General features: G+C 37.4%; 1 protein-coding gene across 2 annotated transcripts; it reads right to left on the bottom strand.

Annotated features, from left to right (window-relative positions):
* Nucleotides 1-31,123: 31,123 nt before the first annotated feature.
* On the bottom strand, nt 31,124-103,486 carry JCAD (junctional cadherin 5 associated). 2 transcript variants are annotated; one of them, XM_051963550.1, is made up of 6 exons: nt 102,746-103,486; nt 99,026-99,088; nt 72,658-72,998; nt 41,090-44,922; nt 34,758-35,050; nt 31,124-32,244 (listed from the first exon to the last, which is right to left on the bottom strand). In XM_051963550.1, exons 3-5 carry the CDS (start codon nt 72,936-72,938, stop codon nt 35,016-35,018), a joined length of 4,149 nt encoding a protein of 1,382 aa, XP_051819510.1. In that variant the 5' UTR covers nt 72,939-72,998; nt 99,026-99,088; nt 102,746-103,486; the 3' UTR covers nt 31,124-32,244; nt 34,758-35,015. The 2 variants fall into 2 exon arrangements, with proteins under 2 accessions (XP_051819510.1, XP_051819511.1); XM_051963551.1 differs by lacking the exon at nt 72,658-72,998 and having other exon boundaries at nt 102,746-103,485.
* Between the last annotated feature and the right edge of the window lie 40,693 nt (nt 103,487-144,179).

Raw genomic sequence — 144,179 nt, 5'->3', positions numbered from 1 at the left:
TTAAGGAGCTCCCAATTTAAGGGAGGAGACAATATGCAAACAACTGTGTACAAACAAGTTGTATAATGGATAAAAGAGAAAAATCAAGAGGGGCAGGGCACTAGCATCAAGAAACACTGTGAAAGGCCTCTTATAGAAGTGGGGATTTTAGCTGAATCTTGATGAAAGCTTGGGAAAACAAAAATGACAACAAAAAAACCCCAGGATTGGAAAGAAAATGTAGGAGATGACTCAGAGGTCAGAGAGGCAGTCTGTATGCCCTGCTTTATGTATTTAATAAGTTCTTGAAAAGTTGTACTGTAATCCAATCATTTTTCAAATGAATGCAAAAACTTGCCATCTGACGGAGGACCTTTGCATTTTCAAAGCAAACATTTGGCAATGTTAATTGTTACCCTTGAATGTATTTGTTTTATAGGCCAGTTCAATGGAAGCTCCTTGAGTGTGTTTGTATGAGAATTGACCTGTGAAATTCAAATAGGCTACAAATATGTAATATGTGTATGCATTTGCATATGTATGTAGCCTGTATGTGTGTATATGTATACACAAGTATATATTTGTACCCTGTACATGCACACACATGCATACATATATGTGCGTGTGTATGTACATGTATTATACATATAGACAAATGTATATGTGTATCCTATGCATCTTATAAATATGTGTGTCCTGTATATAAACCCACATCTATATACCCTATATAGACATATTCATGCATGTGCATGTGTATATGCATATAATTATATCTTACACATACATATATTTGTACTCTATACATATATACACATAGCTACACATCTTAAACATATACATGTGTGTATATTTGTATCCTATACATGTATACATATGCCTATATATCTTATACATTTACATACATGTGTGCATATGTGTGTATTTTTGTATTTATACATATATTTGTGCCCTGTATATATATATGTATATATATACACATATATCTACACATCTTAAATATTTACATATACATATGTGTATATTTGTATCCTATACATGTATCTTATACATTTACATACATGTGTGCATTTTATTTATACATGTATTCGTGCAATATATATCTACACATCATATATACACACACACACACACACACACACATGTATATTTGTATCCTATACACATATTTGTACCCTATACATGTATACATGGTACCTGTATATCATATACATATACACATATGTATGTACGTGTGTGTGTGTGTGTGTGTGTGTGTGTGTGTGTATTTGCATCCCATTTGTGTCCTTACAAGCTAGCATAATGCTTGGTACTGGCACAGGTCAATAAATGCTTGTTGGATTAGGTTAAAGAGGTAAACCCAACTTTTATTCTCTACCTCTCAGAGCTGTTAAGAGGAGAAGGGTCATAGACTCCTAGCTGGAAGGGATTTTAGAGACCATCCCATCCAAGTCTCTCACTTTATGAGGCACAAGAAGTTTAAGGGATTTACCCAACATCATGAAGTTAGCAAGCATCTGAAGTGAGATTTGAACTCAGATCTTTTTGATACCAAGTCCAGTAGCTCGGTGTTGTAAGTCTGAGAGAGCTATAGAAATATAAGTAGCTGCTTCCTTTCTCAAGGACCAACCATGGATCCACACTCATCGTGAGAGTCCAGTGCTCCAGAGGGACCCCCACTCTGCAGGTAGAGAGACGCAGTCTCCCAGAGCAGGGGGAGAAGCTCCTTGCCCCGAACTCTGACAGGATCTCTCATCAGGCACATTCCATCCAGTCCTGGCACCTTGTTACGAGAACACCGTAGCCACCCAGGAGGAATTCAGAGCCAAGCAACAATTCTGATTAGGGAAACAGACAGGTTGATTTATGAGGCAAGTTTCTGAAGCAGAACCATGATAACGGACCATAGATAATTGAGGGGAGAAGGCGCCACCAGGGGAGAAGAAATGTATCTCTATGTGTGTGCGTGAGGGAGAAGTGGGGGAGCTGTCTCTTGAAACATAACTGGATGAAAATTAAAAAGAAACCGTGCAACTGGCTTTGGGGAAAACTCTGTGATAAGCAGAGAGGAGGATGAGTTTAGAACTGAGATGGACTTACAGGTCATCAAATGTAACCCCTTCATCTTACAGATGGAAAAACCGAGGTCTCAAGAGACTGAATTACTCAGTTACAGGAGTCATAAGCAATAAAGCTCAATTCAATCCCAAGTTTGTTGGTTCCAAATTCATTGCTATTTCCACTGGGTTACATTGAGGTTAGTTGGGGCGGGGGGAGTTCTGGGCAGGGGGGTGAGGTCGGCAGTGGTGAATCCTTAGAAGCAGTGGGATTTCTGAACTTGGCAACTGAGATGATCAGTGTGGGAAGCAATGGTCTCACCCCTTCCTTCACATCCTTCATTTAGAAATTGGAAAATCAGATAGGCTGAGGCCCTGGCAACTGTTACAGAAGAACATTCTCTGGATTAAATGAACACAGCAGGCCATCCTCCTTCCATCCGACATTGCTGGAGAATTACATTCCTTTAGTCTCACCCTTTTCAAACTGAAGGAAAAGTGATTAAAAACTGAAGTTGCTCTGATTGTGGAAGCACAAGTGCCAAATAAAAGCCAAGTGGAAAGTGAATATCGACATAAAGGGATGATTTCTATAGAATGATGTGAAAGATCATGAAATAATTATTATTAATAATTGAAGAAATTTTTATTAAATAAGGTAGTGCCTGAGAAAATTCCTTGCCTAGTGGTCAGGCTTCTGGTGATGAGCTTCTCCAAATTCCTCCAGCTGGACCTTTGATGGAAACACAGAATCCACTACTAAGTCTAATCTTGGAGTCTTTCCAGCTTGGCAAAACCTGAAAGAGCTAACATAGCTGTGGAGAACTCAGAGACATCTCCACTCTATTTGGTTACTTTTCATTTTCCTTCAAGCTTGACTTGATCTTCTCAGATTTTATAAAAATATTCTCTAATTTTAGGCCAATTACTCTCATTGAAGATGGAGTGAGTTTTTTAAAAGAGACCTTGATCCCTCTTTGAAGGGATCAGAGAGAGAGAAGGGATGATGGAACAATCAGAGATAGAGAAACAAGTGGAGATGTTCTCCCACTTAGCTCCAAGAGATCATTCTACCCCCATCTGGTCTTATGGTCCCTATCAATGTGCTCGATATATAGTAGGTTTCTAAATGCATCCTGATACATTGATTAGCCAACCAGGACTTCCATTTCTAAAAGGTGTGATGGTTGCTTGAGGCTTGAGTTGATAAACAAGAACACAGAGCCATGTAGACAAATCTCACATTCTGTTCTACCACATCTAAGTGGATGCCAGTTTCCATAGATAATTCCTCTTTTCCCCTCTTTCTATTTTCCTATTTCCTTCTCTCTTCTCTCTTTTATCTTCTTGTTTTCCCTTTTTCCTCCCAGTTTGGGATTGCAGAGGGAAGGGGACCAAATGACCAGAAGTAGTATAGGCAAAGTATCCTTATTCTTTTTCAACACCCTTCCCTTTCACCTTCACCTTTCACCTTTTCTGTCCAGAAATCCTGTTCAGATGACTTATGCTATATTGATGGTGGCTTAACCTGCAATACCATGCATGGTTTTTTATTTAGTTGTGAGCTATTTTACCACAGAAAAGGAAGGTAGATGGTACAATGGAAAGAAAACTGGGACTCAAATTTTCATCTTTTTTGTTCTTGTTTGCTTTTTTCTTTATCTTTTTTTCTCTTTTGATATGATTTTTCTTGTGTAGCATGATGAATATGGAAATATTTTTAGAAGAATTGTACATGTTTAACCTTGATCAGATTGCTTGCTGTCTAGGAGGAGGGGAAGAGAGGGAGAAAAAATTTAGAACACAAGGTTTTGCAGAGGTGAATGTTAAAACTATCTTTGCATGTATTTGGAAAAATAAAAAAGCTATTTAAAATTTTTTAAAAAGAAAACTGAGGTCCAAACTCTGCCTCAAACACTTAAGTAGTTGTGTGATTCTGCCTCTATTTCTTCATCTGTACAACAATGGGGTTATATTCAACGGGTTCTAAAGTCCCTTCCTAGTCTATATCTGTGGTCCTATGAAAGCCAGATTACCACTGGCAAAGAGTGAGCCCATAAGTTTGAGATATTATTTTAATGCCCATATTTTTTCCCAATTACTTACCCATGCTATCTTCTTTCATCTTCGTGACCCCATGAGATAGATAGGCAGCTATGATTATTTCCACTTTCCAGAAGAGGATATTGAAATCTCCAGAGTATGTAGTGTGCTTATAGTTACAAAGTGAATTAGTGACAAAACTCATTGATGTCTCCTGATCATGCTTGCCAACTAGACAATTATCTCCAGAGACAAAGTGGAAATGGAAATAAGGATAATGATAAGAATAATACTTAATAATACAAAGAAGATGCTCACCTGCATTGGTGGAAGGAGTTTCCTCCTCCTGGAGTTTACTGATGAAGCTACAGGCCTAGTCCTTAAACGTAGTTGCCTTTTGCCATCAACTGGGAACTCTTGGTACAGAGAACTTTGCCCCAATCTGTGAGTATTTGGGAACCACCTCTCTGGATTTTCTTTTACTTTTAAAAGGTAGAACCTTCCATGCTCAACCCACCTGCATTCTTCATGTCCCACAAATGTGACCAAGGTTATGAGATTTCATATAAGAAAGGACAAAACCAGCAAGTCAATTTTGTGCATGTGTCTCTGACAGGTGGACATTTCTCCCATATACCTATGGTCTTTGTGAGATACTCAGCCTAGGCTCTCTGGTCCTTAAACATTTATCTTTCCTATTCTTTTTGTCTGCGTCTGGCACAGAGTGGGACCACATGCGAAACCTGAGCATTTATCCGACCTTGGTGACATCCAACCCACAACTGTCCCCCTCCCAAAAAAAAAGTTAAATTCTGGAGCCTAAAGGCCAGTGTTTTGTTCGTATGTGACGAAGATGGGGCACTAAATGCAGACCTCAAATGACCTCTGATCTGTAGGTGGGCAGAATATCACCAAGGCCCCCGTGGAAAGATCAAGTGGGTATAATTATCTAAAAGTGAAGTGAGGGACCAAGATGGTGAGTGACCTGAATACCAAGTCATATGAAAAATCAATTGAAAGAACTAGAGCTTAAGTTTAGGGGCAGCTAGATGGTGCAGAGGGTAGAGAGCATCTGGCCTGGAGTGAGAAAATCCTAAATTCAAAAGTGTCTTGTGTAACCCTGAGTAAAGCATTTTACCCTATTTAACTTAGTTTCCTCATCTGTAAAAGGAGCTGGAGAAAGAAATGGTAAGCCATTGCAGTATTTTAGCCATGAAAATCCCAAATGGGTCATGGAAGAAGGTGACTTAACTGCCTTTATTGGAGAAGGCTTAAGGGAAACACAACTGCCATCTTTAAGTTGTTTCCACAGATTTCCCTCAATTTCATAAGGAAAATCGGGTACCTCCCTTTACCAGACGAGAGGAAGATGATAGAGGTGATTAAGGTGATAAAGAGATTGCTGGAGATTTTAATCTCCCTGGAGTGAGTTTTGTGGAGCACTTCCATCAATGGGCCAGTAGGGGGGAGCATTGCAAAGGCTTTCCAAACTTAATCTTGAAAGAGTTTGCAGTTATTTGCAAGAAGAGATCCTGCAGGAAAGAATAAACCAGCTGCTAAGTCTCATCATCATCATCATCACCATCATCATTATTGATACTTTTCATTTTTACATCTTCATTTCCAAAGAAATCACTCCAATTTATTTTTCTATGCAGAAAACCATGCTTTCAGGTCCCAGCTAGTTCTAACTGTTGGAAGAAGCTTTTCTCCATCCTCCTGGATCTTAGTGCCTTTGCTCTGAGATTATCTCTAGTTTATCCTGTCTATATAGTTGTTTGCATGTCATCTCTCCATTAAACTGTGAGTTTCTTAAGAAAAGGGATGATTTTTTTTTTTTCATTTCTAGGTATCTTCATTGATTAGAACAATACCTGGCATATAACAAACAGGAACTTACTCCTTGACTTGACCCACTTGACTCGAAACAAAAAATTATAAGAAAGAAAAAAAGCAGCAAGAAAAAAAATAATAAATAAGAATAACATAAATAAAATAAGAATAAGGAAAAAAAATTGACATCAATTAAGACTGGCAGTATAAACTATCTTCCATGTTCAGATTCTTTCATTTCTTCAAATAGGGGAGAGAAGTTAGCAGGAAATTTTTATGAGTTGATGAACTCCTGAGCCTTAGAATGGTCAGCAGCCTCCAAGAAAATCTTTATAACTTATTGAAAAGACATTAAAAAAATAAAACAGAGCCTAAGATTAGAATTTCAGGACATGTGTTTTCTAGTTCTGACCTTGAGAGTAACTATGCAAATCACTTCATTTTTCCTGGCTTTGGAATCTTTATAAAGGAACTGAGAAGAATATAACAGACACATTTTTATTGCTTTTAGCAAAGATCCAAATAAAGTACCTCATGCTATTGCTGGGGAAAAGATGGAAAGATATGGGTTAGATGAGAAATCAACCAGAAGCTGTCATAACTGGTTATATTGTAGAACTCCAAGAACAGTTGTTAATGGGTCAATGTCAACATTGAACAGTGCTTGGGACTTGTAATTTTTGTTACAAGTCATTTTTCAATCATACCACTCTCTCTATGACCCTATTTGGGATTTTCTTGGCAAAGATATTTGAGGGGTTTGATATTTCCTTCTCCAGTTCATTTGACACACAAAGAAACTTAGGCAAACAGGATTAAGTGACTTAACAAGGTCATATAGCTAATAAGTGTGTGAAGCCAAAGACAAGTTTTGCTGATTCCAAGCCCAGTGCTCTATCCACTGAGCCACCTAAGTCTTTATTAAATGCTCATTGATTGATAAACAGGCCAAGAAGTTTCTGGTGGTTTATTTCAGGCTCCATCCTTGATCCTGTGTTATTTCATGTTTTTATCAATGACTTGGATGAAGACAAAGATGCAATATTCATGAAATTTCCAGATGACACAAAGCTGTCCGTGCAGTTAATACACTAGAGAACAGTATTAGAGTCTAAGAGAATCTTGATAATCAAGAGAATTAGATTGACTTTAATAGGATGGAATGCAAGAGTAATAAATGTAATATCTAGTACTTATATCCAAAAAGAAAAAGAAAATCAACTTCATTAAAAAAAAAAAAAGATGGAATAGTTGATCTTTCTTATAAAGATCTGGGATTTTCAGGGGACAAGTTAAATATGAATAAAAAATATATAGTGGCAGCTAAAGCATATAACAAGATTTGAGGCTGCATTAAAAAGAGTCTATCTTCTGGAGAGACCTTCTCTCTATGTCTCATTAGACCTCATCTGATGTCCAGTTTTTGGCACCAGTTTAAGACAGACATTGATATGTCATAGTATCAGAAAAGAGCAGCCAAGATAGTAAAGGTCTTGAATTCGTGATTTGAGGATTGATTGAAGGAAATGGGCATGTATGCTTCGGGAAGAGAAAAAAGAGGGGTGGTTGGTATTCTTGTTGTGACATTATCAATCATATCTGACTCTTTGAAACCTCTTTTGGGGTTTTCTTGGCAAAGATACTGGAATGTTTTGTCATTTCCTTCTCCATCTCATTTTACAGAGAAGGAAAATGAAGCAAACAGGTTAAGTGATTTGCCCAGGATCACACATCTAGCAAATGTCTGAGGCCGTATTTGAACTCATGAAAATGAGTCTTGCTGATTCCAAGCCCAGTGCTCTATGCATTATAGTTCCTTACAGCTATACTTTAAAGTGTGTCTTGTGGAGGGGAAAAAAGATGATTAGACTCAATAGAACCAGAAGCAGGCAGTTGTATAAAGAGAGACATTTGGTTTTGATGTCAGGAAAAAATTTCTAATAATTCAAACTTTCCAAAAAATTAGAATGGACAATTCCAAAAGATGGTGGACTCTTCTCCTTGGAGGTCTCTAAGCAGAGGCCTGACCATTCTGGCAGAAGGGGATTCCCTTTGATCATAAGCTGGATCAAATGGCTGCTGGAGTCCCTTCTAATTGCTAAAATTCTATGATTCATCTCCAAAATGAAAAAGGTTGGAATGAAGTGCAAGGCTTCTTCCAGTTTTACTATTCTATTTTATAAACAATGGTTTTATTAGCACCCAGATTATAAACAACCCTGAAAAAGGAAAAGCTATGCCTGTTGTGAACGCATGAATGAAAATGATAATAGTGATATTTGGCTCCCTTCCCTGGGACACCTGCTAAGATCACAAGCTCCTCCTACTTTGATGTCTTCCATCATCTTGTGTCTAACTTTCCAGCCAGAGGCTATAGAGTATCCAGCATAGTGCCCCGTGACTGCAAATCAATCAATTCTTCAATAGTGTTTATTGGTGATTACCCTTCATTCTCAGAGGACTCAAATGTCAGGCTACAGTAACTCCAACTATGACCGATCAGATCAATATGAGCTCAGAATGCTCTACCCTAGGTCAGGCAAAAATAGTTTATATGAACAATCAATAAAAATTTATTGACTGCCTACTATGTTCCAGGCCCTATGCTAAGCACTATGAATATTTTTTTAAAATGAAAAAAAGACAAATTCCCTCAAGGAACTTAAAATCTAATGGAGGAGGAAAATCTACAAAAGGATGCTGAAAAGGGGAGTGTGGAAGGTACTTGACATGAAGACCAATCCAGAGAATGGTAGCTGGTGTGAAACAGACAGTTGGCCTGGGAGTCCTCCTTAAATGGGGGGTTCTGGGAGAACTTCTCTGCCTCTACCCTCTTCAATCAGACGGAGGAGACCCAGAGGGAGAATGAATTTAGGAGGTATAAGTTTCAGGGTTGAAGTGATCTTTCAGGATGAAGAGGTTCCTCAGGGCTCTATTGCTATCATCTTTAGCAGGTCCAGGTCTATACACAGACAGAAATTGCCCTACAGGAGAACAAATTGGCTTATGCAGGTTTGGTATTTGTCAACATTTGGGATTTCTATAATTATAACAGTTAATACTGACATAGCACCAGGTAAATATTATTCCATTTGATCCTCATATGATAGATGCTATTATGATCTCATTTTACAGATGAGGAAATTGAGGCAAATAGAGGTTACCCAAGATCATATAGCTAGTATGTGCCTGAGGTCTGTTTAAACTCAGACCCCGCACTCTGCGCACTATGGTGCTACTTAGGTGCCCCTCCTTTGCTATTCCTCCTGCCACTATACATTCAGAAAATTAAGCCAGCTTTGAAATTAAGGCAACTTTGAAACCATCCAGTCTAACTTTTAATTTTATAGATCAAGAAAGTGATACTTCAAAAACATGGGCACACCTGTGATAAATATCTAAGTGGAGATAAAAATCCAGGTCTTGCTTCTTTCCATTCCATCATCATGAAGGCTCGTCTATCTCTTGTTTTCTCATTGTTTCAATCATATCCAACTTGGGATTTTCTTGGCAGAGACACTAGAATGGTTTGCCATTTCTTTATCCAACTTCTTTATCCAGATGAGGAAACTGAGGTAAACAGGGTAAAATCACTTGCCCAAGGTGTCACAGCTTTTTTTTCATTGTTTCCCTCCATCCCCATATGCGTGAAAGGTTATGACACGTGCTTAGTAAGCATATTCAGGGATCTCCCTTAGAATTTCCCTTTATAAAAAAATCAAACCACAAAAAAGATAAAGCCAAGAAAGAATTTATTATCTTTCTTAATATTATACTTCTCAACTGAGGTTCATCTTCCAGAAACAATGTTCCTTGAGTTATCATAATCTATATCCAAGTCATTTCTAACTGGGGACAGAGATAGCCAAAAAGACACATCTCGTTTCCTCCCTAAAATGACTGCTCTAAAGACTTCAGTGACACTTACAGGAATCTTTTGGGGAAAAAAAGTTAACATACAGTCAAGGAAACATTCCAGGATTGAGCAACCAGGTGACTATCTTCTTGTTTCTGGACCACTCCCAGGGAGGTTCCTCCCAGAGATGATATCAAAAGCCTAAATTGAATAGGAAGCTATGACATGTCACCAATGGATTATCCCTCAGGTCAAAAAGGAAGGATTTTGTTCTTTAATTAATTCACTTGAGAGGTCTTTTCTCCCTTTAGTCTATCACTTACCTTTCCAAGGGAACATTCCCACAGAAAGAGCTTTAGGAGAAAATATTTCCTAATACCTCTAGAGAAACTAAAACAGGATTTTGCTATTCTTACACAAAAATCCATTAGTTTTTTTTTTCAGTTTTTAATTCATGAAAATCATTCAGGCAGGAGAGACTTACATGAACTGATGCTAAGTGAAATGAGCAGATCCAGGAGAACACTGTACACAACAGCAAGATTATACAATGATCAATTTTGACAGACATGGGCTCTTTTCAACAGCAAGATAATTCAAGCTAGTTCCAATTGTCTTGTGATAGAGAGATCCATCTGCACCCAGAGAGAGAACCGTGGGGACTGAGTGTGGACCACGACCTAACATTTAAATTCTTTTGTTGTTGTTTGCTTGAATTTTGTTTTCTTTCTCATTTTTTTTTCTTCTTGATCTGATTTTTCTTATGCAGCATGATTCTTGTGGAAATATATATAGAAGAATTGTATGTGTTTAACATATATTGAATTACTTGCCATCTAAGGGAAGGGATGGGAGAAAGGCAGGTGAAAAAAATTTGGAATACAAGATTATGCAAAGTTGAATGTTGAAGACTATGCATATGTTTTGAAAATAAAAAGTTAAAAAAAGGGGGGGGGAATTACTCAGGCAGAGAAACTCTTGTATTTGCCATCAAAGCTTCCTCACTTTTTTCTCTTAAAAGACCCCCCAACACAGGTCCCTTTCCTTCTATACATTCTACTCTCCCTCTCCTTCTAACACTTTTTGCTAGAACTCAAATCTTTGTTGTCCAAACTTTGTACTCTGCCCAGAATCTAATATTATGTACTGCACACATACCCTTTATAAATATTTTTTTGAATCATTGAATCAAACTGGTGAGAACAGTTTAGAGAGAAAATATTGCTGTACAGTCCCTTTGTTCTCAGGTCAGCAGGACTAGTGAATACAACTTCTTCCCCTCCCCATCTGCCCATATGATGTGAGAGTTGAGCCCTGGTACTCTGAAGGCCAGGATTGAACTAGAGTTTTAAGATCTACAAGTGTCAGGGCAGCTAGGTTGGATAGTGGATAGAGCACCAGCCATGCAGTCAGAAAGACTTGAGTTCAAATACAGCCTCAGATACTTGGCACTTAGTAGCTGTGTGACTTTAGTCAAGTCTCTTAACCCTCATTGTTTCAACAACAATTGCTATGAGCCTGATACAGCCATCACTCTGTTTCTGTGAGAATCCAAAGGAGAATTTTACCAAACATGTTGTATAGTCATAAAGTTCTATATAAATAATGATAATAGCTGACATTTGTATTGTATAGATCTATTCTTTATTCTGATGAAATCATAGGTTTGGTCAGGAAAAAACAAATAAACAAATAAAATAAGTTTAGCTGTAGTCCTTCTGACACTGCCTACTTACTACCTTTGTATGTAGACACTACTAAGTAACTTTCTAGTTCTGAATTTCTCATCTATAAAATGGCAGATCAGGTAAAGGAATCAAACACTTCCCGCTACTTGCAAATTTTTTTTTTTTTTTGGCTTTTTAGTTTGACCGAAAACACTAAGATTTTCTATTAGCTTTTGATGTCCTTCCCTAGGATTGGAGGAGAAAAATATCAACTCATTTCAAAACTCAAATAAATAAGAACTACTCAGTTTAAGGAAAATGTTTGAAGAGAGTGATTTCTGAGGTTCTTTTCAGACTTAGGAGTCCACAATCCTATTCACTGTACCATCATTGTCTATTATTTCACACTTACATACCCTTCCATCTTCAAAAGAAGGAAGCTTATCAACTTCTCCATGATGGAACGTTGAACTTTCTAAGGCATCCACAAGGCTTTGGTCACTAGGGAAGCTGCATTTATTTATTTAAGATTTTTTGGCTTTCAGAGTAGGAGTTGGGGAACAATTAAGGGGGTGCTGGGAGTGGTGATGGTGGTGGTTCCATGGGACTTTCTCAGACTATTGCAGTGAAGTTCTCACAACTTGGATGGATGGCCAAATGATAGTCCGAATTTATTTGGCAACCACCACATAAACACAATACCAGAGATCATGGATTTTCCCATCTACTAGACATCAATCTTCCCCTTTCTATTTGGATGCTCATTCTTGGGATGTGTTCACACTGCCCTCTAGTGTTTAAAAGTCAAACTGAAGCCCCTTGCCCAACTTTGCCATTGGGTTCAGGGTGCTTGCTTACTCAGCGCAGGCTGCTGTAACTTGTCAAGGGACCATAGTCTCATAGCTTTAAGAGCTGGAAAGGATTTTCAAGGTCATCTCATCTAACCCGCTTATTCTATACAGAAACTGTCCCTGGCAGAGGATGAGTGACATCATGATACCTGGAATTTTCACCAATCAAATGTAGGGCTTTCCCCAGTGGCTCCTAATGGGAAAATTTCCCTTGCTTTATTGGGGAGATACTTTACATTAGGATTTGCTGAAATTGCTTATTGCTAGAGTTCCTCATCCCTGTTTCTAATGAAAAATGATGAAGTTTGACAGGACTTTCCAAACCTCTTAGGTTCACCGAACTCCAAACACATTTCCATTCACCCTTTCCCCTTTTACAGAAATCATGTATGTTACAAGGCAAATTCAAGCCATATGTAAAGGAATCAAAAACTTTCCACTGCTTACAATATGGTTTTATAAGGCTTTTTAGCTTAAAAAATACAACACCCCCCCACAACAATAACAACAACACAAACTTAAGATCTTCTATCAGCTCCTAATCCCCCCTCCCTCAGACTTGAAGAGGAAAAGAAATATCTGGCTTTAATTTAATAACCAGGTATAATAAGGGCCATGTAATACAGTGGGGAAAAACCTAGACTGCAATTTAAGAAAGGCATGGGGTTCAAATCCCAACTATGACACATCCTGGCTTTATAACCATGGCAAGGAAAATCACTTAACCCCTCTGAGAATTTGTTTTCTCATCTGTAAAAAAAAATCAATTCTGATGGACGTGGCTCTCTTCAATAATGAGATGACTCAGGCCACTTCCAATAATCTTGTGATGGAGGGAGTCATAACCATCTAAAGAGAGGACTGTGGGAACCAAGTGTGGATCACAACATAGTATTTTCACCATTTTGTTGTTGGTTGCATTTTGTTTTCTTTCTCATTTTTTCCCCTTTTTTGATCTGATTTTTCGTGTGCAGCATGATATTTGTGGAAATATGTATAGAAGAAATGCATATGTTTAACATATATTTGATTAGTTGCCATTTAGGGGAGGGTGGTGGGAAGGGAGGGGAAAAACTTGTTACAGAAAGTTTGGCAAAGGTGAATGTTGACAATAATCCATGCATATATTTTGAAAACAAAAAGTTTTAATTAAAAAATTGATATCAGTGATATAGTTATGCCAGATGCCACTTGGAAGTAAAGGATGAAGCAAAAGTGCTGAATGAAGTTGGTGGTGATACCACAGAGGAGATTTTAAAAAACCATCCACCAGCATGGCATCCATCCAGGTGGTACAGTGTCTAAAGAACTTTCCTAGAGTCTGAGTTCAAATCTAGCCTCAGATACTAAGTCACTTAACTTCTACTTGACTCAATTTCCTCAGGTATAAAATGGGATAATAATAGGGGATCATAAGTGATAATAAGATAATAAGATGAGAATTAAATGAGGGAATATTTGTAAAGCAATTAGAACAGTAGCTATCATATAGCAGGTGTTATCTAAGTACTCATTCCTTTCTTCCTTTCCTTCTCTCAAATGGGGTTGCCAATAGGGAAGAATCTCTCCTGGGCTCCTTCTCATCCTAAACCCAAATTTTGATTCCAGGCAACTGCCCTGATGGAGAGACCCTTAGCCATCGTCAAGAAAGGTCTACAAAATTATCACAGTCTCTTTAAATTTTCCACATAGAAAAGAATGTGACCTATGAAGAGTGATACCTCAGGATGCTATGAAAATAGAATCTGGAGGAAGAACAGAAGGAAAGTTTTTTATAGGCAACATCAAATGGAGAAACCTGGATTTGATAGAAGGGACCTGCCCCAAATGAAACAACTCAATTATGCAAATTTCCTTTACTTTCTGCACAATCTCATGGAACTGGATTGATGCCATATGAAGCTTTGTGGTTAAGTGGACTATTGTACAATGTCAATATTTTTACTTCATTGATCTCCTGTCAAGGCCTTTGTTCTTTTTGAGGCCCCTTTCTGGGACTGCATTTTGCCCAAAGAAATGAGAAGACTATCGTGTGGAAGCCTGTTTATCCCTTTCTTGCTGGCTATGGACACCCATGAACATACCTTTCTTGTGGCAAAAACCATATATCCTCCCGCATGGAAAGAGCTGTTAAGTATTCCGGGTAAACAATGGTTCTGAGCAGAAGATGGGCTTGCTTTGGGATCTAGCAAAGAGTAGGATGTCACATGACCTGTGTCCTGGGATTATTTTGTAAAGACAATATGCTTCTATCTTGAAGCCAACAAAAAAAAAAAAAAGAAAAAAAAATTGAAAAGAAGCATATAGTGCTTTTGATAGTTTCTTGGGCTCCTTCATTGCCTTCCTGATCACCCTTGTTTAACTAAGTCACTTACATTAGAAGTTTAATTGTTTAAGAAAAACCAAAAACCAAACCCCACTATGCCTGATGCACTACTCCAAGCTGATTGAACTGCAATGCTTATGAGTGTATGCAATCCCAAGGGGGTTAGTGTCTTAACATGAGTTCAGAGAGGGTAACCAACAGATAAAGTGCCTGAAGAACTGAGCAATTTAAAAGCCTGCAGTTCATAAAGGATGCATTTTAGTGCAAAATGAGACATAATTTTTGGATGTGGCCAAAGTGGGAATTTATTTTGCTTTGCCATGTATATTTATTGCAAGGGTTTTGTTTTTCTTTTCTATTTTCTCCCCTCCCTCTGGTGGTGGGTATGGGTTACAGGCTGAATGAGAGAAAAATTTATTGATTGAAGAAAATAAAATAAAATAAAATTTTTTGTAAAGATGACTTTTATGGAGAAATAGCAGTTATTTAGGAAGTCTCTTTTACAAGTTAGTGTGGTGGCTCAGTGTATAGACTGCTGAGCCTGAAGTCGGAAAGATGTGAGTTCAAATGTAGCTGGGTAACCCTAGGCAAGTCCCTTCACCTCTAATTACCTCAGCTTCCTCAACTGTAAAGTAAGGTTATAATAACATCAACTTCATGAATTGTTTGTGAGAATCAAATGAGAATTTTTTAAAGTGCTTAGCATGGTATCTGGCACATAGTAGGTGCTATAGCATAGAAATGCTAACTATTATTAATAGATGATGTTATCCAATATACCTTTACACCCTACCAGCCTAGATACGATAGCCTTATTCCTCTTCAGTGCTTCCTTATTGAATCCTGAAGTATAAGTCTTAAAACTTGATATACAATCCCTGATATTCAGATTGGTATATCTGATACTACCCTATTGCTCTATCTCTATCTTCTATCTCTAGCTCTATTCTCTTTTTCCTGAAAACAATCTATGTTTTCTATCATCTAGACCTTTGAATCTGCTGTGTACTTCTGCTGGAATCTCTTCCTTCTCCCCTTTACCTTTTCTCTATCTCCTCATTGAGGATTTTGAAGTAATGTGGTATCAGGAATGGAGCACTAGAATTGGAGCATCATGGATCAAGCAGTGGACTTGCAGTGTCATGGATAGATCATGGATGGAGCACTAGCCTTGGAGCATCATGGATGGATCATAGATGGAGCACTGGACTTGCAGTATCATGGATAGATCATGGATGGAGCACTAGCCTTGAGCATCATGGATGGATCATAGATGGAGCACTGGACTTGCAGTGTCATGGATAGATCATGGATGGAGCACTTGCCTTGGAGTATCATGGATGGAGCACCAAACTTGAAGTCAGAAAGTTCTGGGTTCAAAATCCACATCAAAATGTAATTGTTGCATGATCCAGAGCAGGCCATATCTTCTCTCTAAGTCTGTATTTTTAGCTGTAAAATGGAAGGGTTAGACTTAATATTCTTTCTCTAAGGGTCTTTTAAGCTCCAAATCTATGATTCTATGATCTTCTTATCTGATCTCTCATTTGTCTTTCCTTACTAAGTAGTTCTCACATAGCACTTAGCTTTGTATCTCTGATGTACTTATATATTATTTATACCATAGCTATTATTACATATGATACACTCTCATATTATAATTGTTCCATGAAGGGATAAACAATGTCTTAAATAATCTTTGTATCTTCTCGAGCACCTATTACATTCCACCCCACCTTAAGTTTCACCTAATAAATGTTTCTTGAATTAAATTGATTCTTGATCAAATGTAGCACTATGGAAATTATTTATTTTAAAACTTTGACTCAAGTGATGTTGGCCATCTAGAAATGACTCAAATCCTGAAGAGATTATAAAGATTTAGACACATCATAGGGCACTTGGCATAATCCAACATTCCCGAGGGAAGTAACTCAGTCACTTTGAAGAATATTCTACATTGATTTCAATAGCTTGCATCCATGCACAACCCTTGATATGAGGCCTTTCCCCAGAGGCTCCATTCTTAATATTCTCTTTACTGATTTTATTTTACATGGTATATGAGAAATAGTGGTATATATGTCTAGTGGGTAGACTTCACCTTTATCACATGGCTGTGTGACCCTGGGCAGATAATATAACCTTTCAAGCTCCCCGACAATTCTGTGAAACTATACCTTGCTGGAACACAGAGGAAAAAGGAGTTCCCTAAGTAGAGGATGGATTTGAGTGGGAAGAGATGAGGCAAGAAGACTATTTAGAAGGTTATTGAAGAAGTCCAGGCAAAGAGTGAACAAGGATAGTGGTTTTTTGAATGGAGAGAAGAAAAAGCATGTGAAAGATTTTTTGAAGGTAGAAACAAGAAGATTTAACAACAGACGGAAAATGTAGGGTAAGAGTACTATCAAGTCTAACACTGAGATGGACACCTGGTTGACTGGGAGGATTGAAGTGTCCAGAAATTCCAAATGAAGAGGAGATGGAGGCCCCATAAAGCTGTATTTTATATTAGATAGGTTGAGTTTAGGAGTCTATGAGTTTCTAGTTCAAAATGCTTAAGAGGAAATTGGAAATGAGTGACTTATAGGTCAGGACAATGCTTAGGGTAGCATCTATAGATCTGGGAATCATCTGCATATAAATGGCCATTGAACCTATCAAAGCTGATGTAGATTATAAAATAGTATAGAATCAAGGTGAGATAGTCTAGAGGGGGAAGAAAAAGAGGACTTAGGACAGAGCTTGTGAACACTCACAATTAGTGAGAATGATGTGGATGAAAAACCAGCACTCAAGAGCAAGAAGCAGTAAGACATTTGAACTTCCTGTCACTTAGAGAGGAGGGAGTATCCATGAGGAAAAGCTGAGCAAGAGTGTCAAATGCTACAGAGAGGTCAAGAAGGATAAAGATTTTTAAAAACACTTAAACTGGACAATTTAGAGGGAGGGAGGTTTCAGTTGAATGATTCAAGAATTTAGAAGAGAAATAAATTCTTTTATTTTTTTAATTAAAAAAATATGAATTTAACAAACACCAGCAAATATCATTATCATTGTATGTAAAAGAATAGAAAAGAGAGAATTTCATGTGAAAACACAAATTTCTGCTATATTCAGCTAATTTTCATTTTTAAAAATATAATAAATTAACACATTAGTTTCATAGCTATCCTCTATATCTGTTTCTCCCTACAAACCTCTTTATATGGTTTCTCCTGTGTATTCTTTTATCTGTTTCATCAATTCTCCTTTTTTTGGGAGAGGCTATATCATTTTCATAGTCTTTTCCTTCCCTCCACAATGTAAAAAATCCTCCTCTGTTACAAATAAACATAGGAAAAAAATGCAAAAAACGCTACATACTATTGATGTCTAAAAGTATGTCTCATATGGAATCTGTAATCTATCATCTCACTGTCAATACATTAAAAACATGTTCCCTACTCCTCTGTAGTAAATTACATAGACTGTAATTTTCAAGTCTTTCAAAATGGCATTTATTTATTAGAGGGTAGTCATTAGCTAAAGGATATGAAAGAAGTTCTCAAAGTAAGTAATCTAAGTTATCAATAACCATATTAAAATAGTCTAAATAACTACTAATAAGAGAAATATAAATTCAAAGAACTCTAAGATTCCACTTCCTGTCCATCAGATTGGCAAAGACAGAAAGGAAGGAAGAAAGGAAGGAAGGAAGGAAAGAAAAAAAGGAAGGAAGGAAGAAAAGAAGGAAGGAAGGAAAGAAGGAAGGAAGGAAGGAAGGAAGGAAGGAAGAAGGAAGGAAGGAAGGAAGGAAGGTAGAAAGGAAGGAAGGGAGGGAGGGAGGGAGGAAGGAAACAATATATAAGTGTACCTGTCCTCTATATAGAATTGCCTCCAAGAATTGTCATTTTCCTACTTTGTCAATTTTGCCAATCTGATGGATATGAGTTAGAACCTAGAGCTGCTTTGATTTATATTAATCTTATTATTAGTGACAGTGATTTTTTTTTCTTTAAAAAATAAATCTTCATATCTTTGGATCAAGATTTCGTTTTTAAGGTATCTGGAGAACTGATTCAAATATATAAGAACAAGAGCCATTTTATCTTTGGGGACTGTGGTTTTCTCATGTAAAATGAGAAAGTTGGACTACTTGGGAGGTAGACTTGAGAAAACACTATCTCTGGAGCCAGAGGACCTCCTGATAGCCAGTTCTGATCATCACAGTTTGAATAATCTTAGAAAAGTTACTAAAACCTCATTGATTTCTGTCTCCTCATCTTCAAAATGAAGGGGGCTGCCTCTGAGGTTCATTCCAGCTGTAATTCTGTGATCTCCGAGGTCCCCTTTTAATGCAAACATTTTATTCTGTCTTATTGTCGATCTTGGAGTTGGAAGGAGACCTATGTTTGTTAGAATCCTACTGCAGGCATTACTAGCTGTGTGACTCTCAGCAAACCTCAAGCCTCAGTTTTGTCATAATAATGTAACACTTATCTCATAGGATTGTTATGAGGCTTAAATGCAATATGTAAAGTATTTTGTAAACCTTAGATCTCTATATGAATATTCATTGAGAGGTTGCTAGTTAGCCAATAAATATCATGGGTGGGATTTCAACCTGTCTTCCTCTTGACACATTGCACACATTACCACAATGCAAAATTGTAACAAATATGAATAGTCAAACAAAAAAATCGTCCATGTTCAAAAAAGATGTCTCACTCTTCATTCTATTACTTCTCTATCAGGACATAGGAAGCATGTTTCATCCTGAGTCCTGTGGAATCATGACTGATGAGCAATTATTGCACATTCTATTACTGTATCAATCAGAATTCTTAGGTTTTTCAAAATTATCTTTTTTTTTTTTTTTTTTGAGGCAACTGGGATTAAGTGACTTGCCCAGGGTCACACATCTAGGAAGTGTTAAGGCCACATTTGAACTCAGGTTCTCCTGAATTCAGGGCTGATGGTCTATCCACTGTGCCACCTAGCTGCCTCTTAAATTATCCTTACAATGTTGTTATTGCTCAAATGTTCACCTCATTCTGCATCAGTTCATGCAAGTCTTTTCAGATTTATATGAAACCATCCCCTTCCTCATTTCTTATGGCACAACAGTATTCCATCCCATTTAATTATTGTAACTTGTTCAAGCATTCATTCTCCAATGACTCCTTAACAAAAAGTTGTACTATCAATATTTTTGTGCACCAGGGTCCTTTCCCATTTCCTTTCCAAAGTCCTTAATTTTAATCCCTGCTTTCCCACTTGTAAGCAGATTTCACTTTGAGGCCAAATGGGATTTTTTTTTTTTTTTTTTTACTAAGGCAGGCTAGTCTTCAAGGTGCTTCTCCTCTGAGCATTTCCAAATCAAAATGACACAGGGCAGAATATACTGCAGTGCACTGTTCATCAAGCTGCCTTAGCAGCCCCTAGGACTATTGATGGTCAAGATAATGATACTAATGCATCACTCAGTGAATGCCCAAAGACAAAATACTGTAGAAATATTAAGACTGAAGTTCCTGACTATAATTCAAATCTGAGCCAAAATGCCCTTACTGATCCTCCATCTAGTTACCTCCCCCTCCAAGATGTTGAGCTTTTAACTTTAAGAACCCCCAGAGAGAAGACTTACGGCTTAAGAACATGCACACACGTCCCTATATTTATTTATACCCTTGATTATCAGAAACAGCTGAATGGATTTTCTCCCCCAGTTTTGCAGAGGCATTTCCTTCTCTGGGTGAGAATCTTTAGGAAAATCTCTGTTAGTGAAAGCAAGAGCTCACATGGAAAATGCCATCCCTGCAATCACAGCTCTAAAAATAAACATAACGGGTCCAGGCTCGGTGAAGACAGCCAACTCTTACAGGGTGGGCAGCACCGGATAAAGGAAAGCAACTAGAACAGGAAACATCTAATGAAGGTTTGTCCAGATCTGGAACAACCCTATTCTAGCAAGAAGTTGAATGAGGCCCTCCTGTATGGGAGAAAGCCTGGCCAGAGACCAACTCTGAGGCCCTGGATCCTGTTAAGTGTTTCACAGGGTCCTTTCACCTTTCAGACAGCCCATATAGCTCTGTCTTATAACAGAACCAATCCAGCTTTTCCTATACAGTGAATGTCTCAAAAACATTTTCCTCATCCATCCTTTTCTTCCAATCTAATGCTAGAGTTTCACTGCCTGTGACCTTAAAGCACCAGGATTGGCTGATAAAGAACAACAACAAACAGACAAACATGAGACCCCAACATCTGTTGGATGATCAAGTTGTGGTGTCAAGACAGTCTAACAGTTCTCTGGACAATGATGATTCCAAACATCAAATAAAATATACTGGTCTGTATCTTGGGCTGGAGAAAAACAGCGGCAAAGGAGACACCCAAGGAATCAGTAACAAGGGAACAAAGATTTAATAGGTGCCAACTATGTGCCTGGCATTATAGGGACATGAAGAAAGCCAGAAATGGTTCCCATCCAAATTACAGTCTTGTTAGGAAGAGGGGAGGAGAATGGGAGAGAACCAGTGGAGATATTTTTTCTAAAGAAACCTCACTTATTGTTGGTCTCTGAACTATCTTCCTTTCTTTGGTAGGAGGCCCATTATTGGAGGGGTTTTGTTTTTTTGAGGGGTGTAAGATTAGAGGCAAAAGAAATAGGAGTTTTTTTTTTAAATTAACAAGCATTTATTTTCTCTCCCTCCCACTTCCCTCTACCCATTTGGAAAAAGAAAAAAAAACCTTGTAAAATATGTATAGTTAAGCAAAATAAATTCTTGAACTAACCCTGTCCAAAAATGTATGTTTCATTCTGTGTCTGGAGTCCATCAACTCTCTGTAAGGAGATCAATAGTTATCGGTCATCATTTTCCCTCTGGAATTATAGTTGGTCATTTCATTGATCAGAGTTCTTAAACCTTTCAAAGTTGTTTATTTTTAAAAGGTTATTGTTATATACATATTATTTACTTGCTTCAATCATGAGTTTTCTGGTAAGTGCTTCTTTTTTCCCCTATTTCATGGGATCGCAGAATCATAATTGAAGAGTCCTCAGAGATCATCTATACTGTAATCCCTTTATTTTATATATAAGAAAAATGCAGTCCAGAGAAGTAAAGATTGTACAGTTCCATAGCTCAGGATTTGAAACTGAGTCCTCTGTTTACCTTGGAGACATCTAAGTGGTTCAGTGGCTATTTCACTAAACTCAAAGTCAGGAAGACCTGAGTTTAAATTTAGCCTCAGACCTTATTAGTTTTGTAATCCTGGACAAGTCACTTCATCTCTATTTGCCTTAATCCCCTGGAGAAGGAAATGGAAAACCATTCTGGCATCTTTGTCAAGAAAATTCTATAGATCATGCTATAATCCATAGAATGGATACAACTGAACAATTGAACAGCAAACCTCTGAATCCAAATCCTTCTAGTTTTCCACTCATCATGTTGTCAGTCACCTTTAGTAAGCAATATCATGAGCTGCTCCTTGGTACAAAGAACCATGTTTTGAACACTGCCTTGAAGTTGCTCATCTTGAAACTCCCCAACTTCCATCCTACTTTTTCAGGCTTCTGATTCATTACCTTTACACACTGCAATGCAGCCATTCTGTCCTCTTTTAAAACTGATCAAGTGCTTCCTTCTGCACTGAGCCTCTCCACATTCTCCAGATCCTATTGTATTCCTCAGCAAATTCTTATTCATTTTGCATCCATTATGTCTATGGTTATGTAGATGCTGCTACTAGTTTCTTGGAGCTTGGTTAGGGAGACTTCCCCTTCTTTCCTGTGCCAAGGTCTCATGTCAAATTCAGGGCTAGAATAACCTTCTAAGTTGAGGAAGTAGGATCTAAATTTTTACTCTCTTGGACTTCCTCCTCAATATCCAGGAGAAAATTGCAAATTGTAGAAATAAGTGTATTTTGAAAGTCAAAAGAGATCCTCCCAAAGTGGAGAAAATACGAATCAGGAATGGAACAGAAAATTTATTCCTACATAAAAGCAGTGATAATCATAAGAATCAGAGCACATACCAACATAATGATTAGAGCAGAATTATGACTATCTTCTGGGAAGCCAGGAGCAAAACCTCATTGGGACATAAATAGATTTGAAAGGTTGCTAACCACTTTGTATTTGTCACTGCTTGTCTTTCTTCAATTAAACAAGCAAGTCAGGTTTCTCTCTGATAGCAATTTCTTCTTGTACTGTTGAAATCACAGCCATGCTAGAAGATGTTGTCATCAATACAGATCTATGTGACTTTGTAACGAATGGGAAAGTAGAAGACTGCTGATTTTCTTTTTCTAAAATTTGGTTTGGGTTAGTGGGACAACATAGTTTGACCCACCCTAACATATGGTGTGTAGCTGACACTGTTTCCAGTAATTCTGACTAATACCGATATATGTTGCTCTTCCTGATGTCCCATACCATGCTTTGTCCCATCCATACTGATATTCAGTCAGTCAATAAACATTTATGAAGTACTTCCCCTGCTAAGGACACAGAAAGAAGCCAAAGACATTCTGTACCTTCAAGGAGCTTACAAAATGCAAACAAAAATGTACAAAGCAATCTATATACAGTATAAACAGGAAATAATTTAGAGAAAGTACAGAATTAAGAGACACTGGGGAAAGTTTCCAGTAAAATATGGGATTTTAGTTGGACTTAAAGAATCCAATGAAGGAAGTAGTTATAATGGAGAAGAGAGAATATTCTAGTCATAGGAAATAGCCAGGAAAAATACCCAGAGCTAAGAGACAGAGTGTCTTGTTCAAAGAACAGCTAAGAGACCAGTATCACTAGATCAAAAAATACAATTAGTGAGTAAAGTATAAAAAAAAGACTGAAAAGGCTGTAGGGGCTGGGTTATGAAGGAGGGGGCTATGTTTTAAAGACTTTGAGTCTGATCCTGATTATTGGAAACTTTTTTTTATTTTTTACTAATAGCCTTTTATTTTCAAAATAAAAGATAGTTTTTCAACATTCACCCCTGCAAAACCTTGTGTTCTAATTTTTTCTCTATCCCTTTCTCAAATCCTCTAGACAGCAAGTAATCCAACATAGGCTAAACATGTGTAATTCTTCTACACATATTTCCATATTTATCATGATGCACAAGAAAAATCAAATGAAAAAGAAAAAAATGAGAAAGAAAAAAAAGCAAGCAAACAATAAAAAAGGTGAAAATGCTATGTTGTGAGCCATATTCACTCCCCATTGTCCTCTGTCTGGATGTAAATGGCTCTCTCCAATGTCCATGTCCAACAAGACAATTGGAACTGGCCTGAATTACTTCATCGTTGAAAAGAGCCGTGTCCATCAGAATTGATCGTTGTATAATCTTATTGTTGCTCTTGTACAACATTCTCTTGGTTCTATTCTCTTCACTTAATATCAGTTCGTGTAAATCTCTCCCAGGCTTTCTGAAATCATTCTGCTGATTGTTTCTTATAATGCAATAATATTCCATAACATTTATATACCATAACTTATTCAGACATACCCCAAATGATGGGCATCCACTCAGTTTCCAGTTTGTTGCCACTACTAAATGGGCTGCTTACAGACATTTTGCATATGTGGATCCTCTTTCCTTTTTAATGATTTCTTTGTGATACAGACCTAGTAGAGACACTGTTGGATCACAAGGTGTCCAAAGTTTGATAGCCCTTGGAGCATAGTTCCAAATTGCTCTCCAGAATGGTTGGATCAGTTCCCAACTCCACCAACAATGTATTAGGGTCCAGAGTTTTCCCAATCTCTTCCATTTATTATTATCTGTTCCTGTCATCTTAGCCAATCAGAGAGATGCGTAGTGGTACCTCAGAATTGTCTTAATTTTCATTTCTCTGATAGTGACTTAAAGCATTTTTTTATATGACTAGAAATGGTTTTAATTTCTTCATCTGAAATTTGTCTGTTCATATTCTTTGACCATTTGTCAATTGGAGAATGGATTGTATTCTTATAAATATGAGTAAATTCTGTGTATATTTCAGAAATGAGGAAAATTACTAACTGTATTTCCTGCCACCCTATTTTTTGAAGTTATACTTTTCTCTCTCCTTTCTCCTTTTCCTTCTTCACTAGTGTTTTGCTTCTGTCCATCACCTTCCTCAATCTTCCCTCCCCATATATATATATATACACATATATATGTATATGTATATATGTGTGTGTGTATGTGTATATATAAATATATAAATCAAATATTTACTGATAATAAATAATAACGAAATTAATTTTAAAACAATTCTTTGGTATACATAGAATTTTACCACTTAACTAAAATTAAAAGCAAATTTGCATACTACTAAGTTGGATGTACTTTTATTTTTACATAAAGAATTAAATCTTGGTGAAATATTTGATACTTTTTACTGTTGCCAATTTTTAATGATCTCTCCCACATTCAGTTAGTTGCCCCCATATGAAGTTACAACCCACAGTTTAAGAAGTTTTGCTCTAGAATAAAAGTTTCTAACCTCTAAAAAAGGTTCTTAACTTTTTTTTTTTTTTTTTTTTTTTTTTGGTATTATGGTCTCTTTGGACAATCTAATGAAACCTATGGGCCTCTTCTTAAAATAGTGACTTGTTGCCTACATTCATAATGAGAGCAAATGCTAAATTTCCATTAGTAGTTAGTAGAAAAATAAAGATGTATTTTTTTTCCTATTCAAGTTCATAGACCGCCCCCATCCTGAAATCTATCCATGTATCTCTGGTTAAGAGTTCCTGTTCTAGAAGAGCCTATTGGAATAAATCAAGTCAAGAAACATTTATCAAACTGTATGTATTAGGCAATGGACTAATAAACTAGATATGGAGTTATTATATTTAAGTCTTGATTGATGACAATCATAAAACTATATATATATATGTACATATATATATATTCTCTCTCTCTCTCTCTCTCTCTCTCTCTCTCTCCATATATATATATATAAGCCCTGGGACTGAGTTTTTCAATGGTGCCAAAATGGAAATTGCCTGTGAAAATCTGTTTGGGTTTACCTTTTGTATCTCCAGCCATATGACATATTCTTCTGCTTCTCATACTCTTCCTTCTATTTAGCTCCCTCATTATTTAGCTCCTTAGAAGTACTTAGGGTGCTTGTCATTGTATTTGTTTACAACATGCAAACAAAAACATATGAAGGAAACTATACACAGGATAAAAAAGAAATGATTTGGGGTGGCTTCCATTAAAAGCCAAGAATTTCAAATAAACAAACAAGCAAAAGAAGTCTCATTTGGCTAAGGCTAAAGATGTAGGCTGCCCTGAAGCTCAGGGGCATGGTGTTCTCCTGGATTAAGCTAGATTTAGGAAATGCAGCAATGCTGAGAGTTGAATATTAAACTGCTTACTTCTGGAAGTCAGACTGATTTCCCTTCAATCTGGAGATTGGGGTGTAGAGGTGGCAGTCGCATTACGTACATGGCCAACAAATCTGGGGCTGTGATCAGGACTCAGCTGGCGGGTAGGCAATTTCTCTTTTCTTTCCAAACGAATGTTTATTGCTCTGGAAGAAGTCACTCAGTGAAGGTTCACAGAGTGTGCTGAGGAATAATACCTAATAAGGGAATCAGGAATGCTGGGGGTAGGAGGGGGAGCACAAGAACATTCTGGATTCTTCCTGTTTCTGAGGAGAAGAAAATAGCCCAGGAAAGTGAAGTGATTCAACCCCAAATTGTAATACTTAATTTGATTAATGGCATAGCCAAGATTTAAACCAAAGTCTCCTGGTAGCTTTTTACTGTGGAAAGAACCAAGGTTCTAGAGGCAAAGGGCCTGGGTTCACATGCTGCCTCAAATAATTACTATACATAGAATCCTGGGCAAATAATGCAACCTCTCTCAACCTTTATTTTCTCACTATAAAACAAGGGAGATGGGCTGGATATCCTTTGAGCATCTGGGTGGCACTATAGTGGATAGATTGCCAGTTATGGAGTCAGTCATGGAGAAAGTCTTAACTTTCTGAGTTCAAATTTGGTCTCAGACACGTACTAGCTGTGTGACCCTGGACAAGTCACTTAACCCCATCTGCCTCAGTTTCCTTATCCATAAAATGAGTTAGAGAAGAGAAAGGCAAATAGCTCCAGCATCTCTGCCAAGAAAACTCTAAAGAGGGTTATACAGAGTAAGGTATTACTGAAACTCAATTACAAGAAGTACAAAATGAAGAAGGAGAATATTTCAGACACCAGGGCCAGATTGCATGAAAGAAGATACTTATCATGGAATATTATCTGTGAAATGACAAAATGGGCAGTTTCAAAAGAAACTCTAAACCTCTCCATGAACTGATTCAGAGAGAACAGAACCAGACCAATTTATAAAATGGCAACACTGTAGGGAAAAACAACTATGAACAACTTTAAAACTCTGACAAGTGTGATAATAAACCATAAGTCCAGAGGATTGAAGGAAAAACATACCACCCACCTTCTGCTATAAAAGTAATTAGCTTAAAATATGCAGAGAAAGATACATATTTGGGCTTGGCCAATATGGGAATTATTATTTTTTTTTGCTAGACTATGTATTTTATGAGAATTTTTTTTTTGTTCAGTGTGGGAAGAGGAAGTGAGAGAAAGATAAATGCATGTAAAATTTATTTAAAAAATAAGATTGCAATTTTGCATAATTACTTTAATATGTAGGTAGATATATACTATGTATGTATGTATATACATGATTTCCTAAGGGATCTCATCTTAATAATAATAATAAGAGCTAATATTTTAGAACTTATCATGTGCCAGACACTGTGTTAAACATGTTGCAATTATTATCTCATTTGATTCTCAGAACCATCCTAGGAGGAAATCACTTTCCTAATTTTATAGATGAAGAAACTGAGGCAAATAGATTGAGTAATTTGTCCAGGGTTATATAACTAATCTGAGGCTAGATTTGAACCCAGGGATATGACCTATAGTTGGTGGGATAGAGTAAAATGTTCAGAGCAATGCTATATTTTACTGTGGGCTTTACTGTATAAAATATAGCAAATAACTTGCCATCTGGTTCTTAGCATCTATTTCCTGCCTCAAGAAGGTCTTAAGAGAGTCTCATACTCAAGTGAAAAGCCAAATGCATCAATCTTCTTATTAATACTCTTGGTACAGTAATTTCTCCTCTTCACAACTTCCCCACCCACACTATTCATCTGCTTTTTGTTTTCCTTAACTTAATTAGCAATTTGTGTGTGTGTGTGTGTGTGATGGGAAAAATGGTCACCAGCGGAGATCTCCAATGGCCTTCTTGATACTAACAAATTCATTTTGCATGTGCTAATATATGCATGTATATGCCCTGATATTGAGATTTGAGACTCTGATTTCTTTCCTTGAATTTCCCCAGAACCTAACACAATGTCTGCAAAAAAAGTGAATAAGAAATTAATTGTTTTATAGTAAAACAGCATTTTCAACTAAAAATCTTCCATAGGTTCCAGTACCAAATCCATTAGCTGGCACACAGCTGGTGCTTATTAATAAGTATTGGTCGATTTATAGATCAAATGCATATAGATTATCCATGTTGATACATGTTGGAGGAGAAGTATAATATTAATAGAAAAAACTTAGCTGTAAAGAGACAGGGAAGTTAAATGGCAATCTCTATAGACCTATAGGTGTATTAGACACCTAAGTCCCTCAATTCTAATATAAGAAAAAGAATACCATACTTTTAAAAACTTTTTCTTAAGATTGTTTTTTTGTTTATTTGTTTGTTTTGAGGGAGTTCTTGGATTTCTTTTGCAATATGACTTTTATGGAAATATTTTGCATAATTTCACCTGCGCCTTCTCAATGAAGGAGGGGGGGAAGGGAGAAAAGGAAAGAATCTGGAACTCAAAAGTTTTTAAAGCTAAATGCAAAAAAAAATTTTCTATATAATTGGAAAAATATGTAAATAAAAATATATCTAAGAAAAATAATGCTGTAAGAATCCAATATATTGTCAGTCTATTGGCTGGGCTACAGAAAGAGGGAAGAGGGTGGAAGAACTAGCATGGATAGTAAAAGAAGGAAAATTAACCAAAAAGCTTGAGGAAATTAGCTCACCAAGGAGCATTTCATAATGGTTTTTAAAAGGTTTCAGCCTATAAACTCTCTTGGCAAAATACAATAATAGTTTTTGACTCCAGATCCCTCAAAATGAAGAAATAAGACTCTTATGTTCACAATCACTAAAGGTTAATTCCAGCTAGATTGTATTCTGCTTTTGTCATTGGATGATAATGTAGGTCCATACAAGTTAGGGGATTTCTCCAGTCACACAGCTAATTAGTGAAGAGCCAGGTCCAGATCTAGGTCTTCTGCTCTGCAGTGCAGTGTTTTTTCCATTACTTCATACTATCACTATTCTGTCGCACTTTTCACTTAGGCCAACCACTACAGTGGGGGAGGGAAGTTGAGGTGTGGGAAGGGGTGATGACCATTTCTAAGCATTCATTTTTATACTTTTAAAAATATAGGTTGAGATATGAAATTACAGTTTTGTTATATATTCAATAATTTCAATTACATGACTATCTCTTTTTATGAGATTAGATTTCCAGACCAGCCCCCAGACTACCTGCAAAACATCCCCACACCCACGATTTATCCCCACAACCCAAGACAAGAATGAAGAAAATAAGACATTGAGCAAAGTGATTGGAGGTAGAACTAGTCTTAATTCCTTTCTCCCAAGAGAAAGGGAAACCCATCAATGATTTTAAAAATTAATCATACTTCAAACTACAGACTTAATTATCTAGAAGGGGCAATGGGCGACTGAATGTATCAAACAGAATAAACAAGACTCTCAGTCAGTTCTGAGTGTTTATTTTTCATCTCCAAAGTGGGGGAAAAATCTTTTAGTTGATTAAATAAATTCCAAATGAAGATTAAAAAAGACCCACCCTTTTAAAAAGCCAATGACATTCTAAATCTTATTACCAGAGAATTCTTTTCAGAGGATCATAGATTTTGAGTTTAGGGCCTTTAAGCTTACTCCCTGTTTTACAACTGTGGAAACTGAAGCCCAGAGAAGTTGTGAGTTTTCCAGCATCGCACAGCTAGTCAATGTCTGAGGAAACCTTTCAGCTCTGATCTTCCTGATTCCAAGTCCATTGTCCTGCACAAGACAGTTCACGGTCAGACTGATTTTGAGGTGAACACAATGTAGACCATTAACTTGCTTGGAATCCAATCTCCATGCACAACAAGGGCAACCCCAAACACTTCATTTTCTTTTTCCCAGTTGATGGGTCAGCCAGCTTTCCCTATCCTGAGTGCACCCCTTTGCAGTTAGCTAACCCATAGTAACTTTTCCTTTGAATGTTACTCAGTTTCAATTTTTCCACCCTCAACAAAAAGTAACAGACACCAGCAAATTCATGCAAAATCTTTATTTGGAACATGTGCATTAGGTAGCAGGGTTAATTACCCTTAAATAGTAATATAGTAAAGCAACACAGTATTTACATTGTGCAGAGAAATACAAAGCTCTTTGAAGACATTCATCCCATTACATTTTACAAATATTCCATTTGCTTACTTGATTCTTCCCCTGCCCTGAATGTCCCCTTTGCTGCCCCTTCTCACCATGCATTCTCTTGGACCAGATGACCTGTAGCCATGGTTCAGAGCTGGCAACAAGCCATTATGTGCTGCTGCAGCTTGCCATGGGGCTCCTTTATCTGTTTTCTGGAGTTATGTCACTGACACATGTGGGCAGACTCAGACTAGTCTTGGTTCACCAGGGTGCTTGTTTTTGCTACATTTCAGAGATTTCTCTGATTATTTTCTCCGTCAGGCCTCGGTGTGATGGTTGGGATTTCTGTTGACCCAGGTGAAAAAGACCTCATTTAGTTTGTAATCTTAAGGTTACTGCCATCTCACCTGGCTAGGATATATCATTTTTATTTCTAATTTCTGCCATATGCTGTTCATGTTTGCTTTGCCTTCCCTTCCACTCCAAGACAGTGAGGACTAATAGCAAGTTTCTGATAGTGTGGGTTGGAGAGTAAAGGGATATATAAGGAAGCTGAGCTGTTTCTTTGACTCAGCAGCTGAGACCTAGGGGGCTTGGCTTTCATATGGGAAAGAGAATTATCTTATGGAAAACTGCCTGGCCTCCCTACCCCAAATCAGGGCTTTTGTGCTAATGGGCTCCAGTTCAAGTTTTTGTATTGGTTTCTTAATAGGGCCACCTAATAAAAAGGCCCCAAGTCTTCTATATGATATTGTCTGAGCTCACGAGAGCTCCAAAGCCAGCATTAACATAGAGAACTCTCAATCTTTCCCCCTACCCAAGACTGTTAGTCTCCAACTTGCAGCACCCTTCATATTATACTGAAAGAACTTTTGCTGAAAAGGGATATAATTTAAATTCTCATTCTCTCTCTCTCTCTCTCTCTCTCTCTCTCTCTCTCTCTCTCTCTCTCTCTCTCTCTCTCTCTCTTTCTCTGCCTGTCACCCCCTCTCTCACTTTCTCTCTGCCTGTCTACTCCCCCTCCCTCTCTTTCTTCTGCTTTATCATCTCCCTATTCTTGGCCTGATCAGTACTGGCCAGAGAGAAACATCCCACTCTTTGGAAAGACCTCCCACTGTGCAGATTCTTAAAGGTCATTTGGAATGTTTTTCCTAAATCCAGTTTAGAGTAGCAATTCTACTCCCATAAACAGATGCACAAAATATATAGCTTGAGTGGAAAAAAAAGACACACAAAAATTCCTCACTCAAGCAATAGCTTAGCCCCATCCCACCCCCTCCTCTTAAATCCTGTCTCCATTCATGGATGGATCAGGCAGTCACTATTTTAAGCAGAATAATGGCCCCAAATATGAAAGTTTTTGTTTACAAAAACTTAGGACATCAGAAATTCCTCAAAGTCAAGTATTTCTATAACTATGATCTTGTGACATTTATCACTTTCCAAGAGATGTTAACCTTGATACTTAATTCTGCATTACCCAGTAACTTTTAACAAAGATGGCCAATGATCACAAATATATTCTTTGAAAGTTGCTGCACTAAACCTGGGTTCCTTCTAGTCACTTGTTCTGATATGAATCAAAGCCTGGTTTTCTTTCCAGTCATTAGCATTCCCTAGTCTGCTGCTATCATCCTAGCAGTAAAAACTTCATGATGAACACTTGCCAGAAAAAGTCACTGTTTCACTCTCTAAAAGTGATTAGGGTTACTTCAAGCTATCTCATTGATGAGCCACTTGAATTTGTGATGGGTGTTGTTAAAATGCATCCTATTTCATGGGATAGGTTATTGCACAGCTCAAAATATGTTCCATGAATTTAGACTAGTTTATTTCACCATGATGATTTTAAATAATAGTGGCCTTTCACCAAGAAAAAAATAGATTTAAATATTAAGGCTCTGATGATCAGTGTGGGCATTCCCTCCTTTCTGTAATGAAATAGTATACCTCCCACTAATAACATCTACCCTAATCAAACTGACCAACAAATCCAATGACACTGAAAGAAAAGAGTCTCAAAAAATCCACTGGGCCAGAAAAGTTATACACAACAGAGGTGGTGGTGGTGATGGTGATGGGAACTGCAGGCTTCCCAGAGGGAAATCTTTACACATATGGTTGGTACTTTCTAGGACAAGCTGTGGATATAGCAAAGAACACAGGGAAATAATGTTAAAATGCATTATTTTCAATCAATCAAAAGTTTGCTATAAGACAAGGAAAATCAGAACCAAGTAGTCACTGGTTAAATTGATTTTCTTTCCTTTTTAAATCATCATCTACTTCTTTTTCACATATGATTCTTCTATAATCACTTTAATAAATAAACTTTAATCTTTTAAGCCCCCAAACTTTTGATATATGATTATCAATGGCCATATTTACCAAGAAAATAATTTGGCAAGTAGGTAATATTAAAATTGCTCATTATAGTTAAATCAGGTACTTAATCAATTATGCTCCATTTAATGGGGAAAAATGTTCACAATTTATTGATGTTGTTGGCTTCAAATAAACCATATTTTGGGGTAATATCTCAAAATCATGATCTTCTATATTTCCTAAATTATCTGTCTACCATAAAGGAATAAGAAATTTCATTTCCTGTTCTTACTTTTTCTTGTGTTCCCATTCCCTCTGCCTCTCTTCCCCACCCCTCATGGACATTAGGAGGAATCTGGAGTGCTCAGTTTTTCTTCTTTCTAATCACTTCTAGGACATTTCTAATTTGAATATATTTAGGAAATAAGTCGATAGTTTAGCAAGGGATAAGGTTAGTTTATTTTTGGAAAAAAAAGATTCTTCCCACTTTCTAAATGTATAAAGGGCACCAAGTCCCAAATAGACTTGTCAAGTGGTTCAGTTTCAGGCCAATTGGCCCAACACTAATCTAAGTGGTTAACCAATGATCAAAGTTTTAGTGAACCATTCCCCACTAACGCCTTTCCCAGAAAGAGTAATTCTGTGGCTATTCTAAGCAGTAACCTGGCCCTGGTTCCTACTGATAGGAATGCTATATCTTGTAATACAAAATGTAATTGTAGCTAGAAAAGCCAAAACTTAAAATAAATAATATAATATGGCCCAAGATCATTCGTTATTTTATCTGAGGGGATTTTGAAGAATGATTTACATGGATCTTATTTTGTTTATAATAAGCTAAATATATAAAGTTCTTCTTTAAAAAAAATCACACAGTACAGATATAAAAGGAATTGTTTAAAGCACCACAAGGATTGTTTTTGGGGCCAAATTACAGACCACCCATAAATGATCATTTCAGGAAGTTGAGAAGAATAAAAATAGATAAGGACATTTTTTGAGAATGGACAATGTAAGAGACAACTCTCCTGCAAGGAAGAAGGGGGATGGAAGCAAGAAACCTTCAAATGAATGTTAGCAAACCAGAATATCTTACAAAGAGAGTGGACAGAAACACATAAAAAATTCATAAATAAACTTTGTGCAGATTAATGCAATATTAAACACAGCAGAATGTACAAGCCTCAAAATACTCTTTGAAATACCACATATTTAATGTCTCTAAGCAATATTTTTAATACAGAGACAAATTTAGAATCATTCCAGGTAAAAATCTGTGTGTGTGTGTGTGTGTGGTGGTGGTGGTCAGGGGATTGAAAAGTGTTGGATGGATTGGAGAAAGTGTATTTTGGGACTGTACAATCAGATACAATAAGAAATCACTTTTTGGTCATTCTAGTTAATCTGGCACCAGGATTGGAGGATTTTTTTTTTAGCTCTATCCTGAAAGGGATGACTTTCAAAAATACCCCATAAGCTATATTTGAGAAAAATCTTTGTGAAAAATTCATTTTAAAAAGAGTTAATTAACCCTATAATATTTATATATATATAGACATCTCTTTTCACAACAAAATCCAAGTGGCAGCATTGTATACGAAAGAGAGATATAACATATACATTAGAACATCCAACTGAACCCTCCTTGGGGTTCCCTTCACACAAAGGGATACAGATTCTTTTAAATATAATACTTCTTTAAAAATCTGCCACCAAACAATAGTTTACATCATAGAAAAATAGTATTTCTCTAAAAAGAAATATAGTTACTTTGTTAAAATGGGCTATTTTAAATCAGCAATTTTTTTTTCATATAAAAGAATTTCTAAACATCCGTACAGAAAATAAAAGTAGATAATACTGAGTGCAAAACCCACAATAGTATTTTGTTTGCAACTGACCAAAATCTTTAGTTGCTCCATAAATAATATTCTTTGACCATTATGGCTATCCCTTAGGAGCTTATAAGATATTGCTTTTATTCCCTAAATGTGGCGAGTTTACTTATGTAATTAAAGCAAATTATTTTTGACAGTAGGTGGCCAAACTGATTGTAAAAAGATCAGCCTCTAAGCTTATGTTCATTCCACATTTCCCCATAACTCAAAAGTGCAGAAGGACTCTTAGAAACAGTCTATCTCCAAGATTCCATCCCATAAACATAAAGCTTGAACTTTAGAGATTCAGAAAGGGAGCTAACACATTCACATTCTTTTTCCAGATCATTTTCATAGTATTACCATGTCTAACCTTTAACCCTGAAGGACTAGTTGAACTACCTCACTTCATCTCATTTACATCTTAGTTGCCTCCATCGATGTGAAAATACCTTGACAAAAGTAGGCACAACTTAATTAGAACGGCGACAGGAACAGGTGTCACTTCAAAGGGCAAAATTTTCATTATCTCCACAAAACAGCTCTAGAAGAATGATTAATTCTATCGGCAGTGGTAAAGGCTTTATCAATACAGCAAAACTAGTCATGATTTCTAAGCAAACGCCTGGGCCAGGCAGACTGATCAGCCCCGAATTGGAGAATACTTAATGAGAGGGCTGGAGTGTTCGACATTTGCACAGGCGTTCATATCAGACTCTTTCAACTCGGCTAGGATCATATGTATCTGTAAAAGTCAAAAAAAGGAAATAATCAGTAACAGATTAACCACTTTTTAATCCTCATCCATTTAGCAAGAGCAAAAGAGAAAAAAAAACAACAACATTGTCTTCTTCCTTCTTTCCCTATTTTTAATAAGTGTCTAAATCAATTTCAATTATTTCTGCAAGTCTGTTTACTCTGGACTTGGGATGTGAATTTCAACTGATGTTTAAAAGGAAGCACATTCAAGTCATTAAGTGAGAGGCGGGCCACAGAGGGGAAGTAGTAAATAACATTTTGAGAGATTTTTTTTTCTTCTGTTGTTCAAAATGTAATACAATTAACTTTGAAACAAGCTGACTTCTGTTGTGTTCATTTGTGGCTAAGAATGCCTTTTGGTTTTCAGTTACATATGCTTAACACAATGTACCAACTTCTCCAAGTGAGCCTGAATTTCCGTCCTGAAGTCAAATGCTACAACTTGTTGGCTTGAAGGACACACAATTCTTGGCTGCTTGCCACACATTCCCTGAAAGGGACAAGAGAAGGAAGCTGATCCCTAGCCAGAAAGAGGGGGCCTTCTGCCCTTAGGACCCCAGTCATGGGCGTACTTGGATGCATGGGAACTCTGCATTGTACTTGGCTCAGCTTCTGGATTAACCCAGTTTCCAGTCCCAAACTGGGCACTCACATTCATTCTTTCTCTCTCTCTCTCTCTCTCTCACTGTTTATGTCTCTCTCTCTCTCTCTCTCTCTCTCTCTCTCTCTCTCTCTCTCTCTCTCTCTCTCTCTCTCTCTCTTTCTGTCTGTCTGTCTGTTTCTCTCTCTCTCTCCCCCATTAATTAAATATGAAAAATACATGATCCATAACCCTTTTGTTCTACTAAATAGCATTCTATTAGACTCAAAGTAAGGCGACATTCTTTGGAGTTCCATTCCAGCTCTAATAGTATGATTCTACCATTCTCTCCTGGGATGCTAGTTTTGGACATACTGCATTCAAAATGGCTTCATTTCATGAATTATCAGCTGAATTTTTCTTCTTTTAAAAATAAAAAGAAGATAAGAATGTTGAAAAACTGCCTGGAAGGAAGGCTGCCACAGTTTGGAAGTTTTAAAAACAAGATGCTATAGCCTCTGCTCTCAGGAGGCAGTAAGTGCTATGATAGGAACACAATGGATTTAAGCATCAGGAGACCAGTTTGCTAACTAAGATCATATAATTGCTATATCTCAACTCTGTTGAGCCTCATTTTTCTCATCTGCCAAATGTGTTTAAATGCCTATTATGTACCATGCACTGGGTTAAAAGCATTTTATAAATATTATCTCATTTGATCTTTACTAATAACTTTTTGATGTAAATACTATTATTATCCCCATTTTACAGTTGTGGAAACTGAAACAGATAAAAGTTAAAGGACTTGTTTAGGGTCACACAGCTAGTGTCTCAGGCTGGATTTAAATTCAGATCTTCTTGACTCCAGATTCGGTATTCAATCCTTTTTAACATTTTCGCTGCTTATTTCCCAAGTGTTTTGAGGATCACATATGTCATACCTATAAAGCATTTTGTGGTCTTAACACAATATATTTGTTATCATATTATTTCTGCTTTCCCTCTGTCTTGCTGTATCTCATGTAGAACATGTAGTCAGTACAGTAATGTCTTTACCATCAGAATGTATTCAATAATCATTTCATTTTCCTCAACTCAGCTATATTGCTAAGAAGATTGAAATAATTTTGCATATATGTGTTTAGGGCATCCTGAGTCAGTAAAGATTGAGATACTTAAAGGGCTAGGCAATTTCTGTACTTAACACAATACTTTCTATGTTAAGAAGCACCTCTCCCCATGTCTTCTTCTGACATTCAACACTCAGAATAATATTCACTGCTAATGTGAGAGATTCAAACATGAACCAGAAAATGATGAGCTTTCGGTCTGGAGTTGTACTAGACCTCTTGCTGGGTTAGTTTCTTTGAGGAATCTTTGGTTAACAAAGCCTGGTTTCCCTACCACCCACAATGAAAAAAGGGAGACTTTTCATTCATGAAAGTTTGAAAATGTCAAACTTGCTACTCACTGGAGGCCTGAAAATATAAATCCTTCCTAAATGCCAAGTTAATTGGCTGTCAGCTAGATAATACGTCTTTACAGAGCACTTCCATGACACTTAGGGTCCTGAGCAGCTGCAGCCCAGAGTACTCACTGGATAAACGTTGTCTGGAGTCACCAAAGACTCCTTCCAGAGTCTGTCAACAAGACAAACAACAACAACAACAACAACAACAACAACAACAACAACAACAACAACATCATTCATATATCACTTTTAGGTTTGCAAAGCACTTCATAATTATCTCATTTTATCCTCACAATAATCCTGAAGGGTAGGAGGAGGTGGTATTATTGTCCCCACTGTGTATAGTTGAGGAAGCCAAGAGAAATAGAGAGTGAGAGAAGAGATTAAGTGACTTTTCTAGAATCACAAAGCTAAGACATGTCTAAGTGATTTGAATTCAATTTCTGACTCTGGTCCCAGAATCCTACCTACTCACTGTCACCTACTTATCTAAGCCAGACTAAGACTTGTTGGATTTCCTAGAGGCTGCTGATAGCTATCTCTAGCTCAAAGCTTCTTAAACTGTGGGTCAGGACCAAATAGAATCCCTTTGAATGTGTGAGTTGTAAAATTATGATTTATTATCAGTAAATATCAGATTTATATTCCTATTTTATATAGTTCCATAATCATGATCACATAAAAATTTCTCAGGTGAAAAGGCTCACAAGCAGAAAAAAGTTTAAGAAGTCTGGCTCTTGCTGACCTACTCGTGGGCAGACAGCCACTGAGCTGGAAGATTCACAGATTGAGTGGATATCTGAATGGGGTGTTATAAACCCAAACTGTAAACAAGACCTTGATTTTGCAGACTCTGTTAAGTTCCATCTGCTTCTGTTCCATAAGTCAAGTGCTTCTAAAGTCTTCCTATCTGCTAAGCTCTTTGCTAGGGACTGAGAAAATAAAGTACAAAATAACATAGGACCTTGACCTCAATGAGATTACATACTTGCTTCGTACAAGGAAACTAGATGGCAACATAATACATAGTATTCCAGCCAATTGCTGGGCCTGGAGTCAAGAAGACGCCTCTTTATGAATTCAAATCTGGCCTCAGATACTTAATAGCTGTGTGATTCTGGGTAAGTCACTTTGCTCTGTTTGCCTCAGTTTCTTCATCTGTGAATTGAGCTGGAGAAGGAAATGGTAGACCTACTGGAGTGGTCCAGTATTTTTGCCAAGAAAATCCTAATGGACATGACTGAATGGACATGAAGAGCTGGACATGTCTGAAAAGCAGCTGAACACATGCTTCAGTTTGTGACAGTTTCTTGATAGTAGCTCATGGTGGTAAGCCACTAACAACTTAATGGTGGCTTAATTGAGCCATCAATACTCCTCTGCTGGGTTGGGAAATAGAAAAACTTGGACACATATGAGATTATATATGAGATTCTTTTTTCTTTTGAGACTGGGTCTCTATCTTATTCAGGCTAAAAGTATGGTACCGACTCATAGGCCTACCTAGTAATTATCTGGTGTCCAGAAGGACTTTTTCCTGATCCATTTTCCAATCTCTGTCAGCTCTCCATTCCTTGGGCATTCCTAGCAGTTCACCATCTTAATGCTGAATTTTACATGGACACCCAATGTGTACTACAGCTCAGAACTCCCAACTTCAAGAGATTGTCCCACTTGGCCTCCCTGATAGAGAGTACAAGTGTGAGCCACCATCCCCAACCATAGATGAGATCTTTAGACTTCTCTCTCTTTTAAGGAACCCCTCTTGTCAGGATAGCTAGGAAGCACTCAATAAATCCCTGTTGAATTGAATCACGCAACAAAGGCTGCAAAAACAAATGGGCTGAACTCAATACCGTTCCAAAAGTAATTCAGCATTGGACAACACAATCCATATGCAAGCTGGATCTACTAGTGAGTCAGTTCCAAAAGGAAGAATAAGACAGCACGGAACCAGCTATATAATCCTTCCATCCACAATGAAGGTACTTCGGTTCAGGGAAAGAGATAATAGCACACAATAAAGGCAAGAAAGTCCAGGATATAATCTCATAAGGACCTCTATTTTATGTGTTTAGGCTGAAGTAGAAAATCTCCTGTCAGGGACGGAGGTGGAGAAGAGAAGCCCTAACACTTGGGTAGACCATCCAGCCCAATCTCTCATTTTATAGATGAGAAAACTGAAGCCTAGAGAGGTGGTCTGGTGCCATGATGTTGGCTCCACAGAGTTTGTTTCTGCTAATATTCAGCCCTCTTTAAGATATATCATATTGATGACTTTTTTCCCTTTTTAAACAGTGTAGAGACTGGGAGAAAAGAGTTGCTTAAAAAAATTTCAGGGACAACACAGATCCAGAGCTAGAAGGGACACTGAATGTATCTAGTCCCTTCATTTTACAAAGAAATTGAAATTCAAAAAGGTTAGATGACCAAGAAAAGTCACACCATGAGTAAGTGTGAAGGTGAGATTTGAATCCATGTCCTTTGACTACAAAACAAATGCTCTTTCCTCCATATCATACCACTGCTAAGCCAAAAAGTACATCTGCTTACCTCAGTTTCCTCACTTGTAAAATGAGGATAATAATAGCATCCATCTCCCAGGAGTGTTATAAGGATCAAATGAGATGTTTATCGAGCATTTGGCATAGCACCAGGCATACATTAAGTGATTAATAAATGCTCATTTCCTCTCTCCCTCCCTCTGTTGCTATAGACAAACTGTACAGCATGCCATTTATGTGCACTCAGTCTAATGTGAAGCATTATGAAATGCAAAGCCTTCACGATTCATTTGTTTAACATAGTCAGGTGTGTAGGACCAAGTCCTAGGCCAGCCCTTTTTGACTGTGCTAGCTCTCCTCAGCTTTTAATTCCTCTGTTTAATTCCTCTGCTTAATGGGCACCGAAAATGAATAAGAGAAAGGAAACAAAAACACATCTGCCAAGTGTAGCCTGTGAGAGACATGGCATGAGAGACAGGACCCTCACTTATTTGTGAATTATCTAGGAGAGTTCAGCACATAAGAAATTATGAGAGTTTCTGCTCTAATCCTTATTTATTAAGGGTTTTGTTTTATTCAGTAAGGCAGCAAGCTAGAGTCCTCTGCCTAAAGCCAAAAAACCCAATATTCCCATCCAGTCTCAGACACATTAGCTGTATGGCCCTTGGCAAGTCATTTAATATTTGCCTGCCTCAGTTTCTTCATTGATAAATAGTAGTACCTCTCTCCCACGGCTGTTGTGAGGATCAAAGGGGAAAATATCTGTAAAACCCTTGATTACAGAAGGGCCTTAGTACACATTTAATAAATGTTTGTTCTTCCCTTTCCACTCCCAACTTCCTCTTTACATTAGTCTAAAATTTTGAATTTAACAGAGCATTATTTCTTTCAAAAAACTAGGAGAGCTTAACAATGAAAGGACAAAGTCTTAGATTTCTAGTCACCTGAAAAGAAACCCAGTGACTAAATGGGTCCACTAGACTGTCTAGGGGCTCCATGATATAAAGTAAAAAATGTCCCTAGTCCAGAATATTCTTTTATAAAATAATATTTTTTTGTTTTAAATCAATAATTATTCTCCAATTCATTTGATCCACATGCCAAATTTCACATGTTGGTTTTTCTTAAAGCAGGACGAGGTTATTTCTTATATTCTGAAAAGCAGTGTGACCTAGGGGCTAGAAGACTACCTTTGAAATCAGAAAGACCTGTGGGTAAGAGAAAGTAGTGCCTCTGACACCTACTATCTTTGTGACCACAGACAAGTCCATTAAAATTTTGCAGTGACCCTAGTCAACTTTCTTTGGCCACACAAATTAAAAACAAATTGATAATCTGCCTTGGTAAAGGGGGTCTCTATGTCAAGAGTTCCCCCACACCACAGAAATCATATTTCCCAAAAGGATTCTAAGACAAGACAGATTGTACCCTTCCCTAAGAAAGCATCACTCAAATGTTAATGCTACTTACCTAGGCAAAAAAAATCTTGCTCTGAATTCTTCTTTGCACTATGTACTGTCTGATGGCCATTTTCTTCAAGAGATATGATGTGCTTCGACACAGCATTAGCATCCTCCACTTTGTGTCCTGGGTCACTGCCGTTCAAAGAACCAAAGTTCCTTTTCGGTCCTTCCAGTCTCCTCTGAATTTTCTCTTCCTCTGTCTCCTCCCCAGAATCCGTGCTCTTAGAACTGAGACGCCTAATTCGAGAAATGGAATCTACTTCCTTCATTCTCATTAGCCGATCCACAGCTGTTTTGGTCGGGGGGCTGACTAATTTCTCTTGGATAGTTTCAATCACCTTGGAGGTGCTTCTGAATTTCTTTTCTGAGCCCATCCCGGTAGAGTTTCTTTCCAGATAATGAAACAAAGTTGACTTGTAGGACTGATTTGTCCTGAGGTCCTTTTGATCATGGAGCTTAGATGATGATTTGGGCTCAAATTCAGAGACCAAAGAATTAATGGTGTCATCACCATTTCCATCTGAGTTTAGTTCAGAATCTTGGCGAATTACACGTGTCTTCAAATGTGTGTCTCTCTCTCCTACAAAGAGAGGGCTTTCGGTCCAGCCACACTTTCTCCTGCTATCAAAAGCACTTTTTGATGATGTGGTCTCAGGGGGATTTGGCTGCACCAAATTATATGATGTTTCTACTGCTGGAAAATCAGCCTTGGGAATATTTTCAGCAGGACCGGGAGGAAGGTTTGTCCCCTTGTCCTTGTTACCATGGATGAGGGACTCCACTGCTACTTCTATGCCCAGAATCCGTGCAGCCCGTGTTTGAAGAGGTTCATTAGGAGGGATTTCTATTGCACCTGGTTTTTCTAAAATGCCATCTAGCTTGTTGGGCCTATGCACAGGACCCATATCATGCTCCACAAACTTTATTTCTGGTTCAGACAGACCCTGGGTTTTGTTCACTAAAGAAATCTGCCCTTCTGACTCCCTCTCTTTAACTCCATCACTCCTGGGATGAATCATCTGGCTTGGTTGTAAAGAATTTAATACATCGCTATATTGCCTATTTTCTTGGGGCTCTCTTATGTCAGTTGGGTAGCTTGAGGAGTTTGGAGCTGTCTTCATCAAACTACTTGACATCATTCTTCTCCCAGGATCTGGGCTGATAGCCAATTTGTCTATTCTATACTCCATTTCCTGCTTTCTTGTTTCTGGAATCATGCTTTCAGCTAAGGGCTTGACAGATTCACCTTTGCTATCTCTTCTTTGCAAGATCTGTGCTTGGGGATAGTCACATATGTAATCAGATATCAGCTCCACACTCTTAACTCTTCCTGATTTAAATACAGGATTCTCTGGTGCTGTTATCCTTGGCTGTAGTCTAACTGTCATTTCTTGACTGGGTTCATCGGGCTTACAGTCCTTTAGGTCAGCATCAGCACCAATATCCTCCTGCATCTGTTGCTCACTTTCTGCAATTTCTCCATCAATACTGCTATTGCTTCTGCTACTATTATTACTACTTTCTTCCTGTTCTTGAAGTTCCTTGTTAAAACTTTCTAATTGACTTATTACATCCCAGGGACGACGGCTAACTGGTTTTAAGAGAAACTGACCAAAGAGCTCCTTACTATTACACGGGGCACTTGAGTCACCCTTCACCACTTGACCTTTGAATACTGGCTTAGTGTCCCTCTCATTTATATTTGCAGAGGGCCCATGAGGCTGGCTTTGGCCTGCTTTTGATATAGGAATCGTGGATGAAGCAGTCCTCGAGAAAGCACTATTGCTAGATGGACTGAAGTACATTTGACCTTTCAGATTGCAGGTATTTGGTCTCATCTTCCAGTCATTGGGAGGTGATGCTGTTGTCTTCAGAGTTTCAGAGGCAGAGAGTTCTGATAATTTCAGAGCAGGGTCTGATACTTTTGGAAGGGGAAGTGTGTCGTGTTGGCTCTCCATCTTTTTAGCAGGGAGAAACTGGGAGGTTTGGGATTCTTGAGTGATAGGGGTCTGCGTTTGCTGGTCTCTGTACTGGTCACCTGGCCAAGAGCCAGAATATCTGAGCTCCCTGTGTTTGATGGGATGACTGAATCTGAGGTCATTTGTTTGTTTGTACTGTTTTGGCCCTCCGAGTCCTTGTTTTTGTAACTCAGTTTTACTGGCCATATTTCCTGTAAGTGCTTGCAGCTCCAGGTCTGTGGAAGACATGCTTAAGAGACTTTGTTCTTGCAAAACCCCATTCTTATCATTGCCATTCTTTTTATCAGTATTCTGTTTTAAATCATTGTTATTCCTATCTGTATCTGGCAGATGTGGCTCTGATTTAACTGGGACAGAAACCAAGCAAAATACAGTCTCGTTCACTTTTTTCTTTGAACTTTTCTTGGTCTGAATCCCAGTTTGAAATGTTTTGAGCTTAGTTATGGTTTCACAGGTACTCTCCCGCTGTGGGATTTGGGAAGAAACCCTCCCTTTAGTGCACTGCTGACGGCTACTTCCCTTATCAGGCTGTTGTTCACTTAAAACACAATTGTCTCTTTGGTCAGGCAAGGCACAGATTTCTCTGTCTGGGGGGGTTGCTGCTGGGAGCCACCCGAGGTTAGGTGCGTACGTGGCAGGATCATTCTCACTTTTGGTTGTGGGGACTTGACTTTCGGGATGCAAAAAGGCACCATCATCTTGTGCTTGAACCCGAGCTGGGCCTTGGAAATCAGAGGGACCTGTGGTACATAGCGTTTCAAGGAATTTGGTTTGCTGGCCGAGGTCCTGATGATGGGTCATTTTGATGTGTCGAATTCGTGGGTCATTGAAGGGAATATACTGAACTGAGCTGTTACAAGCTTCCACGTGCTGGGGGTATCCAGAAAGCCCATGGGGGGGACACCCACTTGCACCATATTGATTCCCAGACCTGTAGGAGCTGGATGAAGAGTAATGGCCAGCAATGGGCTTCTCCATCATCAGCCGCTGCTGCTGCTGCTGTATGTGACCACCATACTGGAAATGAGGCACTTCGTTTAGGAAATGTGGATTTGTGTTCTGCTGGGGTGGTGACTTGTAAGATGGTGGTGGGACATACATGGGAGGCTCCAAATTTGGATCTGGGTTATAAGGGTCCTGCCTGGGCTCATTAGTTTGAGGCAGAAAAGAAACACAGTCTCTCTGGTAGTTGTCCTGATACCTGCTGGTTTCTACTCCACTTCGAGTTTGTCGATGAAGTTCATAAGACGGAGGTTTTAGGGGTCTCCCATACTTGGGCTTTTGTAAAGGAATATAGGGGTCAACCTTTTCAGGGTTTCTTAAGTATTCCAAGTTTGATGTACTATTTGTAGGATAAAATAGCATTTTAGTATCCCCTGGGAAATGGTAATCATTTATCAGAATGGGCATTTCCACACATCTTAGGCTGTCAGGGGAAAGCACTCTAGGCAATGACTGGGACTTCCCCTTGTTTTGGGAATTAAATGTATTATCTCCTTTAGTAAATGAGTACACATCTTGAAGCAGCTTCTCACCATCTCCATCAGACATCTGCCTCCCCAGTCTCCTAGGCTGGTTCCAGCTTTCAAAATTTGCATTCTGCCACTTGGGATCTCTGGCTATTTTCCAGCTGTCTTCCAAAACTGCTCTCTTCATCGTGTTTTCCAACCTCGATCCTACTTCCAACTGACCCTCTCTCACATTTCGGTTCACACCATGGGGCTCTGCCATTCTGGGGGTTTCCAGGTTTCCTCGGTCTGTATAATCCAGCAGCACACTGAAGTCTTGTCCTTTTCGTCTCCAATAGGCAAGATCTGGCTTAGGCTGAGAAGACCACTCTAATGGTGGCTGGTTATAAAACCTACAGAAAACAAACACATATGCTCTATTAAAAAACAACATATAAAAGAAATGTGCTTTTTCTTTGCCTTCTGGCCTTCCAGAAGTGAAACTTTGCTTTATTCCAAATGAATTTCCATTTCCCTTTTGTTAATTACTCCCTCTCAGATTGCACTAATTTTTTTTTTTTTTGGAAAGACTGGACAGATCATGATTACTAGGATAACTATTTGTTTTAACATCCAGCTATTTAGGGATTAGAATAGCTCCCTATGAAGAGGCAAAGGTACAAGCCCACTGTCTATCATAGCCAAATTAGAATGCAGCACAGTAAACATTGTTCCAATCATTTAAGCCCTTAAGCTTGGTAGTATTGATAGTGTTGCTGGGCTAGCAGGTGAAGGCAAGGTGGAAAAGTTCAGAATGGCCATTATCAGGAAATTCAAGGTTTAGTGAGGTAGGCTGGCAATGAGGCAAATTATGATCAGCATTGTTTTCTGTGCCCTCTCTCCTCATTTGTATTACCCTCATTTCCTCCTCACTAAACACATAAAACCCCCTTGCAGAAATTTTTCTCTCTCATATCAGGTCATTGGATTTCTATACTTTGAAAATCAGGCTCCATCATGCTAACTTCTGGCACTCATTCTTGGGTCTAACATTTGGTTTATTCTTGTTCCCTTCATGATACGGATCCTCATTTCCTCTACCATCTTTCTCCCACCAAAGTGTCCCTTGGGTGGCCATAATATAAGAAACATAGCAAGCATAGGTATGGGCCAAAATGGTAGCAGAAAAGATTTGATTTTAGGAGGCTCAAAGAAGAGAGTTGACCTAGAAATCTGCCAAGAGTAAATGTGGATGGCTTTTTTTCTCACTATGTTTGGTGAGAAGATTCTAGATGCCATACAAAACTTTCTCTTAAATTGCAATTTGCTAAATGTCTCTCTTTATCCGCAGGGGTCCTCGAACTTTTTAAATAGGGAGCTAGTTCACTGTCCCTCAGACTGTTGGAGGGCTGGACTATAGTAAAAACAAAAACTTTGTTTTGTGGGTCTTTAAGTAAAGAAACTTCATAGCCCTGGGTGAGAGGGATAAATGTCCTCAGCTGCTGCATCTGGCCCATGGGCCATAGTTTGAGGACCCCATCCTAAGGCAAATAAATACCACTACTATCAAAAAAAAGTTTCTGAAGAAGCTCTCAGTTAGGTGTAGTATAAAATGTTAAGGGACGATATATTAGTGTCCAGAGACTAGAATTTTATTATATAATAAAAATTCAGTTATCTAGAATGCTGAGGAGAAACAAGTGATCTAGTGAGTAAATAGTTAAACAGAAAACTGTTTCAATTCTTGTCATAAAAGGCTTTCAAAGATAAATTACTTCTCTTTCTGCACAGTGTCTTGAAGGTTACTTGAGAACATGTAGTGCCTCAGGTTCCTATTTGTGAATATCGTCTCATTGTCTAAACTTGTAGTTAGAGGAATAAGAGAAATTAATGTGTATTCTCAGGTATTTACCTTAGTGATTACTATTTTGGGGGACATAATTTCTGATACAAACAGTTTTCCAGTGATTTAACTCCTTTCTCCTAAAAGTTGAAATCAATTAAAGTTCTTGAGTAGGGAATGTTAGTTGGGTATGGCAAGACCGAATTACATGGAAATTAGATGCACTTCAATAGAAACAGTCTATTAAATAGTTACTTTAAGAAATGACATCAGTGTCAAGTTCTGAAAAAAAAAGATTAATTTCCCTGAAATCCTGTTTATTTTAGGTAGAACACTGCCCTCATGAACCAGAACTGATTCTGAAAAGAGACGTGGGTATTGGTAGGACAAAGGAAGCCATAACTGTGTCATTTTTATTTAACTAAAAATTTTATTTCACATAACAATCCCCAAAGCTTTACAGGCACAACCAAAACCTCCCCATTTCCAAGAAGCAATCTGTACTGACTGGCTGATGGATGGGTATGCACAAGTCATCCCCTGACATTGGCCCCATTGGCTTGGAGGACATACATAATGTTCACCATCCAAGACCACCCAATAGCCCCTTCACAGCTTTGCAACTTTGCTCTTTGTGAGTTCACCAGAACATCCTCCACTGTGTTAGGGAAGGTCAGGCTGACAAGGAGAGAAGAAGTTGAAATATTTTTAAATCCTTAGGGTCAGCTGGTTATCAGAAAACTAAACTTAGCAAAACTCTACTTGGCAATGGTTTAATTCAAAGTATATAAACTTTGTAAGATACTAGAACTGTCAGAGGAACAATTAAAGAGGCAAGAAGATAAATCAGAAGTCCATGGTACATCTCTTAGGCTTGAAGAACATACAGGACAATTCTGTCTAGGCTTAAGTTGCCATATGTTCTGCAGACGATAGAGAGAAGCTGATTGCTAATGGCTGATATAGGGCAAATTTTCACTAATATGCAAAATTCCTTGCTTCTTAAGACTCTAAGCTTAGCATACAGATGTAATTTTTTTCTCTACTTCCAATCATTGTGTGATGGAAAAGATGGATTAGTCTCATGGCAAGATCAAAGGGTGTCTAATGGACAGCCCATGAGCTCCACTAGCATTCTCTTGATATGAACAGGCTTTAGCGAATGCTTCAAAGACTTAGGATGGGATTCCTTACCATAGTAGACCTATGGGTTGCAACCTGCATCATCAGAGGGAATATCCCTTATTAATGAAATTACAGCTCCATTGGAGAATGGAGCTATGTTTCACTAAAGTCTGACTTGCTGATATCCTGGAAAAGACCTGAAAAAGTTGTTAAAGAGTACATCAGCAGGCTGACTCCAAGAGGAAAAGGTTTGAGGACCAAAGGAGCAGCTAGGTAATGCCATAGTGCACAGAATACTAGACCTGAAGTCAAGAACTCATCTTCCTGAGTTCAAATTCAACCTCAGACACTTACTAGCTGGGTGATCCTGAGCAAGTCATTTAGTGTTGTTTGCTTCACTTCCCTCATCTGTAAAATGATCTGGGGAAGGAAATGTCAAACCACTCCAGTATCTTTGCCAAGAAAATCCTGAACGGGGTCAAGAAGAGTTGGACGTTACCAAAATGACTGAAAAATAATCACCACTAGAGAAACAACACAATTAAGTTTGAAAAGGGTTTGTTCACCATGATGGCCAGAGAACAGGTTTTTTTTTTGTTTGTTTGTTTGTTTGTTTTTGTTTTGTTTTTGTTTTTAGCCACAGTAGTCCTCAAAGATCATCTTTTCAAAGTAATAGGAGGATTATTTATCTCTGCAGGAGTTGGAGTGTGTGCCCTCATTGAGGAGATATTGAATATGTTGTGTATATGTGTGTGTAAGCATATATGCAACATAATGTTTCAAATATACAACAGACTTATCTCATAATCTTTAGGTCAGATATACCTCAATTAACTCTAAACACCACCTGCATATACATACACATACATATATATATATATATATATATATATACATATATATAGTCCCTACCTGAAAGGACTAAAAATAATGTAATGGAAGAAATAAGATAAATACACCTATCTTTTCAAAGGGTGCTGCTTATATCTAATGGGCATAGTATTCCACCCCTATATACCTCTACCTCAAACTATCTCTTCCTAACTCTCATTTAGAACTCTTGTAAAACAAATAGTAATCTCAATAATCCATAATAAGGAAGCTGATGTGACCTATCAGGAGACAATATAAAACCTGAGCTTTGTAGCCAGAGGACATGAGTCCAAATCCCAGTTCTATCTTTTAGTATTTATCCCCTTAGGCAAGATGTTTCACCACTTTGAGTCAATTTCCTTACCTGCCAAATGAAAGCTTTGGACTAGAAGACCTTTCTAGTTCAAAAACTATGATCTTGTGATTATGGAATATTTTATTGGACTATTTCAATGGAATTACGGAATTATTATGGAATGTTTCAAATCTATCATGTTGATTTACCTGGACAACATTAAGGTGATTTAAAACCCATTGTTACAGTACCAGGATCTGGTTTATAAATGCCAAGTTTTTCAGCAGGTGGAAAAGAAAAAAAGGAGAAGTGGAAAGGGGAGTTATTGGAACCAGCTGCTATTAGCCTAGAGGAATTCCACTGAGGAGGGGAGTATTGATTAGGGGGATACTATTGGAAAAGAAACCAAATTGAGGACCAAAGGAGCAGCTAGGTGGTGCCATAGTGCATAGCATACTAGACCTGAAGTCGAGAACTCATCTTCCTTGTCCAAAAAATGCTGTAAAGCTTTTGGTTGAAATCTTCTGTTCCCTTGAATTAAAGCCCTGTTGAAGTAGAATAGAATCTGGCAAGTTGATCTTTTACAGAACACTTTGAGAAGTGGTCTGCCATTGATTTTCTTTCAAACTGTGGTTGACAACCATTTTAGGTGATTCAGCCCCTCCCCAAAGAAGAATAAGAGATAAGTGAGAAGCAGTGAAATTGGATACCACCAAAGAAGAGCAGAATCATAACCAACCAAGAGAAAAGTGGTCACATCATGGCAGCAATCTGAAAATTCAGGAGGCAGTTGAGAATAGAGGTCATCCTTGGAGTCAGGATTCAAGTACAACCTCAGACACAATAAGTGACTATGAGGACATCCTTAAATCGCCATAATTATAAGTTACAGAGACATAGATCCCTAGTTTTAATCCCCACACTAATGAAATCGTGGGTCCAGATGAAATAGCCTTCCATTCCCATTCTCTATTTCCTTTGCCAAAAACCCAAAATCCAAGTAGATAAAGAAAATCTTAAAAGCTAGTCAAGGCTTTGAGAAAAGTTCTTTCCAGAGAAAGAACTGATTGTATCTGAATACAGATTGACACATACTTTTATTTTTCTTGAGGGTTTTTATTTGGAAGGATATATATATATATATATTTAAGAGATGACTTCTCTGGAAAAACAGGTCAAGGCACAGGCAACATTGTACAGACAAACTTTTGTATTGGGTAATCTGGATTTTAATGGGACCAAGAACACAGTATGGTTCAATAGTATGATACTTGGCAGCTAAGGAAGCAAATGTAATTTTAGGCTGTATTAGATGAACATGAGGGGAATAATGAGAGGTGCAAATGGAATTCATTGCCTTTGGTTCTGTGGACACTTTGGAAGAGATATTAGTAAGTTATAAGCATTCATGGAGGGACAACCAGGAGCTAGAATTGAAGGAGCTAGAACTGAACTAATGAAAGAAACCAATAACATTTAGCCTGCAAAACTGTACTTGACATGTTTTAAACTATTGTGTTAAATTTGAAATCTAAAAAAGGATATGCAATGATTACTAGTATATTTATGTAAGGAAGTGAAATCCAGTTTTTCTTTTAAAGAAAAATCATTCAAAAGAAATTCAAGATTGCAGTAAAAGCTGCAGGAGGAACCTAAGGAAAAGTAACAGTGTACATTAAAGCAAGAGAGGAAAAGATAAAATACCCAAATGGAATTTCTAATCCAAATAATATGGGTCCAGGGAGGAGTCTATCTAAAGATTTATTGAGCAGGAATGAATTGATTATCATGGACATTTTGTACATTGAATGAACAAATGATAAAGAATGTATTAATTGTTCACCTATGTAACAAGCATTGTATGCAATGCAAACGACACAAATACAAGACAATAAGAGAGTACTTAACTCTCAAGGAGCATATACTAGGGAAGACAACAGAAAAAAGGACTTAAAGGGGGATGCTACACATGTGTGAAAAGAGCCAAAAAGTGAGTGGACTCCTAATTCAAGGAAAGATAAGAAAAAGTTCATCTATTCCCAAAATAGTTTCAAAAGCAGTCTGGTGTTCTGTGAGGGGGATGAAGATGATGGCTAGAATGCCTGCAGGCAGCATGTCTGGAAAGAAAATTCATTTATTCAAATGGGGATTGTTGAAAGTTTTGTGTTTTAAGGACTGAGTGGAAGGGACCTAAGTAGAGAAGGAGCCCAAAGAGGGCTCATCCACTGAAAGAACAATTTCTGGAAATCTTTAAGGATTAGGGAATGAATTTTGACAACTGGGAATTCCTGAAAATGAGTGCAGAATAACAGATGATATACAGGCTAAGTAATATTTTAAAAATCTAAGCATGCATAATGCATTATTTCTAGATTACTGACATCTTTAAAAAGCAAAGAAAATTAGCCAATCTAATAACTGAATGTTTTAAAATCAATTGCAAAAGAAAGCTGGATAAAGAGGAAATAGATGTTAATTCATAAAAGTTGCATATGAAAGCCTTTCAAAAGATAACATATACTCTGAGGGAAAAAAATAGAAAGAGGATTGGGGTGAAGCTAGGGCAATATTGCTAGAAATCAAGAAAATTAAGAAAATATCATTCTAATGAAATACTGGAAAAATAGAAACACTCCAAAACAAAAAACTATGCTGAAATGAGCCTATAAAAGTGAATGAAGGGAGAAGTTGGGGAAAAGATCATACAATAACACATTTATTAAGTGCTTATTACATATCAAATATTGTGTTAGGCATTAAGAAATCAAAGACAAAAGGAAACAATCCCTGTCCTTAGGAAGCTTACTTCTACTGGAGCAGATTAGATTGGACTCTTGTCCCCTGAAAGGGTATGCATCTAGACTATGATCTAACTTCCACATCAAATCTTCCAAATTAGAAAGAAAAAAGTACCATAGAGCTTCCTGTTATTTAAATTCTATGTAAATCGTATATAAATGTAGAATGATACCCATGGGACTACTTAGCTCAGTGGCAAATTAAGTGCTAAAGAGGCCTTGGGGCCATAGATTTTATTCCCAAGAAGGTAGTTAACTTGCCCAGAGAAAACACATGTCTCTATACCACTGATTAATAACTCGTCTTGTCAAAGTATATATATAGCATTTTATTTTACAAAAAGGGTACTTTTTATCTCTTCTCTTACAGTATTATATGTACTGTATGTTGTGTACTTTATATGTACAGTATATGTGGGAAAAAATGACTCTGAAGGAAGTCCATTTAGATATTTATATTAGATTCAGAATCTATACTCAAATTCACAATTTTAACAGCTGCCTTTTCCTTATGAGGCAGAGAAATAAAGGCAAGAAGGAAAACTCAAAACAGCCCTTCTCCTGTATGAAAAAGCACCCTTAAGTATGTGTCTTACTGAACGTTATACACTCAACATCTTTTGTGTGACTTAGATTGTAAATTCCTAAAGTATGTGTCAGGGGAGGGAGGGTACATTTTATTATAATTGCTTCACAGTTACTAAATATGAACTTCTGGGGCAATTTTTCATTTTGATTCATAGACATTTAATAGGTTGTATCAAATTGTAGGTAGAACATAGCCTCAAGGAATGCTTTGTTATTCAGCTGTTTTTTTAGTTATGTCCAACTCTTTGTGATCCCTTTTGGGGTTTTCTTGGCAAAGACACAAAGTGGTTTGCCATTTCCTTCTCCTGATCATTTTACAGAAGAGGAAACTGAGGCAAACAGGGTTACGTGACTTTTCCAAGGTCACACAGCTAGTAAGAATCTGGGTCCTGATTTGAACCCATGAATATGAATCTTCCTAACTCCAAATGCACTGTATCAATTAGCAAGGAATTTATAATTTAAAAATACAAGGGAAAAAGTACAGTGGTAAGTACTAGGTTAGAAATCAGAACTCCCTAGTTCTAATCCCATCTCATTGTTTAGTGGACCTGATTTTGGGTGAGTCATTTAATCTCTGTGGACCTCAGTTTTCTCATTTATAAAATGGAGAAATTAAAACAGAGAATCTCTAGATTCCTTCTACTTCAAGTCTTCTTCTGTGACCTTCAGAATATGGTGTAAGGCATAATATAATGGCAAAGGAGAGATCTAATCAAAGTGTAATATTCAGAGAATGACTGTTTTCATCTAGAAAAAATAGGGAAGTTTTCATGGAGAAGATTAAATCCCTACTTTACAAGCAACTGGTGTCTTTTTAAGTATGGGTCCTCATAATCTTACACACTTATATGGTAATATTGTTCAATCATACATTTTCCAAGCCAATGAATATAGTTAACATGGTGCTAGGCTCTTTGGAGAACACAGAGCTCTAAGATATAAAGAGAGACCTCAAGGCATATAGATATCGATTTGAGCAGACAGAAAATAAACAATTATAAGTATTTAGTTACATTGTATAAACTGAAGCAGGTTTCAAATTCCAGTCTCCCTGACTTCAAGTCAGCATTTTACCACCTACCAGTTTCTATGAATTTAAAAGAGCCAGGAATTGAACCTATGTCTTTAGATATTAAGTCCAGTGCCATATTGGATTGCAGCTCTAGACTGCAGTAAATATACTTCAATGGCCAGTCACAATATGTAGGCACTAGGACTCCTGCTCATTGACAAGTCTACTCGGAAGTACCATAAATAAGAGCAAGAACAGAAAGTTTTGTTGTCAGAAAGCATTGAGCGACTGTTGCTAAAAACTGGTTTTAGATATGAATTTCATAAGAAATTTAATCAATGGAAAAATAGACCAAATTACCAGACAGAAAGAGAACAGTGAATTGAGGCAATAATTCCAATGGGTGAGAAATGGTCTCAGATGACCTCAAAGTAGGATCTGGCTCAGAAAGTCTTGAACCAAACAATACATTTAGACTAAAGTTATCTTATTCACTCTTCCTTTTTTCCCTCCTTCTCTTCCTTTCTTTCATCCTTTATTCCTTCCTCCTCTCCATATTCTTTCCTTCCTTATTACTCTCTCCTTCATGCTTCCTTTCTTCCCTCTAATTTTCTCCCTCCCTCCCTTTTTCCTTTCCTTTCCTTTCCTTTCCTCTCTTCTCCTCTCCTCTCCTCTCTTTTCCTTCCTTGTTTCCTTCCTTCCTTCCTTCTTTCTTTCCTTCCTTCCTTCCTTCCACACAACTTATACCACAACCCTGGAGAAATCATTCTGGACCACAGATTTCACAACTGCAAAATGCTAGATGACTTCATTATATCTATGACCCCATGATCCTCACTAGAACTATATAAGTCTAGTTCTATGGGCATTACATGCTTTTATAGATAAAGACAATTAGGATCTTAAGAATTAACCATGATTTCTGTCAACAGGGTGAAGAGTGGATTGAAGTAAGAGAAGATTATAGATGGAATGGAGGGTTTGGGAAGCTATTGTAATAGTCCAGGGAAGTAAGAACCTATCCTAGAATGGTAAGCAGAAAAACAAGAGAGGAAGTAGGTGATGAATGCTATACAGAGGCATGTATATAGCCTCTGATAATTGATTTGATATAAAAAGCATAGGACTTGGAGTCAGGAGGATTTGAATTCGAATTTGAACTCAGACACATTCTAACCATGTGGCTCTGGGAAAATTACTTAACTCCTATTTGTCTTGGATTTTCATCTGTAAAATGGGGACACAGGAAAGAAAAGGGCAAACTGGTCTAGTATCTGTCAAGAAAGTGGAGAGTCAGACACCAACTGCCCAATAAAAATGTTAGTTAATGGGCTAGAGAAATAGAGAAGTGAGGAAAAGTGCGTGAAAGGTAGTGATAGTAACAAAAATAGTGATGTTGGGCAGAAGAGCAGATATGGAGGAAAAGTTCTGCTTGAGGAAGCTGGCTAGTTGACATATTAAAACAAATTAAAAAGCAGGCAAGTTCATTGTTGGTATTGCTATAAAGGACTGACCAACTTAACACAGTATGTGGAAAATGTAGACTTAAAAAAATTGCTGGAAAATATATGTAAAACTAGAATTGTGTCAGGAAGAGGTAGGATTCTCTGAATGTCAGTAATGGGAAGTCAATCTCTGGATGCTGAGACCAGACTGAGTCTGTTATAGATTAGAAGGAGTTGGGGGAGAGAAAGAAATAGAGGTAATGGGAATCAAATCACTGTATGCTGAGAACAGATTGAGTCTCTTATAGATGAGAAGAAGTTCGGAGAAAGAAAAATGAGGGGGGAGTAGGAAAGGGGATGAATTTAAAGAAAGAATTTAAGCTTCTTGAAGGCAAATTCTGAATTTTTTGCCTCTGTATTTTCAAATTCCTGGCACACAGTAGAGGCTTATTATTTATTTAATTGGATTAACATAGTAGACAGGCTTGAAAAGGAGAATGAGCAGAGAAAAAGGCACATTCACAGAAGAGATGTGGCAGAACCTCACTTAAGAGGCACCAGCAGCAAAGATTTGATGCCCTTGAGTTGTTTTTAAGAAAGGGTTCTTATGAAAATCTTTAAAACCCTCACTCTATAGGACATTCAAAACTTAATGCAGCCTTAGAAAACAAGTCTTTAACAAGTGCCTATGAGAGATAAGAAAAAGTTCCCCATCCCTGCCCCTGCCACATTTAATAATTTCTATTATTCATTCATTTCCCTCGTTGATATGGCAATGAACTTGATAGAGCCCATCTTTCCCCTTTTTGAAGAAGCAGTTTTCTGAGAAGACTAAGAAGTCCCAGCATCCTCATCTAGCTGCACATGATTCTCAAGTATGTAGTCTGCTATTTCTGTCTAGAGTCCAGACTGCATTTACATACTTCTGAGATGTAAGGTCCTAGAATCCAGCTGGGAGGGGGAAACTCAGGCTTCAAAGATATGTTTTCTCAGAACAGAACTCTCATCACCAAAGCAGCAGTTACTTCCGAGGGTCATCGCTGAGCAAACAAAGGAAGGCTTCAAACATTCCTTCCTTCACTCAGGGAGTCCCTAAGACTGGATGCAACCATTGATTACAGATCAGAGGGAGGACCCCAAAGTGACAATTACAGATTGCCTGATGAACCCTGACTCTTGTGGAAGACAGAGAAAGAAAGGTCAAATGTAGAAAACCAGGAGAACCTACTGCTCCAAAATTATCTGTCAAAGAGTCTACTCTGGGTCTCAAATTGTCCTAGGAGCTCGGAATCAATGATCTGACTCTTGTGGAAGACAGAAAGAAAGGTCAAATGTAGAAAACCAGGAGAACCTACTGCTCCAAAATTATCTGTCAAAAAGTCTACTCTGGGTCTCAAACTGTCCTAGGAGCTCGGAATCAATGAAAAGTCTTTGATGCTATAATAGGTGGATTTTTTTAGGTGTCTATACTCACAATAACACAATTGAAAAACAAGGAGCAGGGTGACATTTTTGAAGCCTACTATCTTTCCAGGAGAAAGGGGGATTTGACACAAAAGGGAGATTAGTGTCAGCCGGAATGTTGGGTGAGTCTATCACAATTCATCTTTTAAATAAATTCATCTTTAAATTCATCAGACCCATTTTCTGGGTCTGAATCAAAAGGACTTAGTACAATTCACTTGTATGTAGCATCTTAACACAAAGAGTTAAGCTCACAATTTTGTAAGACTAGCAATGCAAGTTTCACCTCCTTGATAGAGATGAGGAACTCAAGATTTAATTTGTCCAGAGGAACAAAGTAAGTGCCAAAGTAGGGAGTTAATGCCAGAGCAGTCAAACGATAAGCATTTATTAGAATTCCTAACTTTGAGAGAACATTAAAACCAACCCTCTCTCTACTATATTGAACTGCTCCATATTGAGGTAACTGGCCTCTAGGTTTCTGCCTAATGAGGTAATACTATCACCCCATGATACAGTCCCTCATGTTATGTTCCAAGGGTGGAACTCTAAAAGGAAGAAGTTACACCTGTTTATATAATTCCATTGTAAAAACAAATATTTAGCTTTCTGAAATAAAGCAGGAAGAGCAAGTTTAGATTCCTTTTCCTCTGCATCCATTCATATAGTAGCTGCGGCTAACTATTTCAAACATGGCGCTGGTGCTGAAGAAAAATGGGCATTGTAAGGAAATGAGTTGCCTTTGTTGGAAACGAGAGAGACCATGCTACCTAGTAAGGTACCTTAAACTTATCCTTAATAGTTAAAACTCTCTAGGTGAAATGAGAGAATCACATGCTTCTTCTTTAATGGAAAGAGACTATTTGTGAGAACATGGACTAGATGTTTTGTTTTGGTTTTTTTGTCAGAGATGTGAGTCAAAGAAAGCTTCAGGGCAACTGCAAGGGAGATTGCTAGACTAAATCTTTTTTTTTTTTTTGACATCTCCAAGATCATTGCTTCTTGAACGTTTTCCACTCAAGATACCTTTTCACCCAAGAAATTTTTATATGATTCTGAGTATATACAGGTATAAAAAAGATATAAAATCAAACATTTACTGATGATAAAGCATAATTTCACGACCCCCACATTCAGTTACAAGATCCCATGTGAGGTCCTGACCCACAGTTTAAGAAGCGGGGCCACAGATCTGGTTTTCACATCCTGATCAACTTTGCCAAAAATCATCTCAGGAATTCCTAGAACACTGACCCAATTTCTCTAAGTGAAAAATAATTCCAACACCAGCAGCCCCCCACCAATGTTGATGCTGTGACCAAGTCTACACATCTCATGGATTTTGATGTTGGTGAAGTCCATTCCTCAACACAGGAGAGGGCTTACCAGCCAGAATAGTAAACCATACTGCCTTCCCTCAGGACAGCTCACTACACTTTGGCCTCTGTCTCTGGAATCACTGTGGGCCTGACCACAGTGCCATATTTTGCCCAGAACTAGGCACTCCATTATCTCATTTGATTCACATAACAACCTGTGCAGTTATTATTCTCCATTTTACATATGGGGAAACTGAAGCTCAGAAATGTTATGTTACTTGCCCAGAGTCACAAAGTTAGTTAAGTGTCTGAGCAGGACTTGAATTCTAGACTTCCAGATTTTTAAGTCCAGTGTTGTATCTGTTCTATTCAGCTCCCTCCCTATTGGGTTGGGTTGTAAGGAAACCTTTTTATATGCTACAAAACACTATATAAATGTGAGCAGCTGCTTCTTCTTCTTTTTCCTCCTCCTCCTCCTCCTACCAAAATTTTATTATTATTCTTGTTATTTCAGTAACCCATGAAATAGATTAAAATTTTTTTTATTACTAGACTCGAGTATGGGAGCTGGGGAGGAAACAGACCACCACGGCAGCATCTGCAGGGGGAGGTGCTCTAGTCTGAACATTTTGACAGTTCCTTTAAAATCTGCCTTATGAGTGAAAAAAATCTCAGTTTAGGGAGTTCAAGGGCAAGGGAGGAAGGTGATGTGGATGTCTGCATTAGCAAACATGTTCTGAAGCAGACCAGCCCAAGAAATACATATTTCTCTTTGTGGAGGGGTCAAGACAACAGTTTCTAATACCAAGGGCATGAAATCAAATTAGTTTAAAAAACAAATCACGTTTATATATTTGACACCAAAACAGATGTTAAATTTGAATCTTTTTTTTTTTTTTTGGAAAGCCAGTCTAAGCAGGATATGATTTTAAAGAAATACAAACAAGCCTCTAAAAATTAACTGTTTTCTACGTGCAGTAGCCTTGTCTGGAGGGTGTACTTGGCCTCCCAAGATGAGAGGCCCCCCAAACCACTGCATCACAGGAGAGGCAAGTCTCTAATCAGCCACAATTCTTACTGAGGACACAGAAGCACAGACCATGGTTAATTACAAGTTATAGTGGTGATGAACCAACAAAAATCTTTCCCAGAATTCCTAAATGGAGTTTGTGGGGGGAATATTATTATAGCATGAAAAGAAAAACAGGATTTCCACAGCTTAAACCTCCCATGGAAAAGATCACAGAGAAGTGAAGAGAACCAAGAGAACATTATATACAATAACATCAACATTATGTGATGATCAACTGTGATGGACTTGGCTCTTCTCAACAATGTGGTGATTCAAAGCACTTTCAATAGACTTGGGATGGAAAATGCCATCTGCATCCAGAGAGAAAAATATGGAGACTGAATATGGATCGAAATATAGTATTTTTACCTTTTATTTGTTTGTTTTTTCTTTCTCACACTTTTTTTCTCCTTTTGATTTGATTCTTCTTGCACAACATGACAAGTATGGAAATAATTTTTAAAGAATTACACATATTTAACCTATATCAGATTGCTTGCTGTCTTGGGGAGGGGAAAAGTAAGGGAGGGAGGGAGAAAAAAAATTGTAACTCAAAATCTTACAAAAATGAATGTTGAAATCTATCTTTACATGTATTTGGAAAAATAAAATACTGTTGAAAAGAAAAAAGAAAAAAAAAGATCATAGAACAGGGAGTCAGGAGAGCTATCTTTGAAGCAAATACTTTCTAGATCTCTGATGCTGGACAAGTCATTTAAACTCTCCCTCAGTGTCCCCATTCATAAAACAGAGACAATAACTTGCAGGGATGTTGAGAGGATCAAATGGGAGAATAATTGTTAAGTACTTAGCATAGTGCCTGGCATACAATAGGTGCTATATGTTAGCTATTTTTATTAGCTATAATTGAAGTTTAAGTTGCTTCATCTTTCTGGTCTTCCAATTCCTACACATTGAAAAGGATGACCAAGATGACCTCTAGTTTCCTGAAAGGCTTTAGTGACTATATGATTCTTGTTGCTGCTGTTGTTGTTGAGTTGTATCCAACTCTTCGTGACCCCATTTGAGGTTTTCTTGGCAAAATACAGCAGTGCTTTGCCATTTCCTTCTCTAGCTCATTTTAAAGATGAGGAATTAAGGCAAACATGGGTAAGTGACTTGTCCAGGGTCACACAGCTAATAAGTGTCTGAGGCCAGATTTATTCAGGAAGATGGGTCTTTGTATGATTCTAGGCTCCTATAAAGTTCTACTTTACTAAGTTATGCTAAAATTTCCTCTGATCATAAATTTCCAGCTCCAATGAATGAACAAAATCCTGTATATTTGATAGCAACCTAATTTAATATTCAAGTAGTTAAAAATTAATATAACTATTATATTCTATATATCACTATATATACATATATACATATATATATTATTCCATCTGCATCCAGATCTGTACCAAATTTGCAGAAGTTATGAATATGCTGTTTTGTTGTTATCTTTTCATATGCAAGACCTCTTTCCTCAATTACAAGTTCCTTCCTGAAGACAGGGAACCCAATATCATTCAGTATCTTTCATGACATACTGGGATTTTTTTTTTTGATAATGATATGGCACTGAAAAAAAAATCAAAGGATCATAGAATCCAAAAGTAGGAAGAGATCTTAGAAATGATTTAATCAAACCCACACTAGAATAAGAACGTCCTTCCCAAATTGCCTGAGTACTGGTCATCCAGCCTTTGTTTAAAGACTTCCAGTGAGGTCTACCAACTGGATCCTGATGTAGCCCAATTCTATTTGGGGGTAATCCTAATGGTTAGGATGTTTTTCCTTACATAAAGATCATATCTGTTCCTAAGTTAGAGAATTCTAAAGCTCCAAAGAATAAATCAAATCTCTCTTCTCCTTGATAATCAGTCACCAAGTATTTATTAAGAACCTACTGTGTACCAGACCCTGGAGATGCAATTCTCATGTTCATTAAATCTTCTTTTTCTCAGGATAATCATTCCTTATTTCTTTTTACTGAGTTTTATATAGCATAAATTCAAGCCTTGTTGCCATTCATATTGCTCTCCACTAGACATTTTTGATTTGTCAACAAAATTTCCTCAAATGATGTGCCCAGTACTGAACATCATACTGCTCATATGATCTGACCTGAGCAGAATACAGAACTACAATCTTCCTTTTAATATAGCCCAAGATTGCATTTGTTTTCTTGGCTGCCATGTCATACTGTTGATACAGGTCACGAAAATATGAATTTCACTTAGAGAAGTTTGTTTGGTTGAAGGAGAGAGTGCTACATGCAGATCAGAACAGCAATTTCACAGGTGTGAGAAAATCCCCATGTAAAAACTTCCTCTGCTAAAGTCAAATCAAAACTTGTAATTTTAGAGTCATGGAGAATTGTTCAGGGGCACAAAGAGGCAAAAGGATTGGATTTGCTTATTGTTACATAGCCAGGATGGATCAGAAATTGGACCCAACAGTAGATCTTTCTGATTCCAAGGTTAGCCCTGTACCCTCTAAGCCAGACTACTTCTCGGAGACGACAATGATATCTTTTCCAATTATATGCTTTTCTCCAGCTCGTGACTCTTAAGAAAACAATAGTCAATTTCATCGCCCCTTTCTCAACTCTCATATCATGGTTATCAACAACAATTTAAGAAAATCAATAGTAATCAACTTCGCTAAATGGTTTGTGAAAGTAGGGAGCTATTAACATGCCAAGGTCTAGTCAACTTCAACCAGACCTTAATGCAACTAAGCAAAGGGGCTCATAAAATTCTCAGAAATTCTCAGCCTCCATCCCTAGGGTTCAACAAATACTAAGAATAATCTACAAACATTTCATTATTCCCTTGATGATCCATATTCCTCTTCACAATAGTTCCTCTCCAAACTGACCCCAACTGCCTTCTGATACCAATAAGTCTCTTTCCACTTCCATTCCTTCTTTCCCTCACCTGAAAAACTTGGCATTCCTATAATGATAAAATCATAGCAGTGATTAAATCTTCTAGTATTCATTTTACCCAGATAGCATGTACTTTTTACCAAAGTAGCATGGATAATTAAGAGCATTTCCTAATCCAGAAATTATTAATATATGGTTTGAGATTACTTTATGGGATCTTTCCCAAGAGAATTAGACTCCTTTTTGTCCAATCTTCATATACTTTACTCCCCTCCACATAATCTATTAATTGGTAAGTAGCCCCATTGTTGTTCCTCACAAGACAATATAATGGATCTCCTAACTCCAACTATCTTCTCAGCCATCCCCTAAGCTTGGAATTCTCTCCCTCTTCATTTCCACATCCTGGCTTCCTTTTTGTCTCAACCCAAATTCTAAAAGATGCATTTTCTGGTCTTCCCTCTGAAATTATTTCTAATTCTGCCTAGATCTTGTTTGTCCATAGTCGTGTCCATGTTGTCTCTCCCACAAACTCTCTGAGATGAAGGAAGGTTTTTAGCTTTTTTATATCCCTGGTCCTTACCACAGTGCCTGGCATGTAGATGCTTGGTGAATTCTTGGGGAAAAAATAAATAATAAACTAATTCTTGAAGACTTGATTCATGTTTTATGAAGTTATAGATTGATTCAGTTACTGGACTACTTGCTCCACACTCACCTTGATCTATCAGAACTTTTCTGCTATTTGATAGATAGCAACCTTTTCAGAAGGTTATAAAACAAGTCTTCTGTATATTCTTGGGTATTTATTTAGCAGAAAGAATAGAGTACCAGTCAGAAAGACTGATATTTAAATTGTGCCTTAGACATTGCTAACTGTGGGACCTTGGGCTAAATTCAGTCAGTGGATCAACATTTATTAAGTTCCTAATAGTTGCTAAGTGCAGGGAATACAAAAAGAGGGAAAAGACAGTCTTTGCCCCTCAAGGAGCTCACAAACTAAGGAAGACAACCACCAAACACAAATGTACAAAATAAACCCTACTACACAAGATAAATAGGAATTAACAGAGGGAAGATATCAGAATTATGAGAATTTAGGAGAGGTTTTCTGTAGAAGATAGGACTTTAATTGGGACTGTGTCAGAGAAAGCAGCAAGTAGAGACGACGGGGGAGAGAATTGCAGGTATAAAGGACACCCAGAGAATATGGAATGTTTTATTGATGGAACAGCCAGAAGGCCACTATCACTTGATTGAAGAGTGCATGGCAGAGAATAAAATGTAAGAAAACTGTAAAGATAGGAGGAAGCTATGTTACAAAGGATTTTGAACATCAAACGGAGGTTTTTGTATTTGATCCTGGAGATAATAGGGAGCCACTGAGGTTTATTAAGTAATGAGCAATGTGGTTGGACCTAAGGTTTAGGAAAATCACTTTGATGCATGAATGAAGGATGGATTGGAGCAAGGAGAGACTTCAGGCAATCAGATCCATCAACAGAATACTGTAAGAGTTCAGGCATGAGGTGATGAAGGCCTGTACTGGAAGGGTAGCAGAGTCAGAGGAGAGAAAGGGGCTTAAATCAGAGATGTTACAAAGATGGAATCAATAGGCTTTGGCAATAAATTGGATATAGGGGGTAATCATTTAACCCCTCTCAGTTTATTTTCTCCTCTATTGGGATAATGATAACTTCAGGGCATATGAGGATCAAATATATACACATTTATATGTACATATGGGCATATATATACATATATTTGTATGTATATATGTGTATATATACATGTTCTTGGCAAATCCTAAAGAGCTACTACAGAAACATTAGCTATGATTATGAGTATTCTGTTTGGAACACTGTCATTCATTATGTGTGGCTGGGCAGGTATACACACAGAAACAAATTTGAATATTTCATGAATTTAAGATTGAAGAATCTAGAGAGAACTGCTATGGCTGAAAATTCATGGTCTTGTGACCCATGGAAAGGAATATCCCCAAATTGACCTAAGTTGGTCCTCCGCACCCAAAGCCTTTCCTGCTGGGTAGGACCTGTCCAGAGTTTGGATTTTGTTGGCACAGTTCTTGAGAAGCTACAATTTTCTCCATGCCACAATGAGGCATCAAAGCTTAATGGAACATATGCCCTTGGACCGGTGGCTATTCCCTCCAGGAATATAAAAGGTAATCCTTCCATATCTGGCCTAATACATGTGACTCTGATCCATGTTCTCCCATAAGTCACCATACAAAGTCCCAGGCAATGCTAGGGATCTTCCTCATTTTCAGTGCAGGGCTCAACAAACTATGGCCCAGTCCATGAACTAAGAACAGTTTTTTTTTTTTTTTTACATTTTCTAATGCAATAAAATTTAAAATATAAAACGTGTGTGTGTGTGTGTGTGTGTGTGTGTGTGTGTGTGTGTGTGCTCTCACTATACAAAAACAAATGACAGGATGAATTGGCCCACAGGCTATAGATTGCCAACTTCTTTTCTAGTGATATCACAAAGGTACCACTGGAGCACGTGGGACTTCCATCAGGTATCCCCGGCTCTTCTTTTTCCAAACATACATTTATTAAAAGTAGCATGTATCAACCTTGTGTATATACCAAACTTATATGTTAAATGTCACTGTATATGTAACAATTGGTCTTTGAATATGGAACTGTTGCTCTTTTAGAAAAAGAATAAGGAATATGGGACTCTGAAATTAAGCCCTATCATTTGGATTTATCAGAATTCCTTCCATAAAATCCTGTTCAAGTGGTCACCATCATTAACTCTTCTGAGTCACAAGGAGAGGGATATAGCTATGAATAAGTAAGCAGTTGCTGTATTCATATTTGAATGACTATTGTGGGGAGGAATCAATAGGGCATAGGAAGAGGTTAACTGAATACAGCATAATTTTAATTTTCATTGTCTTTCATTTTTTTTTTTCAGTCATGTCTGATTGTTCATGACTCCAAAAGGGGTTTTCTTGGATAGGAGTAATTTGCCATTTCTTTCTCTGACTCATTTTACAGATGAGGAAACTGAGGAAAATAGGATTAAATGACTTATGGTAAAGTATCTGAAGTCATATTTGAATTCAGGAAGATGAGTCTTCTTGATGTCAAACCAAGAATCCTAATGACTTCACCAGCTAGCTACCCTCTCATAGAAATATGTTGTTATAAATGGTTGAGAAAGAAGAGCCTGGATAAAGGGAAGTTTTTCTTTAATCAAACTGGCTTTTGCTGAATACTTTTTGTATATAGTGTGTGGCTCTGGGAGAGTTCTTTATCTTTTCAGCACATTCTTATATAAACTGAGGTGAGAGTGCTGACCTGCACTGGTGAAGGGAATTTATATAGGCTACCAACTACATGTGGCCTGCAACACTCCTAAGTATATTCAAACCAGATTAAAATGCAGTTGAAAAATATTTAAAACATAGATATTACTGTATTTTAAAATTAAGTCAATATGTGCAGGGACCCTACAGAGATCTTTATGGAAGATTTAATTGCTTGCATTTAAAAAAAAATTAAGCTTAATATCACTGTCCCATACCAATAAAATCACAACTCTTATTCCCTATCCCTATATTCACAAAAATAGGGAAATCTTTTTCAAGTGACTTTATAAATATGAAAGAGAAAGAAATTATGGTAAGCTAGTTTTTTTTAATAACACTTTATTCCACTCCAATTATATGTAGAAACAGTTGCTAAGATTTGTTGTGGGTATTTTTTTTTTATGTTTTTAGTTCTAAAATCTATTCCCTTCCTTCTCCTCTGTCCTCCCTAAGATGTAAGCAATCTGATATAGGTCACACTCTTGGGCAATAATGTAAAACATTTCCATATTAATTATTTTGCACAAGAAGACTTGAACAACAACAAAAAAGAAAGAATAAAAGTGAAAATCATGTGTTTCAGCCTATATTCAGAGAGCATCAGTTCTTTCTCTGGAGATGGATAGCATTTTTTCATCATGTGTCCTTTGGGATTATTTTGGATCATTGTTTCGTTGAATATAACTAATCATTCACAATTCTTCATTTCACATTGTTGTTGTTACTGTGTACAGTGTTCTCCTGGTTCTGTTTACTTCACTTTGTATCAGTTTATATTAAGTGTTTCCAGGTTTTTCATTGTAAGTTAGTTTAAAAGAGGATGTGGCTCAGTGGATAAAGCACTGGACCTAGAGTCTGAGTTCAAATCCAACCTTAGACACTTACCAGCTCTATGACCTCAGCAAGTTACTTTAACCTCCGTTTGTCTTAATCCACTGGACAAGGAAAGGACAAACCACTCCAGTATCTTTACCAGGAAAACCCCGTGGATAGTATTCCTTCATTTATTCTGGTAAGTACCCTCTCATGTCTGCCTCTATGGTTTTGGATCAAAGAAGGGCCACATGATACAGGGCAAAGAACACTATTCCATAATCTAAGGACTTGAATTAAATCCCAAATGAATGTAAGAGAGTCACTTAACTCCCCTATCCACAGAGAACAAATGAATATATCAATGAATGTAAAACCCATTTATTAAAACATGTATTATATGCAAAGCACTGTGCCAAGTACTGGGGATATAACGAGAAAAGACAGCTCCTGGTTTCATGGCACTCTATATTATAGTGGGGAAGATAACATATATGGAATTTTTCTTCTGTAAAAGAGATGAAAATGTCCCATGGTTCTTAAGGTGGAACAGCAAAGCAGATGTTAATGCATTTTCTTTAATGTCATATCCAGTATTAAGCTTCTGTTGTTTAATCACTTAACAATATCAACACCTTTGGTGTTAAAAACTTTGCTTTCTGGGTTTTCAGTAGCTGTGATTATAGCTCTTTCAAGAGAAACTGCCACACTGTATCTCCAAGGTGTGTGCTGCCCAGAGTGAAGGCAATGGGCTGGAAGCATGGCTATTCCCAAGGCTCTTGGGTTCAGGGTCCTGAGCTGTCTCCATTGGAGTCTGAGAGAGGTTGAGTAAGACAGTTGATGGTATTTTGTTATGACATGTGATGATACTTGAAGCCGTGGGAGATGGTGAGATCACTAAAGAATAAAGTGAATATACTGGAGGAAGAAAAGAGATTGAAAAGAAAACCTTGGGGCTGGGACACCGATGATTATTCAGCAAAAAAATCCATAGGGAGACAGAAGGAGGTTAGAGAACATTTACTAAAATAAAAAAATAAACAAAAGACTATGGGGGTGACAGCATCCAGGAAGGTTATCTGGTGAAGAGGTTCCGAGAAAGATAAAGAATGAAAAAAGGCCAAAAGGCCATCAGATTTTAAAATTAAGATATGATTGATGATGTTGGACAGAGTTTTAGTTGAATGATGAGGTCATAAGCCAGATCAGTATGGAGAGAGAAGGGAGAGAGGGAGGAAAAAAAGATGAAGGGAGAGAGATAGACCCAGACACACAGAGACAGAGAGAGACACAGAGAGACAGAGCGAGAGAGAGACAGAGACAGAAAGAGACAGACAGAGATAAACACAGAGAGGCAGACACAGACACAGAGAGACAGAGACATTAAGAGACAGACACAGAAAGACAGACACCGAGAGAGAGAGACAGAGACAGAAAGATAGAGACAGACAGAGAGACGACACAGGCACAGAGAGACAGAGCAAGAGAGACAGAGACAGAGAGACAGACAGAGACAGATACAGAAAGACAGAGTGAGAAAGAGACAGAGAGAATCAGAGACAGAAAGATAGAGACAGACACAGAAAGACAGACACTGAGAGAGACAGAGACAGAAAGATAGAGACAGAGAGTCGACACAGACACAGAGAGACAGAGCAAGAGAGAGACAGAGACAGAGAGACAGACAGAGATAGACACAGACACAGAGAAACAGAAATAGACACAGAGAGACAGAGACATTAAGAGACAGACACAGAAAGACAGACACCGAGAGAGACAGAGCAAGAGAGACAGAGAGACAGAGAGACAGAGACAGAGAGAATCAGAGCCAGCAAGACAGAGACAGACACAGAGAAACAGAGACAGAGAGAGACAAAGACAGAGTAAAAGAGACAGAGTCAGAGACAGGGACGGAGAGAAGTAAAACAACACAAGTGGATGCTTTTTAGAGAAGTTTGGCTATAAAAGTAAAGTGATATAACAGGAACAGCAAGGGAAGATCACAGACAACAGATCTCTGAACCCAGAGGTTAAGCAGGGTCAAAGGTCTGGGAGCCAGCAGGAGGTCATATAGTATAATAACAACTACTACTAACATTTACATAGCACTTTAAGATATACAGATGTTTTTACATGCCTTTTCTCATTTGATCTTTGCAATCAATCAGTCCACAAGCATTTATCAAGTATGTGCTAGGGATGTGAGGTAACCTAATTATTCCCATTTTATAGATGCAGAAAATGAGGCTGAGTTTCAAAATACATAACAATCTTAGCTCTACCTCATGCCAAGTCTGTGGCTCTCTCCACTCAGCCATTTTTACACTGAAACAGCAGTCTTAGGGCCCTGAATTTGAAGGCCACTGGGACTTTGATTTAATCAGTGTAATCACAACAATAACAATGGCAATAGCTCCCATTTTAATAGCACTTTAAGGTTTACAAAAGACAGCTAGGTGGTGCAGTAGATAGAACCTACTTCAAATTTGGCCTCAGACACATTGTTGTGTGACCCTGGACAAGTGATTTTACCATGTTTGCCTCAGTTTTCTCATCCGTAAAATGAGAAAAAGCAGGAAATAGAAAGCCATGCCAGTATATTTGCCAAGAAAACTCTAACTGGGGTCACAAAAAAAGACATGAAAAACAAATGTACAACAACAAAGTTTACAAAACACTTGACAAATACCACTTATGTGATCCTCACCACTATTTCCCCTCACATTTACTGATAAAGAAAATAAGGCAGACAGAAATCAAGTGACTTGCCCTAGATAAATGACCTCTTACTGGCTAGGTAACCCAAATTATCAGCAATCTCCAAATTTTTAATTTGATGACTTTCTCACTTAGCTTTCTTGAACGTTTTTCACCATTACATCTTGTCTCTATGGGATGTTTTTGTTTCTTTGTTTATTCTGGTTTTGTTTTTTTGTTGTTGTATAATTTTGTGTGTGTGTGTGTGTGTGTGTGTGTGTGTGTGTGTGTGTGTGTTTTAGCAATGGCTTTCTCCTGGCTGAGGCCACTTTTGACCTTGGGTCTTCCTAACCCCAAGGACAGGGTTCTCTTCTTCATACCATTAGAAGAGGAAGGCGCACAAGAGAAGAAGCGACTCATCCTCTGACCAAGTAACCTTATATAAAAAATGAGGGGATTAGACTATATGAGCTAATATATATAAAAGCACTTTGCAAATCTTTTTTTGAATTATTCAGTCACATTTGACTCTTCAGGACCCTATTTAGAGTTTTCTTGAGAAAGATAATGGAAATGGTTTGCCATTTTCTTAGCAAGATCATTTTACAGATGAGAAAAGTGAGTAAAGTTTGCACAAGGTCACATAGCAGTTACATGTCTGAAGTCAAATTTCAACTCAGGTCTTCTTGACTCCAAATCCAGTTGCTTTAAAACTTTAAAGCTCCATAAATAGGATGATGAGGAAGATGACTAGATAATAACTATCTCAATGATTCTCTCAAGGGTAGGAGACTCCATGCCTGAGGTTCAGTAATTAGGGAAGTTTAGACAGTTGTAAAGATGAAAGTAAGACATTTAAGACAAAGGCCTATTGAATCAGATCCAAAAAGCTAGAATCCTCCAGAAGGTGACAGAAGTTCAGTAAGTCCAGAGGCCCACACTGGCTGGTGTCGACATCAGAATGAATTGTGCTTTAAAAGCAAATTGTGTGTAGGAGTGAAAGGTAAAATTCAGCTTCAGAATTCAAATAACCTCATTACATAATACTTTTTAGTTATGACTCTTATACATCTTATCTCATTTGGTTTTTTCCATATCCAATGAGGAATGTCATTCAAGTATTATTCCATTTTACAGATGGTAAAATTGAGATTCAGAAAGTATATAAGATCAGGCTGAGGAGATACAATGAGTAAAGTAGCAGAACCTGGAACTGTTACAAAGGCCAGATAGTACAACCCTTATTTATCCAGGAATCCCCTCAATACTCTTGACAAGGAGTCACCCAGATACTACTTGATGAGAAACCCACTACCTCTTATAGTAGTTAATTTAGCTAATTAGGAACTTTTCTTCCACATAACTAAAACTTAAATCTGCTTCTCTATAATTTTCACTCATTGTTCTTATTTTCCCCTTTGGAGCCAAACAGATCACTTTAAATTCTATTTTTTCATGATGAATCCCTTAAAGTATTTATAGATAGTTGACAGACCTTAGCCATGCCTTTCCCTGTCCCTTAACTCCTCCAACCCCTATCACCCCCCACACTGCTCTTCTTTACTCTAGGTCTTTCAACATTCCTTGTCCTAACATTCCAAGTCCTAAACATTCCCAGGTCCTTCAATTTCTCTTTGTATGGCCTATCATCATCCTGGCTGCCTTCTGTAAGCACTCTCCAGTTTATCAATGCTGCTCTTAAATTGGAGCACCCAAAATGAAACACAATGTTCCAGGAAGAGTAGAGGGAAACTCTCACCTCTCTTTCCCACCATGACACTTCTCCTAATGAAGTTTAGATTAACATTAGTTTTTTTTTTTTTTTAATTGCCATCATATCACATCAAAGTTCAATGCTTGCATTTTATTAAATATATTTACCTTTTCCCCCATAGGAACTGTTATTTAGTCATGATTCCTTCATCCCATAGTATAAATTTGATTTTTGAATACAAGTATATTACTTCACATTCATTTCTATCAATTTCCATCTTAATCCATTTCATTTAGCATTCTAGCTTGTCAGTTTTTAGTAATCTTGATTTCATCCATCTCACCAAGTTTTTTTTTCCAGTTTTGTGTCACATGCAAATGTGATAAGCATATCATCCATGTCTTTAAAAAAGTCACTCATAAAAGCATCCAGCAGCCCAGGGCAAAACCAATTCCACAGGATACTCAACCAGAAATTTCCCTCCATGATGACAAGAACTGGTTATGAACTTTGGGTGTGGTCATTTGGCCAATTCAAAATCTACCTCACTATACTGTTATGTAGCCCATATCTTTGCCTCTTATCCAAGAGAGAGCAAGAGATCTAGTGAAAATTGCTAAAACCTAGGTAAACTGCATTTGTTACATTCCCTCAAGTCTAGTAACGTTTCCAATAAAAGAACATGTTAAATAACCATGATCTGTTCTTGACTACTCCCAGTGGGAACTACCTTTCTAGATATTCAGAAATCATTCCTTTAGTAATTATCCTCCAAAAGTTTGCCCCAAGTATTAAAGTTAATTTAGCAATTGATATTTTAAAGGCTATGTTTCTTTTTTGAAAATTGGGACAACTGTTCTTCTCCAGACTTATAGTATTTCTTTCCTTCTTCCAATTGTTTCAAAGATTTTTGACATTGACTTGGCAGCCATACTTTTCCATCTTTTCACTACCTTGGGGTGTAGCTCACTTGTACTCACTTAGGGCAACTGGGCGCTCTCTTTTCATCCCCTTATTTATTTTGGCTATGTCCAGGCCTCATTTTTTATACAATCCTTGCTCTTCTCATTGAGTGTCTCCATTTTTCAGAATCTACATTGAGCATCTTTTCTAGAAAAAGCAGCTGGCAAAAAGGGCAGAAAGAGCACAGCAGGCACAGAAAGAAATTTTGAAATCCAGAAATTTGTTCATAAGGAAGTTCCATGGGTTTTCCTCCAAAACAGGTAATGCTGTTACTATGAGCCAGAAATGGTTCTGGCTTTGGAAAGTAGGTATTTTTAATAGACTTGAAGATATTCAACTGTATCGTATTGAGAAAAAAATATTTTTTTAACATAAGAGTTCAAAATCAATCTCTAGAGTTAAACACACCACATTTTTGATCACATAAGCCATTACATGTCAAATCTTTACCAAGCCTTCTTCAAAAGGGTTATACTTACATAAGCAAGGAGCAGAAAGTTAGCTTGAAAAACAACCTTTTTCTCTTTAAGTTGTCTCTCCCCCTCCACCTTTTTTTCCCTTTATTCACTTATAACCTATCCCACACAATTACATAATATGTACTATGTATTCAGAAGCCTTCCTACCTAATCTATTCCCATTCAAACATGCACATTTCCCACTTTACAATGCAGTAGTTTAGCACAAACAAAATTTTATGATGTGATGACAGGGGCTTCCGCTGGACTAGAGCTACTTTAATCAATGTTTATAAGGTTCTTTCTCTTGTTGCGTTTGTGGTAAATGGTCTAAATCCCCTCTTTTCTTTGCTCCCCTGACCTCTAGCCTACACTTTTCTCATTGAGAAAGATACTTTCATTTGGATATTACTATCACCACTACCATTAATGCCGTGTCCTCCACTGAACACAGTAATTGTACCAAAAAAAAAAAAAAAAAAAAAAAAAGGGCTGGGAGCCAATGGAATTAATAGGCAGTATGATGTAGCAGAGAGAATCTGAAATTTGGGAAACCCTGAGTTCAAATACTGACCCTATTACTTATTACCTAAGTGACCTTGATAAAATTATCAAACCCCAATCATTCACAATTTAGTGTATAAAACTTGGGCTTGGACTGTTGTTGTTGCATCATTTTTGTCATGTCTAATCCCAATTTGGGATTTCCTTGGCAAAGATACTGGGGTGGTTTGTCATTTTCTTCTCTGATACATTTTACAGCTGAGAAAACTAAGCAAACGGGGTTCAAGTGACTTGTCCAGGTAAGTGTCTAAGGCCAGATTTGAACTCATGAAGACAAGTCTTCTGGACTACAGACCTGGCATTATCCACTGCATCATCTGGCTGCTCTGGGTTTGGACTAAATGGCTTCTGAGGTCCTTTCCAAACATTTATATATTATGATGTTATGAATTTGTCTGAGTTAATTGGAAAAGGTAAAATAATTTTTTTTAAGTATGCCTAAATAAATTTTTTTTAGGATAGGATAGGAATAGGATTTTTAAGAAAAAAGAAGTTAATAAGTCCCATACTTCTTCCATAAATCTATAATCTCATCAGCTGGGTATTGTTTCTACTGATACAAGCTGCAATATGGTTACATCTTTTCATTCTGAACAATTTTTATTTGTATCTTTCTGTATTTGTGGAAGCATAGTAGATAGAGAAACAGTTTCTGAAACAGGAAGTTCTGAGTTCAAGTCTCATTTCCGACATGATTATAGGCAAGGCACTTAAGTTCTTGGTGCCCCTGGGCCACTAAGACACCAACCAGCGTCTGATCTCCTTTATTCTTGGTATGTGACCACAACTTCCAGCTTAGCATATACAAAGATCCTCTATAACAAGAAAAATCTCCAAAGTCAAGATGAAAGTAATTGGATGATATTGACACTTACCCCTCCTTAGAGTGATGGAAAGCAGATGAATTGGGGGGATCTCTGTGGCTCCCCGATACTGCTCCACTGTGCTCATTGTCACTCAAATATCCTTTTCCCAGCGATTTCTTATTATAAGCAAAGGCTGTAGGGTGTGCTTCATACCCATTCAATGTTCCATGACCAGCTCTACTCTCTGAACAATCCTGCTGATATCCATCATATCTATCCCCATGGGGTACTGGAGGATTACGTGACAATTTGTATCCATGTGAAATGAGGAGATCCTCCACACTGTACATGGTGCATTGGTGTCTGTCAAAGCTCAGCCATTGGAAACCTCTCTCGGGCAGGATCCGTCACTGAGAGGAAAAATAAAAAAGCTCCGTTTGCAAGGAGTCTTTCTTTGCACATGAAATGCTGGGTTGTATCTGAGCTCATGGCATTCCTCTACTTATTCCAATTGAAAATCATGCCACAGATTATGCAATAGAACATAATATGGGTGCAAAGGACAAACTACGCAATGGTCCATTCAAGACTATTCCCAACTGTGTTCAGTCAGAGAAGACAGATATAACAGATGCTGATTTGCCATATTTCACTGAATGATTGTTTGCTAATCATGGTTTTGATAGTGACCCAGTAAGCATTTATGAAGCCCCTCCTGGGTACTAGGTACTGGGAATATGAAGACAAGATGAAACTCTTTTGTTCTCACTGATTTTACAGCCAGTAACGAGAAGCCACATGTCAACAGAAAATTACATACAAAATATAGAGCAAGTGAATACAAAGTAATTTCTGGGAAGGAAAGTACCAGTAATCGAGGAGGGCATAAGGATAGATAAGCTTCTTGTCAGAGGCAGCATATGAGTAGATCTTTGAAGGAAGATAGGGATTCCAGGATCCAGAGGTGAGGGGAGAGAGAGTTAGAGAGAAAGAGAGAGAGAGAGAGAGAGAGAGAGAGAGAGAGAGAGAGAGAGAGAGAGAGAGAACATTCCAGTCACAAGACATAGCCTATGTAAAAATGCTATCGTATAAGACGAGAAATCAGATGTCCTATACGAGGAACACAAAAATCATCCAGTTCAGCTGGGATATAAGGGTATCAAAAGAGTTATGTGTAATAAGCCTGGAAAGGGAGACTGGAACTATATTATCAATATATTATATATTATATATATTTAAACTGACAGGAGTTTGCATTTTATTCTAAAAGCAACCAGAAGCTACTAAAGATTCATGTAAGAATGACATGATCAGACCTGTGCTTTGGGGATATTAATTTGGCAGTTATATAGGGAAGCAGGAAGCCCAATTAAGAGACAACGTTACTAAACTAGGTAAGCAGTGATGAAAGCCTGAACTGGGGTGACTGTGAGTAGAGAATGAATGATGGGAATGACCTATAAAATTTTGTACCTTGGAATTAAGTGAGAAGGACACAAGGGCTATTGGGAGCCTGACAGGAGGACAGCCTTGAATACATCTAAAGAAATAAGATGCTTAACAGGTAGGTCTAACTCCCTATCAGACACTCCCTGGTCTACCTTCCTACTAAACAGTCATAAGGAATAGGGACAAAATAAAGGCAGGGTTTAAAGCTTAAATTACAGCTTTATAGTTTCTAAAATGGGAAACGGCCAATGTCCACTTTAATCTCATCATATCCTATTGCTTTCATCAGATACCTTTTGCCCTAGGAGAGCCAAGTGAGATCTCTAATCAAGTACGTATAATTGTCTCCTCTGAAGTCTCTAGCTAAACTCTGACTGCAAGGGATCCTACCACATGGCAGTTAACTGGCATCTGAAAATAGCTTCTTAGCCTAAAGGCTTACAATAAGGAAACACAGCAAACATCACACATTCAAAAATACTCCTTCCCCCAAACTATTAGAAAATCTGAACCCTTCCTTTTCCACTGGGAAACTCCTAATAATCAGATTTCTTCTTGGTGGATCAGGAGGAATTATACTATATTTTAAAACCAAGACTGTTTATGCCTCGAAAATGAATTCTATCAGTATCAATAGCAGTAGCTTCTAGAACACACTTTCTAGAGAAGCAAGACATATCATATGAAAGAAAGGTAGAGGGAAATAAGGTAGAGAAGGAGAAAAAAAGGAAAGAGAGGGAGAAAGGGAGAAAGAAGAAGAAAGAGGGAAGAAAAGAAAAGGAAAGAAAGAAGGAAGGAAGGAAGAAGAGAATAAGGAGGGAGGGAAGGAAAGAATGGAGGGAGGAAGGGGGGAAGGAAGAACAAATGAAAGGAGAGAGGAAGGGAAGAAGGAAGGGAGGGAGGGAGGAAGGAAGGGAAGAACAAAGGAAGGAAGGAAGGAAGGAAGGAAGGAAGGAGGCAGGGTGGGAGGGAGGGAGGAAGAAAGGAAGGAAAGAAGGAAGGAAAGGAGGGAGGAAAAGGATAAAGAAATAAAGATGTTCTTAGGATCTACAATTTGAGAAGTTAGACGAAGTTGTCATAAAGTTTCTTATTCAAGTAAAAGGCAGACTCAGATTAACTGCAATTAACAATCTTGGTCCTAAAGTATAGATGATAAAATATCAAATCCATCTTAGTAGAGAGATGAGTAACTTTAGAACCAAAATATTGCATATTCTGTCAAACTTAGTAATTTTATCAAAAGGGAGAGCTTAATGTGTGTGGAAGTTATATATTAGAAAATGACTAATGTAAAAAACAAAACAAAACTTTAAAAAATGTTCTTGTTGAAACCAAAAATCATTAAAAATATATACATCTATAGTCTGCTTTTTACCCCAGGGAACAGATGATGTGGGTCAGCTTGGCTGGACTAACAGACACCACAATCAACTACTGCTTCCATAGGAGTCAAATCTGGACCTTGGAAGCAGCACACTGATCTGGCCCTTAGACACACTTTGCTGAGGGATGGAAATAGATTCTGCTGCAGGCATCATAAACAATAGTCAGGAAATGCCTGCTGGACAACTTGCAGGTGAAAGGAAGACATGTGTGTTTCCTGTTAACAGCAGTTTTTGTTCAGTTCCAGCTCCCAGTTCTGCTGACACTAACAGTAGCAAGAGCACCAGAAGCCAACTGTGTCTCACCAGGCTTTGAGAGAGTCTGTATTTTCATCCTGCTCAATGTCCAATGTTTCCTATTAATTCATTGTTGTCCATATGGGACAACAGACAAAAAGGGAGTGATATTTCATTCTTAGGTTCTAAGTGGCCAAATATTTCATTGAAGATTCCCTTGGGTGGACAGACCCACACACAGCTCAATGCCACTGAAATCATTTCAGGGACAAGCTACTAAAAAAAAAAGCATAAGAGTCCCTCAAAAAGTAACTCTAAAGCTTTTTGGAGAAGAGGGGGGGCACCATAGCTGAATGCTCCTGCCAAAAGCACAGTCCAAACCATTTAGAACTATGTGAGAAAAAGCAACGTGTCATTATACCCTTTGACCCTTTCTGTGGTCAAAGGCAAGAAAAGTCACATTTTCATAGAAAATAACACTTTCTGTGATAGTAAAAAACTGGAAATAAAGTAGTGTCCATTATTTTTGAAAAGGCTGAAAAAATTGTGGTGTATTAAATTCAATTATGTAATATTATTGGGTAAGAACAAGGATAGAAACTGTACTTTTGATTTCATCAGTGTAGGGAAACTCCCAAATGAGGAAAAGGAGCTCAATTTATAATCTTAAAGAGTTGCCCAGTACACTAAGCAGTGACTTACTCAAGGTATCATATCAGGAACATGAAGAATTTAGAAAAAGATGGAAAGACATATAAAGTGATGTAAAGCAACATACACAATGACTACAATAATTTTTTAAAAACACTAAAAATGAAGAACTCTGAATAATTTTGGTTACCAATCTTGATCCCAAATAATTGACGATGAACATGTCAACTTCCTTTCAGTAGAGAGGTAGGGGAGTTTAGATAGAAAATATGATGCAGTGGATATGTTTATGCTGCTGCTAAAATGTGTCTTTCTATTACAAAGGAAGATTAGTTGAAGAAGGGTCTTGTGTACACATTAAAAGCAAAAACAAAAAAAAGGAATAGTTGACCACAAAATGAATAATTTTAAATATAATCTTTTTCTTTAAGGAAAACCGCAAAAAGCAACATTTCCATAGAAGTTGAAGGGAGAGCAGGACAGTGAGAAATCTGCTGAAGTCCAAAAGGAAGATGAACAGCATCTGAAATGAGGAGATGAAGGAAGAAATGGCAAAATTTAGTTGTGAACTAGACACAGGAAGTTTAAAAAAAACTCAGAAAAGGCAATATTTGGAAACCATATTATAATGGAAAAAACAGGATAAAGAATTTATAGAGATGAAGCAGGAAAATGCAGAAAAGCAAGGATGCTTAGTCATATTTCAGCTGAATAGATCCCCCCTAAAATAATACTCATTTACATTTATGTGGATTACAGTTTACCCAAAAAACACCTTCTATTTTTGTTAATCCCCATTTGATATTCATAATAACCCCAGTAGGTAGGTAATTTAAATATTATCTCCATTCTACAAATGAAGAAATCAAAGTACAAAAAATTTAATTGATTCCCCAAGCAATAGTTAGTCATGGCAAAACCAGATCTAGGAACAGAAGTCTCTGAAGTGTAAATCACCAATTTTTTTTACATTTTGGTATCTTTTTAAAAAAAATTTTGATTCCCCCCAAATTACATGTAAAAACATTTTTAACATTCTTTTATGTTTGGAGTTCCAAATTCTATCTCTAAGACAGTTAAGTATACCATTATACTATTTGACATCCATCATGTCTCCATATCTCCAAAGAGTTTCATGAATTCTGGCTTCAGAGTTTATAGTAAATATGGAGCTGGAAGAAACCTTAGAGATCATTTAGTTCAACCTCCTCATTTCATAGATGAGGAACTGAGTCCCAGAGAAGGTAAAGATCATTAGGTAGAAAGCATCAAGCGTGATCTTGACCTGGGTTATCTGACTCCAAGTCGCATCCACTTTCCATATTGGCTTTTCGTGGCTAACTAGGGGTTATCACATATCACATAAGGTATCTATCAAACATGTGCCTTCTTAACCACCAAGAAGATTGACCCATCCCACAGTCTACAGATTGCCACCTATAGTATTGCCCTGACACCCCCTTCCAGGCAAGATCTGCACTCCATAACCTACCAGCTGGCATCTCCTCCAGGTCATTTTAGTGAAATCTTGATGAGGGAACGTGTTGGTGACTGGCAAGAGCAAAGCTAAATCACCATAGCAACATAGCCACTCTTAAAATATAGCCCGGACATGTCCCTGTGAGGTACTTTCACTTATTCCGCTCTTTATCTTAATTGTGATCAATTTTCTAAATTATTTTTTACCAAAATGGAGCACTTTCAATGAGAAACTTCCTCTATCACCAGAGCAAAGCAAACAGAGTTGATTGGGGATATAAAGAGGTTAGGTTAACTTGTCCAGGGTTATTCAGAATGACCAAACCAAATCATCTTCCTGCCCCCAAAGACAAATCTCCATTCACCATCCAAGCTGCCAATCTGTGATCAAAAGACTAGAAAAAAATTAAAAATGGATTTGGAGTATCTTCATTTCCAGGATGGAACTATCAGAGAATTTATAGCAGACATGCAAAAGATGAAACCAGGAAAGAATCCCAAGTCCATAGATCATGATCTCCTATTGACTTTTCTTGAGAGACCCCAAAGCTGATAGTTGGTAAGCTCCATTCACCCTCACCATGATTCCCAAGGGATAGGAGGAGAAAGAAGATAGACCAGCATGAATCCTGATGTCTCTCTTCAAAGTGATCAGGAAAAATGATCCTCAACAGGAAAAAAGGTTTGAGACCTTTGTCCAGACCATCTTGCTTAAACAAAAACTTAGAGATTTTGCATTAAGTAAAACATTCATCTATACATAGTTTAGGTCCTCTCCAGGGTCATGCAGTACTCTTAGAATTAAGAAATAGTATAGGAAACAGTTTAGTATTCCAATTTTCAACATGTGCCAGTAATAAACAGCAAGAATTCTTTCCAGATTCTCTACTGAAAGAAGGAGTTCAGGGTGATTCTTTCATTTCCTACCTGGTTTCTCTGTTAGACTTCCTCATTGTCTCCAGAAATCATTTTTCTGCAAGATCTGAAACTCACTCCTCTTCAATACCCCCAGACCTTGGGCTCCTCACTTCTGATTGAAGAGGGTAGATATTGGAGGGCTCCTCCCAGGGGTTTACATTTTCCTCTTGACTTCAGATCTCTCTCACCTCTGCTCTCCTTTTTGACTTTTTTTTTAATATGCTGTTTTTCCAAGTTGGATTGAGAACTTATCAAGGATAGGAACTATCTTTTGCCATTTTTTATCCCTGTGCTTAACATAGTGCCTGGAACACAGTAGATGCTCAATAAACGTTTACTGGCTTGATTAAAATAAGAATGAAATAAAACAAAGGTAGAAACAATTATAACAAAACTCTGGTGTTAGGAAACTTCTATATAGTGGGATTAGAGTAAGACTTATCTACCATAGTAAGATTTATGATCTGGTAATCATTACCTTAGGTCTAGTGAGATGCTGAATCATATAGAACCTGACATGAATATAATCATAACTAGGGGTGATGGAGGTGGGGGAATTTCACATTTTGTTAAAAAGCTATAACTTGACCTTAGAAGCATGGGGTCCAAAATGTTTTGATTGTCTGAAATGCTTAACTTTGTTTTCATCTGACCCATAACGAGTGGGTACAATGACACTGGATATCACAGAGTGAGAAAGAACTACATAGGGGGCAGGAGATCAAGCAAAAGAAATTATATGAAAAATCACGTTAAATCTTCCCAGGTGTCACATCCGATCCAGAAAGGGCTCTTTTCTCTCAGTCCCTCTTCTTTCTCTTTCCCTCTTATATCTTCCTAGCATTTCAACTCAGTCTTAATTCCTCTTTTTTAAAAAGAGAAATTCTCATATCTTTTGCTTTCCTCCCTATATATCCCTTCCCTATCCTGTAGCCAGAAGGCCATTCTTTATAACAAAAGAAAGAAAGAAAAAGAAAGGGGGAAATAGGAGGGGAATCAATTGCATAAAAATAACCAACACATTACAAGTCTGCCAGCATATGCAGTTTTTTCAAAAACATTAATAACCTCCCCACCCCCCACTTCCCTCTACTTTGCAAAGTCTGGAAGAAAATACATTCTTTCCCTCCCTCCTCCAAGGTTAACCCTGATCATTATAATTACAGATACAGTTCCAAGTTTTTTGTTGATGTTCTTTCCATTTATACTGTTGTACTTCTCAGCATATATGGTGTTTTCCTAGTTCTGTTATTTCATATGCATAAATTTAGATAATCTTCCCATACTTCTCTATATCAGTCATACTAATTATTTCTCATGGCACAGAAATATTTTATTAAATTCATATGCTGCAACTTATTTAGCCATTTCCTAGTCAATGAGCATCTACTTTTTCCCTAAGGCTTTGCTAGTACAAAAAATGCTGCTATAGATATTCCAGTGAATATGGAGCTTTTCTATTTTTAACCTTCTGGTGCATATGTCTAGCAGTAGGATCCTTGAATAAAAAATATGAATATTTTACTTATTTCTGAACTTAAGGCTAAGATAATTTCTAGAATGGCTAACTCCTCTTTTCAGTGAATTTTTTTTCATCTTCAGAAGCATAGATCTCTATCATTCAAACACCTACTTGCACACTCACTCTCACAATTAGGTGGTGCAGTGATTTAGAGCTCCATGGATCTGGAATCAAGAACTAAAATCTGGCCTCAGACACCTGCTAGCCCAGCTGTGTATCCCTGGACAAGTCACTGGACATATGCCTGCCTGTTTTCTCCTCTGCTGGGATAATAATAGTGCCTATCTCCTGGAGTCATTGTAAAAATCAAATGAAATGTTTGGACTATGTTTTATAAACCTTAACACACACACACACACACGCACACACAAACACACACATTTGCATGCACATATGTGTGCGGTGAAACATTTTATAGTTTTAATAAAACAGTCAACCAAATGAATACAATTCTCAATTTCTGTACTATTTTTGCACACTATTCTTACCTTCTAAGAAACAAACTGCGATTGTTTCCTATGATCTGGAAACTTACAACTTAATTTACAAGTGTTTACTTCACTCACCAAATTAACTTTTTAAACAGCAAAAAAACAGCAAATGAAAACATTACAGCACCTACTTTAAGATGTGAGTGGTACAATAGTATTTTAATCTTTTTTTGTTGTTTGCTTGCACTTTGTTTTCTTTCTCATTTTTTTCTTTTTGATCTAATTTTTCTTGTATAGCATGATAATTGTGGAAATATGTATAGAAGAATTACACATGTTTAACATATATAGGATTACTTACTATCTAGAGGAGGGAGTGGGGGGAAGGAAGGAAAAAACTGGAACAAAGTTTTACAAGGGTAAATGTTGAAAATTATCTACATATATATTTTGAAAATAAAAAGCTTTAATAATAATAGAAGGAAAACAAACATGTGAATGGTAGAGGATTAAGTATACAATTCTAGTCAGTTATCATAAGTGGTTTTTTCCCTCTGAGAAAGGGATTCCCTTATTTCTTTTCCTACTGTTTTCTTGACCTAAATTTTCCTAGTAGATCATTCAGAAAATGCTGGTCAAGAAGGGAAAAGGGACTGGTAATATTTCATATGGGATAATTGAAAACATAGGTATTGTTTAGCACCAGAGAGTGATGAGGTTTAGATTTGGGGAACCCAAATGAAATTAGGATTTCTGGTGGTCAGGAAGTTAAATGAGGTCTAGTGGTAGGTTCAGGATTCAGGGAATCAAATGGAGGGGTGGGTCTCCCCTGCAACCCCTTGGAATTCAGAGCAAATATAGATTCTCTGTAAAGGAATTTGCAGACCCGAAAACCTGGATTGATAAAAGAGGTTTATTGTGGGAATTGGAAGTAAGGTTAAAGTCTGGTTAAGGAAATAAGTGAGGGTAAAAAGAAGAGGGCACTGGAAAAGAATATTCCAGTGGGGCAGAAGTTCCTTGGGGTGCCAGGCATGGTGTGACTGGAATGTTTAAAACCTCTGCAAAGAGAGGGTTTTAGTTTGACTCTTTTATAATAGGGGGCTTTGGCTACAAGCTGAAGGGGGCTTGTGGGTGGAATCCCAAGTTGGCTCCTAGCTGGGTTTCAGCTTCGAGCTGGAATTTGGATTGAATTCAGTGAGTTTCAGGATTGAACCAACCCCACCCAGATAAAAAAAATGAAACTGTTTGTACTTGGGGTGCCCCCCCTTGAGGCAGAGTTGAAGAAGACTTTCTCCTTTAAGGATTTTCAGAGTTTGGGGTCCCCTTTTCAAGAGGAGTCCAAGAAGAGACACAACTGTCATCAAATATTTAAGGTGCTCTAATGTTGAAAGAGCATTAGATTGGTCAGGCCTTGTTCAAGAGAACAGAACTGAAATGAAGGGTGGAAGTAACAGAGAAAAATATGTTGGTTCAACACAAACAAAAGTTTTCGTAATGGGTAAATCCATCCAACAATGGGATAACTAGCTCTGGAGGAATAAAGTATAATATGACACTAAAATGACTGATGGCATTAGAATTATTTTATAAGGGAGTCTTGCATCAGGAGATCCATGACCTTTACCATCTACCTTTCTTACCTTTTTTTTCTTTCTACCTAGAACTTAAGAGTCAGTAAGCCTGACAAAGACATAAAGAGGCATTCTTAAAGCTTTAGTATAATCAAATCACCCCACTAGCATTATACAGGTTATACAATTAGCTTGAGAAACTCCTCAGCTCACTGTTCTGCACTGAATAACAATTCTGTATCACAATCCTACTTCTCTACATTTGCTTTGCTAGAAAATAATTATATACTGGTTTAAACTATTTTTCTAAACCCTAGAAATAAGACAAGGCCCCTAAAAAAGGCAGGACTATATTTTCTGCATCTCTTATCAGTCCATAAAGCACCCAATATGGGACTCTAAACAAAGGGAGCAGGAATAAATGTTATTACTTGATTAAGAAAGCCCACAAAGACTATTGTCTACTGAGAGTGGAAAATCACAGGACCTAGAGTTAGAAAGAACTTTAATGATCACATCATTGAATATTCTAATTTTACAGATGAAGAAACCAAGACTCAGAGAGGTTAATTGATTTGTCAACATTCAAACCAATAGATGCTAAGATGCATACCCAAGTTCCTCTGAATCCAAATCCAGCATGCCTTTGATCACACCACATTGAGTTGACTTTTAATGTAATTAGTGTATGTTTTCAAAAGCACACATATATTTTGAGCTGGTTTAACAAAAATCTACCTGGAGACCATTTACACTATTAAAAACGGACAAGATAACATTAAATGGGGATGATGTTCTGTATTTGTCATTGGTCAATTACATTTGACTAAAATTCCATCTATCTCCCAGTAAGCCTATGGGCCAAGAGAATTATCCAACTAAGAAGTTTAGCTTTCTTTCAAATTCATTGGCAAATTATGATAAAGAGAAACTTCTCCACACCTTCCTTTATCTTGTAATCTATCTAAACCTGGAAGCTCTCCTTCTTTCAGTTTGAAAAAAGGTTAAAAAGCAATTCCTTTCCCTCTTTAATTGAGTTCCTCTAATTCTTTTTTTTTCTGGATTTAATTGTTGATTGTTGTTGTTTTTCTCCTCTTCCTCTTCTTCCTATTCCTCTTTCATTTACTTCTTCTCTTTCTTCTCCTCTTCCTCTTCACCTTCCTATAGAGCCAAATGATCCTCAGTCTAATGAGACCTGTCTAATGCCATCACCCTCCCTCCGAAAAACTCACTAACAAAAATCAAAATCTAGCTGGTCTTTTTTTTCTGTCTAGGAAATATTATTTCTCCCACTGATGCCTCATCTACTTCATTCTTTTCTCCCATGCAAACAGCTCCCCTGTGGCATTAACTGGTGTCCCACAGCAAAATATCAGATCAAGAACAAGTAACAGCACATAGAATTCCTCATGCAACTTTCATTGTTGCTCTCTGCTATTCTGGGCTTGTCCAACTTCAATTCAGTTGAGTAAAAACAGATTTTTTTATTATCATTATTAAAACCAAATTTGTAAGATTGTTTTTGCAAGAAAGGAAAATATAATCACACATATGAACTATTTCTATTTTCAAAAAAAGATGAAAGTTGCATTTAGCTACGCAATATTTGTGGGACAGAGAGAAAAGACAAAAATATAGCATTTTGTACACCCTCCTCCAGCAGCTGTTACTTTTATTTTTTACTAAGTTGTACTAAGTCCTATGGAGTTGGCTAAGGCATTGAGAAGAGATTGCTTTTAGGAACACAAATCTATCAAGTGTCAGAAGCAGGATTTGAATACAGGTCTTTTGCACTTCAGTCCAGTACTTTATTAAATCAGATTGTCTCTGAGAGTACTAATATGGCTGAAAACATATGCTCTGCTTTGATGCAATGGTGGATGTAAAAAAGAAGAAAAAGCTTAAATCAGAGTAAAATTGAAGTAGATGAATGAGAACGATGGATCCGTCATCAATTCCTTTGTCATTTCTCTATAAAACTGACATTTCCATAGGATGAAAAAAATACATGTGCAGAGTTTCTAATTTGAGGAGAGAGGGGAAAAAAAGCCAACCATCTGGCAAATGCAATTGTTTTCTCAGATATTCTTTTTTGTTTGACTTGTGACATCCCTTGTCCTGTTCCATAATAGGTTTTACTTCCTGCAGATTACTGTTACCCAGTTTATAGCAAGAACTGTTAAAAGTTAAGCATCCCAGTTTCCCAACAGTATAACCTTATAAATTCTCTGGCTGCCCATTCCGCATTTTGATTCAAGGTCAATGTATTTTTATTCTTCCTGAGAAATCCATACATATATGCACATTAAAAAGGAAAGGTTTACACTATGAGCATAAGGCTAGTTAATAGATCTTGTGTCATGGTCTAATTAAACACACCATATGACATTTTCTCCAGTTTTTTTTCCTTGGTGTGGGGATTTCAATGGTGTGGGGAACTCGGAAGCGCCATCCAATGATGTTGACTGACAACTCATCTGTGACTAGAGTCATCTGTGACTTAAGAGTTAGTGATTGGGGGTTCTGGCCCAATCTCACAGCTTGCAGATGCCTGAGGCACGATTTGTACCTGGTCTTCCAGATTCCAAGTTGAGCCCTCTAGCTGCTTTGGCAGACTGCCTCTCCAACATTTTCCTAACAATGACAAGAAGTTTTCAGATTTCCTAAGCTATGAGACAACAAACAAGAAAACAATGTCATGTATTAAACAAACTCGCACTCTGTCTAGAGACAAAATTAGACAGTTTTGGGTCCAGTCTATGAATTCTGTACCTCAAAGACTCAAAGTCAATGGCTCATCTGTGAATGAAAGTGATGAGGAAAATGGCAAGAGATAGCTTTCACAACTCTGGAGAAGAGGAGAATTTTAAGCCAAAGAACAGAGGTGATCTGAAGAGACAACATAGGTAATTCTGATGACATAAAATTAAAAGGGGCAGCAGCATGGAATAATAGAGAAAAAGGCAGCCCTCAAGGTCAGGATGAGTTGGATTTTGAGGCCAGTCTCTGACATATAGTGGCCATGTAATCCTGAGCAAGACACTTAAGTTCTCAGTGTCCTGTAAAAAAATCTCTGATACTAGATCAGTTTGTTTATCTCAGAAACTTCCTAGCACATAGTAGATATATTTTAATAAATGTTTATTGATTGATATTGATTGATCTGCAATAATAGAGTTTCCACAACAGGGAGCTTCTCACACTGAAGTATTCACAAACTTAGACCAAAACAAAACAAAACAAAACTTTTTTTTTTTTTTTTAGGAATAAAATTAATAAAGGCAGAAAAGAAAGTAACAAATAGGGGAAAATATTTGCTACCAGTTATCACCAAGAAAAATTTGATGCACAAGATATATAAAGATACACACACACACACACACACACACACGTATTAGACCAAGACACATTTTTGCAATAGATAAGTAGCTAAAAAATATGAACAGTCTCTCCTAACAAAGAACTGCAAACTAGGAATAACCAATTGAATAATAAGAAATTGTGACTAAGGAATTTTTTGTATGAATGGGTTCAAAGAAAAGTAGGCAGAACCAAAAGAACAATATCTAGTAACCACAAATGCAATGCAATTATACTAAAAGAAAGCTGGATTCCATGAAACTAACAATAATTTCATGTAAAAACTCAAAGTATCAATAAAACTTATTTTTAAAAAAACTTTAAACGTGTATTCTCATGTGTATTTAGAATGTTGGGCATTCAATAACATCAATAGGGTCCTCAGTTAATAAATATACACTTGATCTCTTGGGTGACCTTGAGCTGTGTGATCATCCAGAGTTTTGGTCTTTTTCAGTAATAAGGGTTTTTCCCCTTCTTTCTATGGAGCTTAGAAAATTGAGTGTCTTGCCAAAAGACTGTTATATAAAAATGTTAGAAATGGGAAAGTACTATATAATTATCATTTGTTATTCATTATAATATGATAATAATAACAAATAGCTACCATGGTGATAACTGGATTACAAATGAATAATATTTGTAAAACCTGATAAAGATGGATAAGCAAGACAAAGAACATATAATACAACATGCTGGAAAAAGCTGCAGGCATCAGATATGATTACTCTCAACACTAACTACCACTGTTATCTTTCTAGCAATTATCTTCTCCTATAAGCAATTGATATGACATTATTGTGGTATGCTTAATAAATAGGTTCTTTTCTAAAAATCCAGGAAAATATGTTTTCTCCCTTATCTCATATTTCTAATTATGTAGTCAACTTTCCAGCCAAAATGTCCCCTGTATGAACCCTATACTTTCTTTCTGCCTCAGTGCATGCTGTTCCCTTTGTCTGGAATGTTGTCCTGCAACCTCCCCTTCCATCTGATGAAATCCTAATCATCTATTTTTGTTGTTGTAGTTGTCCTTCATTTTTGAAGAGGACCTTCACACTGGAGAAGGTGGTGTCATGAAAAGATTTAAGTGAGACAAGTTCTCCAAAGTCACCAACTTTGTAAGAGGAAGGAAGGGAGGGAGGGAAGAGGGAAGGAGGGAAGGAAGAAAGGACAGAAGGAAGGAGGGAGGGAGGGAAGGAGAGAGGGAGGAAGGAAAGAGGGAGGGAGAGAGGAGGGAAGGAAGATAGGCAGGAAGGAAGGCAGGAAGGCAGGAAGGCAGGAAGGAAGGAAGGAAGGAAGGAAGGAAGGAAGGAAGGAGAGAAGAAAAAGGGAGGGAGGGAGGGAGAAAGGAGAGAGGGAAGGAGGGAGACAGGAAGGGATGGAGGGAGGGAGAGAGAGAGGGAGGGAGTTAGGAAGGAAGAAGGGAGGGAGGGAGAAAAAGAAAGAAGGAGGAACTGCATAGCTAATTGGGTCTCCAGTGGGGTAACTACTAATACTCACATATTAGTGATTGTCTTTTATTCTTCATTCTTGAAAACCAGAGAAGGTGATGTCATGACTTTCAAGTGAATTGGATTTAAGTGAGTAAGAGTTTTCTTACCTACCATTAATCACTAAATGGGTGTTGCCTCAGACATCCTAAGACCTGTAAAAGACCTTAGTTTAAAAAGGCCAGTCTCTAACTGCATCCACTCATTCTGACTTTGATCTTGCCACTGGATCCAGATAGCTCCAGAGGAGAGAGTGAGGCTTAAAACTCATCCTTTAAAGCCCAATTCAAGCACAGCCTCTTTCCCGAGGGCTTTCTGGAGAGTAACTAATCCCTTCCCACCTAAATTGCATCCTCCTCCCTGTCCCCATGATCTTTGGACCTTAGAAAGAAGGAGGGAAGACCTTAAAACACATGTATTGATCTATATTCAAGTTTTTTTTTTTGTCATCCTCCACTAGACTATAAATTTCTTAAATCTATATCTTATCTGAACTTTGCAACTTCTGTAGCTTATGGTTTAGTGCCTGTCCTCCCCATGCTAGGGGTAGGGATAAGGATAGGGATAGAGATGGGAATGGGAGATGGATCGAGATGGGAAATAGGATGAAGATGAGAAGAGGGATAAGGATAATAATAGGGATGTGGAAAGTAATTCCCCTCTCAAATGAGGAAACTCTCTCTTTTAATTCAAGTTGACATCTGCTCTGCAACTTAGCACCTTAGAGAAATGTCTGGAGAATGGAGAATTTAAATAACTTGACAAAGATTGCACAGCTAGATCTTCCTGGCTTTGAAGTCAGCTCTCTATCCACCACTCCATTCTATCATGCCCTACTAGCTGGATTCCTAGGATTTGATTCTACCATGATCATGATCCCTGCAAAGCTCATCACCAGCAAACACAACATCCCAGGCCAACTTTGGTACTTAAGCCTTTGGCCCTCTGATTTCAGGGCTGGAGGGCAGAGCAAAGCACTCCTCCCTCAGTTTCTTTTTTATGTGTTATCTTCTTTCATTAGGCCTTGAGAGCAGGGATTGTGTTGTAGTGTATTCCCAGTGTTCAGCATGTTATCTGGCACATAGTAGGTGCTTAACAAATGTTTATTGAATTGAACTCTCTCTTACAAATAGCAAGTGCTAAAAAATGTCAGTTGAATTAAATTTTGAATTCTTAAACATTACATATTCTTTATTCATCGAGTGAATATTTATTAAGTCACTGCTGTATATAAGGTGGCAAAGTATGTTCAAAGTATACAAAGATAAATAAAATATAGTCTCTGCCCCAAGGGGATTAGGCATTAATAGAGTAGATAAGTAACCAAATTATATGGATCAAGTGATACACGAGAATGGGTGAGCACATGGGAGGCTACAGGTGCCTCGCAGAATACACCTCTGGGACAAGATTTTTAGTCTGGGGCTCATGAACGCTTTAAAAAGCATATAGATTTGGATAATGATATTTCAATATGAATGCAATATGAATGGTGCAGCAGATAAAGCACAGGCCCCAGAGTTAGGAGAACCCGATTTCAAATCCAGCCTCAGACACTTAACACTTATTAGCTGTGTGACCCTGGCCAAGTCACTTAACTCCAATTGCCTCGCCATAAAAAGAAAAAAAAAAACCTAAATATGAACGATTTCCATTGTTAATCCTATGTACTTTACATTATTCATTTAAGAACATTATTCTGAGGAATGGGCCATAGATTTCACCAAATAGTCAAGAGAGTCCAGAACATAGGTACAAAAAAGTTAAGCACTCTGCTCTCATTCACAAGGTGAGAAAATGATCCCAAGTTCAAATTCTGACACTTGTCATGTGACTTGAAATAATTCACATTCCTGCTCTGGAATTCAGTTTCCATAACTGTAGAGTAAGGAGGAAAAGGGAGGAGGCATTTAGGCTAAATGAGCTCTAAGTTTCCTTTCAATACTAATAATCTGTGATTTAAAAATCCTAACTGGGATGGCATAATCAATGTATTTCAAGAAACTAATCTTGGGAATTCTGAAAAGATTAGAAACTGCTCAAAGTGCCTCTAATAGTCCATGGGAAAGAATACCTGGAGGGCACATTTCATTCCATTTTGCAGGTATATACCTATGTAGAGATTAATGCATCAGCCTATCACAGCTGGACAACACTGTCTATTGAGATCACCTCATTTATAAAGGTTCTGTTCTCCAAGAAATCTTCTGGATACTGACTTAACTCCTCAGGTAACTAGGAAATGAATGTGTATACCCTGTATGAGTATTCTAGTCTATTTGGAAGTTAAATTTCCCAGTCTTTTAAATTTAGCCAACATAAATCAGTTCCCCCAGACAGCTGAATATTACTCCTCACTTTTCTTGAAACGTGTCAAAATATAGAGTTTTAAGAAGTGGCGAGTTTGCTGTTGTGGTTAGAGTTGGCTCAGGGTCGGGAAGATCTGAATTCACATCTTGCTTCCAGATATATAATGGTTATGCATCCGGGCAAGGCACTTAATATCTCTCAGACTCAGTTTCCTTATCTGTAAAGTGTATTAGATTCAATGGCTTGTAAGGTCTCTTTTAGCTCAAAATCTATGCTCCTAGGATGCAAGGAACTCGCAAGGTTCAAGACTACACAAAATAGATGAAAATACCCTGCAAACGCTCAGACAGATCCCATCAGCCAGGCTGCACTTTTCTGCCTGCTTTGTAGTTTGAGATACAGTTCCTCTATGTTTCTGGCCAAGCGTCCTAGAATTCAAGCTCAGTTCTTTATTTTGTAAAACAGTGCATGAGACTCCTTATACTGTCTGTCTCACAAGGTTGGGCTGGTGATATATTGTGACCTTGTAGCATCCAGTGCTACACAGTGACATTGACCTTTGGAAGTGAGGGAAGTTGTGGCCACAAAGATCAAGGAAGGCTTCACCAAGGACATAGAACCTGATCCAGGTCTCCAATAATGGGCAAGATTTGTGTAGATAGATAGATGTGGAGGAGAAAAGATTTTTCACTTTCTCAACAAATAAGATATTAAAATATATAGATATTATAATTCCATATATATATACACACATGTATGTGTGTATGTATACATACACATACATGTATATGTGTAGACTGACATACTATAATATATAGATATACTATACACACATCTAGATACACACACATATATGTACACTTATAAGTTTATATATATGTATGTATAAGAAAGAGAGAGAGAGAGAAACAGTAAGGAAGGAAGGAAGGAAGGAAGGAAGGAAGGAAGGAAGGAAGGAAGGAAGAAAGGAAGGAAGGAAGAAAGGAAGGAAGGAAGGAAGGAAGGAAGGAAGGAAGGAAGGAAGGAAGGAAGGAAGGAAGGAAGAAAAGAGAGAAAAAGAGAAGAGAAGAGAACTGAACCTGGAAAGATAGGTTGGAGCCCAACTTCAGAGAGTCTTGAATCACAGAAGGAGTTTAGACTCCATCCTGTGAGCAAAGGGGAGACAGTGGAGCCTTTTTTGTGGAAGACTGTCATGGTCAAGTTTGTCCATCAGGAAAATTAGCCTGACAGCTACATATGGGATGAGAAAGGTCTTGGAGTTGAGGGAGTCTATAGGACTTGGCCAGTGACTTAACATGGTGAGTGAAAAGAAGTCAAAGATGATACCAAGTTTTCTGTCTTCTGACCAGGAAAACAGAGGTGCTATCTATAGGAATTGTTTACCAGGAGGGGGAGCCATTTTAGAGAATGTGACCAGGAAAGCTTGGTTTTGAATATTATATAGTTTTAACTACAATTCTTTAGACATCTTCTTGTTCCTTCCAGAAAACAAATTCTCCCAAGTTGTCAAGTAGAATTTCATTCAGATCTTTTTTGTTAGCACTGACAATCCTAATGCAAGGAATGTTAACCTTTTATGTTCTGTGGACTACTATGGGAATCTGGGGAAGTCTAAAAATCTACTCGGTTCTGTGGCACACTGAATACAATACAGAATCCAAAATCAAGAAGACCAAAGTTCAAATCTGACTTCAGACACTTACTAACTATGGATCCTGAGTATGTCACTTAAGCTCTAGTTGCCTCAATTTCCTCATCTGGAAAATAGAAATTATAGTATCTAATTCCCACCCCAGAGTTGTTGTGGGAAACAAATGAGATGATATTTGTACAGCACTTTAAAGTATTATATAGATGGTGACTAATATGAATTGCAAAAAATAAAATATGTAGGATTACAAAGGAAATCAATTCTACTGAAATAGTTTTATATATATATATATATTTAAATTTCACAACCCCAAGTTAAGAACTCCTGATCTAAGGATAAGGATAAGGATTAGACCCATGAGTCCAATGGTATAGGAAACTCCCTCTACCAATGTAGGTCAGCACCTTCTCTGCGACTTAAAATCCTAGACAGCTGCCTCAAGCATTAAGAGGTTGTGACAGCCAGTACGTGGCAGAGCTGGGACTTAAACTGAGTCCTCACTGGTTCAAAGCCAGGTCTCCATCCACTATGCTGTGCTGCCTAGGATTAAAACTATCCAAGGTCAAGTTTCTTGGCAGAGTTTAGGTCCTTATAATGGTGACCAGATCTATAAATAATATTACATCATTTACATATATATGTATGTGTGTGTATGTGTGTATATGTGTGTGTGTGTGTGTGTATGTGTCTAATGTCCCATATATGCTCACCATTTGGGATTTAAGAAACACCCAACAGCTCCAAGAGGGAGAATTCAAACAGGATCAATATCTAAATGACATACAAACATATGATACTAGGACTTATATATTAAAATTTACACTATCAGCTTCAAAGCTGTCACCTTAGGAAGTCATGAGTTGTTGTTCAAAACATTTGGGGATGTCAGGATCACCTACAAATTTGGTTTCTAAATGAAAAAAAATAACCTCATTACTTCATTACTGTTAACTCTAAGAAAGAGAGTAGCTTTAAAAAGAAAATCCACAAAGTTAGTCTGATTTTAGATGATATTAAGAAAGACAGTGTACAGAATAAAGATAGCAATGCTCCTGTTCATTGTATGCTACCTTAGTCAAATCTGTAGTATTTCACTTTTTGACACCTTTTTTTGATACGCCAGTTTCCAGGTGGAGTTAGTCTAAAAAGAGATCTGACCTTAGTGGTAGGGAGATCAGAAATGCCATAAGAGAATCAGTTGGGAAGAAATGGAAATTTTTAACATGGAGTAGAGGAGATGTGAGGAGGGACATGATAGCTATCTTCAAATATCTGAAGGGCTGTTATACAAAAGAATTAGATATATTTTTCATACTCCAGAGGATATAACAGATAGAAATTACAGGGACAGAGTTAGATTTATGCAAAGAACTTTAATTCAATTCAATAAACACTTATTAAGTATCTACTGTATGTCAGGTATTTTAAGTACTCTGACAAGAGTCTCTCCTGCATTTTCTTGGTAAATGAAATTCTAGGAAAGTTACTGTCATCTAATGACCCTCTAATTATTAATGCTCTACCATGCATAAAATATAGCTTTCATACTTTTGCACATTTCACTTTGAATCAGTTCATATAAATCTTCCCATACCTCTTCTAAGACCTCCTTAATGAGATCCATGATTACTCAGCAATGTAAAAATCTATACTGGGAAAACTAACTGAATTAAAGACCCCTTTCATTCAGATAAGGACAAAAACAGTTTGAAGGTCAGGTCTCTGAGTTAGTCCATCAGCATGACAATTTGGCAGAGGTATTGCAGGTTGATATTGCATTGGTTCCAGAAATGAAGAGAAGGAAGGAAAATGGGTTAGCATGCATTTGGGAAATCATACACTATTTTTCATGATCCTAAGCCATTCCCCGATACAGAAGTCCACCATGTCTGTTATTAATACTAATCTTCTACTAGTGATATAATGTAGAGTTACTCATGAAACAAAAGAATCAGGTTGGCAAGTGATCCAAAGAGCAACTAAGAGGCACAGAATGAGAGCAAATAGGCTAAAACATATTTTCCATCCATTACAAAATACAATGGCTCGGTAGTCAGAGGCTCCAACTTTAAATCCGGCATCTGACATAGATGCGGCTCTGAGCAATTCATTTAAAGTCCCCCAATCTTAGGTTTTCATCTGCAAAATGAAGGGTTTAGACTAAATGATTTTTGAGGTCTCTTCTAACTCTAGCTCGATTCCATGATCTTTATATACCAAAAAGGGATATTATCAGTGAAATATGATAGGAAAAATAGGTGGACTGATTATGCATTGGAAGCAAGTGCTGGCCAGCCTGAGCATAGCACTGATTTAGAGGCAGATCTCCAGGATTCTGGACAAGTACTTTATGGAAGATCCATGGAGAACAAAAGTAAGAATCACATTGGATTAAAAGGCAATAAAATCTGGACCAGTGGAAGGAACATTCACACCAAGGAGATTGCAGGTACATAATCAATGATCAAAGTAAAGCAGGGGGAAACTTAAAAGAAAGTCGTTCAAAAGTAGAATAGGCTGCCTTGGGAAGTAATATTTCCTCTCCTGTGAGGTTTCCAAGAGGACAACTGGATGACCAGTTATTCGGTATGTTTTAGAGAGATTTCTTGATTAGGACTCTTCTATCTTTGGGATACTATATGCCATATCTTGTGGCAATCATTTTTTTGTCCTAAGTTAAATTGTCTCAAAGTATCTATTCACTTAGATGGATTCTCATTTGCCCACCAGATATGTCTATGTTTCTGAAAATCAAATGTATCCTCAAAGAATGAAGAGACATTACTAAAGTTATTTAGAAGAACATAGATCCTTAATTTTAAAGGATTATGAAGCTGTTTTGAGTAATGGCAATACACTGCAATAGGTTCACGGCTTTCCAAAGTGACTACTTGATTGGAACAAAAGTCATCTGGGTAGATAAGTTTTGGAATGTTAAAAAAATCAAAATCATTTATATTACTTTAATTACAGCTCATATCATCACTTCTCACTAGTAGATTCCCAATTGTTTTCTATGTTTCTAGTCTCTTCTGCCAAATTGTCTTAAGACATAGATGTTATCATGTCATTTTCTTGCAGTGGCTCCCTATTGCCTTCAGGACAAATTATCTAGCATATAAGGGCCTCCAAAATCTAGTTCCAAGATATTCTTTAATCCTTATTTCATTCACATTACTCTTTAATGCACACTCTGTTCTAGCCAATGAGTGCTACTAGCTGTTCCCTGAACTCAACATTCCACCTTTTGGCTACCTATGTTCACTCAAGCCTTCCCTCAGGCCCGGAATATACTGCTTCCTTAGTCCCACCTATAAAATTTCTTGTTGGCTATTAAGGCTCAGTTCAAGGACCTCTCTTCCAAGAAGACCTTTTTGATCCACTCTACCCTCCTCTGCTCATTCACTCCACCTTCAACACAGTGCATTTTTCTTCTTCAAGTTTCCCAATGTTTATCTATTTGTGTACATCTTATTTGAAAGTCAGAATTTTTGCTTTTGGCTTTGAATTCCTAGCACTCAGCATGGTGCCTAGAACACAGTAGGTATTTAATATTTGATTGATTAAGGTTCAACAAGAGATTAATGACTGACATTAATTTCTAACATTCACTATAAACAGATAAAAAATTTATGCTGCTGTTCAATCATTTCAGTCATGACTAATTCTGTATGACCCCATTTGGTGTTTTCTTGGCAAAGATACTAGAGTGGTTTGTTATTTTCTTCCCTAACTCAGATAAGAAAACTGAGGCAAACAGTTATGTGACTTGCCCAGGATCACAGTTAGTAAATGAGATTTGATTTGAACTCAGTTCTTCCTGACACCAGGCCCAATGCTCCATCCACTTGGTCACCTAATAACCCTATCAGAAATTACCTTTGTTAATTATACTTTCCCATGTCTTCAATTTCTTGATGATTTTTTTTTCTCAAATTGAATTTACCGCTGAAAATAATCAAACTCAATATTAGGCCCACAAGAAGATTAGTATAAAGCACATGAACTACTGAGATGGTGCAGCTAAAAAGTATGTGATTTCACTGTACTGGGGACTCTTTCCACCTCAGAGGATGAAAATTCTTTCATCCCTAAGGGAGCAGAGTCTATGAGAGAACTGGATTTGGATTCAGAAGACCTTGCTTCAACTTGTAAGAACTTAATAGTTGTATAAGTTAAGGCAACTCACAACTTCTCTGGACCTTAGTTTCCCTCCTCATGGGTAAAATGAAGGTGTTAGAGTAGATGATCTCTATGGTCTCTTATAGTTCTAAATCTCCAGTTTCTGCTGAACCCCAGAACTGAGACAGTTTCCTAGGTAACAGATACCGCTTGTTCCTCGATCTGTATTTCGATCTTTTCCAACCCAGAAGAACCTGCCAACATTTTTTCTCTACTGTTACAACCCATTAGAATTCAGGGTTACTTCTAGACAGCAGATGAAAAGCTGGAGCAAGATTTAAATGGGGGTAACAGATCCATGCACACAAATGTAAGGGACCAACATTAATTTATAAAGATAAGGCTAATGAATCACTCACTATAAGTGGAATGGGGGTTCTCAAGCTGTTTTTTCTACTAACGGGAATGAATTCCTGAGCATCCACCTAGATGATTTCCCTTGCATTCATTTGGCAGATAATTGATTAGTTAAGAATATTCTATGGTCACTTGAAAGCAAAATTATCAGTTTAATATGGGAATGGACCCTATACCTCCAAATATATTCAATAAAATCTAGTGTAATAATAAAATAAAGTCAGAACTTTGACTTCTCCCTAACCTTATCTCTGCAGCCAGGAGAGGCTTAATAATATGGCACATTCACATAGCACTTTAAGTGTTTATCCCATAACAACCTTGAGATGTACGTATTGCAAGCAGTACTGTCCCCATTTTATAGCTCGGGTAACTGAGATGTTTTCTCCATTTTCCCATAATCACATAGGCAGTGTCTGAAAGAACCTGAATCTCAGTATTCTTCTTTCAAATATAGTGCTCTAATAGGCTATGATATAACAACAACAAAAACCCAATTGTGAATAACTAGAGGAAGACTGAGAAAAAAAAACAACCTTGAAGATTAATAAAGAATTCCATTATGTGCTATGCAAAGCCAAATCATATAAGATTCTGGTATAGTCTTACAACCTGTGACATGAACTGATTAACTTGTTTGTGATAAGCTTACAGTATGGGGCACTGCTGACAAAACTCGATATATAATTACTTTAAAAACATCCCAAGTTTCCAGCCTCAAGGAATTTCCCATTCTCCACCCCCTCCCTACCCAACTCCCCAAATATGCAACTTCTAAGCTGTATTCACTGACATTCCATACTTAAGATGTAACTGGGTTTTGGAGTTATTAGAAGTTCAGTGTAAATGTTTTCTTCAACTGAGTTCTAATGTTACGATTAATGAACAACAATGTACTCTCATTAAACAAAAGGTAAATATCCAAGGAATAAAAAAAAAAAAAAAAACGGACATAAGTGAATTACAAAGTGATACATGTCATCCCCACCCCACCCCACCCCACCAAATGACCAAACTGTTTGATTCCATTCTTAGAAATAGGGCTGCCAGTTTCTGTTATCTTAATTATTAAGCAGAATTGTTCAAGAGTTCCATTTAAAATACCTAAGCAGTAAGCTCAAAAATTCTTCCCACATCCTTGTGATACTAGAGCCAGAGTCTCACATTTGTGGGAAACACTGCAGACTGTCAGAAGGAGCACTTAATCTTTGAAATCATCATTCTAATAAGGACTTCTTCACCCAGTAAGAGTTTCTGAAGGGGATAAAAAAATCTGGAAATTGGTGTCTAAAATCAAAAGTATCATGAAACACTAGTAAATCACTGGGTTTGGTCAATACTAGGCTCAAGTTCAAGTTAGAATGGCTCGAGTATGGAATGTTTTTTTCCTCTTAAAAATGCTATTCCCTCTTAAAGGAGAGAAGAGGACCCACATAAGCAAAAATGTTTGTAGCAGCTCTTTTTGTGGTAACAAAGAACTGGAAAATGAATAGATGCCCATCACTTACAGAATGGCTGAACAAGTTGTGGTATATGAAGATAATGGAATATTATTGCTCTACAAAAAATAAGAAACAAGCTAATTTTAGAAAGACTTGGAAAGATTTACATGAACTGATGCTGAACAAAATAAGCAGAACCAGGAATACATCACACAGAGTAACAACAAAAACATGTGCTGATCAACTATGAAAGGCTTGGTTCTTCTCAGTGGTTCAATGATCCAAAGCAATCCCAATAGACTTTGAACAGAAAATGTCATCTGTATCCAGAAAAAGAACTAAGACTGAATGTAAATAAAGACATGTTATATTCACTTCTTGTAAAGTATGGGCTAGCTCCCTGAAGGGCCTCAGGGTCAGCCAGTGTCAGGATAAATTAAAGTTCTTGGTCTTTAGGGGAGAAGTGAAGGAGGCAGGCAAGCAGAATCCTGGATTCTGGAATCCACAGTCACCAACCTCTCTCTTCCTTGTCCTGCTGCAAATGACTCTGGCCTCTCCTCCCCCTCTCTCCTTCCCCCAATACTTGCCTACAATTATCTTAACACCAAACATTCATCAAGCACCAATGGTAAAAAGAGCCATTATCGAAATATATGCTAATAGAGTCATTATCTCACATCAAATAGGTAATTAGCCTTAAGTACTTGGTTGTCTGATTCAAGCATACCTTTTTGGAGTTTCAGCCCTCTACAACTTCTTTTTTTCTGTTTTTTAAATCTCTCTCCCAGGTTTCCCCTTCTGTTCTGATTTTTCTCTCCCAATATGATTCACAAAGTAATGTGTATTAAAAATAAATTCACTAGAAAAAAATTAACACTAAAAAATAGTATTTCCTCTTAATGATATAATATTAAAAATTGCCAATATTTATATAGTATTTAAAGTTGGCAGAATACTCTTCTCACAATTATCCTAGCATTGCATTATTATCCACTGTATTAGTATAGATGAAGAAACTGAGTTTCAGAGTTGTTCAATGATTTGCTCATATTCTCACAGTAGGAACTAAATCTTTGGATTCAAAGTCTTTTTCTACTCAGTCACATTGCTGCTCCTAATGTCTTATCTTCCTCACCACTATATTCAGATTTGAAAAATTTCTCCTTTCTTGACTTTTCCTTCATCTATATAGTCTTCTGTACAATAATAGCATTAGCCTTAATCATTTATTACAACTTAAATACTGCTACATTTTAAAATGCATTAGAAGTCATTTCATAAAGACTAAGACCAAACACTTTCCAATTTATCAGATCCTAGAGACATAGGGATGTGTATATGTGTGTGTGTGTGGGGGGGGGGATAGTTTCTTAGCTGTAAGACAGCTTTATAAACTCAGATGGTAGAGCAAAATATTTAATCTATTATTTTCAATCCAAATCCACATCCAGAAATGTAAGGTGTGCTAAGACATGCAATTTTAGGAACTGACTAGTTCCTGGAGTACCCTATGTGGATGAAATGACAGGTCAGTACCAAAATAAAAAAGAAAGGGAAAAGAAAAAAAAAGTTGACAGGTAACCTAATACACCCTAATAACTATGGAGTCAGAGTAGTTTTTGTTTGTTGTTTTTTGTTTGTTTGTTTTTGCTTGGGGGTCTTTCTTCCCTCTACATATTGAATTTTGACTGTTTACATTTAGATATCCATGAAAATTTTAGCAGATTCTGGCAGGAAGTTATAACCAATATATGCTGTTTTTAGAAAGGGTAGTTTTTAGATATGTATATATTCTTGCTTGCTTACCCAGAATATTCACAACTAAGTTTTTGAAGGTAAAGTTAAAAATAGATGAAATAGGCAAACAATGACAGTACTAAAGTTTCAATTTTTTTCAAGATGAGATTTGAGAGGTCATCCTTTTCTCTTTCCCATTAAAGCATTTATATAGCAGAGGTTTGGATTTTAAAGGCGATATCAAAGTGTTTAAAGTTTGACCTACCCTTTCCTTTTAGGCTGGATTTTGTGAGTAAGCTTCCCCCAGCATTCCTTAAGTCAGCAGGCCCTTGAAACAAAGCACAATGGCAAGGTTTTAGCAAGTGAGATAACCCTTTCCATCCAAGAGGTGGAAAACAACATCTGTTAAAACCAAATAAGATGTAATAATGGGTTCAGCAACAGACCCAGAGGATTTCAGAAACAGTTTTTCCTTGTCAGAGAAAAAAAATAAAAAGCACAATTGCTTCATACTCAATTCTCTCAGCCCCAGAACTCCCCTTAGATTAATTAGAATGGATTCTAGCCAAATTTATTTAAACAGGACTTTGCATTCCTACAGGAACTTGTTTCAGATTCATTACCACCACAAAATTAGGACTATATCTTCCTTTAAATACAACCAATTGAGGTTGAGGTGGGGGTAAGGGGACTGGGGGAAAGAAAACTTAGGTTAATCCAGAACTTTCTCCTGGATATGTGACATAACTGATTTTAAAAATTCTTTCATCAAAAAACAAAAACAAAAACAAGAACCAACCATTATCATAATGTTGGCTTTTCTCACTAAACAAATAGGCCCTTGTTTACTCCTAGTACCTTCAATCACCCAATAGCAACAAATATGGAGCTAATAAATAATATGTGACTAATCTCTGACCAGAGATTATGCTGAGATAGGCAAGCTAATCCAAGTTCATGTAACATTTTACCCTATTTGACACCTAGATGTTTTAAGTAACATAAGAGGAAGTTAAAAAGATATACCCTTTTTATTTTAAAATTAAAAAAAAATCTCAGATACTAGAACAAAATATTTAATCTAGATGTTTTAAGTAACATGGGAGGAAGTTTAAAAAATACATCCTTTTAATTTTAAAATATAGCCTTCCAAGTAATATTCTAGTTCCCATCCAAAAGTATAATCTTTAAAAAAAATCAAAAACAAAAAAACCCTGTAGTTATAGAATAATATAAAATTTATATAGATTTTTGAAGATTTCAGAGCACTACACAAATATTTCATTTGAGACTACCAACAACCTAGTGAGGTAAATGCTAATGATTTATAACTCCCTTTTACAGATTAGGATATGGAAGCAGGGCATGGTCAAATAACTTGCTGAGAGTCACATAACTGGTGTCCAAGGCAATATTTCCAGCCTTCTAATTCCAAATCCAGCATTCTCTCAGTTATTCATTCCACTTGACATGCTAAGTTTCAGGATAAGGATGATAAAAATGAATTCTTACATCACATTATAGATCATTTCTGATTTTGATGAATTTATTAAATTACCTAATCTTATATTGAGAGATGTATCCCCCAAGCCTCACTATTCATAAAGTTACCAAAGCAGCTTTTTAAGGCATTTGTCTTTCAAAATGATTCCTAAATTGCCCTAACACAATACTGTAATTCTAGTTTATCCTAACTTCACATTTTTTAACTTTAATTTCCAAAACTTAAACCATCTAGAAATATATCTTGAGAATGAGCACGAAATAGTGGACAGAGTAGAGCATGGGCCATTGAGTCAGGAATACAGAATTATAGTTCTTCCTCTAAGACACACCAGCTCTTTGACCATGTGCAAGTTACTTTACCTCCCCAATTCGCTATGACTATAAATTACAGAGTTGAAAATGCACATCCACAAAGGGAGTTTTAGTCCTGGGAGCTCCACTCCCCCCCCCCCCAAAAAAAAAAGAAATTTAAAATCTAGACCAAAAAAGAAATAAAACAGTTGTATTACATTGTAATATCTAACCATTCAAATGCTAGGCCTTCTTTTTATATTTAAAAAGTATTGTTCAGTTCATGCGATTTAAAAATCACCTAACCTCACTTCTATTTTTAAAAAAGTGAATTCAGAACTCACACTGATTTTGATCTCTTTGAAGGTTGTGGACTCTCCCGTTTGCTGGACTGAAAAAGAATGGGGCAAAGAGCTCTGGCAGATGGAAAATAGAATGAACCGAAAAAGAAATGACATCCAAATGTCAGAGAGTCAGGGACTCTGGGCTATATCTCTTACTCCTCCATCCCTCTTTCTCAGCGGGAAGATAATTCACTCAGGATCTGAGAAATGAAACTGGGGGTGGGGAGAGGAGGGAAAGGTGATTAGGATGGGGTTAGGGGAGAGAAACGTCAGATTTGGTCAATTTAATTCTGAATAGCTTAACACATATGAACACCCCAGTGAGTTTACTGGGTACGGTCAAGCTTCGCTGACCAAAAAGTTTTTCTTTCTGATTCTTTAGTAGTGAAATCACAGTTTATTTTTTTAAACACACAGAAGCATCGGAGGTATTAGTTTCTATTACCAGTAACAAGAAGGAAGCAAAGGCGGGTCTTTCAATCGTGTAGACTGCAGCAGCGGGAATACAACCCAGCTTCAGTCCTGTGCTTGTGGTCTCAACATCTAAGAAAGCTGTAGTTGCTGTGACATTTTATGGCCGATTACGGCACTTCTCTATGGAGGGGTGGAGCGAGAGGGGGATTGGGGTGAGATGCTTGTGGGAATCAGAGAAAGAACAGGCTGCAAGGCTCATAAATGAGCTAGCTGATTAAGTGGATTTGCTCTGCATCTCTTACAATCTCAATCAATCTCAATCTCTCTCTCTCTCTCTCTCTCTCTCTCTCTCTCTCTCTCTCTCTCTCTCTCTCTCTCTCTCTCTCTCTCTCTCTCTCTCTCTTTCCTCTCCTTCCCTTTAACAAGAACAATAAACACCACAGAAGAAACAGTGCTCAGAATTCACAGCCAGAGATTAGAGTCATAATCCCCCAGACCTTAAACTGTGTGTGGTGTACACGTGGGTGTGTGCCAGCAGTGGCAGGAGCCGAGGAGATCATGCAATCACCAGCCTTTCCCTTGCATGTGGTCATTTAAACAGGCAAAAGAGGGAGGAGGGAGGAAGGGGGGGAAAGGCAAAGGGCAGAGCTTTGAATTTGGAACTTTAAAATGTTAATGCAGTTAGTGCCCGATTTAGGGTAACAGCAGAACTGAGGCTCCCCTAAGGGTGGTCTGCCTATTTGCGGTTGCCTCAAGAAGAGATGTCAAATAGGAAACACTGCAGGATCGCCCCCTACGAAGTTGGGGAACTCAGGGGATAGGGAGGAGCCTCCAAACAGAGAAAGGGCAAAAGACGGCAGCTTGTCCTCTTGGCCTCTGTGATAGGCTAGTGCCGAGGGAGCAAAGGGACAGGCAAGGTGAAGCCCCGGGAAGAAAGAAAGCTAACGGAGAGAGAAGGGAATTATCCAAGGGAGTTTGCAGGCGGCGTGCGCCCAGGGCGCAGCCCTGGAACCTAAGCGCACAAAAAGGGCACAGAGTCGGCGACCCCCAGTCCGGGGGCGGGTTTGGGGTAAAGCGAGCACCTCTAAAGGCAGAGTTGCCGCCACTGCCGCTCGGACCAGCTCCCCTGGTCAGAACCAGAGAGAGGAGGACGCCTAAGGAGCTGCAGTACCGCGGGATGGCTGCGATCTGCCGGGGGGCTGCGGCTGGGGGTCACAGGGGTGGTGGGGAACGCAGGTTGGCTTCTCTTAATAACATCCCTCACCCGAAGCTGTCCACTAGAGAGGACTGTGGGGGCGGGGGCAGGTCCCAGGCTGCAAAAGTTCGAAGGGGAGAAAGGCAAGGCTCCGGCTGGAGGAGACACGCGAAAGATGTGTAAGAATTGGGGGTGGAGGGACGCAAGGCAGAAGACGAGGAAGTCAGGGACTTACCGAGAGGCTCCTTCATGCTGCCTCCCGCTGCTGGCCCCGCCGCAGCCGCCGCCGCCGCCGTCCCCGGCCGCGGGGTTGTGAGCGAGCGAGCGAGCAGCCCAGCCTGAAGCGGCCGCTGCTGAGCGAGCATGCCTAGTGCGCCTCGCCCTCCGCCTCCTCCGCCTCCTCCGCCTCCTCCTCCTCCCGCTGCTTCTGCCGCCACCTCCCCCGGCCCCCTCCTTCCTCCCCACTACTACCCTCCCCCCAGGCTCAACGACTTGGAAGTAAGTGCCTCCCACCCTCCCTCCCGGCCTCCTTCCCCTGCGTGCAGCCCCCGGTAAGCGGTTCGAGTCTCCGCAAGGGTGCAAGGTGGCGGGGCCGAAGGGGGAGCGCTGGAGAGGGATGAGGGAAGTAGAAAGGGTAGGGTGGGGAAGGGAGAGAGGAAAGGGAGAGAGACAGGCAGAGGGAGGAAGAAGAAATGAAGAGGGGTATGGGGAGAAGGAAAGAGAAGAAGGTATTGGGGTAACCTTCGGAAAACCTGGAGGGCACTATTTTCTGGTACAAGTCCGGGCTGCGCTCCTGAACTTGCCGGCTCACCTGGACTCGAGCTGTGTCCTAGCTAAGCCAAACACCCGCAATCCGTGTGCCCCGAGTGTATGAAAAGCAGGGGGCTGTGTGCCATGTGTGTAAAGGTGCATCCGAGGAAGAGCACCTATCTAAGGTAGGAGGCAGTGGAAGCCTCGGCTGGTGACATGTGAAGTGTGTGTGTGTGTGTGTGTGTGTGTGTGTGTGTGTGTGTGTGTATGTGTGTGGGGGGTGCTTTTAAATAAAGACCCTGGGGAAATCGGAATGTGGGAGTGGGAAGGGACCTTGGAAGCCATCCAGTGCAACCCCATCATTTTCCAGATGGGCAGATAGAAGCCCCGAGTTAAATGGCTTGCCTGAGGTCACTCAGTAGTCTAGCGCCAGATTTGGGACTAAAGTTAGCTCTCCTACCTACTCGTCCCGGGCTCAATTTATAATAATTCCACATTAGCTCCGAAGATGGGACAAATCAAGTTCCTACCTGGTTCTCTTAGCAAGCAAAGCTAAAAAACAAAACAAAACTTTTTTTTGTAAAAGGATCCTGGATTTGAAGTTAGAAGTGGGCCAAAATTCTGGGTTTGCTTAGTGTCTGTGTGATTGAGTTAGCTTCTCAATGGCTTCATCTGTAAAATCCAAGGGTTAGAATAACTGATTTCTAGTGCCTCTTCATGTTCTAAATCTTACATCTTTCAGAAAAAAAAATTAAAATCTCAAAAATTTCAGGTGTGTGTGTGTGTGTGTGTGTATGTGTGTGTGTTGGTTGGTATGAAGTAGCCAGATGAATGAGGGACTTTGATTCACCAAAATCTGGATTCAGCTTCTCCCTCTGACATTTACTTGCTGTGTGTATTGGGTCCATCACATTAGGGAAATACCAGCCTCCCAGAATTGTTTTGAGGCACATATGAAAATGTAAAAAAAGTTTTTTGTAAAGCTTTTAGCACTACATAAACCTTAGTGGTTAGTTTATAAATAGCTTTGGCCATTTGGTTTGGCCAGGTTAAAATGAGCCCCACACTGATCCTAATTACCATTTTTCAGGAAATTATTTAATACAAATAACCATATATGGAATACTGAAGTGTTTGGCACTGTGCTAGGTTCTGTGGGTTATGAAAAAACTCTTTACAAGTAGTTTGTAATCCAGTTGGGGAAATAAGAGCTGTAAAATAAAGAATTAATGGGAAAAATACATTTGGGGGGTTCATATTTATGATTTCATCAGGCATAAGGGACTCCAAATCTGAATAAGCCCTTCCACCAAAACAGATCAGAACTTCATCAGTAACTTCATCAGTAAGAGTTAAAGTTGCCTAGGGTCACGGAGAGGTTAAGTGACTTGTCCATGATCATAGAACTATTATGAGATAGAAGCAGTACTTTGACCCAGACTTTTCTAATTTCAAGGCCAGGCCACTATACATTCCAGGGGTCCTCAAATTTTTTAAATAGGGGGCCAATTCACTGTCCCTCAGACTGTTGGAGGGCCGGACTATAATAAAAACAAAAATTTTGTTTTGTGGGCCTTTAAATAAAGAAACTTCATAGCCCTGGGTGAGGGGGATAAACGTCTTCATCTGCTGCATCTGGCCCATGAGCTGTAGTTTGAGGACCCCTGCATATTATGCTGTGTTTCCCTTCAGTGACAAAAGGGGGTAATAAAGTGCTAAATTGTGCTGTACAGATAGGAAGATTGATTGACAATGATACTAAACAGTTTGTGCTGTTCCCCACTGATACCATAGCTTCTCATAACTCCTTTCCCAGCAACTGTATGTGTGTGTGGTGATGGGGGGGGGGTCATCTTTGCTTTTCCTCTCCCTTTCCCCCTGTCACCCAACTCAAACGTTTCCATTCATTCCGGGAGTTCTCAACACATACAAGAAACAATACCCTAAAGATTCTTTTCCATTAGAATGTTAACTTCTTGTGGGCAGGGAACCTATTTGATTTTCTTTGTATCTCTAACCCTTAATTTGGTGCCTGGAACATAGTAAGTAACAAATTCAAGTGAATTTAACTTGAAGTGTCATTTAAAAATATATATATATATATACACCCTAAATGGATAAGTGACTGAAGACTATGAATAGACTTCTCCAAAGTACAATCTAAAACTATTAACAACCACAGGAAAGAATGCTCTAAATCACTAATAATAATTTAAAAAGCACAAACCAAAGAAACTCTGAGGTGTAAACACTCATACACATGGATGTATATAAAACATCCTGCAAATTTGGCAAAGATGAGAAGCTGGGAATATTCGATGCTGGAAGAGTTTAGGGAAGATAGCTATACTAGTACATTGTTAGTGGATTAGCCTTACCATTTTGGAAAGCAATTTGAAATTATGCAAATAAAATGACTGAAATTATGCAAATAAAATGATTCATTCAAATTTCTATACCCTTTGACCCAGAGGATCTATTACTAGGTTTACCTCTAGGATGTCTTTAGTAAGAAAAAAAGTACCCACTTACACCAAAATAAATCTAACAGTACTTCTTTGGGAATCTAAAAGTACTGCTTTGGAAGCAAAGGAAATACTCATTGATTGGGGAATGGCTAACCAAATTAATTGGGGGGCTCATATTTATGATTTGTAATCTAAAGTGATGGAAATGATACCTATGATACATACAGACATGAATGGAAAGATCTGTATGAACTGATGCCGAATGAAGTAAGCAGAACCAAGAAAACAATATATTTATAACTACAGCAATGCAAATGGAAAGAACATACACACACATCAAAAATTAATATGGCCAAATTACAAAACAAAAAGTATAGTTCCAAACAACATATCCAATTCCTTGCAGAGGTGAAAGGTCCACATGTTTTGAGACATTTGTGATGCATGAATGAATTTAGCTGATTTTTCTTTTCTTTTCTTTTTTGTCTTTAAAATACTTTATTATGGAATGGCTTTCTGGGAAGCAAAACAGGAGATAGACTGGGAATAATGTAGGAGATTAAAAAAGATATCAGATGTTAAATTAAAGAAAGATAATATAGATTTGCCTATATGCATATGTATTTATATCATCTTTCAATCTGTATCTACATATGCATCTATATCTATATATCTATCTATCTATTTATCTCTCTATAATGATGAACTTCAGAGACCTGACTCTAATATGGACCAATTGTTAAAAATCTCATGGTTTGGGCATTGGAAGGAAAAACAATTGGATTTAATCTTGCACCTTCACCCTGTCCAGCAACTTCTCCAGGAAAGCTGAACTTGAATATAGCTGCACGAGCAAAACGATTCTTTAATTATTTGCTTGCTATCTTAATGTCAGCTTTTTCTCTACAAGACTGTATTAATGGAAAACAACCTTTTTGACTCCCTCCCAAGTTGTCACCACTTACTCCATGCAAAAGTTTGCTACTTAGTTGTGGTACATGGGTATCCAAAGTATCTTATCCATAAGTAGCCGGGATAATTCTTTCCCCAATTTCATGAAGAAGTTACTCAAGTAGTACCATCCTTAAGGCAATGACAATAGCTGGCTGTGTCCCCACTAGAGCAAAAGCTATGCATGGCATAGTAGTTTAGGAAGGCAAGATGGTGTGTGTGTGTGTGTGTGTGTGTGTGTGTGTGTGTGTGTGTGTGTGTGAAAGAGAGAGAGAAAGAGAGAGAGAGAATCCCTTCACCATCCCATCTACATTTCATATCTCACTTATCCAAGAATCACATGAAAATCATTAGAAACTTAAAATTTTTATTGTTTTTTTTTAAATAGGGAAAATATGAACTGTGAACCAAATGTTTCACTCACAGTATCTACTAGCAGAATATTGCCAATTGGCTAGAGGAGTGAGTCATAGATGTTGACTGGGTCAGTGACATCTATGAATAGTAAGATGAAGTGAGTAGGGAAATTATTACATAACAAGGCAATTTCTAAACTGATTTGTGCTTCTTCTGAGTTAGTGGTGATACTTATATTCAGAAGAGTAGGTGAATCACATCTTTGAAATAGATTCATCCATATTTAATACTATCAATGCCCAATCATCAAAAACAAAATACTACCCACAGAATCAAGACTGCAGTTGAAGTCCAAGAGTTGCTAAGAAGGCATTATGTGGTCCCTACCTCAAGAATACCTCCCAACCTCCTTGAGTTCTTTGTCTTCAATCTTATCTTGTGGGCATACTTTTACTTTTATAAAATCTATCTTAAATTCTGTTTGTTTTTAAATTCTATTTGTTTTTTTCTTAAGTGTCTCTTCTTAAATGTGTTTAGTCTTAATATTTTCTATTTGTGAGTTTTACTCAATCTCATGAAAATTAACTTTCCTGTCCAATAAATCAAAGCAAAACCTAGAAAATGAAGGGAGTTCTCTCTCACCCACCCCATGCTATATGAAAAAGAAAGTTCATTTATGGTTTGTGGGAAGATACCTGAGCCAGACAATCTGAGTGACAGAAAAGAAAATCAAGCAGATTCATCAAGTTTTCATCAGAAACAACTGAAATGTAAAGAACAAACATAATAAACCCAAAACCTCAGTCAAGCTAAGGAGCTGCTGAATATTCTTTTTTGCCACTGTAGCAGCATTTACATGATGATTAGAGTTTTGTCACAATTGCAGGGTCTTTTTCCAACTTTGAATCTTTTGTCCTCTTTTCTCTCCAGTGAAAATATGCTAATGGTTTAGCCTGAAAATATAGCAATCGGTTACTTTTTTTTTTTTTAACAAGGGAAAGGCCATTTCTCCTTGCTGAAAATCTCATTATTGAAACCAGTTTGGGAAGTCAATCCAAGTCAATGGTTTTAGCACATCAACTTATGCTACATAGAACAGTATGGGATAGGGGAGAGGAAAGGGAAGAAGTAGTATGTTTTTAATGATGAGCAAGGAAATAACTGCATCTGTGTTTTAGTTCTCAAACTAGTGAGTGTATTAATTCTCCAGTTAAATGTGTGGGTTTTTCCCCTTTTTTCTTTCTTTCTTTCTTTCTTTTTTTTTACAGTTTTCCCTACAGTTCTTGGTGCCTGGAATGTATATTAGAACTTTTGCTGAAACCACCACATACCTGATGGTTACCATAACTAACTAGTCACAGATGTAGTATTAAATCTGCTGCTATTATTTCTTTTCTCTATATGGCACACATTGGAGCCATAATATATTAAATTTTCTTGGAACAGATGCAATTCATAAACAAAGCTACTATTATCGTGGAGTTTTTTTTTAAATCCTGCTTTTATATAGCTAGTTACTACCTGTATATTTAATTCATACTTATTTTATATCATAAATGTGAGAACCCAATTGACTTTATCCACTAAAAGACGGGTCAATAATGTGTCAGGGAAGAGATGTTCATTGACTCGTTTTTTCTCTGCTTCTTTAGGCTGCAGTATTGAAATTGTCTTTATCAATTCTGGAATTTGTTATAGCAAAGAAAACCCACTGGATCTTATATGATAGTGCTGGTGCTGGTCAAATAATGGGGGGATTAATCAGATCTTAAATAAAGTATTAAAAACAGAGGATCTCAATATCTCTCGGTAAAGTACTCTCTGTAAAAGTCAAAACACAAATAAGTGTTCTTGATTTTAGTTGAGATAGAATAATGAATAAAGAATCTAATCTCCAGAATATGATATTCCCTCCCTCAAAGCTGGGAGATTGCAACCCACCAATGCTTTAGTAGATAAATCTTAGGGAATTGCCTGAAGGATGTAAGTTAAGTGAATTGTCTAAAGTCATACAGCTGATAAATATCAGAGTTAATATTTGAACGCAGCCCAGTAGACTAGCTGCTTTTACAGCTTTAGGATAATGGATGACCTTATTGTTGTTTGTCCTTTCTGGAAGAAAACTCTGACATCAGGAAGGTGGTGCAATGACATGCAAGTGAAAGGGATTTTAGTGAGAGGGGGCTATGCAAGGTCATCTGCTTCACTTTCTCCTCTATACTATCTGAGCCCAAGTCTCAGTTTGCCTGAGACAACACCCATTCAATGATTAAGACTAGGTAAGAACTAAAGAAAATATTGGTCTCTTTTACCTAGTCAAAAAAAAAAAAAAGCCAATCTTGAAGGGAAAGGCCCCCCCCTTCTTCTCCCCCTTTTTCCCCCCTCTCTTTCTCCCCCTTCCTCCCCCCCCCCCCCCCCCCCCCACGGTTTCTGGCCAAGCAGAAACAATCGCTGTTTTCCTTCACTCTTGAGTCAAACTCTGACCAACTGGGGCTTAGCCTGGGATCTATTGTTGGCCAATCAATGAGAAACAGTGTGATTTGATTTTAAGACTTGGTCCTTAAAAAAGAAATGTAGCCAGTAAATCCCAAGATATCTAAGAGGTTTCAACCATTAAAAAAAAAAACAACAACAACTATATTCCTTTGGGCAGAGCCCTTGCAGGTGAGGGTATAATACAATACCCTGCATGGAAAGACAGAGACAGAGAGATAGAATGACCTGCACTGTCCAAGTGGCTCTACTCACAGAAACTGTTGTTTGTTGCAAGGACCATGACCTCAGAGAAGTGATGTCATGACATACAAGTGAGTTGGGTTTAAGTAAGGGAGGGCTGTGCAAAAAGAGCCATCAGGATCCAGTGGAAAGATAAAGATCAGGAAGACTGATAATTATGTTTAATGGAAGACTAAAAAAGAGAATAAAATACATTTTTTTTTTTTTGCTGAGACAATTGAGATTAAGTGACTTGCCCAAGGTCATACAGCTAGAAAGTATTAAGAGTCTGAGGTCACATTTGAACTCAGGTCCTCCTATCTTTAGGGCTGGTGCTCTATCCACTGTACCACCCAGCTGCCCCTAAAGTACACTTTCTAAAATTACTTGCCTTTTTCATATAAAGGTAGAGTCCAGTTTCATAAACTCTTAAGTTCCATTGTAATTAATAATTACAAAGAACTTTGGAATTCGGGTTAGTTCTTGCAACCTCTCCATGAACTGGATAGTTTTATCATTCCAGTTTTATAGATGAGCAAACACAAGCTGAATTATTTGCCTCAGGTGTTGACATAGTAAGTCAGTAGGACTGGATTTAGAATTATAATGCTTCTATTGCTCTTATTTTTATGCTATCCATCTAGCACTTATCATAAGTTATGTTAGATTGAGATATATTGGCCTATTATTTTGGATTTAACATATATTTTTACCATGTTAAACATATATCGGATTACATGCCTTCTAGGGGTGGGGGTGAGAGGAAGGGGGAAAATTGGAACAAGAGGTTTTTTTCAGGGGTTAATGTTGAAAAACATTATCCTTGCATATGTTTTGAAAATAAAAAAAACTTCAATTAAAAAATAGATATATTGGTCTAATATCTGTTGTCTAAGATGCTATCCTGGAATATACTTACATATACACATACACACACATATATACTTATACAGATATATTCATTCTCTTCTGACAACCTCATCAGCTCCTATCCATTTAATTATCATCTCTATATAGAACTCTATATCCGATCACTATATCTCCATAGCCAATCTTCAGTCCTAGGTCCTCAATTGCCCATTGTATATTTCATTACTGGATATTTCAAAGATATCTCAAATTCAACATGTTTTCATTATTCTTTGCCAAAACTCACTTCTGAGTTTTTCCACTTCTTTAGAAGGCACTATTCTTCCAGTCTCCTAGATTTATAACCTCAACATTTTCCTCAACCCCTCATTCTTCCTTTCTATACAATCCAATCAGTTTTTAAAATCTTACTGTTTTTACCTCTATGCACTAATTCCCCCACACCTGCCTCCTTCTTTTTACTCACTCAGTCACCACCACCCTAATTCTGTCCCTCATCACCTCTCCCTTCACTAATTAGAAAGACCTCCTAAGGTTTCCTGGCTTTTCTGTCCGATCCAGTCTATCCTCCAAAGAGCTGCCAAAGTGATTTTGCTTAAGTATACTTCTAACAATGAGACATCCTTATTTGATAACTCCAGTGGCTTCCTATTGACTTTAGGATAACATAAAATTTTCTGTTTATTTAGCTTTAAAAGCTGGCCTTGATTTAGCTTCCAATGAGATTTATATTAGTGCTTTACTGCCCCTCCCACACCCCACAATCCAACCTGGACTTTTCGCGTTTTATTTCTCTCTCCTACACACACACACACACTCAGTCACTCAGTCACTCACTCCCATTTCCTGTGTTCGTACCTTTCCATTGGCTGACCCACAAATGTAATACACTCTCTCCTCATCTTCTCCAGCTACAAAAAGAAGCAATGCTTGATGATTTGGTCTTAACTAGCATTAATAAGGTCTTCCTTCCTACTTTGTTGTTGTTCATTCCTTTCAGCTGTTTCCGTCTTTTTGTGACCCCATGTGGGTTTTCTTGACAAAGATGCTGAAGTGATTTGCTATTTCCTTCTCCAGCTCACTTCACAGATAAAGGACCCAGGCAAACAGCTAAGTGACTTGCCCAGGATCTTTTGTCTTTTATTTTGTATTATTACAAAATTATCTGAGTTTATTTTGAGGATATAGAATCAAGCTAGGCAGTTCTCAAAGACTCCTTTACGCTCTTAACAATACTTTTATTTGTATAGCCTATACATATCTATTTATCTATGTCTATATCATATTAGAATAAATTTATCACATTAGAAATCACAATATCTTGATATTTTTCATGAAAAATAGTTTGACCTCACAAATACTGTAAAAAGGACTTGGGGGACTTAAAAATGTCTCTGGACCTCACTTTCAGAACTTCAATAATAAACATTGAAACAAAAAATAAAAAACCTTATTGGATGATGAGGTTCTAATTTCATTAGCATATTACTCATAAATAAGGAATCTGACCTATCCAACTTTGTATTTATTTTATTTTGTTAACTTCTCTGATATCCGGACTCTAAATTTCAGGCTGACTCCTCCTATTTTCAGTTGTTACCTTATATAGCTCCTTGATATCTTCTGGGTGTGCATAACAACATTTCATATTTTCTTGTCACTTGAAGGTCTATAAAATATTTTCTCAATACAGATATCATTATCCTATGTTGCAGATATCAGAAATATTTTTGTTTATATATGGCATTGTGCTAATTGTATCAAGTCCTCCCAAAATGTATGAATCTCCTGGAAAAAAAACAAAGCCATAACACTCAAAGGAATTTGGCCTTACTATCTACATAGGAAAAATCAAGTGGATGTTGCAAAGATTATGACATAGTTCGATGGACAAACTGTAGAGGTTGTTGACCCAGTATGAATATAATGGGATATAGCACAAGTAGATAATGAATCAAACCCAAAATTAAACAGGATGGAAGGATTGCTTTCAGGAAATTGTAAAACTCCTTTAATGATCCTAATTTTTTTTTTTGGGAAACAAGACTCATCTTTTTAACACGAATTTTCTACTAGCATTACCTGGCTGTGATTAGACAAAACAGTTTCTGAGGAATTAAAAATAAATGTGATCTAAAAAGACAATGGAGAAATGCGCAATGAGTGTGAACAACTTATAGCATGTTGCAAATAAGGAACTTTGAAGAACACTTAGACACTCAATTGTTAACCTCACAATATAAGGAGAAAATGAAGATGGTCCCAAAGCACAGTGGGTAGAATCTCACATCAAACTTTTAGGAGGACATGATGGGTTGTGATCAGCATTGTAACTGGAGGGAACATATAAATCAATGAAATCACAAATCCTTTGAGTGATTGAGACTTGCCAATGAATTTGAAACTCAAAAAGAATAAATGTCAGAGTAAGGATTAGAACCCAGAAGTCTCGACTTCAAAATGTTCTTTCTACTACACTATGCCATCTAGTTCTAATTCTTGATTCTGGACATTCTCTTCCATGACACAGCATGTTCCTCATCTTGAAAGTTCATCCTACTTTTGAACTTCTCACACTGGAAGTACATTCTGCTTCAGCAGCCCCTTTCTCTGATTGGCTGATTCCTCCTAGAACCTCCATTTTAAGAGAAATGTCTAGACCAGCCATGTATTCAGTCCTCTCCTGACTCTGGGCTCCATTCTGACTCTAGATTTTTCTCTTCTATGCCCCATATAGATCTTCTCCTTAATCCTTCCCCCTACCCTCACACCCACTTTCAACTTCTTTCTGTACTGTCTCTTCCCATTAAAATAAGGGTTATTTTTCTTTCATCTTGTATTTTTACTTCTAGAATTTAACACAATGCCTGGCACATAGTAAGCACATAATAAATGTGTATTGACTACTGAATGTGCAAGAATTAGCTAACTAAGAATTCCCTCCCACACTTTGAAGATCTTCCTATTAATATACATTTTAATTTAATTGTCCTAAAAATGGGCTTTTCAAGTATCGAAGGATGTTTATAATAATAATAATAACAATAATACCTAGCTTTGAGAACAGACAGAAAGAAGCTATACTTTACTTTTCTGGGCTCCATAAGCATCTATATCCTAATAATCTGTACTGAAGGTAGCAGCCATCAAATAAGTTAGAATACAATAATTTAGCCATCCATTTCATTGGAATAGACATATCAAAGGTACAATCTACAAATATGTGCATTAGAAGTAGATATCTAAAGACTGACAGACAGCAGACATGCTTATAAGTGGGTAACTGAGAAGATTGCTTCAAGACCAACCTTCACTTTCATTCTGAGTGACTATATCCCTTTCTGACAATGACTAGTTGAAGATTGGTACAAATGCCAGAAACGGGGTGAGTAATATGGAAACTATTGAGGGCACAACATGGCTGCATTTTTATATATATAAAATAATGGATATTATATACTATCAATTTTTACAAAGCAACCTATTTTAATGCCAATAAATTTTCCTTTCTGTGTTATATAGACACTGATTTGGTGATCTCAAGTCACTCATATTTCAGTGAAGGTTTAACATAGAAAAAGCATAATTTTTAAATGCTCCCCTGGGTGCCTAAGTAACTTATTCTGGCTCAGAATGGTACCATCATTTTGCTAACTATAGAGAGCTCATTCCCAATAAAGCAAGCTGTCCTGCCAGTTAAAGAACCTGACTACACATTTTCAGTAACTATTTTCACATTCTCTTCCCAACAGTCTCTCCGTGGCTAAATATAGCATCTCAGAGTAACTCCTGGGGCTTTTACCCACACTATGGTAAGGAGACATGCATATGTTTTATTTATTGAAGTAGAAAATGGTATAGAAATACCAAATGATTAACATAAAATCTGGGCATATTCTCTAGTAGCTTCTGAAGAAGGGTGGTGACTGTAATCCTAACTGTCTTTGACATTGGCTGAAGAGGAACAGACTCTTATTGAAACAAGGAGTCTAGCAGTTCCTTCAATTCTGTTCAAAGATTCTTTTTAGCCTTGTAGCTAGAAAGCAAGATTGCTGTTTAGAAACAAACGAGCGTATTATAAAGGAAACTGGTATTCACAAATTTGAAAAGTTTGAAAATCCCCTGGAAGATACAGAAATACTGTTCAGGTCTTTGAGATATCCCCTAAGGCAGAAAAGTCAGAGCAATGTCTATCATTACCTGCTTCATTCTGCTACTGAGCCCAGATATCACAGAGCTCCAAGCATATCCCCAAACAGGCTTGAAAACTGAATCTATGCCCTGGAGGGTTAATGTGTAACAAGAAGTCATAGACTTTTATCCTTGACACTTGAGAAGAGTTAGATTTTCAAGCTTTCTTGGAAAGATAATCTCAGCACAATTATTAACAACATTAGCAAAAGGCTGTTAATCACTTTCTCCTGTGGAAGTATTGACAAAAATGCTATGAATGAAATAAGCAACAGAAATGAAATAATCCTCTTTCCCTTAGTTGATTGAGTGCTGAACTTAGAATCATGAAGACTTGGTTTATAATCCTACTTGTGACACTTCTAAACAAATCCCTTAACCTCACCTCTCTGGACAATAGTTTCATTATCTGTAAAATGGGAATCTATGGTATCTGCCTCAAGGTGGCTACTTCATAGAGTTTTATGAGACTCAAAGAAGGTAAAATAGGGTGTCCCAAAAGTTTTAATGCAGTTTTAGGTTATTAAATCTTAAATGTCCTTTGCAAACTTCAAAACACTATGATGATAATAATGAATAACAATGATGATGCTGATTTATATAGTGCTTTAAGATTTATAAAGAGCATTGCAAATATGATCTCATTTTGTCTTCAGATAACCCTGGGTGATATTATTATTATCTCCATTTCACAGGTGAGAAAACTGGGCAAGACTGAAGTAAAGTGACTTGCCCAAACTCATACAACTCTTTGAAATAGGATTTGAATTCAAATTTTCCTACTTCACGGTCCAGCACTCTAAACATTGTGCCATCTAGCTTTCATATAAATAACTATTACTATTACTGCTTCTTTATTCCTTTGAGTTTCAGTGAGAGAGAACCAAGAAGGTTAGACTACCATATCTTTATTATTTCTATTTTAAATATAACATTTATTATTAGGGTTATCTTCTGACTGGAACTTGGTTTTCTACCCTGATAAAGGGCTGCCCTCTTCACACTTACATAGTGATAAAATCTCATCTTGTACATCAGTAAGCTACTAGATGCGTCACCCTGGACAAGTCACTTAAGCCTGTTTGCCTCAGTTTCCTCATCTATAAAAGGAGTTAGAGAAGGAAATGGCAAACCACTTCAGTAACATTAGCAAGAAAACCTCCAAAAAGGTTCATGAAGAATCAGACATGACTGAAAATGACAACAACAAACACCAAAGAGCCAAAGTGAAGGTACTGGGCACATATACCACTGGGATGTCTCCCAAGAATACAATGATAATGTCCTCAAAGCGTGTCCAGAGGCAGCTAGGCAGCACACTAGAGAAAACTCTGGCCCTGAACTCAGGAAGATCTGAGTTGAAATCTAACCTCTGATACCTACTACCTGTGTGACCCTGGGCAAATCACTTAAATTCTGTTTGCCTCAATTTCATCAACTGTAAAATGGGGATAATAATAGCTCCTATCTCCCAAGGTTGTTGTGAGGATACAAGGAGATGATATCTGTACACAGCACTCAGCACAGTTCCTGATACATAATAGATACTTTATACTGCCTAATTCCTCTTCTCCCTCACCTTCCAAGAGAAAAGTATCAGAGTCTGCATCTATGCAAGTCTCCAACTGCTGGAGGACTTGGTTGGGACAAAGGATCCAGAAAAAACACTGAAAATAGAAGAGGAGAATCAAGGAGCATGTATTGTTTATGGCATGTTCTCTTTCCTTTATTACTCAATCAATTACATCTTTATAAGATTGGTTTTCTTTTAAGATAGTAATCTTGGTTCCAAGAATTCTAATTCCAATGGAATATAACCTGAGTGCTCCAAAATGGAACTTGGTGATTGAAGCTAAAATCAAGCATTTTGGAGATGTGATAAACCTTAGGAATCAACTTTAATTCCATAATCTTTCAAATCAGGAAGCTGAATCCCAAAGAGATTTAGGGTGATAGTCAGTTAAGCATTTATTAAGAATGCATCAGAAGTAAGGCTCTAGCATTGGTATAGTGGGATTCAGATTCCATTTCTGATGCTGATTTCCTAACCTTAGGACGGCAGCTTAGTCTCCCTTTTTTTTTTTTTTTTCCTGTGGAAGGAAGATGTTAAAAGAAAAGGACTTTCAGGGTCTTTTCCAACTCTAGATCTATTATGCGAATCCTTATGAACATTAACTATAACCACATTGTGGGCTGTCACATGATTGAGATTCACGTAACCAATACCATTGTGCTTTTTAAAAATCTGTTTCTGGTAGGCTTCTTTGGGTTCTGTTCTTCTCATTAAAACTGCCAGTCTGGTGTACTTTAATGCAATTGACCCAAATTCATGGAGGATAGTTTTTTTTTTTTTTAAGTGCCCCATTGATTTAACATTCATGTCAGTAACAAGAACACTGGAAAATAGTTATAAGCAGGGACCAGATGAACAATTCAAGTGACAGAGACACTTAAGCTTGGAACAATCTTATTACATTACAATCAGATGCTGGATGTTTAATGGATCCCAGGAAACTACATTTATTCTGGATAAAAATTGGGGGTTTTTGTTTTTGCATAATATCCAGTCAGTGCTACATTATGAACTCCAAACAGCAATAGTATGCTGTACTCTCAGAATCGTGAAGTCAGTTTATGGGACAGAAAAATTCAGAAAGGGCTTAGAAATAACAACAAAGCATCATTAGAAATAAAAAGGGTATCTTTCACTATTACCAGCTAAAAAAAGGGATAAAAAGCTCTCCATCCGAATTAAGGTAGACAGCAAAGAAATGCAAGTCTTATATATCTGTCTGTGCTTATTATCTGTTTTCTCCAACCTGACACTATATTACTATCACATTGCTTACTTCAAAGGGGTCATAATTTGTCAGGAATCCTTGAGCTTTGAATAATAAGTGGAGTCAGTACATTTCCTGGTTTACGTAGTTTCATTTTTTATGTTATAAATATTGTTCAAATAAGAAGTTTGAAAGACAATTTAGAACATACTCAGAAAACTAGGAATGTGATTTTATTCTGGGGGTGTGGAAAGCTTTAGATTATAATAAACATAGCTTAAATAGGTGGTTCAGTGGCTAGAATCTGAGATTGAATATCTGGGGTTGCACCTGATACCTTACCTTACTGTGTGACTGTGAACAAATCAGTTAATATCTCTGAGCCTCAGTGTCTTCATCTATAAAATTATAATTATAATAATACATGTAGTAGCTATTTCATGTGGCTCAAATGAAGTCTCAGTGGCTCCCTATTGTCCTTAGGACAAGATACAAATTCCTCTCTTTGATATTTAAATCCCTTTATAATCTTGAGTTCAGTCTATCTTTTTTAGGCTAATTATATTATTCCTTATTACATATTCTACATGTTCTCATTACATAATGGTATGAGTGACAATGACAAACCTATTATTCCCTATTCATGACATTCCAACTCTTGTCTTATATTCCCTCTCTCCACATTTAGAATTCTCTCTCTCCTCACCCTTACTTCTTGCAAACCTTGCTTCTACCAAGTTCAAGGATGGACTCCCTGATGGGCTTCCTTGGATCCCTTACTGGCTAGGCAAATTTCTGTATATAGTCTGTATGTACTTGCCCATGAACATCATATAAAAACACTAGCAGAATGTAAGTTTCTTGGAGAGAAGAGCTGTTTTATTTTTGTATTTGTATCCCTAGTGCATACCACAAAATATGATATACAGCAGGAGCTTAATAAATGCTTGTTGATTGATTAAAATGAAATAAATAAAAGTGCTTTAAAACTTGAAAGTTTTATGTTATTATGTATTATGTATGTATTATTATTACTTAGTCACAGTCTTATTGACTTTCTACCCTTCCAAAAATAAAACATAGTCCCCATTTCAATGAAAAGGAATAGATTTAGCAAACAGTTGTCAGTTTCCTCTATTTGTGATTTGAAGGATTAAATGTAGAGTGGATGAGAATGTATAAGAACAAAGAATTGAAGCAATAATCATGCTAGCATTGTAATAACAGCAACAATAATATAACTGGCCAGCATTTATATTGATATGAATTATATTAAAGCATATAATGCATTATTTACAAGTATATTTGTGTTTATATAAATTATATGCCTATTCTATTATTTATATATGTGTATATTTATATAAATTATATTGTTTATATATTTACATTTTCAAAAAAAATATGGTTTTAATATTTGCAAAACACTTTAGTATATCTTATTTTAGCTTCACAACAACCCTGAGAGATATATACTATTATTAATGTCATTCTACAGAAGACAAAGGTTAAGGAACTTGCCCAGAGCTAGTTAGTATCATAGGAAAGATTTGAACTCAGGTGTTCTTGACTCCAGGTTCAATATTCTATCTGCTGATCCATCTAACTGCCTCCTATCCAGCATATAGTAGATAACTAATATATTTTTCCTGCTTTAATTTTATTCCTTGAAGGTGTACAAAATACTCCCCATACATTATTTCATTGGAGAGGGCCAGGGTAGTGGAAAGAACGCTGGATTTGGAGTCAGACGAGTTGTATTCAAATCCCAACTCTGCTTCTTACTCTCTGTGTGATCTTAGACTGAATAAAATTCATTTAAAAATCACTGTCTTCATCCTTAAGAGTGTTTGGACTAAATGAAATTTAAGGTACCTTACAATTCAAAGTCTATTATCCTATGATACTTATAACAACTTTAGGAAGTATCATTTTACAGATGAGGAAACTGAGGCTCAGAGAAATTAAGGGACTTTGCCAGGATCGTAAAACTAATAAGAGTCAGAAACCTCAATTTTTACCTTAGCAATTGTGACTACAAATCTAAAGTTCTTTCCACTATCTAATACCATGTATCTTTTGTACTAATCTCAATACTGATGAAAAATTTCTTCATTAGAGAAAAACCATCATGCTTCTGTCTTAGGAATTCTGAACCTTCATAACAAGAAAGCTTTAATTTTTGGAACAAAAATTTGGACAGTCAGTTTATAAACATTCATTAAGTTCCTGTGCCTGCCATTTGCTAAGTGATAGACATATAAAGACAAAAGATGGTCCTTTTTCGCAGTAAGTCTATTTGGAACAGTAATTGAAGGCTAATGTGCTCACAGCATCATAGATCTGGAATTGGTAGGAGCCTCTGAAATCATTTCGTTCAACTGCCCATTTCACAGATGAGAAAGCTGAGACTGGATCACATAAGTAATCTACTTCTGAAGGAAAATTTGAATCCGGGTCTTTTAATGTAGGACTAGAGCTCTTTCCCCTACCCACTCATCTGTGTGTTCTTTCTCCATAAGTGAGTTCTCATGGAAAGACAAGGTGTCAGGTCCCATGGAAATGCTCAGTTCATTGGCATGGCAAAGGCTAAAACATTTGTCTGCCAGAGCAATATATCAAACATTTCCATGGTGATCTTACTTGTCACTGCCCCAAAGTAATCAGAGTGGCTCTCCTTCCAAGATTGTTTCTGAATCTTTTCAATACAAACAGAGCAAATTCATGGGTAATAACATGATATTATTAACTAAATTATTAAGACATTATTATTAAGAAAATTATTAAGGCCAGTGAAAACAAATACCCACAATAAAACTGGAATGGTAATTTAAGTGGCCTTCAGGAAAAGGCACAAATGAAACTTACTTTTCCAATCCAGTCACTGAAGACAGAGGCAAGTTTTCCTGTGAATGTTGTTGAAGAAATAATCCATTCCAGTCAACTCCTCTTGGCAGCAGAGCAACAAAGACGCAATGCTGTTTTTTTCACAAATCTCACAGAACTTCCCTACAGAGATTTCACCTTGCAACAGTATCAAATGTATGATACACAAAGCCTAATTGGAATTAGAGAAAGTCAAATATCTGAATCCAGGCATGTACTTGGCCCTTTCTAAAGGCTGGGATAAAGAGTTCCATCTTTTAATAAAGAGGAACATTGCAAAATGACCACTGACAGCAGGGTAGGCAAGTCCTCCTCCTCTCCCCCTCTCCCCCTCCCCGTCCCCCAACAATAAAAGCTCAGGGGAGACATATCAAATAAATACTGAATAGGTTGGATGGATGGACAAAAGGAGCCCCTCCTGAGCTTGCTGTCTTTGAGGCAAGTGATTATAGTTCTAGTTTAAAAAGTCAGAGTGGTTAAAAAAAATACATCTGTCCTAATTGGAGACAGTTGGGTGTTGAAAAAATTATTCAGAAGAGCTACTTCCATAATGATTGTCTGACAGAAGAAAGTCTCCTGGGGGCTTATTTCAAACTGACCATGCTATTCCATAGGATGATCCATAGGACAATAGCAAATTCCACTTTAGAACCAGAGTAAGGGTACAGCTCACTTTTCTCTTGGCTTTGCTTGGGAGTAGGTAATAAAGGATGTCATTAAGAACTGAGAAAATGATTCACAAGAGATAGGGAGTAATAAAAAACATCCACATAGGTAACAAGTAGCTCGTTTTGCATTTAGTCCTCATGCTCTCTCTTTAGTTTTTAAAGAGTGTGTGTGTGTGTGTGTGTGTGTGTGTGTGTGTGTGTGTGTGTTTATAGAATTATCTTTATACATTCCTTTTAGGAGTTGTGAGGAGGAAGGGTGATAAAGACCACAGCTTTACCAATATGGATATAATCATTAATTTCTAATTACTCGTAGAGCTATATCTAACCTTTAGCCTATTCATCTTTGGATGATTCTTCTAGATTCTCCCTTACAATGAAAACATGATCTTCAAATATAGTAATTCTAGGGGCTGGTAGTAATTGGGAGCAGAATTTCTTTATACAATCTCATAGTGAGCTTACCCACTTTATATTCATATTAAATACTTGGTTGCAGGTTTTTGGACAAATTTTTAAAAATTATTTAATATTTCCCCCTCATATATAAGTAAAAAGAATGTTTATCATTCATTTTTTTTTTCAACTTTGAGTTCAAAATTCTCTTCCTTCCTCCCTTTTCATCTCTGCCCCTCTGACTCCTGCCATAGAAAAGGCAAGGAATTTGATATAGGCTATACATGTGTAGTCATGAAAAACATTTCCGTAATAGTCATGTTGTGAAAAAAACAGACAAAAATATCCTCAAAAAAATAAAGTTAAAAAAAAGCATGCCTCAATCTATATTCAGACACCATTGGTTCTTTCTCTGGGTATAGACAGCATTTTTCAGCATGTCCTTCAAAGTTATCTTGGATCATTATATTACTGAGAATAGCTAATTCATTCACAGCTGATCATCTTACAATATTGTTGTCACTTTGCATCAGCTCATGTAAATTTTTCTAGGATTTTCTGAGAGCATCCTGCTCATTATTTCTTATAGCACAAAAGCATTTAATCATAATTATAGACCACAATTTGTTCAGCCATTCCCCAATTGATCAGAGTCCCTTCCATTTCCAATTTTTTGCTTTGAGAAAAGAGCTGATATAAATATTCTTGTATATATAAGTCTTTTTCCTCTATCTCTTTTGGGATAGAGACCTAGCAGTGACATACAATTTTTTTTAAAGTATTGATTTTGTGTCATGTGGCAGAAAGAGATAGTCATGGACATCATGAGCTACTATGCCTTAAATTAATTTACTGAACTTATACTTGCACAGATATCACTAATCCTCATTTTCAGTTATCTTTGAGGTTTAAAAATAGTGTAAAAATCAAGGGTCCTCAAACTATGGCCCTCAGGCCAGATGCGGCAGCTGAGGACGATTATCCTCCTCACCCAGGGCTTTGAAGTTTCTTTATTTAAAGGTCCACAAAACAAAGACTTTGTTTTTACTATAGTCCAGCCTTCCAACAATCTGAGGGACAGTGAACTGGCCCCCTATTTAAAAAGTTGGAGGACTCCTGGAATATTCAGAAGAATTTGTGGTGGAAATGGAAAAAATGTCTTTTGCTTTTTTTTTCTTTTCTTCAAATGATTTGACTCAAAGACATCAGTACAATATATTCTGTTTTTTAAGCCTGAGATTGTCCTTTCCATTCTTTATTCCAGTTATTCATTCTTCTAGTCACTGGGCATGATTTAAAAAAAAAATCCATCATTCCACCCCACTTTTCTGTTCTCCCTTAAAGATCAATATATACAAAAACACTGAAGGGAGGAGGGGTAACTGAATATGAATACAAGAATGACACACTCCTATAACAATAATTTCAAGGAAATTTAAGAACCAATATGAGCTAATGTTTGCAATAAATTCTGAGGACAACAGAAAGGGCATTTTGAGATATGCTGGGGAGCAAGAATCAGATCAAAGAAAATCTAGGGATGCTGTGTTTGGGAAAGTGAAATGAGGGAAAGTGAATGATCCATTCAATTCCTATTTAGTCTATGTTTACCAAGGAGAATGATCTTTAGACAAAAAAAGACTAGAACAAAAGAGGTAAACAGGGAATTAAAAACTGGAGATAAATAAGGATATGATCAGATTGCACCTACTTTCAATAAATGAAGGTCATCTGTCTCAGATCAACCATATTGTCTAAACTCAAAGAACTTTCAGGTTTCTGAGGAATGAATCAGAGCAAATCAGAGCAAACTTAAGGAATGTTCAGTTTTCTTAAATGATAAGAAAGTAGATTCTTCAAACTATGTGGACTGGTTACCTTTATTTTGATTTCTAGTGCTGAGAATTATACAGTAGATTATTAAGTGCTTGCTTCATGACTACTGAAAAAAAAAAAGGAAAATGCAATCGGTCCCACCTAGAATGAGTTCAATTCAGATTCATATTAGATTTTCTTTCTTTTTGTTTTCCCTTCCTTCCTTCCTTCCTTCCTTCCTTCCTTCCTTCCTTCCTTCCTTCCTTCCTTCCTTCCTTCCTTCCTTCCTTCCTTCCTTCCTTTCTTCCTTCTTTCCTTTCTCTCTCTCTCTCTCTCTCTCTCTCTCTCTCTCTCTCTCTCTCTCTCTCTCTTCTCTCTCTCTCTCTCTCTCTCTCTCTCTCTCTCTCTCTCTCTCTCTCTCTCTCTCTCTCTTCTTTCTTCTACTGGATCTGGAGTAGAAGAACTTGAATTTAAATTCAGTCAGATTCTTACTAGCTGTGTGATTCGGAGCAAGTCTCTTAACCTCTCCCAGTCTCAGTTTCCTCATGTAAAATGGAGGTAAGAATAGCATTGACTTCTCAGGGTTGATGTGAGGATCAAATGAAATAATATTTGCATATAATTTAGCTATTATTACCAATTGTAATATTTTTATGAAAAGCATATGGATTAGCACAAAGGATAATGAGGTGCTCATCATTGGGGGTGTTTTATTACTGGATTCATAATTTGGATATATGTTGGACTAAATGAACTTTGAGGGTTATACACACTCTGTCATTCCATGAATCTTTGATTCCTGGTAGGAAAATAAGCTCATGAGTTCAAGGATTCTCTTGAATAAAACCTTACCTAACTTACTCCTTTACATTCATCTCATTCTTGATTGTATGATAATTACTTTTATATTTTTTCCTACTTATCCCATTAACATGTAAATCTTTGAAAGCAAGGCCAATATTTTATCTATCTTTGTATCACCAGCATCTGGTAAAGTGCTTTGCGGGCAGTAAGAGCTTAACAGGTATTGAACTTTTGTTCTTAAAAAGAGTGCCCTAGAATGTTGGAGGGGATGTGGGAAAACAGGGACACTGATACATTGTTGGTGGAATTGTGAACACATCCAGCCATTCTGGAGAGCAATTTGGAACTATGCTCAAAAAGTTATCAAGCTGTGCATACCCTTTGATCCAGTAGTGTTTCTACTGGGCTTATACCCCAAAGAGATACTAAAGAAAGGAAAGGGACCTGTATGTGCCAAAATGTTTGTGGCAGCCCTGTTTGTAGTGGCTAGAAGCTGGAAAATGAAAGGATGTCCATCAATTGGAGAATGATTGAGTAAATTGTGGTATATGAACATTATGGAATATTATTGTTCTGTAAGGAATGACCAGCAGGATGAATACAGAGAGGACTGGCGAGACTTACATGAACTGATGCTGAGTGAAATGAGCAAAACCAGGAGATCATTATATACCTCAACAATGATACTGTTTGAGGATGTATTCTGATGGAAGTGGACCTCTTCGATAAAGAGAGCCTTAATTGATCAAAGATGGACAGAAGCAACTACACCCAGAGAAAGAACACTGGAAATGAATATAAACTGCTTGCATTTATGTTTTTTCTCCCGGCTTATTTATACCTTCTGAATCCAATTCTCCCTGTGCAACAAGAAAACTGTTTGGTTCTGCACACATATATTGTATCTAGGATATACTGCAACCCATTCAACATGTAAAGGACTCTTGCCATCTCGGGGAAGGGGTGGAGGGAGGGAGGGGTAAAATCGGAACAGAAATGAATGCAAGTGATAATGCTGTAAAAATTACCCTGGCATGCGTTCTATCAATAAAAAATTATTAAAAAAAAAGAGTGCCCTAACTTGGCTCTCTTCAACAATGAGATGATTCAAACTATTCCAATTGTTCAGTGATGAAGAGAGCCATCTACACCTAGAGAGAGAACTATGGGAAATGAGTGTGGGTCACAACATAGCATTTTCAAGCTTTCTATTATTGTTTGCTTGCATTTCATTTTCTTTTTCAGTTTATTTCCTTCTTGATCTGATTTTTCTTGTGCAGCAAGATAACTGTATAACTGTATATATATATTGAATTTAACATATAATTTAGCATACTTAACATGTATTGGACTGTCTGCCATCTAGGGGAGGGGGTGGAAGGAAGAAGGGGAAAAGTTGGATCAGAAGGCTTTGCAAGGGTTAATGTTGAAAAATTACCCATATATGTGTTTTGTAAATAAAAAGCTATAATAAAAAAAAAGAATCCAAAAAAAGTGCCATATTTTTAGCTCACACTCTTCCCAAGTTCATAATAAATATCATTATTACCACTACTTTCCTCATCTCCCAGGCTCACAATTTATCACCTTACTCCTTCTGTATCTTCTTCTTTTCTTCTCCTAACATATCTAGTCATTTTAGGACTATTGCCTGTGGAAAAATAGTCTTGCAGAGAACAAATATTTTTTGAGTTCCTTCTACAAAGTTTAATAAGGCATTATCCCTGGCCTCAAGAAGTAGGAGCAAACTAGTAGGAGAGATAAGATATACACAGAGCCATGGTGAAAGCAGGCAGTGCAAGTGTCAGGAGAGCCAAACAATGCTATCAGGAGAGATAGTTTAGTTCCTGCTGGGATTGGGGGAGGAGGGAGGAAAAAGGGGAAAGTGGGTAATAAGTAAAGTTTCACAGGAAGAGAACTGACCTTGGCCTAGAACAATAGGATTAGTAAGTAAGTGGGTAGGAATTAATGGATAGCTGTTGGGCTAAGGGCACTACATATAGCTAGGAGAATTTATAGAAATAGGAAAATGAAGGACATTTCAGCTTGATAGGAGAACGAAGCAAGTAAGGAGGGCCTTGTGAAGAGCCTTGAATGGGAGTCCTTATTTTTAAGTGGGTGTTGGAGAACAGGGTGTCTGGGTGGGGTGAGAGGATCCAAAAATGGGCTTTAGGAACATTGCCATGACAATAGTGTGTTGCATGAAGTAGGGAGTAAAGACACTAAAGGCATAAATATTATTTCAAAAACCCAAGTGAAAGGGGATGAGGTTCTGGACTAGGGTGGTATTGACTGTGAGGGAGATTATTGATTTGGAGCTAGAACAGACCTTTGATATTCTAGCTCAATCACATTCTAGCTCAAAATTCTAGCTTTGCAGATAAGACAGATGACCCTGAAGTTATACATATAGTAAGCTATATGAGCTAGGATTTGTAGGTTCTCCAATAAGAAAAAAGTCAAACATTGGAGGTATAAGCAAAAAAGGCTTGGAGACTGCACAAAGTGAACTAGAAAACAAAAGTAATAGTGAATCATGCTCAAATCTTGACATTTTGCCCTTTTGGATCTGTTCTATTTTTTCTTTTAATTTGTTTTCTTTTTTAATTAGCATTTAAACATTCATTAATCTCTCCCTTCCATGTCTTTTATTGAAGAAAAAAAAAACAAAAGAAAATCAAAACCTTTGTAACAAATATGCATTGTCAGAGCAAAACAAATTATTTTCTTTTTTGTTCAAACAGCCATGCTTATTTTTGATCTAGCACTGAGAATATGGGAACTAATTCTGATTTGTGACCTCACTTCAAAATTTTCCCCTCTCCTAGTTACCTTGCATACAAATCAATTCAATTTAGTAGCCATTTTAAAGTCCCTAATATGTGTCAGAACCTGGGCTAGGTGCTGGCAAGACAAAGATTAAATAATTTTTGGCCTCAAGAGGCTTACATTGTGTTGGGGGATGGAGAAAATAACATGTACAGTAATCAGTCAATAAAATAAAGTAAATACAAAGTAATTTCAGGGTATGAGCAAGTAAAGGGATCAAGAAAGAAAAATGTCCAGTGAGCCTGGAGGGGGAGGTTGGTGCCAGATGATCGAAGAGCTTTAGAAGGCAAAAAGAAGCATTTATATTTTATCTTAAAAGGTGTACAGATCAACTGGAGCTTCTTGAGCAATGGGGTCTCATGGTCAGACCTGTACTTTAGAAATAATCTGTTTGGTGACTATGTGCAGAATAGACTTAAGAAGGGAAAACCCTGAAGTGGTAAAGTCAATTAGGAGACATATGCAATAGCCCAGGTCAGAACCTGAACTTGACCATGTAAGTAGAGAGAAATGATGTAATAACTGAAAATAAATGTTAAGATAGGATCAACAAAATGAAGGGAGAACCTTGAAGTGGTAAGGTCAATTAGGAGGCAAGTGCAATAGCCCAGGTAAAAACTGAAATTGGCCATGTAAGTGGAGAAAAGTGATGTAATTGAAATAAATGTTGTGATAGAATCAATAAAATTTGTCAACTTAGTAGATATAAAGATTGAAAGAGAATGAAGAATCAAAAATGATGAAAGTTGTGAATTGTGTGGAAGAATATTTCTATGCTCAAGAGAAATAGAAAAACTGGGGAGAGGGATGGGCTAGTGCAGACAAGATAATAGGTTCTAATTCACACAATTGAATTGATTTGTATGCAAGGTAACTAGAATTAAGAGATGTACATCCCATTGAAAATGTCCCATAAGCAGTTGATCAGTTGGAACTAAGGAAAGCCTAAGGTTGCTATATAAATCTGGGATCCATCTGCATACAGGTTATAATTGAACCCATGGGAGTTGATGACATCATTGAGAAAGAATGTGTACAGAATGAAAAGGATATAGAAGGCCCAAAATAGAGTGGGCAAGATATGTAGGATAAATTAGCGAAGCAGGTTGAGAACCAGGTGGAAAAATACTTCTTGGATACTTTCTCCTGCCTGTGTTTTTGGACATGAAAAACCAGAACCAGTATCACAAAAAACCAAGCATAGGCGAATATCCAGGAAGAAGGAAAGGCTAACAGAGTCAAAGATGCTGAAAGGTCAAGGAAGATGAGGGCTGACTGAAAGATCATGAGAACAGAACAAAACCCATAGGATTTATAGTCAGTGGAGGTGGGTCCAATTTCTGACTTTGCCACTTTCTGCCTGTGTGACTTTGGCCAAGGTATTTCACCTTTATCTGCAAATGAGGGAGTGACTAGTAAAGCCCCCATACCTCTAAGTCTATAACCCTATGGTTTAACAATTAAAACATCATTGATTACCTTGGAGAGGAAAGTTTCACTGGAGTGATATCTTTGGAAACCAGACTGGAATCAGGTGAGAATACAGTGAGACAAGATATGGGAGAGGGGGGAGAGTATAGATGGATTCAGCTGTGAAAAGGAGAAGAGGTTTAGGACCATACCTTGGAGGGCTGCTAAGTAAGTGGAGGTTTTTTAAGGCTGGAGAGGGCACATAAGCATGTCTGTGAGTGAAACAAAAGGATCTAGTATCTAGAAAGGTAAAGGAGAGAAAGAAAAGAAGAAGATGAAGGAAGAAGAAGAAAAAAAGAAGAAGAAAAGAAGAATAAAAAGAGAAGGAGGAGGAGGAGGAGAAAGAAAGAAAGAAGAATAGAGGAGGAGGAAGAGAAGGAAAAGGAGGAAGAAAAGGAGGAGAGGAGGAAAAGGAGGAGAGCAGGAGGAGGAGGAGAAGAAAGAAAGAAAGAAAGAAGAATAGAGGAGGAGGAAGAGAAGGAAAAGGAGAAAGAAAAGGAGGAGAGGAGGAAAAGGAGGAGAGAAGGAGGAGGTGGGGAGGAGAAGAAAGATGAGGAGAAAGAGAAAGAGGAGAAGGAGGAAGAAGAAGAAGAAGAGAAGGAGGAGAAGGAGGAAGAAGAAGAAGAGGAGGGGGAGGAAGAAGAAGAGGAGGAGGAAGAGGAGGAGGAGGAGGAAGAAGAAGAAGAGGAGGACGAGGAAGAGAAAAGTAACTAAGAGGAGGGAAATGTCTGTTTAGTGGGATAGGATCTGATAGGACAAGCTGCCAGAAGAGACTGTAGGGGAGGTAATCAAAAGTATGAGAGAGAGGTTGGCCTTGACAGTAAGTACTACCTCATTTTCAGAAACAGATATAACACAAAGAATTCTCTTTTCAAGTATTGTTTTGATCATATCACTCCTATGTAACAAAGCTACAGTTAACCTCAATTTCTCATTTCAAATGCAACTTTTCACTTTTGATACAATGCTCTCAAATACACTCAATTTTTTCCCCTCTTTTCCCACCAGCCTCTCCCCTCACTAACTGTCCTCACCTCCTTATCTCTCTCTATTCCAGCCCAGCAAACCTGGTTAATATCCTTGATATGACTTCCCTTACTTTCATCACTGGCCATTATTGTTAGGAATGCTCTTTCCTCTCAATTTCCCCCTTTTTTTTCCTGTCAACAAGCATCATTCAAGAATTGGTTTTGACCAGGAAAGTAGATAAACTTCAGTTCAATCTTAAACAGTTTCCTTTTCTTTCTCTTATCCCTTGGACAAGGTCTGCTTGAGCAGGTTATCATTTCTTTCAGCACTTTGGGGTGGTACCAGGCGTGTCTATGAACTGAGGAAGCAACCCAGCATCTTGGAGGCATGTGTCCATGATGAGATAATACACATCTGGCATACAGCAGCCACTGGAAATCAGTAGGCACTTGTTTAGTAGATGAATGTGAGAAAGATCACCTCAAACACAATACAATTATATCAAATGCTGTCATAAATTAAATGTCTACTTCGTGTTCGTAGCCAAAGGGGACATATCATTTCTGAGACTTTTGTCAGCCAGGAGTTGGTTGAATTCTAGCCTTTTATTTCATTTAAGTAATATTTTTGTCCATCATCGAATCTCACCACATTTTTTTTTCTGAAAATGCTTAATTCTCTCCGTGAGTATGTATTGTTGTTTGTCCTTCTTGAAGAAGACTAGGACATCAGGGAGGGGATGCCATGACAAGCAAATGAATTGGATTTAAGAGAGGGAGGGCTGTGCAAGGTCAGCAGCCTCACCTTCTCCCTAGAGACATCTGGGTCCAGTGACCAGATATAGATCAGGAGGACTGGAGATGGTCCTGCGATGATTTGGAGAATTTGACCTTTTTAAGCTAAGGTCTTTAATGGGTCTCAGTGTGATTGAAAAAAACATCAAATCAGTGATTAAAACTAGGTAAGAAATGAGGCTGAGAATGGCTTCTTTTACCTAATCTCTTTTTCTCTCTCTCTCTCTTCTCTCTCTCTCTCTCTCTCTCTCTCTCTCTCTCTCTCTCTCTCTCTCTCTCTCTCTCACACACACACACACACACACACACACACACACACACACACACACCAATCTGGGAGGCAAAGACCCCAAGATTTCTGTCCAAAACTCAATTATATTCACACTCTGAGTGAATCAATCAGGAGTCAAAGAAGGACCAAATAGGGCTTGAGCTGGCACCCATTGTCCCACCAAATCCATTCCAATTTGGGGGTACACTCTTTCCCCTAAATTACATGCTATGATGAAAATGGAAATATGTTTTAAAAAACTGCACATGTTTAACTTAGATTGTTTGTTGTCTTGGGGTGGGCAGGGAAGGTAGACAGAGAGAAAAATTTGGAACACAAGGTTTTGCAAAGGTAAATGTTGAAAACTATTTTTGCCTGTGTTTGGAAAAATAAAATACTATTTAAAAAATAAATCACTTGCTGTGCTCTCTTAAGATCCTCTTAAGGCAACAAGACCTTCCAGTACAAAGGAGTGGTTCTAATCCACAATAACTTAAAACACAGATAAGCTAAGTCACCCATGAAATTTAGTCACTCATGCTTATTAATGGGTCTAAATCCTTTCTCAAAGCCCAATTCATAGTCATGTTCACACCTTACTTAGCTGAGGTACAATTAAAGTCCCCAGAGAAGGCTTTCCTCTTGTAACCTCATTAAACGGATCAATTAATCCTCCACCTAGCAAATGTCCATTAAAAATATTCGTATGGTTCACACATTTGCATGTTGCTTTTATAAATTTTATGGGCTGATGAAAAGAATTTCTTGAATTCTGGTGACTTGAAATGTTACCACTGATGTTTAGGACACAGGGGTAATTTGTTTGTGCTTCCTCTCCTCCTGGCATAGATTTCTTATTTTCTAATTCACATTTTTAAACCAACATTTTAAACCAGGTCATCAGATGGCCATCTTTTGCCTTCTTGAATGAACATTTTTAACCAGCATAAATCTGACACATTGGACTGACTGTATCTTTTTATTTTTAATATTATTTCTCTGTTTCTTTGTAACAGAGTCTACTAATGCCGTCTACACTACTGAACATTTTCCTGTTGTATCATGAATCAGATACTTGATAAAACAGAATATGCTATTCACCCTTAGGAGGAAAAACTGGGAAATCATATTAAAAGAAATTTCCCAATATAATAAATAAACTAAAAATAGCATTTATAGAATCCTTTAAGATCTCATTTGATCCTTGAACAACTATGGGAGGTAGGTGATATTATTATTCCCATTTTATAGTTAAAGAAACCAGCATAGACCAAGTGGTTACACAATTTGCTCATGGTCACACAACTGCTAAATGTCTGTTCAGATTTGAATAAAGGTTTTTTGATTCTAAGTCTGGGGCTCTATCCACCATGTCACCTAGCTGTCTTTAATATGCATTATGTCATCAATATGATGATTCCTAAATATAGATCGCCTGGCTGCAGGGGGACATGTTTGGCCAGCCAATTGTTATTACCTAGCTAGATGACTATGCATTGTCTCCTCCATGAATGAGCTCTTCTAAGATAGGGACGGAGTGTCTTATTTGGATTTTTATCCCTAATGCTTTGTATAGAGTAAGTGATTAATAAATACTTTATTCATTAATTCTCCTCTGCGTCCTTTCATAAATCATCCATGGGAGATTCATCCCAGAAAATGCATAGAACTTTAGAACTGAAAGGCCCCTTCTTCATGTGAGACAGGATGAAGAGACGTGGTAAAAAATAACCTGAGTGATAGGAGTTGGGGATGAACAGAGAAGAGGGGGCTCATAGCAAATGTCTTCATTTTTTGCTTTAAAAAAGAGGTAAGATTCTCATCTGAGAAAATGAGGAGAGAGGGAGTTATGGGAGGTTTGAAAAGGAGGAAAAGGTCCCTGTGGAGAGTGGGATAGTAAGTTGATAAGGGAAGCATAATAGGATTGCCTAGCATTAGTGTGGGCTCAATTAGGGTTACTTAAAACAAATTTTCAGGGGCACTGTTTTAAATACTTTACCAAGATAATTTCACTTGATCCTCACAACTACCCTTGGAGGTAGGTGCTATTATTATTCTCATTTTACAGATGAGGAAACTAAGGTAGGCTAAGGTTAAGTGACTTATTCAGAGTTCCACAGCTAGTAATTTTCTGAGACTGGATTTAAATCCAGTTTTCCTAACTGCAGGCCCTTTCCTTTCTCCCTCCCTACTTCTTTCCTTCTTCCTCACTGAAGGACTTTTACTCCAGTTCGGGGTGATGGAAAGGACTATAAAGATTATCCTACTTCCACCCTCTCATTTAAAAAAAAAAAAAAAAGGTGAGGCAGATGGGTGGCACAGTGAATAGAACAGGGTGCCTGAATTGAAATTCTAGGTGTATTTCTTATAAGCTTTTGAGAAAGCTTTTCTTCTCCTCTCACTGGGCTTCAGTTTCTCCATCTGTAATAGAAAGGAATTGGTACCTCTAAGATCCCTCCAGTTCGAAGTCTTTTGAAACCTAAGCTTTCTCATAAAGCTTTTGTTTAGCAAGAAACGAAAGGAAAAATCCCCCCCCCCCAACTGAGCAACCTCTCCCAAAGCATTTTTATCTAGGAAAACCAAACCTGTACAAAGTGTACAGTAGATGAACTGTTTAAAAAAAAAACAGCTAGAAACAAAGTCCACTTATTGTACAGCTTCCCAGCACACATTCAACTTTTCCCTTCAGTGACCTTGGCAGAAAAATCAGTGTGAACGGCATGACAGCTGTCCCTGACATTACTGATAGGACAAGAGACAAGAGAACCTAGTCAGTTCAAAGAAAAATAAATAAACTGGTGAACTAACCTATTTTTTTCTTTTTTTGTTTATAACTGATTAGACCAATAGGGAGAGCACATGTTAATAAAGCCAAATCAAAGGTTCAATTCACATAGAATAATTGACTGTTTTTCCCACTGTGGTGTCACAAAATCATCCTATATTTGGAATCCAGAAGACCTCGGTTCAGATCCAGGATCCGTCACTCTGTACAACCTTGGGTAAGCTACTTAACTCAGTTCCCTTGCCTGTCAAATGAGGAAGCTGAACTAAACTAACCTCTTAATTTCCTTCTAGCTCAAACTCGACAATACTATAAGAGTTGATTATAGACTCCTATACCATTCTCTTTCTCCACCCCCCCCATCCACACTCCTGGGAATTATTGATGTCACAAATTAGCTCCCTGATTGTCATGGTCCTCTCCTAGTGTGAAGGAAAAACAATTGGATCAATGCAAATCTAACCCTACTTTTGGTGGGAAAGGGGAATCATTCAATATTTGTGTATTAAATGATTGACTTGAGTATTGAACTATTGACAATAGGCCCAGAAACATAATCTCTGTATCTAACCTTTCTGGCCTCAATTTCCTCATTTGTGAAGTCCATGGCTTCCAAAGTCCCTTTCACTTCAAAATTTTTAGTTCTTTCAAACCCCTTTAATATATAACCCTCACTTTGAGACAAGAATCACTGACATGACTCTCCCTAACCAGAAAGGAAACAAGCATTTATTAAATACTTGCTGTGTGCCAGACATTGTGGTAGGGGATGTTGAGGATACAATTATATATCTCTGTCCTCAAGGAGCTTACATTCTAAGAGAGAAAGATGATAAAAGGGATTTAGCTGAAAGGAGAATGGGGAAGAAAGGAAGGGTGGTTTTGAAGTCAAAAGATAGGGAAAAGGGTCTGGAGGGGAATGAAGGTTGGCCAGAATGTCCTCCACATAATGGAGGCACTTAGATGATAGTGTGTTCAGCAATCCTCAAATGCTCACTGCCACAAAAGCCCATTTTTCTAATATCAACAATCTCTCTGTAATTGTACTGAGAATTATGGAATACCATTTTCTCAAAGAAGTCAGAATTCCTAATCACCCAAAAGCCAATGGCAAGACCCATGGAAGCTGCTGGAATCGGATGCAGCCCATGAATGCGTCTATGATAATTTAGGCATGAATGGTAGAGTAAAGGCATTGTGGAAAACATGTGTTGTGAGAGAGAGTAATTGGTCATTCCTCCAGAGCAAGAGGCAGAAGATGGGAAGCCTGGGAGTAGCACTGGCACTTCCAGAAAGTTAAAAACCAAACTAAACAAACACCAACAAAGAAAGGAATCCAGGGTCTCTTGGTGGGTCCACTCTGCAAGATTTAAGAAGAGAATCACAGATGATAAGAGGGCGTGGAGAGGCTGTTATCTGTTCCAAGAGAGTGAGCTCTCCCACATGATGAGATCACAGAAGTGCCTCAGTGAGCCTTATCTCTTCCTACTAGATCTGAAGCTTGCATAAGAAGCATATTTTAGCATTGTAGCCTCCTCCTACCTAGTACAATGGCTCAAACATAGTGGGCATGTAATAGATGGGGGTTGAAATTGTTTAAGGCTGTGGCTCACTGCCACCACCATAAACATAGAATGGCAAAATGCAAGTTTTCCCTGCCTTTTCTTTGCTCAGATTCACAAATTCATTCATTGGGAAGAAACACAGGGTTGTAGCAATACAATCCCCTAGAAGATTCCAATGAAATCCTCCTATAACAGCTCTCTCCCCAGGAGCCTCTGAACTCACTATTGCCCCAGAGTCTATTAGTGAGATAAAGCCAGAGAAATCTTCCACTCCTGCAGACCCCCTCTCCCCCACTGAGAGAATTTGTTTTCTTAGTGTGTATGGACTGATTCTTCAGCTCAGTTTTCACTAAGTCTGAGTTTGGTAAATAAAAAGAAAGGATCTACAAAACACCCCAAAGCTCACATCAAAGGACTTAATTCAATTTCAGTTTCCTCCCTCTTTAAAAACAAAAAAGGTTCAGAACCACATTGACCCAAAGGCAGGAACTGGATTAAATCCATTTTTAAATTTTTTTTTAAATTTCAAAGCCAAGTATGTGGGGAGGGGGGAGAAATGAAGACAATCTGTAATCAGAGGAGGGAGACCACATTCACAAATAGCACCTATCAGCTTTCCATTCCTTAATAAGAATGATGACCAGATCTCTTCTCCTGGCCACCTCTGGGGCGCCAATAGACCACCAAGAGGCAAGGTAAAGAGCCTTCAATTTGGAGCCAAGGGGCAGCTAGGAGGCGCAATGAATGGAATACTAGTCCTGGAGTCAGGAGGACTTGAGTTCAAATATGGCCTCAGACACTTCAGATGTGTGATCCTGGGCAAGTCACTTAACCATGACTGCCTAGGTTCCCCCAACCCCCCTCAAAAAAAAAAAAAAAACCAGAGCCAGAGGACCTGGATTTAATCCCAGATCTGCTTTTACTTTTACTATGTGAGTGACCACTAAGCTTCCCCCACTTCCACTCCCAGCTCTAGATTTTATAAGATATTTATAAGATGCACTTTCTATGTCACAGTCTATGAATGGTAGAAGTTGTGACTAGTGGAAAGGTCACCAGACACAAGGCACCCCTCTTCTTGGTATCTTATCATTCTTTGCTTCATCTGGAGGTTCCATTTGGCAGCCAGTCTATACAACTGCTCTGAGGAGCCCATCTGTCCAATCTCAGTGGGATGGAGGGAATAAGGGTGTGAAATTCAAATGTTGGTGGGGTTTTTTTGGCTTGTTTTTTCACTAATGGCTGCCTGGAGAGATATTCTGGAAGTCCCTACTTTCTGGTTGGCTTTTGAATGACTTAAACAAAACATCTCTACATCTAATAAGACAAAATTTGCATATTCATATTATAAGGATGATGGAAAATTAGATAATTCTCCTCCCTCACCAAAAACATAAGAAGTTCCAATAAACCCAAATAAATCACTTACAATACCAACAGCAGGTGGCAGATCTCTAGAAAGCAGCAGGACTTTTCAGTCCTTGCTGTGGGGATGGAAGAGGGATAGGAGAACACATCAGAAATTGTACAGTTAATCTTGTAGACCAAACTACTGGTAGGAGGATCTCCTGCAATGAATAATGGGTCATAGAAACAAGTTATATTTATTGGATTGTGCTTTTTCCATGTGAAGAGAAATAAATAAAATGAGTGTTTACATCCCAACTAATGTCAATCAACTGACTAATGTTCCTCATCAATCAATTAACTAGCTAGAGAGTATGTATTTTAACACTTCCCTTCTGAACTTAATGTTTGCTTAGTGAAGAACTAATGTCTTCAATAAGGAAAATAAGCACTTTCCCAGCCTTATGAACTTATGAACTTAAAACACCCTGAGAAACACATATCCTTCCTATTATTATTATTATTAATAGTGACACCTACCATTTACATAGTACTTTTCTGCCAGGAACTATATTAAAATTTTAAAAAATATTACTCTTTTATTTAATCCTCAAAACAACTCTAGGAAGTGGGTATCCTTATCATACCCATTTTATAGTTGAGGAAATTGAAATCACTTGCCCAAGGTCACATAGTTAATAAGTGTCTGAGGCCAGGTCACAAATCTTCCTTCAGATCCACTGCACCACCTAGCTACCTTGATAGAAAGGTGGGTGATTCCAGGTGTGGAATATTGTACAGTGGGTTCTGATTTAATTGGTTTTACTTAATGTTTTTTTTCTTTTTTACGGAGCATTCAAGAATTACTGGTGTAAAGAAGATATAAATACGTCTTAAAAAAAAAACAAACTATGTGGGTGTTTAACCTATATTGGATTGCTTGCTGTCTGGAGGAGTAGGAGAGGGGAGGAAGAGAGGGAGATAGTTTTGGAACACAAGGTTTTGCAAAGGTAAATGTCAAAAACTATCTTTGCATGTATTTGGAAAAATAAAATGCTATTTTAAAGAGAGAGAGAGAGGGACAGCTAGTTGTTGTAGTGGATAGAGGACCAGCCCTGAAGTCAGGAGGACCTGAGTTCAAATCTGACCTTAAGACACTTAACCTGGCTATGTGACCCTGGGCAAGTCACTTAACACCAATTGCCAGAGCGAGAGCGAGAGCGAGAGAGAGCAAGAGCGAGAGAGAGAGAGAGAGAGAGAGAGAGAGAGAGATATTTAGAGACAGACAGAGACAGACAGAGAGACAGAAACAGAGACAGAGACAAAGACACACAGAGAGAGAAATCACCAGCAGTAATACTCACCAAAAAAAAAAAAAAAAAAAAAAAAGACGAGGACAAATGCATGAGCCTCATTTTCCGCATCTGTAAAATGGAGATAATATTTGCCCTCTATAATTCAATGAGTTGAGAGAAAAATGTTAATAGTAAACAATAAAATATTATGAATTTGTGAATTACTAGTATTATAAAGAAGGAGAAAGTGGAAGTTTTTCTGTATAGACAAGTCACAATGTAGTAATGAATATTAAATTTAATATCCTTGTGGAAAAGAAATATCAGAAATCCACTAAATAGTTTTTCACTTTTTGAAAATAGAACCATGATTTTTAAAAAATGCATGTATTAAGAAAGGCAAAGCTACAAATGAATCTTACAGAAGATGCCCAATGACTTTAAAATACTTTTTAGGGGAATCAAAGTATAAATAAATGTTTAAAAAATAAATAAAAAGCTATGTGGGGGCAAGAGTAGGATTAAAGAAAAATAAGTTACATTTATGTAGGACTTTAATTTTTGCCCAGCACTATACAAATATATACACACACATATATGTATATATGTGTATATACTCACACACACTCATACATGTTATCTTATCGAAGGCTTTGACACAACTATATGAAGCTGTTATTGTTTGTCCTTTCTTTTCAATGAGGACCAATGATATCACGGGGTGATGTCTCGACTCCTGTGTGAGTTGAACTTAAGTGAGACAGAGTTGTGCAGCATCCTCTCTCTTCCAAGGCAATCTGGTGGCAAGACAAAAATCAAGATGACTGATGATGACCCAGGATGCAGTGGATGATCTTAGGTTTTTGATGTTTGACCAAACTCTAAGCACGTCTGCCTCAGCTGCCTTTTTGGCTGTTGGAACAAGCTGTTCTGATCTACCCATGGAGAAGTCTTCACATGCTTGGGGTAGTCACCTCCCTAATTCACTGATGGAGTTAAGCCCTGTCAATTACCTTCAACCTATTTTAGTCCATCTGCTGAGATGTTTTCTGGGAAATAGCTGTTATTCATTCTACAGCTTTTTGGAGCCACGGGTGAGAGTTGGGTGACAGATGGATGCCAAAGGTGAATGAGTGGCCCTGAAAAGGACTTGGCAGGCCCTCATGCCAGAGATATTAATCTTCCTAAACATCCCCCACACCTCACTATGTGAAGTAAGTCATACAGGTTTCCTGTTTTACAGGTAGAAAATCAGAGTCAGGAAGGTCATGTAATTTGGCCATAGTCACATAGTAATATTAGAATAGAATTTGAATTCAAGTCTTCTCAACTCCAACTTAATTACTCTATCTATTATACCATGCTGCTTAGAGTAGATAGAATAATAACTTATCTTGTAAATCATGGTTACCTTTTGCTTCTTTTTAGGCTGTAAGCTCCATGAGGGCTAAAATAATGCTTTATGAAATCTATGCATTGTATATAAACTACACATATTATCTTTATGTTACATATATACTTTATGTCTTTCCCAGAGCCTAATGTAAGGCTCTGTTCTATTAAGTAGTCACTTACAAAGTGTTTATTGAACAGTAGAATTTTTAAAAAATGACCTTCAGAGTCCTGTGTTCATTAACTCAACAAATATTTATTGAGTTCCACTTACAGTAGTATTCAACTTAACCATAACAAAGTAAAATGAATTTATCAACTTATAAAATATATTTTTCAACTTTTACATCTGTAAAATGTATTTAATATGTACTGTGTCCTCCTTTTGCTTCAATAAATTGTTTTATACAATTTGGCATTGTTCACAAGATTTTAACACATATTCTTTATTTCTTCATCATGAAGCCACAAATTTGTCACATCAGATTTTTTAATGTATCTTTGATGAAGCCCATTTTCCCAAGTCTATCTTTTATTATAACCCATAGGGTTTTTTAAATAAGGTTTAAATCAACTGAGTTTCCAGGACAATGAAGCAGTTTATCTATATCTCTTGCATAAATCTTTTAACCTCTTGTGATTTGTAGTATGATACAAGGTTGTATTGTAGTATTCCATCTCCATTCTAGAATATTTATAGTTATATAGCAATTCTATTTGAAAGCATATGAATATATTAATCAGAGTTCATGGGGCAGCTAGATGGTACGATAGATAGAGCACAGATCCTGGAGTCAGCAGGACCTGAGTTCAAATATTCTGGCCTCAAACACTAAGTACTTATTATCTGTGTAATCCTGGGCAAGACACTTAATCCTAATTGCCTCTCAAAAAAATTTTTTTTAAAAAGGAAAAGGAAAGAAGAATGAAAGTTCATCGTCCTGTGTCGAGTCCAAGACTTCCATTCCCACTAGAAGTAAATAATCCTCAAAACATTTCTGGATGGATGTTTTACAGGCTGAAGAAGGGGCCCAGATCTTCTTATGGGCTCACCTGGACTTCTAACTTTGGTTTTGATATAATTTTGACTCAAAACATATTTCATTAGTAACTTTTTTTTCCAAACTATGTATAATATTTCAGTCTCTGGTGTGTCATGCTCATGAGGAGAATTTTTCTTCATAGCAAAGGTTAACAAAGATTTTAAATATTAGTCTTACTGCTTTTCCGATTTCAGGAATCCAATCCCACACTTTAGAAGTATCAACCTGGCATCCCCACCTACCTTGTTCCTCTGAAGGTATTAAATCATTTTCTGAGGATTAATCGTGCTATACTGTATCAACAGTTTGTCGATTTTTGTTACTGTTTTTTTGTTTTTAACAATACTTTGGTACAATTAATCTTGTATCATTGTGGGCTTGAATTTGTGATCCTTTGAAAAGCTTTATTTCCCTGCACTTACAGCCACTAAGAGTAAGGTGTGCTTTAAAATGAGAGAATGAGCTACAAAAGAAGTATTCTGAAAAGTTATATTTAAAAACACAACAAAAAATAAAATATGGGTATATAAATATAAAATTCAGGTTTCAACTAACTTAGAAAGACAGATTCCCAGATGAATAAAGGTATGAGACACTTACTAGAATTCTGGGGGATTAAAAGACAAAGAGTATCTCTGCTCTCAAGGAGATTACAATCTGGCATATAAGAAATAGGTTAAATATTGAATTAATAGATATAAAATTTGCACAGACAAGATCTATTTTTGTCCTTATAATCAGATGAATTTCATGATATTAGTGAAAAAAATGGTATTAGACTTAGCAGAATTCTGTTTTGGTCTTGGCTCTACTATTTGCTATCACTGTGCAACAGGCAAATCATGTAATCTTTTTGTGCCTCAGTTTCTTATTTATAAAATAGTGACGCAGTTTCTTCTTTTTCTTCTAAGACTTTTACTTATAAATCTATGATTCTATGACATTGGCAAAAAGACCCCAGCCATATTCTGGGGGATAAGGATTTAAGGCTCAATAGAAACCTTTAACACGAACTATTCTTCCTTTTGGGTCAAAGTTCCTATAGGCATACCATTTATGCTCTGTATTTATGGGTACTGACTGTGTGTATGTACATGTATTCCTAATGAAAACAAAGAGCACTTCCCCAGTGATAACTTAAAACTTTTGGTTTGATGGCAACCATTTGCAGAGCTTGAATATGGTTGTCTGATAGATTGATCAATAAAATCAATTAATAAGTGTTTGTTAAATAATTGCTATGTTCTGGGAACTCTCAGGTGCTAGAGATATTTTTTTTAAGTATTTACTTTCAAAGAGCTTATGAGTCTACTTGGGGGTGGGAGAGACAAGTACATGTAGAATAATATAAAATAAATACAAGTTAGGGAAAAAAAAAACCAGCAATAACCAGGAAAAGAGGATCAGGAAAGTCTTTGTGATCTATCTCTGTTGTTGGAGAATGTTGATGTATTCAAATTGTTTTGGCTCTCTTAATTACTCTTTGCTCATTCTAGCCAATCAATCATTTTCTGTTTGGGTATTCAATTTCCATCTAATCTCCTTTCCACAGAGATGGTAGGACTCTTCTATGTTTATCTTCTTTATTATAATAAAGATTGATTCTTATTTTTCTTGTCTTATAAGGGATATGGTTAGTTAGCTGGTTCATCATGGGTGTTCCTTTATTGTGTCCTTAATGAACCCCCAGGTTTCAACCACATAATCCTAAGGTTGCAGTAAGAAAGTAGCCAACATATTATGATTCCAAATTATTCTTTGCTGAATAAGATAAATCAGACCCAAAGAGATCATTAAACATTGGAAAAGACCCACAGGTACAAAAATGTTTATAGCTGCTGTCTTTGTGGTGGCAAAGAATTGGAAATTGAGGGGATGCCCATCAACTAGGGAATGGTTGAACAAATTGTACTATATAGATGTAATGAAATACTATTGTTTTTATAAAAAATGATGAGTAGGCAGATTTTAGAAAAACCTGGAAAGACTTACATGAACTGTTGCAGAGTGAAGTGAGCAGAACCAGGGGACCTTTGTACCCTATGGCAGCAACTTTGTGTAGATGATCAACTTTGATAGACTTAGTTCTTCTCAGCAGCACAATGATCTAAGGCATTTCCAAAAGATTCATGATGGAAAATGTTCTCCACATCCACAGAAAGAACTATAGAGACTGAATTATATTGAAGCATACTATTTTTACTTTTTTGGGTTTTTCTTTTTCATTTTTTGATTCTTCTTTTACAAGACTAATGTGAAAATATGCTTAATATGATTGTGCATGTATGACCTATATCAGATTGGTTGCCATATTGGGGATGGGAGAGGGGAGCAAGGAGAAGAATGGGGCACATATTCAAACAGTGCAGCCAGGTCAACTTAGGGAACGGCTTTCAGAGAGGGTCAAACACCTACCTCCAAAATATAATTGCTAACATCTGATTTCCTTGGAGGAATGTGGGAGTAAAAGTAAATGCTGAAAACTAAAAAATGTATTTTAAAAAGATGAAACCAGAGAGGAAAAGAAAGAGATTAAATAGTCAGAGATAGATGAATAAATAAATAAATAGATTAGACAAGCAGTAATGGAGAGAGAGATAGAGAAATAGAGGTAGAGTGTGTCCCCAAGTTTTGGACCAAGCAATGAATTTAGCTTAAACATGCCCACCTGGACAGATAAATCTTAGAAGAACTTAACACCCTCCTAAAGCCAGAGTTCCTCTATGACAACTGCCCTAACCCAAGGGAGTAGCCAGAAGAGACTGAGCCCATTAAATCAGTAAGGGGGGAGATTGGAGAGTTGTTTATTCAATAGGTGCAGAAAATAAACATGTCCTACTTTCTGTGGCTAAATTAAATCATTAAAAATCTAGGGAAGCAACAATATGGTTATTTTGTAAAAAGACATCTCCTTGGCTTCTGTCTGATGCTCTGCAATATGACAGCTTTGGCATATTTTAAAGATCACTAAATGTAGCTAAGAAGAAAAGTTTCAAAAATAGATGTGATACTGGGCAAGCTTTTAATGGCATAATGGATTTTCTGTTTTAATTTATCTTTAAAGGAAGTTCCTGTCAAAAAGGGCTGAGAAGCCAGTTAAAGATAGGTAGTACCAACACATGGAAATTGCTAACATCTGATTTCCTTGGAGGAATGTGGGAGTTAAGAAGGTGGAAAGATGGAGGAGAAAGATTATTTTATCAACTATTTGCATTTCCTCAAGATAGCAATAAGTATCTTGTAAACTTTGTTCAGCTCGTTTAAGACCAAATTCTTTATTTTAGCCCAGAAGAAAAGGATAAGCCTTCTGCAATGTATACTATCTATCTTAGCGAGTCAGAATAGAAACCAACAGAAAAGATACCCAAGGTGTTTGGCAGGCTTATGTGGGAGCAAGGAGAAGAATGGGGCACACATTCAAACGGTGCAGCCAGGTCAACTTAGGGAACGGCTTTCAGAGAGAGTCAAACACCTACCTCCAAAATATAAACTGTGGTTATCCAAGCAAAGGACAGTCTTTAGCCTTCCACAATGGGAAGGACTTATTTGGGACCCCTGTACAGAGACCTTGCATCTCTGACAGTGACATCATTATCATCATTGAATACAAAGGACAATGGCATATGTAATGCAATCCCACACAATGAACAGCGTAATAGCACAGTGTATTAGAGATGTCAAGAAAAGATCATTTTCTTTCCTTGTGGTACCTGATCTTGACAAGATATACAGAATTATAGGAGATTCACTGTGTTAGAAAAAATATTATAAGTCACAAGACCGCATGTGAGTCTCATCTCCCTGTTCTGTTTGCTCTGTGATCACAATTAAATCACTTAATTGCTTTTCAGGCTCAGTTTCTTCATCCATAAAATAGGAATAATAGCATTAACCCTACATATTTGAAAAGTTTGTCTTTATGTCATGCATCTAATGTACTGTTTTTACACTATATTACATATACATATATACTATAATTATGCTATTGTTATTGTTAATTTCAAAATCCAATTAGAAAACAAAAGGGGGCTTTTATATTGGTACATATAATACTCTCACTTGTAACTGTCATTTTGCTAGAACCCCTGGTTTGACAGAATATTTTATAATTTTGAATTCCACATATTTTGTAATTTTGACAGAACCCCTGGATATTTTCTATTTCTGATTTCTAATTTGTGTATGAAATCCTTATGTCATAAATTGCTAGGACTGGAATAGATCTGAGAAGTCACCTAGTCCAACCCCTTTATTTTATAGA

This window comes from Antechinus flavipes, chromosome 5, assembly GCF_016432865.1.
Source record: "Antechinus flavipes isolate AdamAnt ecotype Samford, QLD, Australia chromosome 5, AdamAnt_v2, whole genome shotgun sequence".
NCBI lineage: Eukaryota > Metazoa > Chordata > Mammalia > Dasyuromorphia > Dasyuridae > Antechinus > Antechinus flavipes.
This window is presented reverse-complemented; position numbering and strand designations above follow the sequence as displayed.

Excerpts from the sequence above, each read along its gene's own strand:
- JCAD (XM_051963550.1), bottom strand. The coding sequence starts at position 72,938 with ATGTACAGTGTGGAGGATCTCCTCATTTCACATGGATACAAATTGTCA. Across the intron at positions 44,923-72,657 it reads TTCCATCACTCTAAGGAGGG|GTTTTATAACCAGCCACCAT; the intron begins GTAAGTGTCAAT and ends TGTTTTCTGTAG. Across the intron at positions 35,051-41,089 it reads GCAAGATTTTTTTTGCCTAG|ATACATATGATCCTAGCCGA; the intron begins GTAAGTAGCATT and ends TGACTTTTACAG.